The following is a 135172-nucleotide window of genomic DNA, read 5'->3' on the forward strand; positions in this document are numbered from 1 at the left end:
AACAATAAACAAACGCATGCACGTGTATACGTTTTTGCCATTTGCTATGCCACGTGGTTGTAAAGCAAAATGAATAGCTGCGCGTGCACGTGAGAAAGCTCATTAGAAAAATATATGCTGCGCGTCGTGTGCCTGTGTGGCGTTGAAAATCACGCGTTGAGGGGTCCTCCGAGGAAATCGGAACTATCTCTCGTTGACGTTTATTTGTGGTAAAAGTGTTGGCGCAGCGATTGGGGGGAAAGAGAAAAAAAAAAAAAAATCCATACCGGTCTGGAAAACCTCGCGCGAGATCGAGTATTAATCGCGCAGCCGGCCTTGTGGCGTTCCACCAAACGAAAATCACTTATTGGTGATAAAAATAAAATGTTTTTTTTTTTTTTCTTACCAAGCACTGGCTGTATACTATCGTAGGTGACGCACAGTTTTTTAGATTAATTGAAACAAAGTAAAAAAAAATTTATCTTGAAAATAGTTTTTTTTTCGGAATTTTCTAACGGTTTTTACACCGAATGCCTTCACAATTAGTCAAATACGTCGTAAAAGTGTAATATCTAAGAATTGGATGACACACCGTGAAATTTTCTTCGAGATAGCGCTATATTTCCGTAACAAGGTAAGTTTTACAGTCAGGTCTGTTCAGATAAAAAACGATGCTTGAATCGAAGCTTTTGCTCAAAAGACATAGATTTCAGTCGAAATTTGTTAAAATTTGTTTTCCCAAGTTGTTTTTTGTCGCATCAATGTCTGAAGCTATCGGATGTTATTGTTCTACACTTGTCTCATCGTACGAAGCACAATTTATCTACACTCCCCCACTTTGCTCCAGAACTCGAAGAAAAACACTATTTCTACACAGATTGTTAGTTTCGTTCAATGTATATAAAATTGAAAATAAAAATAATTTCAAAAATTTTTCCCGAGTCAATCACAATTCGTCCAAACCCCATATGCACCCAAAGTAACCATTTTCGCGGACGTGTGCTCATGTACGGTTCATTTGCCGCAACTTTCCCGCGAAAATACAAGTAGCCGTATAATAACAAAAAGTCCATGCACCATCGCCACCGGTGCGCTCGAAGCGCAACCCGATGAAAATAAAAATGCTACCGTACTTGTACGTATCAGCCCCGCCTCATAAATCATGCAGGTCGCGGGCTAATCAACTTTTCGATCGTTTTACCCCTCTGGTGCTGTTGGGTGCATGTGTATATATACATACTGATCTCCGAAGAAGAAACGCAAGTGCGAAAAAGAGAGGTGAAAGAAAAAAGGTACCATATATACATATATCACGCGATAGCTGTACCGAGGGTACTTTCTAATGGCTGTTATCGGGTTATATGTATATACACACACGCAAGTGCTGCTGATGCTGTATGTTTGGGTGTGTGTGCGCCTGCAGTGTGTTGTACTATATATATGTATACCCAATCGCATTGCCATTCGCAACTCGTTCTCCCTTAAATCCACTCTCTCGATCTACACTCCACCGCGTCTTCTTCCTCCTCACCCTTCGGCTTCTCTTTTCCACCTCCTCGCCTTTGGTACGAAGATTTTTTTTTTTCTTTTATCTCTCGCTCAGCAGCTTCCACTAGAATTAAGATTAACACGCGCGGGCCAATACAATTTTATCTTCTTTTCAACGAAATTGCCGGCTGATTGCGTTGGAAGACCACCTTTGAATAATCGATAATGTTAGCCAAACGCGAAATTTTGTTGTCAACCGAAGATTTTGCACGTATTGTTCAAGCATCGGTATTTTCTTCATCTGCAAATGTCTGAAAAAACGTATAGTATACATACGCAAAGGTTTATTGAGGTCCAAAGCCGCAAGACGATCTGCTGCTGTGCCACTTAGCGTCCGTCACCGCAAAACGGAAAGAAGATGAGCCAAAACAGACACATTATCCCACTTTGAACTTTGGATGATGCAAATACGCGTATACATGATGCAGTGGTCAACTTTTACGTATAGCTCATTTTACCGCCAACGACTTGTTTTCAGCGAAAGCGGACGATCTATATTGACTCTTGTATAGGTAGGTACGTTGCTCGCCAACACCTGTACCCACGGGGGGGGGGGGGGGCCAAAAAAAAAGAGAGATTTTCTCCAACATCGCGAGGAAACCGAAATCAAACGAACGTAAAATTTCGTCCCGTAAAATGATTGAAAAATTCTCGAGCACCTAAGCGTCGCTTATATCCTCGAGAGATACTTTCATTTGTAAATACCTATACACGTGGTGTTTCGACGTGATAAGCGTAGTACACACCCGTGATATATATACAAGTAAGTGCCATGATGAAACCGCACATACCCGATGGTAACAAAAAAAAAATCCGAGACAAGAAGTTGATGTTGGTGTATCAGTGTCCATCGCCAACGGGATTTGACAACGTCGAGCTTGATTTTAATCGCCGAGATCTGCCGCTCGAAGAACGAGTCGGTAGAACTATATACGCGTGACGGAACAACATTACGGTTCCGTTGTCATGTATATAACGTATATACAACCAGTAGAATTTATCGCTGGTTCGCCACTGCGAGACGTATATATATATGCAATGTACGAAAGGAACAGCTGCGTCTCGTCGAGGGCGCGGAAAAATTAAAACAATGCTCGAAGAAGAGGAGAGGTGCAGGAGGGAAGTTTGGGGTAAATAATGTGATTTTACTCCTCGATGACTCGAGCTATTGGGGTAGGGGAGAGAAGGTATCAATACGAGGCAATGTTTAGCATCCGACCAACAAAGTATAGTACTTTAACCCTTTTTTTTTTTTAAGATAAAGTTATACGTGGGGTTTCCCTCGGAGCCACGACGGAGGCATGATATAATCAAGGCAGAGAATCCAATTGGTTTGGAAAAAAGTGTGAGAGTCGAAAAGGGTGGACGAAGAAGACTGCATATTCAATGTCACGCGGTACGTGCAGGGTACGCTTATACTGTACCTCTATAAACCTAAGTACTGCATGTGTACCTAAAATGCATACCTACCTAAAAAAATTGTGTAAATACAAGCATGTATTTTTTTTGGTAAATCCTTGCGTAAGTCCCATTGGTAAAAGACCAGAGCACTTTCCAGATTTAGCTTCGTTGGTAAAATTTTCAACGGTTTTCGATTTAAGCATATGCATATTTTATCTTATGTTTTTTCTTTTTCTTCTTTGCCCACCAAGTGCAGATATTATCCATATGGTTACAACCTCTCGTGCCCGTAGCTGCCCTCGCTTTTTGACTCTCGTCCATTTGTGGAGATTTTTTCCATCTACAATGCACGCCTCGTTGCATACGCAAGTACGGAGCAAATTACTGGGGCACGAAGCATTTAAGTGCACGAGTATCTGTGACGGCGCGCGTGAATATTAATAGCGGAGCTTCTAACGCGGGCAGAACTTGAAAAACGTGGACGCGCTGCTGTTGACGACAATTTTACGCCGAACGCGTGACGTTTTTTCTTGCGCATATAGTTGAAAAATCGAGCTTGGCTTTCGTGGGTTTGGAAAAACTTTCTACCTCCCGTAGATAAAATTATGATCTTTCAGGTTTTTTAAGTATATACCTAACATATTTTAGCGTGCAAAGTTCGATCGAGAATATGATTCGCAAAATCGGCGTTTCATTAATGTCAAAACTCACCTATCGCAGTGCCATTAATATTTTTGTGACTATGATGTGAAACAACATAGTGGTTTACTGCTTCCGTATTTTCGAGAATATCGATATGCATCAGTATCGTTGGGTTTAAATTAATACATGTACGTTGTTGGATTTATTCGTCTTGAACTAAGGAAAGGTACGTGTAACAAAATTATAAATACTTGTGACTTTTACTATTTTTTGGAAAAATAAAAAACATTTTTAGTTTATTGTGTTATTACCAAACAATCATAACTTAAATTATGGAAACAAAAAAAATTGTTTTCGTGTTGTAACTATCACGTTAAACTTACATTTGATTTGTACAGATACTTGTCGACTCTCTGAGATATTTTCACAGAGACTGAAAACGTGGAAAAACATTTTTCACAAATTGGTTGACACGAAGTTTAGTTTATTATATAATGACTGTAAGTACATCTTGAAAAACTTGACTAGTAAGAATAAATGAACATCTAATGGGGTGAATGTACTGGAATAATCAGTTCACGACTCAAAGTTCATTTTCTCGATTGATGACCTCAAAATATACTTGCAATTATTTTTTTATCAACTAAAATTGACGGCTCCTGCGTGTTGATTAACATTAATCATAATATTTATTGTACAGTAATACCAAAGGTGCTCCAAGAGCTACAAAGATGTTTTAACATCAACACTTATTACTAACGTCCGTAATTCATCTTTTAATTTTTTCACTCCATCTAAACTTTAAAGCCTCATAAATTTTCTGCATTTCTCGTGAAATTTGAGAAAATTGTGGCATGTTGAACATCAAAAAGTTTAATAAAATATGCCAACTTAATTAGAATCACAATTATTTTGCACTACAACTTTTTACAGTCTCGTCCCGTCGCCTAAAAATGTATAAAACACACTTAGGTGCATTAGTAAATATTACAATGTACGAATGTAACTAAGTATACGAATTGTAAAATTATCTTTACGCGTCACATTCCATGTTTAAAACATAGAGATAAACACTAAACAAACACTCAAAATAAACAGTCAAGTTTCCATTTTGAACGCAGAGTTGCAATAATCCGTATCACAGCACGTGTTTTCTTCGAAATAGTCCCCGGAAATATTGGTCGAGTTTTGGCACGAAAATTTTATATAGCACGACTTAATGATACGTAAGTTGGTCCCTCTTACTACAACATTTATGAATCAATGAAGTAATGCTTTAGTACCACCAAGTAAAGCAATGTATTACTACTCACTGATTGTTGTTGTCCCGCATGCGAAAATGTTCAAACCTAGTAAACTGCACTCTTTAAAATTGTCTATGTTTGGCGGGTAATCCGTCGAAGGACCATCAAAATAATGGCACTTTATTCCGTACACTGAGAAACATTATAAAGTATGAATATTTTGAAAATAAAAATATAAATAAAATGCACTATTTACCTTTGCTCACAGGATACAGGAGGATAAGAGTAAACGCAATCATTTTGCAAGGAGAAAACATTGTGACTTCATTGGGTTGGAAAACGTGTTATGCCTGGAACGTCCGACTTACAATTGGCAAATACACGGTGAGCTATCATCTACAAGTACATGTATACATAAGCTGTTGAATCAGGTATACACGTGGTCGGAGAAAGTAGCTGAATCCCTTGGATTGCACTGTGGAAGACAAGTGAGGTCCATTTTCTTATCAAAGCGAATTTGAATGGTTTTCTAAAATTTCCCTTGTACCTACACGTACGTCATATTGAACAAATTATGAATACTCTTGCAAATTTGAACGAAGCTAAGCCTATTTTCTGTTTTGTAATTTATTCGTTCAGTCATTATGACATACGAACAAACGAAACAGCGCCTATTGGCATCATTTAATGAAGCAATGTTTAATTTGTGTGTGCGCGTGTGTGTACATATTAGTCATTGATTCACGTAATAGCTATATACTTCCCAGAAATGGGAGATTCGAGATTTGGAACATCAAGTCCTTTGTTTGAATTTTCCCTTTATTGCCATAAATAACCAAATTGTACTTTCTCATGGGATACAAAACAACCAGAGTCAGCTTGGCAATATTTTTAAGACGAGCTATGAATATTGATACGAAGTCGAGTACGTTGTAGTACAAGTTTATATTAAAAACGTGGTTAAAATTATCTTTCTTTTTTTATTTTTTATTTTTTTTTTTTTTTTTTTTACGGTAGTATTAATAAAAATTTCAGGAGCAAAAACTTATCTGCGATGAGTACGCATTTGGCTTCGTACAGCCTTCTTGTGTCAGAATGGAATTGAAAGATAAGAAAAGAAATTTTTTTTTTTTTGTTAGAGCTATATGGTAAAGTAGTGGTTTTTTATTAAAAACATGAAATTTCGACTACTCTCTTTACACTTGGGCGTATACAGTCTGATACATAGGGACAGAAAGAACGGAAATTCTTCTCTCGATTAATTCTCTTTTTCAAATCGTAATAACAGATAAAAAAAAAAAAAAAAAAAAACACGTTGATGATTCTATGCATGAGTAAGAATGTTCAAATTGTAGGTGATAAACGACCAAGAAAGAAAAAAAGCTCTCCATGGTTATTTTACGTGTACGTGTTGAACCGAGCCCATGAATCTGCTACCCTAACGATGAATACAGGTCTACGCGAAGATAACGGCACGGACTATCCAAATTCAAATACAGGAAAATACCTAACGAGAACGATGTGTCCTTCGTACGGAAAAGTATCGATTCGGAGCCAACCAAGTATATATTATGTATAAAGTACTGCTATATATTATCGGTTGCAACAACGAAAGAGATAATCCTCACTTTGGGTCTACAGCTGGCACTCGTCCGCAAGTTTGACAAAGCGAACGCGCGCGTAATGACGACATTCGCGACCGCGAACATATTATATAACAACGCACGAGCCGCGAGACGGTGTTGAACATACATAATATTATAGAGGTACAATGGCACACGTATACGTCGTAGGGGGTGGGACTGCATAGATACACAGCGCCGAGTGTATATCGTTAAGGGCGGCGGGGCCGTGGGTGTTCCTTTATTGAACTAATTTTACGGGGGCATATCTTCGCCGGGGAGCCCCGTTTCCGCAGCGCGTCCAACTTGCCCCATTACACATACCCACGCAAATGTAACCAGTTAGCTGGGCTGGCACACGTGTGCGGCATCGAAGGCTTGGAGGAGAAGATTGATGCAATATGTGCCATCCACACGCGTATATATTTATATAGGATACATCGAGAGTCCTCGTAGCTGCCATACACCGTCTCCGCAAGGGAGGGTATTGTAACGAACCTGCAGACGCCCCGATGTACCGATGCACCACTCCTGCGGTATATTTATACCCTCTCCCTTTTCCAAGGAGTAGAGGTCCCATCATCTCTTCTCACGAAAAATCGTAACTGTTACATCTTATGCCCGGCAAAGAGTTCGCAAGTCCGCGTGACCACTCGACGGGGTGTGTGGAGAGCAATGGAACGAGCACTATACTTTGAGACTCGGACCCAAAAATACACAAACAGCTGGGGGTCTCGGGACACACTCGGTTAGAGGATCTTCATTCTATTTGCACGTCATTTCCGGAGTCCCTTCCCCGAACAAGTATGAGGAACAACAGTGGGTATGTATATTATAAGGTCGGGGGCTACTGTCGCCCAGACCCGGACGTGTATACACCTGTCTCTACATATATATCTATCAGGAGTGAGAGAGGGTCCGCGTATATATGCAAGGGGGAAGATGAGCGACGCTAATGTTAGTAAAATATTTGCGAGAGAGCGGCGGTCGAAGAGAGAGTCGACATGAGGGATTCGGTTGGGGCGGGCATGGAGGTTACTAAACGCCCCTGCGGGTATATAGCTGCAGGCCAGGGGGGGCTATATATATGTGTGTGTGTGTGTATACATAGACGCGTTAGGTCCCGCTGAGGCCTGTTACACGGTCAGCTAACAACCCCCTTGGCTGTACGCGTGTGTATATAACATAATATATATACCTATACTCTCCTCCCAAGAGGAAAGTACTGCAGCCTCCTTCCTCTGTGTCTCTCGGAATCGCGACCGGCGTTATAACGATTGTTTGATCGCCGTATATACGTACGCCACCACTCTCTGGCATACCTTTTGTTCATATTATTATTATTATTATATTGGTGGGTCTTTTTTTTTCTACGTTATATTATTATATCGTTTCAAGTTCGGCGACACGGAATAATCGATGGAGGTGCACCAGCTCGCTTTTCCGTAATAACCCACGCACGCGTGCGTAATGTGGCTGTCTCGAGGCGCAGTGAGAGAACATAAAAAGTAAAAAAAAAAAAAAAAAATACGAAAGAAACACGTCCCTTCAAATATACCTATAATGATGTACCCCATAGGAGGAAACAAAAAAAAAAGGCTCTTCTTTTTCCTTATCCTTGGTCGGATAGCGTATGGTACTGTGTAACATGTCATTATGCCTGCTCGGACGAGTATATCCCGTAAAACGCGGGCAAAGACTCGGACCGTGTGCTCCGGCTCCCACGCTTTTGCGCTCGCCTCTCCCTTTTCTTTTTCTATATATGTACACCTACATATTATACGTGTGTAAGTATAGCATATTTGTACCATTTATTGCGTGTGCATATCGGGTAAGGCTATATAGTATGTAATATTCATGCTCTACTTGCGTGTATGCTACCTCGCGCGTCTGTTGTCTTTCGTCTCTTGTCCCGCACTTTGTGGCAAAATGTACGCGTTTTCACGCACTATTGTACGATACAATATGTTTGTTTCGATTCGCGTTTTTTACGATAATGGCCAAGTGCCATTTTACGCGTGACATATAGTACACACAGTCTGTGTTTGCGTTGTAGGTAGGAAACATTTTAACGAACAACATTAAACGACAATTACGTTAAAAAAAAAAAAAAATGTCTTGTTGAAATCATGGCCCGGACAACATCGGAGCGCGAGAAATTGTAAATTATTTTTAACCCAGCAGCTGTCGACGTCGTTGTTGTTGTTGCGGCACTTGTTTTTTTTTTTTTTTTTTTTTTTTTTTTTTTTTTTTCGTGTTCGCCCAAGTATATGTATATATTATGGATGAGGGCTAGCGTGCGTTTAATGGTCGTAGCCTACTCGAGTCGCGTGTAAATGTACGCACAACACGTACACGTTTGTATGTATGATTGGATAGGGTTTCGTGTCCGGCTGCCGTGTGGTGTACGTATATATACGCCACGATCCGCGCGACCCTCCAAACTCGCCTACACATTTTTCTCGCTTTCTTGACCACTTTGGTGCTATTATTTGCATCCAAAGTGCCAGTTGCATAAATATACCGTTCGAGAAGGGGAGGGTGGGCGCCTGTTGTAGTCCAACCGAAAAACCTCCACTGAATTTTTTTTTTTTTTTTTTTCGAGGCCGGCCCCCCTTCCTCCCACACTTTTTTTACTTTACCCATTTGCATAATATTCACGTAACGTATGACGTATTACAAAATGCATTACTTTGGAAATTTCGTTGCTTCGTACGCAGTTAACGTGAATTACTTGCACATTTTTTCGGAGTGAATAATATGCGCAAATGGTAAACGTATTACTCAATTTTACCTTTTAGTTTCCATCGATAACTTGACTAAACGCGTGTATAATATGGTCGTGCAACGATGTAGGGTGTTTAAATATTTAAGGTGCCTACTCCATAATGAAAAGAATTGGTAAATCATGAAGAAACAACATTAGCTGCATCGGTTGTTACCTCAATTTTCATGTTAAAGTTGAATAGTAATGATAACTTTGTGACGATTGATGACAAACTGAACGTTATTTCAAACTTTTCGAATAACGACTTCATGAATCATTTTTTTTTTTTTTTTTCCGATTACAATTCGTTATCGAGGACTAACTGTAACGTCCGGCCGAAATTCTAAAATAACTCATACACAGTGATAACAGGTTAGGTATATTATCTGTGTACGACACTTTAGATTTTTTATCTATCGTAAATTATAAATGTTTCATAATAAATCGAATACTGGCAAAGGAATGATTCATTGATTTATGAATTTCTCAACCAAAAACCGTTAAATTTAGGATTTAAAGTTTTCTTGCGAAAAAAAAAAAAAAAAAAAAAAAAGACACCCACCCGATGACAAGAAAGAGCAGCATATAATAATAAAAAAGAGCCGTAGGGCGTGCATTTAACAAAAAAATACTCCTTGATACGGTCAAGGAGGGTAAAAAGTAGGCAGCTAGGGGGGGGGATGGATTGAAAGTAGAGTGCGCCCCTTAGTCCCCCCGCGCTCCGGTAAGGTTTTTGCATTCTATATTTTCTTAAAAGAGAACGGCGTAGGGGTAGGAGAGCGCATATATGTATATATATATATCGGTTACGATGGAGCAGCCGTCCATGCAGGCAAATTATAACGGTCGGACATTGTTTGAAAAATACCCGTGGCGCTTTCTTATCCTTCTGCTGCTGCTATATCGTACGTATAGGGGCTCGGGGACGAATAACAAGGGCCCGCGAGGCGGACGAAAAAGAAAACCAACTGGACATCGTTATCCAGCTCAGACCTTCTTTTCTTGCCTCTTCTTTCGATACTATATCTCGTGTACATAAATATATAGACGCGTACGGGTGTGGGTGCGCGTGTATGAAGAAAAAAAGTACCCCCGCGTCGTGGACTCTGGACGCGAGGTGTCTTTCGCCGTCCCCCTGTCGTTTTTCGGTCCAGGTAAGTATAATATATATGTATATATACTCGGGGGGGTTACGCGGCCCGGAAACGCCTCTGATTTTTCTTTTCCTCCAACCCGCGTGTATATGTACATGCACCTCTGTCGACCTCGTGTTTTCGTCCGAGCGAGCGCAACCCAATAAACCCCCCCCCCCTTCTGCGCCCCAAAGTAAGACGTTGCTCTCGACTCTCTGCCGGTTCCGGCTTATTAAGGGACAATATTTTCATCCGCTGTTTCTTTCTTTCAGATTAACGAGATACGCAACGGATGACAACCCCAAGAGGAAGGGCGGTGTAATAATTGACCGAGGGGTAATGATTGTACACCGAAAAAACAAAAAACAAAAAATTGACTCGCTCGCGAAAAGCGAAAGCTGCCGGGGAGAACACGAAGACGTACTTTCGCGTGGACGCGTGGCCTGAGAGTGTATAATATAAATATAGTAATATTGTGTAATGTACACAGTCGCACTGGTGAAGTAGGTATTGTAATTGAAATAGCTCGAGAACGCGAGCAAAAGAGAGAAAGGACGGCGAAGGAGAAGACGATACGCACGGCCGGGGGGATGATGATGATATTTTACCGTCTGGCTAACGAACTGGCATAACGTAATATAATGTGTGTCCCTTTTACTTGGAGCTGCTCTATATACACTGACTGTTGTCGGGGCAATCTGCCGGTTCATCCTCTCCTCGCGGCCCTTTTCCCACACATATATATATATATATGTACGTTCGGTCTCATCTGCACGCATACGTATATACATAAAAGCTTTTCCTCCCTCCGTCCCGCCTTTCATATAACCCTAGCTATACAAGGGGTCTGGCAATTTAATGAACATTACACTTGTTAGCCCCACTGCGGTGTATATAAGGGCGGATGAAAGCGCCTCCGTGGGCCGCAGAATGCTTTTAATTTGTCGGCCGTTAGCGCGGATTAGAGGCTCGCGCCTTTATCTCCGGTCGCTCGGTGTGATGCTGCTGTTGACTGATACGCCCTTTTCTGTACTTTTTTTTATTTCTTACCCTCCCCTGGTCAATCTTCCTTTCGTGTGATTGCAAGTGGATCGGTTACGATTTGCTAACGAGAGGTCCGATCGGACGTTCGCAGGTGCAGGGTGAAAGAACATTCGAAGCTCTCCCCCCTCCTGTATACCCACGATTGAACTTTGATGAGGGAAAGGACGGGTAATCATTTTCTTTTTTCCTTCTCTGGTTTCATTGGCACTGGTCAAAGCTGTTGGGTGGGATTTTTTTTTTTTTTTCTATTGTTACTTATAACGATCAAACAGTTTTATGGAGTATTTTTATATAATCTTGCAGCCCTTATTTTTTCCCTGACTGTCATACAATATCAATGTGTGTACAAGATGGAAGGAAAAAAAAAAAAAAGAAAATTCAAGTGTGCGTTGCTGAGCTTCTAATTGGGGACGAAAAGCATCGGGGAGTGTAAGGATCGAGGGACTCGAGAGGACGTTCCCCCTCCGGGTCTTTCTCTTTGCTGTATACTATATACATACTTCTTATACGAGTGATTTCGCAAAAAAAAAAAAAAAAAAAGTTGTGACTTACAGTAGGTTAGCCTTACGAAATTAAAAAAAAAAAAGTGTTTCGAATCTTTCTTATGTTAAGTACTCTGGATGGGGAGTGTACGAAGAAAATAAAACTCGAAAATGTTCCTCGAGCGAGTATTTTTTTTTTTTTTTTTTTTTTCCATTTCTTGTGACTCCTGTAACTCGAGAGTTTTTGCTTTTAGCGGAATGTCTCGTATATATTTTAACGAACATGCTAATTTCACCTACCATCTATATAAGTGCAGCACCCATGCGAGCACCACTCGACTGGTGACAGTTGCGACGAGGGGTATAGGGCTGCGTATTTTGATGTCACGCAATTGGAACAAAAAAACTTTTGTTACAATTGTTACTCGCAATTGACATGTTTTGTCGAAAAAATAACATTACATTTTTCCCACGAGAGTTTGCGTTTTACAAAATAGTCAAGCTTACAAAAACACAATTATTTGATTCATTGATAATGTAATAGTAGTGAAAATTTCTTGTTTTTACCGCCCAACAATTATCAAGGACAATGACAATACAATCATCAACCACCAGCAATTGGATGTATTTCACAAAATGACGCTTCTCCGGCTAAACTTGGCACACAAATGAATAATCAACGACATAATATATATTTGCAATCAACACAACGTGTAAGTAGATACATGGATGTAAACACACGTACATGCGATATACGTACGGCTGTTCCTCCTTTCGGTACACCTATACGCGATAATGCCACAGTCATTATAGTAACAATGTAGGTACCGGCGCGTATAGCTTCCTCGCACTCGATTTCCAAGCCCCGTATGCGTTATATATACCATTAACGTATATATAGGTGGACGCATACATGATGTATTTAGGAAGAAAGGAAGGGGCAGGTTGGTCGATAGTAATAATTTGCGTGTGATTGGTGGGGGAGGTGGATGATAAGGAGGCGAGGGGCCGAGGGGAGGTGGGTTCGTTATCGGTATAGCCCCTCGGGGGAAGAGTGAGTCTTCCTCATTAAGGGCCTGTGTGAGCTGCGGACGCCCCGACTCCCTTTTCATTCCGACTCTCTCTCTCTCTATTCCGCTCTCTGTGCTCTCGAGCCCCTCCCTTATTATTTCCCTTCTACTCCCTCTCTTTTTAGCTGCAACCCCACATGTCTTTTGCATCTCTATGGATACAGTTTAGAATACCATCACTGGCTTTTTCTTTCCACGTTACCTTGCACTTTGTAATATACACCCGTGAAAAAAATATTTGCAGTCAATCGAGCTCGTACTCTATAAATTTCAATTTGCGAAATATTTTCACCGTTTGCCCAGTGAACAAGATTTTTACCAGCAAAGTAGTGAAAAAAAATCCAATAAATGTGTATTTAAAAAAGATGTAAATTCATGTGAATTTTACGTACAATTTGTACGAGGGCATAAAAGTTTTTTATGAAAACAATTTTGCTGCTACGTACCGAAATTTCGGACCAAAGTTGAAAATGAACATTAAACATTGTACGTGTACAATGTACGAGCTTGTACTATTAGATTAAGATCAGCAGGAACGTTTACGCTGGTAATAAACGTATAACACAAAAGTGGGCATATTACACGAATAGCCCGAAACCCAATTATCTCGGGGTTTTATTACCCAAAAATATATATATGTATGGTATAGCGCAGACGATATCCCGGAGATCCAAGTCTAACTCGACAATTCAGCCACGTTAGCCCCGCTCGTTTCGAATCTCAGGGGAGGAGGTGGCCATAGGCGGCAGCGGCTCGACCCCCACCCTTGCGATCGATTTTCGCCAATTATTAGTTGCCTAACTGTTCCCGATTGGAAGAATAGGTTTGATGGAATTCCCGCCGCTCTATGCGGAAAATTAAGCCCCGAAAGCAGGGGCCAATGTTCCCCCGTCGTTGGAATCGCGTCCCACAGAATTCGCGTTTTCTGCTGTCGGGGCATTTTTGTTTTCTCCTACTACATTCTACGTGTGACCCGATCCAACTGCAGTTGTTTTACCAGCTTTCCAATCCACCCCCCCCCCTCTCTCTTTCTCTCTATTTCCTATACGTTCCTCTGGATTCATTTTCCGACGTGGCTGGTGTTCGCGATGAAACAATCATCACGGCCGCCGCGCCGTGGAAGCCCTTCGACGACGCCCGGGGCTTCATTGTTTTCTTTCAAAAAACGCCACTTCCCTCTCTTCCCCCTCTTTTTTTCTTTTCTACCTGCAAATTCGAACAATTTCTATTATTCGGCGACTCTTTTTATTCCTCCCCCATTTTTTTTCGCCCCCCCCACCCCCTTTAGGGATCGTTTTCTTTGTTTTCCATTTTTTTTTTTTTTTTTCCTAAATAGGATCGTATCTGTCAGCCGCCAACGGTGTATCCGTACGAGCTGAGAAAATATAAATAGACGCGGTTCGAACTCGCGATGCGTTTCTTAAAAAAAAAAAAAAAAGGGCCCAGCTGTTTGCAAAGGGGTATTTGTTTTTTCTCACGTTGCGCAAAAACTTTATTTTCGCAGCCGCGTGGCAGTGGAAGCCTCTTTTTTTTAATTTTTCGTATCAGTTCTCGCTCATGGATTCAAAAAAGCCTTTAAAACAAGCAAACTGGATGTTGAAAGCAGAGGGGGAAAAAGGGAGGCTAGGGAGGGGGGCGTATATTTTGGAGTAAAAGAAACGACCGGATGAGGCCGCTTAATTGTTTCGAGACTTTCGACGGCGGTGGGTGGGCAAGGCTGGAGAAGCCGAATCGTCCAAGTCTACAGCGTGTATCGCTAATCCGTCGCTAACGAGCCCCCCCCGTCTATACCTGATGCCTTGCAATATGGGGGCCGCGACCAAAATGTCTTTGACACCACGAATCCCGCACTTCCTTGCACTGTTTTTTTTTTTTTTTTTTTTTTTTTTCATTAAGATTGATTAAATCCGGGTGTACACGTATGCAAAAGACGTGCGGAGGATAATTTTTTTGCGAAACGTAAGAAAATTCTTACATCCGGTAAAACAACCCTTCCCCCTAATGGATCGGAGACGGTATTTTTTTATTAAATTCTTTGGAGGTCGCGCGCGTTCGCGGAAACTCGGTTTTTTCAGCCGAGGTAAAAAAAAAGTTCGAGGCACCACCGATATAAATCTAATAAACGCGCGACAACGGTCGAGAGCCTCCTTTACACACTTTGGCGTGCACCCGCCTTCCTTGGCCGCGGCGAGGTCGGTTTGCGAATTCATTTGAGAAAAAGAAAGGGGGGGGAACGAAAAATTTTTCCTCGCCAAATTAAAAGCACGTGAACCCTCAGTCCCCGCAGGCTTCCGTGCGGTTATCGCGCGCAAACACACACCCTGCGTTTGGTGGTTATACTGTTTTGCTCGAAATAAGAAGGGGTTGAAAAATACTCGGGCGCTCTTTTGGCGGAAATCTAAATTTATACACACGCACACGGTACATCGTAGGACGTGGTAAATTTATCGCGGGTTACTAATCGGCGTTGAGAGGAAAAAAAAAAAAAAAAAAAGAAAAGAAAAGAAAAGGAAACTCGGCATGTTTGCGTGCAGTTAGTTGCGGGCAACGAAACACCGATTTCACCTGTCACGCGGAGTATAGGTACCCAATTTTTCCTTCATCGCGATGAAGTACGTATACCATATTAATGAGCCGCACAAAACAACGGACATTAAGTGGCCCCCCCGAGAGTGTACACGAAATATACCCTATTTCGGACGGGGGGGGGGAGAGAGATTGTCAGCTATCACGACACGAAAACCGGAAGTCTCCTCGATCATAATTTTTTTTTTTTTTTTTTCTCTTCACCTCAAGGACCTCGGGGAGCACCGAAACACGGTACTTTTCGAGTGAAAGACCGATCGAGCCTCGAAAAGGAAAAAAGGCGACCAAAGCAGCGCATGCATAATTCACCCTTAAACACCGCCACTCATTATCATACGCGGAATATATACATACACAAGATATATACAGCCTACATACATAAATACTGGAAGGACATGCGAGAGCGTTTATATTAATAGGCGTGCCTATAGTTGTTTATTAACGACGCCAAGGGAGCAGAAGGTGTACAAGGGGTGGACTGGAAGTATACATGTGTGGAACGAGGAGGGTCGGAAAATCAGCTGTACGTACCGATAAATAATTGAGCGCCCGTACATACACGTGTATATACAGTTGTATATATATATATAGGTACAGAGAAAGAGAGAGCCACTTGTCTACTTAGCTGCCATTATGGTCACGCAATCTTGGCGATAACAGCAGAGTTGGTATATACCTGTACACGTACACTCATCACCGGGATACATGTATACCTATATTGGTTGCTCTGAACCCTCGGTGTTTTATATTATACATACTGTGTATATGTACAAGTGTTATGACTGTGGTTGGTTCCGTCTCTCGTTTGAAGTGAGTCCATATCGTTGTTCAAGTCAAATAAAAGGACACTATGTATCGATATACACGTGCCATTATTTGGTTTATCTGTATAGCAATGAAGCTTTTTTCACGACACTTTAATTTGTAAAATCTTTTTTTTTTTTTCTTTTTTTTTTTTGTCAAATATCCCTAAAATATATCACGGAATCGCAGAAAAGTGCTACTTACTGCACGATAAATTAAAAAAGCGGGGCCATTTATGTTGATTTCCTTGCACGAATCTTCGTAAATATTTAATCGGTTGAACGCACCTGTTGACGCATAATCATACCGGTTATTAGGCAATTTCGGGCGCAGAGTCCAAAGTTTACCCAAGTAAGTATGGGTGTATGCACAAGAGGTGAGAGAAGGAGCTAAAGTAGGGGGATCGAAGGTAACGGGGGAAGGAGTATAGTCTTGCAGGGGGTTGGGGGATGTAGCCGAGCATCAGGAGGAGTGAAAATCTGGATCGTGGAAGGTATAGATGGGTATACGTAATACCTATAGGTTAAGGTGAAACATCAAGTTTCGAACACGATAATGCACTCGACGGGTTGTCAGAGTAGGTACAGGGAGGACCAAGAGGGCTGGAGGAGGCATCGACTCGGAGATGCGAAAGTGATGTGTATACGTATATATACATGTACGTAAAATTATTTGTACATTTACAGTACAGAGGAGTCGGAGGGGTTTTACCTAATAATATTTAAGCCACGCCGTGTAAATGCGACCCATTCACCTCACCCCCCCCCGCCCTCTTTTTTTAAATGTACCTACCTGTTGTATGCACTACTCTTTTTTTTTTTTTTTTTTTACCTATACAGTTTTATCAGGTAGGTGCTTGTACTTTGGCGTCGCGCGCCTTTCGAGCGAACGTAAGAGGGTCGCTTCAAGCTCGATTGGACAAACGATGCGAGGAGAGCTTTGCACGGGTTATACCTATATGTACCAGCGTGGACCCCTGCAGCTGCGGCTGATGTTGAGTCGCCGCGCGTGATTTGCGGTCTACTGTAATTTCTTTCGGTTGGCGCGTCTTCTTTGTTATTCGCGCACTGCGAGAAATGGGAATTACTTTGAGATGCTTACGGGAACTGTACAAAGGGAAGGAAAAAAAAAATTATTTACGCTCCTTCCAGTATATAGGTATACACCTGTTTTCTTGCACTTTTCAGAGATTTTCACGCTATATGGTACTGCTAAGCCTCTCTTACGTCACCGAAATACGTGCCTCTCTTGGTTAATTATTGTTTCATTTGAATAATCGTTACAAAAAGTATACGCACGTGTGTATGTAGGAGAGCCTAAGAAATCCACGTCCACACAGTTACTATTATTGAGTGGGAAAAACGAGAAACATGAAATGAAAAAAAAAAATGAAAACAAATAAAAATATGAAATTCAACGGTGTGAGTATATATAACCATGCACGTACCATATGGTATAAATATCGATACACACAAGGGCGGACCATCGACTGCCGCGCGCAAACAAACACGGGCCATCGCATCAAACAGCCCCGATGGGTGGGGGGAGTCTTTTGTGCCATAAATCTATTGACGTGATTAGTGCGAAGCGATGCATCAATTAAGCCCGCGTGGGCCTCGCTGCAGCGGCTCAAAGTCCGCCGGATCCCCGCGTCTGCGAAGGGCATCACGAACGGGAAGCGCACTGCTGTACACGTGTGTATACTACATATATGTATAAACACACACACGTACATCCCAGTCGCGGATATCAGACGCTCGGCTAAAAGCTAAAAGCTTTCCCATATTTCATTAGTTCCTCCCCCTCCCCCCCTTCTGCACCGACTCTCTCTCTCCCCCGGCGAAGCCGAGCGGGCTTTATTCGATCATCGCTGCACGCGCGCATATAAATACATCGTCCAGCATCACAACACGGCCCTCTTCATGTACACGCAGGGTGTATACACATATATACGCGCAGGGTCGTCTAATGTTATCCGACCGCTAATTACCCGCAGGATTTCGTATATGCGCCGCGTTGTACGCAAATGTACTTTTTACCTTTCGCGTGGGTTTTGTCTCTCAATTGTTATTGGTTTTTTTGTTTTTTTTTTTTTTTTTTGTTTTTTTGTCCAGTAATTTTTTTCCCCCTTCGGTTGTATACTTGCGTGCGATTAAATCGTATGGGAAACTCGATCGCTTGCAAGCTCCTCTATTTGGTTTTACTCCTTCGAGTCAACCCGGTGACATGGAGGGTAATTAATAAAGACACGGCAAAAATGTTATATATTGTATACGTGGAAAGGGAGCGCAGAGAGAGCCCCATGTTCGGTGTGTACTTATGTGGGGAGGAAAAAAAGCACGGGAGGGAACGTCGCTGTATATGTTATATACCGTGCAGCCCGGGAGCACACGGTATATATGTGTTATATGGCAGAGCGCGCGTGCACGGAGCGGATAAAAAGAGATGGCTCCCTCAGATTAGAATGGTAATTCAATTTAGATTCAATTATTGATACGCCTTGTTTCAATTAATATCATTAAACTCGCGCTTTTACCACCACCCCCTCTACGCAGCTCCTCCGTTTCGCTCTCTTCTGATGCTGTATCCTCAATTATGTCGTGTATAACTTTGCGAGAGTGTAAATTTTATACCAGTGTATGTATTGGTGTCTTTTATGGTATTTGAGGGGGAGGGGTTTGTTTTCGCTGTGCAATGTGTTATGGGTGGTCTGATTGGGCTGGATATGCCAGATGGGCTTAATTTCGAATTCGGGGGGTACATCAAAAAGTCACGTGTATTAATTTGTTTCGAAGCTATTTGAAAATTATGTATACAAGGACGATTTCACTCGTCCAAGGAATCCAAATTTGAGTTATTGTACGAGCAATCATAGGGACTTTCATTTTTACACATAAATTTCGATAACCCTCCCAGTGAACGCCCTTAAGTTTATAATATATAAGTTGGGTTTTCACGATTTCTTACAGAAAAATTTAACCGACGCTTCCCAGGAGTAAAAAAAAAAAAAATGCGTGCAACAATAACAACACAAGCCCAACAGTTCGGGGTGTATATAAATACGCAGTAGCCAGTGGCGTTTGAAACGCAAATGTCTCGCCCGAAGCAACAAAAACGCCCTGGAAAGTGATGGCGCGGTAGAAAAAAAAAAAAAAAAAAAAAAAAATTTCCTCCCTTTCCGAGCTCTGCAAAAAAAAGAAAAAAAAAAGTCGAGGATCAGAGAAAGGTGAGCCCAAAAAGAGTACGCGGGCATGTAAGCAAGCTAATATTTTTCCGATTCCAACTGATTAGAGCGTGTCGTTTGCGCGAAACGTGGAACAGGAAAGACGAGGGAGAGGACGGGCTCACCCCTAATGAAAACGAGGAGCCCAGAATCGGTAACTCCTCCTCCTCCTCCTAAGCGTAGTCGCGTTACATCGGTCGAAAAGGTCGTATACGCGGCGAGCCATATCCTATATACTCTCTCTTTCTCTGCAGGGGAGGCAAGGGGGGTTGAACTGGACACACGGACAGAGAGAGAGTTCGGCCCCAATTGTGTCGACATCGGGGGCTGACGATCGGTTTCGTCGTTCCATCAACCGGACACACACAGAGATGTATGTATATATACGTCGACCGAGCACTCAACGATTCCGTGCCGAGCAGGTCAAAGGTCTTTTACTCCCTTGCTCTCTCTCTCTCTGCATATGCGCCGTCGTTAGGTGTGTGTATATACAGGTATACGTGTAACATACACCGACTCGAGAAAACGCAAACACGCGCCCGAGTGCGGGGATTAAAGGGATCGGGCGTCCTTAATTATGCATTGTCAAGTCTCTGATGGGGCTTCTCCTCCTCCTCCTCCTGCGTCCGTATGTATGTATATACCTACCTCTTCATACATATATATACGTACAGGGGAGTTGTCGTTTGTCGCATACACCCGATTCCGACAGATCGTTCGTTTCCCTTTGCAGGTGTGTACACGTGTCTTTATAAACATATACACCTCCATCCGACGGATGCGTGTTGTTTTACCTTTTGCGACGGGTTTGAGTCGTATTTTTTTTCTTTCTTTTTTTTTTTCTTTTTTTTTTTTTTTTTTTTTTGTTCAAAGTGGCTCTCTTTGATCGCGGCTGATGACTAATACGAGGTCGCGTGTGGGGGGGTTTACTCGCTAAAATAGAACAACAAAAAAAATCTCAGGTGTGCCACGCGCGTATATATGTATATAGTTTTGGAGGACCAAACGCATCCCTCTCTCTCTCTCTCTCGTCTGTACTTGCGTGATACAATGTACGCTGTGCGGTAACGTGCAAAAATTTTCCATATAATATGTATACATACGCGTACGGAAAAAGAAATATGTTGGGGAATGAAAGAATTTTAATTTCCCCGCCACGCGCACTATACATACGTGTAATAAAGAAATATCCCGGGCGAAGGGGAGAAAAACGAAAATTTCGATGAACGCGCTTCGCCCGTGTGCGCCGAAAACAAAAAAACCCTCCGTGTCCGAGCAAGAAAGAGTGTAAAATTTTTTTTTCATATATATTTTTCAACAAATTACCTTATGTTACCCCCCCCCCCCACCTCTACACATAGCCGAGTTGGCTCGAGCTTTTTCATACGGGAAAAGAACGCAAGCGATGCAGCAACCACCGACGGAAGGTCAGTTTCGCGAAAATTAATTAATGCCCCGGTACACCCACGTACTTTTACGTGTAGGCTGCTACAGGGGCCTGTATGTATGTAGGTAGCGTCCACCGGTGCGCTAATTAGAGAGCACAGGTATTGAAAGATCGCTGAGCTTGCGGCTGTTCCCCCTACCCCCCTGCACACCTCTAATCGTATACGTGTATCTATATATATATATCATAGTGAAGGATTAGAGCGAGCGAGGATGATTATCCTCGGTTGGAAATTCCGCGGATTTTCCATATGCCCCTTATTAGCGCGTGTTCGACGTGCACTCGTCCCGTGTACCTATAATGCCGATCAGTACGGGTGTATATATATATACATCTGCGCTGCATACTGTGTGTATACATGCGTGTACGCTGCAAACCCTGCAGTTCGCCGATCCGATTAAAATCGGTGACTCCGAAAAACATCGGACACCTTTTTTCCCCAAACACCGGAACGTCATTTTGACTCCTCTTTCCCTCTATCTTCTGTTCCGTGCAGTGTGTTATTGTTCCCGACTTTTTTTTTTTTTTTTTTTTTTCTCCCGTACACGCTTTTTGGACCTTCGGCCGCGCCAGCTTCCAGCCGTACGCGCTGTTTAACTGTAAAAATTTTTTCGTGTCTTCATTCCCGTCAAACGTATCACGTTTCCTAATGGACCTCTGCAATTCGCTCACGTTGCTTGTATGATGGTGCACGCAGCGACGAGTCCAAAGTGGCAAAGACCAAACAAAACAAAAAAAAAAATAAACGAAATAAAGTATCTCGCATCTCTTTTTTTTTCCCTCGATTAAAAACGATGAGATGATCGAAAAATCAGTATGGCCATGATTTAACCCTCGAGTTTTCCTTGCCGAAGAATCTTGGGTGGGGGGTTAACGCGCGCACTTTTCCCCGATTTAACGTCCTTTTCCTCCCGAGCGCTCGACAGGGCGGCTCTGAAAGAGGCTCGAAATTAATGATGCTCCCCCGCGTCACGAGCGAGAGGGGGGGGGCGTGTATACGCGCGTACACATATAAAAAAGATGCGAGGGAAAACATGACGAGGTGTAAAAAAAAAAAATTAAAAAAAAAAAGGAAAAAGGTCGGTCGAGTGCTCGGCCATTTTTCGCGGCCTCGTTACTCTTTATTCCTTTCTTTTCGCCCAGTGTTTCCATTTAATGACGCCTAAATTGTTGCGCTTCGCTAACAGCTCGGGAGGGAAAATTAAAAGCGCGAAAATGCAGGGCGACGCCGACGACGGAGGAGGAGAAGAAAGCGATGTACATTATACGCGTAGGGAAGCGTCGCCGTCGCGTCGGACGCTCCACGCGTGTAACACGACGCGTTGGGAAAAATTTCCCTCCCCCTCCCCTCTGATTTTTTTGTTTTTTTTTTCTCCTTTTGTTTCATTCCGCTTCTTTTCGTCCTTTCATCTTCCACGTCCAATGGAAAAGAGTATACACATACGCTCAATTTAAACGCCGCACATACGCCAGTCTTCAATCACCACCCGGTGCACACGTGTATTGTTTAATTGCTCCTCTCACTTGTAATCTCTCTCTCTCTCTCTTTCTTTTTTATTGCAGTCGTACAACAAGCACAATAAACTTTGTACAATTTACACGGCGATCGGGGTCACTCTGGCTATAGGAACAATTTTGGTGTTGCCCGATTTCCAAGTTTGAGCGCACATGCACACCAGTAGCATCACAGCAGCCGTTTCGTCAATTTACCAAAGGATATAACGCGACAATGGATGGGGGGTGTGGGTGGCACACCGCTTAATGATGTCATTAACGGGCGTCTTTACGCGCGCGAGACACCGCCTCACCTTTCTCGTTCCCGGGGGCGCGCAATTAGGCGTTTCTCTCGGCAAACTCCCGCTCCCGACGAAAGCTCCAAATGCGTCTCCTTTGTCCCTATGCGTACTTGTGTGTCGTTGTGGCTCGATGGAAAATTGGTAACAAAAAAATGGTCCTTTTTCCCGGTTTTTGTGGTAAAAATCAGCGGCTGATACCTCGGAAAGACCCCAGTGACCTCGGACAGCTCGTAAAACCCTCTCCGCGGACACTATAAGTTTAAGTACACCCGTGCCCTGTACAACGCGAACTATGAATCGGGGGACGGACATTACAATATGTGTGTATTATATACACCGGGTCCCCACTGGCATATATACGTGGAGGTAGATGGAGCATAAACCGGTGCAACAATTCCCCGTGTATTTTTGTCGGTGCGGGGCCCGCGGTAGCCCAAATAGTTCCGAGATAGTCGACCCAAAAGGTATTCGCCCATCGGCTCGCCCAACTCCTCGATCCTGTGCACCCCTCTTCGAGAAATACCTGCACTATCGTTAAAACGATCGGCGCCCTTATATCCACGCGTATATATAACGTAATAATAACACAATGGACGCCCTCGCACGGAAGCGCGAATTACACCCTATTGTTACATTATATTATACGCGCGAGGGTACGCGTATATATATATAAGATGCCGATGGAGGGCCAAAGTATTTGGCTAGCCCTGGCAAAGGGTGTTTCGATATTACAGGAATATTACCGCCGATTTCAAGAGAGACTATAATTATATGCGCACGTATTAGTATACAGACCCGATAATCACGACCCGGCGATTTGGTGGCAAAGTAGGTCGCGCGCAAACAAACAAAAAAAGGAGAGGGAAAACGATGGCGCGTTAAAGGAAAGCCGTGCAAGCGGAGCTGGTGTAAGAAACAAAAGGGGGACTCTACCCCGCGGCTGACGATCGGGGCCCGCCTTCGTCTGCGACCGGATTAAATCGCTCGAAAGCCGTTACACGCTCGCTTCCTTCGCTCTCCCCTATACGCCGCGGAGGGCCGTCGAATAAAAAGCACCGCTCGAGTGCACGAAAGCTTTCGAAAATCGTGTGTATATATGTACGTACACGCGTGTACATCACACAAGAGTTTGAGGAAAAGGGAGGCGGGGTGAGTTTGTCGCGTATAATGACGCACGGGGTGCTCTCTCGCAAAGGGTCGGGACGGCATCGCGAGAAAAGAGAAGAGCTGCCTCTGGTAATTGGCACTAATTACGTGCTCCAGCTCGAGCCAGCGCCACGGTGGGAATCGAGAAAGGGTGGCTCTTTCTTTATCTCTGTTTCACGTCCTCGCGCCGACTTGACTTGCCAAATCGAAAAGTGTGCCCTCGAGGTCAGGTTTTCCGGATGACGGTAGAAAATCGTTGTACCGTGTCAATGATGTCACCGATGATGAAAAACATATTTTTTTAGTCGTGCGCAAGGAGATGTATTGAAAAATGTCAGCGGATACCACGAAAAGTACAGCCGCTCGTGTATCAGCCCCCCTTTTTTACCCCCTCCGATCGTCTGGGCGCAATTCAGATGACACTTATTGAGTCGTTTTTTATATAGTATTATACATACCTAAGCCTTTTACTTTGATGTTTGTAAGTACTCGGTGGTTCTTAAAGGCCGGCCCCTCGTCTCTCGCGACTCGTGCATTAATTAATATACCCGGTCGCCTCTGCACGCGTGTATAACATAAATTAGGTGTATACATCTGCGTAGAGAAAAGCCACGACTGGAATAATTCTTGTTTCTTTCCGTACTAATTTCTTTTTCGGTCTACAGGTCTATATACTCGTCGTCTTTGGATACCGGGTTGTTCGGCAGTGCGGTTGGTGGAATTTTCGGATATTTCAAAAGATATACTCATGGTTATTGTTATCAGAGGAGCTTTTAAAAATTATACGCGCACTCGTGCCACCTTGGAATTTTGGCTGCGTACTTTTTCCCAAGTGTACAAGTATATATATGCCTACATACAAAAAAACCAGTCCAAGTATACGCATATCATATACGTATATACTTTTTGCGACGAAAACAGATAAAAAGTATAGACGCACAAACAACGAGAAGAAAAAAAGAAAAAAAAGACATTTTAGAAGCTCCGAAAATTCGAATGAAAAGCATATCCCGGTCGATTTTCTCCAAGCTCCGTAAGTTACTCGTTTTGAAATCTGCGCGACAATTGCGAGAGCAAACAAAAGAAAAAAAACCCTCCCGTAGGAATAAGAACAAAAAAAGGTCTCTTCGGGCTTGCCTGGACATTCGAGTCCTTTTTCAGGACCAAGTGGAGTATAGGAAATAGGAAAACGAGAGCGAGTATATGCACGCGTATGGGTCTCTAAATGCCCGCAGAAAACCGGGCAACGTATATACGTAAACGTTGCACTCGCGAACGAATAAAAGAGCAAGGCCCCCCTTGCCTTGCACGCACGTCACGCGGACATTTGGCTGTAGGGAGGTATACATGCATACATGTAGTTAAGCCCTTCTTTTTCAATATTCCCCGCTGTTGCTTTTCTCCCGCCGGGCGCGTATAACCGCGTCCTCCGCCCTTGTTTCCCGAGCACCGGTAATGGCCACCCACCCCCCCCCTCCCCCCGAGGAATAAAACTTGCCCAGGGAGAATAATAAGGTCCAACCCCGTATACGCTCGAGCGCACGTATAGCCGGGGAGCTCTCGAAATTCCTCCAGTGGAGCCCCTTTTGCCCACTGGAGTATATACATAGTATAGAGGTACTGCGCAACCTGTACCGATGCGAGCTGGATTTTTTTCTTTTTTTTTCGTTCCTTTCCTTGTGTTTTACAATCTTTTGTGGTGGTCGCGGCAGTGTATGGGGAAGCGAAGGAGAGAGAGAAAAAAAAAAAATCCCATAGAGCGCTGTTTCGGACGTGTACGAGCTACCCCAAGTGTACAGATATGTATACATTATACAGTTGGCCATATATGCGGACGTTCGAAAGATTTTGTTTCGCGTTTCCCTCGCTCTTTTCGGGGCTATTTGCCAGTGGTTCGCGTTTTTGGGGGGGGGGGAAAAAAAAAAAAACACCTCGGTCCCATTGTGCGACGCACAGGGTTTTTCCGCAAGACTGCGACTGGTGGGCGACGTCGAGGCGAAAATTAGGATGAAATAAATACGCCCGTATAACGAGGAAACAAAACGAATACAGTCTCTGGTTTTTTATAATCAAAATAGATTAAAAGGTGATGGGGATCCGTGTGCGTTGTACGCTACATCGCGCGTTACCTATATGTAACTTTTTGGGGAGAGAAAATATATTTTTGTCTTTCATCTCGGGCGAGGGATCGGTACACGGGGTAATTCGCAAAACGTGCGTTACAGTCGTGGCGAAATCGACTTTTTTTCCAAGCATACAGGTGACACCGATTTCAAAAAAATTTTCCTGGTTTTGATAAAAAAAAAAAAAAAAAAAAAAAATATTTATCACAAAAACCTGCGTTTTGAAAAATATTCAACGTCTATTTATAGTCATTTATACATGTACCAAGATAAAGATAAATGCGCTCGCATGCAGAGGGTTGGGTTTGGGGGGCGGGGAGTTGGCTGGCGCATTTAAAAGTCCACACTTGTGTATACGTATGTATACGCAGCAGTAGCTGTACTTATACGGAGGTACGGCGAGCGGGTTAATTTAGTGTGTCGTTAAATGGGCTTTAAATTTAGTTTGTACGGCAAGAGGGAGGTATGGGGGGAAGAGGAAAAGGGCTGAGATAGCTGCTGCTGGAGTATGGTATATATACATGTACGTATAAGGAAGAGGGAACAGAAAGAGCATTAGAGCGTCGTTAGGACGAGGACGCGAAAATCAGAGAGTGGCCATTACCTCTCTCTCTCTCTCTCCTCGCGGCCACTGTCGAATTTTCCCCGGCATCTAATAAGCGAATCCCTTTCAGCTCTGCGTTTTGCCTCCCTCGCGCTTCCGCAGCCTCAACTATGTATATATATATTATCCGTGTGCCCTCCGGGTGGCAGGTCGCTCGTATACACATAGAACTTACTTCGTTCGTCGTTATGTTATATCCATTGTCTCTGAGTGTGTGTGTATATATAACGGGCACAAAACACACACACTCACACACACATCGTTAATAGCGCCAACTATACACGACTCGATCGAGTTAAAAACTTTGTAAAGGTATATATAGTAGTTGTGGGAGGACGCGGGCGTTGCACCAACCCCCCGTTCCCACCACGACCGCGATATAATGGTAAATGTTTTTCAAATTATGCTCTCTATGTGTGTGTGTGTGTACTGTTGGGTTGGGAGACTTGGGAGTCAATGGTCAATTGAACGATAATTTTTTGTTTTTCAAGAAAAAAAAGAAGAAGAAGAAAAAGAAGAAGATGGGGACGAGAAAGAGGCATTGAAGTGTCCTGGTGAAACTCGTATAGCATTATTGTAGAGTAATTTGCAAGCAAGGCCGGAAGAGGTTGGGAAGCTATATGAACCATAACATACATATATACAGAAAGTTTCTCTTATTTAACGTATAATTTTATTAATTGGGCACAAAGCGGAACTTTCCGAGGTATTGTCTCGGCTCAATGCTCGCTCATTAGTAAGCCGAGAGCAACGCGCCACCCTATAACATGTATACAACTACTCAGTGTCTATGCAGTGTGTATATATGGACCACCTGCACTTGAAGCTATATATATATATGCGCGATGTCTGCAGTGGGTTATTGTGGTGAGTATATATATTATATAGGCTGCAGCCAGCAAGGAAGGAAGGAAGCAAGTATATGTATTACATCCCAGAATGGGGCGAGCATTACAATAGCTCGACAAATAATATGACAATCAAATTTAATGACGAGGTTTTTGAATGCGCATTTGTGTGCGCTAAATGAATGACAACAACAATCATTTTGTCGTTGTGTTATCATAATGTTAATATACGTGTATCTGGAAGTGTGTAAGAAAAAAATAAAATAAATAATGGCCAAGTTTATCCAAAAGTACAATGCAGGATTGCCATATTTTTCAACGAGATCAAATATAGGTAAATGTTATTTGCACTCACGATGTTTATTTATTAATTAATTATACGTGAACGAGCAACAAAACGAAGATTTTTCCGATTGCACCTCGGCAAATATACACAGTATGTTTATCGTCCGCCACAAGCTTCACAATCAGCAAATAAGTGTATACTTAATTGAGGGTAAAAATGTAAAAATCGAAAAAAGCACAGTAAGAGTCGCCCGGTAGCGACGGCTCGAGGAATCCGATTAATCAAGCGCTTTGGGTATAGTGGAGCGCGTAATTAAAAAATCACGCAAAACTTTCGACTTCCCCTCCAACCCCCACACCCGTACACGTATACATACATACATATATATTATATATATACACACGTCGCAAGACGATCGAGAGTTTGTACACACACGTGCAACCATCGTACACCCAAGTGTACCACTATGTATGTATGTATGTACGTATGTACGTATGAACATCGGCACAGAAAAGAGTGTGTGTGTGTATATACGTGTGCTAAGCACCTCTCCTGTACTCGGCAAGTCTATACATAAACACGGCCTGCCGAGACTTTTTTAATTAAAGTCTCAAACATGTCGCTGTACCTATATGTAGGTATATATACGTGTACTGGACCGCCACCGAAGCCCTCTGATGCCGAGCGCTCATTCTTTGTCGACTCAGAAGAGAGAGGAAGGGGGGAGGGGGTGGAAAAATAAAAAGACACGGGGTGAAAAGTATCGGGAAACGTTTTTTTATATTATTATCATGCACGGGAGTAATTTGTTGTTATACTTATATGGAGTTCTGGCATTTGAGAGCTGGAAGAGAAGGGAAAAAAAAAAGGGGTGGAGAGAGTAAATCTCATCTCCGAGTCGAGAGCGTGCACTTATATAAATGCATACGCAAGTGTATACCTGTACGTAACGAGTATAAGTATGCGAAAAAAAAAAAAAACGAAAAAAAAAGGATAGCCCGCGCGAATTCGAGCACTAATCGCGGGCAAAAGAGCAAGGGGGTGTCTCTATGTATAAGAATATATGTATATATGTATCTATAAGGGGTCGAGCGTTGCTGCAGCAGAGAGTGCGCGCCCGAGCGAATAAAACATCCGGCCACTTGGGCGTCCGAGCTTGCGGAAAATACTATATAACAGCTGGATAAGAGAAGGGAGGGGGGGGCCAAGTGCCACTGAGTGCCCCGGCGTTGTGTGTGTATATACTTACGATCTTGTACTTGGGCTACGATCTTATATACGCAAGCTCGGACGATCAAGGGTAAGGGTGTTTTGCTCGCTCGAGATATTACACGGTACAGTGCGGCAAAGGGCTAATTTTTGCTCGCGCTTTTTTTTTTTTTTTTTTTTTTTCATATCCATCAGCGACTTGAACTTTTTTTCTTTTTTTTTTTCCGTCTACAGAAAGGCAAAATCGTTGGTTGTATAAAACTGCGTCTCAATAGCGTTGAAAAATGTTTTTGAAGGGGCTACATCCACTTGAAACATAATTACTTATGCGCTTGGTTTGATCAAACGAGTATAGTCTCGAATCAAGGTGGACTTCTTAAAACGCGAGTATAAAATTGTTGTCAAGTTCAATTAATTTATTTTTAAATTCTTCGGCTCATCGGTAGAAGATATTTCTCTTGTTGCACATATGGGTTATTCAAGCCCGTACAATGGCATATACGTGTATATATATATACCTAATTCGAATATAATATTCTGGCAAACAAATGCATATGGGGCAAAAGAGATTGATTGAAAATGAATTTATTTATGCCAAGGGTGAAAACACCCGAATGGCAACTCATCAATGTACAACAGTGTAATATACAATATATAGTATACAATGGAAACTTACTGGATAACTAGCATAATTTAAATAAACGCATATGCGCATACTACATGAAACAAGATAACGCTTAATCACAAGTTTATTGCCAATTATCTAACAGTGCGTGAAATAATAATTTACATTTTTATTATGTAACAATCAACGCTTACTGTAATTCTAATGACCAGTAAGTTATAAATATCACATGTACAAGTGTCATACGCGATCAAATTACAACATTATGAAAAAAGAAAAAAAAATGTAGTACACAGTAATGACTTATTAAATAGTTCAAATACTGCGAATAAACGCATATGAGCATACTCAAAGAGAGAGAGAGAGAGAGAGCGGGAGAAGCCGTGATTGCGAGGAGCATCCCTAATCTCGCGCTCCCCCTCTCTCTCCCATAACTTTGCCTCTTTATCGTGTTCTCCCTCTCCATTCTCCCATATGTATGAATATACGTGTACCGAGAAACCACCACACACACACGTTGCGCTTAACTAACTTCAAAAGAGAGAAACTTGCCCCCCGGTTCCAACCCTCCCCCCCCCCCCCCTGTCTCTTTTTTCGAGCGCTCTTTCCCTCGTGCTTTACGTGACCGAGAGCGCATATCCCCGATATAGTATTTCCTCGCGTGTGTATACGTGTACCCTATCCCACTCCCCCCCACCTCGGTCGCAATCAGTTGCCGTAATGCCACGATTCAGAGTTCATCAGGGCCGCCATTTTGCTGACACCCCTTATTACGCCATTTTGTCGATGCTATCAACGCACACGTACGCCCCCGCGCTTGTGCGTCTGTCTATGTGTGCGTTTCAGTTCTGCGGTACCCATACTATATACATAGAAAAGAAAGAGCACGTACGATATGGGCGCACTCGTGTGGTGTTGTTGTATAACTGTATGTGTAGGAGGGTTATTTTGCCGAGCAAAGGCCATATATATATATATATATATATATATATATGTATAGGTACGTAGGTACACGTTGCAGGATGCCGAACGAGAGAGGAGATAAAAAAACAAAAAGTATATACCTGTATGAACCATCGAGGAGAGGGGGGGAGGGGGAAGAAGTAGTGATGTGCAGGTGAGAGAGTTTTTATATTCGGAATCACGGTCGATTGTTTCTACGGATTATTTTTTCAACCCTTCGTGGGGTGAATATTATGTTTTTGTGGATACATCATAGAAAAAATGTGTTTTTAATTTGCAGATTTGAACAAGCTTGTTTTGTAGTTGCGGATACCGTTGAAACCGAGGTTGAAACGTGCGAAAAGTGAAATAAACTTTATAGGTGTTGGGAATAACATTAATACGCGCATTGCAGAATAATATACAAGCTTTTCGTACAATGGATTTTTTTTTTCACTCACGTTGTAAGTGAGCTTTTTGCTCCCGGTAATAATTGTATCAGTCGTGTTTCATATACATACAGATTTTTTTTTTTTTTTATCATTACTTGAACGCAAAAAATATATATATATATTGTTTTTTTTACTTATTCATTTAGTTAATCTTAGTTTTAAGCCCAATACCTGTACTCAATAAGTAATAAAAATCGGCGTAACACGCAATCACCGATGATTTAATTAAAGTGTAGTAATTTCGATGAACGCCCGGTGTCGTTGTTTTATGTTTTCCTCGGGAACGCGCATATTTTTCTCCCTTACAATATCACGCGGCAGAGTGTGTTGGGAAGAACGAAAAAAAAAAAAAAAACATTGGGGGTGGGAAATTTAGTTCCTATAAATCCATAGCTTTTACGTAAATTAAAATCGTTATAACAGCTCGCGCGGCAATATGGAGCCGTGAATCAGTTGCCCCCGTCTCCCCGCGTTTGCAGATTAAAAAGCACCCACCTAAGCCACCCCCATTTTTTTTTGGTTCTCGTACGTGCACGTATAATGTAGGCACACGCGCACACACCCAAGAGAGTCAATTGACAAACAACCCGGGAGAAATCGAACTCGCGACTTTATCGGCAAAAGTGTTAAAATGGCCCCGGCCAAAGCATCGCGGATTAAGACATACCCACGGTAATTCACGGGCATGGAGGCGGATATACACATATCCCGGGGGGTCGTCACATTGACCTATCGAAGGTACTTTTTCCCTGTGCGCGCGTTATTTTTTTCCCATGAAGTAAAAAAAAAAAGAAAAAAATCGCTTACGCAGCCACAGAGGAGGAGTATCCATACACGATTTAATCCGAGCAAAGGAGACACATTGATGTCATCATCATTCTCCGTCCCGCATTTTCTCGCGACTCTTGCCTAACGATATAGCAATAAGAGGGAAAGAGGGGAGGGCCGCGCAAACAATTCGCGGAGACTACACGCATAGATAAATATATGCACGCGCACGCACACCCATACAAAACATATACAAGTATATCTATAGAGAGAGGAGGCGGAGTAGCGGTTGATGGGAGCGGGCCACCCTTATTTAGTATACGTAGGTAATGTACACCCGGCGATAAATTTCGAGCCCTGCCCCTCGCGCCGATTGTTCCGTCTCCCTCCGTGAGCTGTAAAAAATATAAAGTAAATAATGAACGGACAAACGAATGCGAAGAACAAATGACACGGTGAAACTGTACGATTTTTCATTCGATGATGGTTGAATCGAGCAACCGAGACAAAAGGGAGTAAAAAAAAATTTGGTCTCCAGAGATCGTTTTGCGGCGCTCCGTCGTTCGGCCAAAGGAATTTCTCGGAGAGCCGTTAGCCACCGGCAGCATCTCGATGGTCGATCTCAGCGTATGTTCCTCGGACGCGGCGAACGGAGGAGCGATAACGGCCACAACGGCGCGCTTTGGCTTCTAAAACCGAAAAAATTGACGTCAGCCGCTCTCTCGGATCAACGAAAAAGAAAACCCACCGTTTCGGCAGTTCCACCGGTCGTCAATTATGGCGCGTCGAGGAGAGAGCTTTACTTTATTCCTACTTTTTTTTTCTTTTTTTTTCTCCCACATCAGCCATCCGGGGGATTCGCGGCCACGCCCGTCCCGTGTTCCCGCGGCCGATGGGTCCGCTAAATCGCGTTCGACGGCTCAGAGAGCCCCTCCCCCGGACACGATATCTCTCTCTCTCTCTCTGCGGACCTTTTTAAGCCTCCCTGGCGGTGGGGAAAGTACCTACCTACTTTGGGAATCGGCTCCGCGCGATTTTATCGCGACTGCCTTTTTTTCCCTTTGGTATACCTTTCCGATCGACTCCCCCTTCGTGGCTGTGTATACAGAACTTGCAGCCACGGAATAAGCGCCGATGGTCACTTATACCTATACGAGGGGGGGAAAGAGAAAAAGCAGAGGTAATCCTAGCGGGATTTCCAGTGACACGGGCGAGAACCTCATCTGCCTGTTATATATGTATATACGCGTGTGTACTTAATCGAGTCGTGTCGGCCAAAGATGCCGAGAGAGTTATCGTGACTTATCGAGCTGATGATACGCCGGTGTGATGTGTGTGTTACGCGTTTCTCTCGATGCGCTCGTGTGTAACTTATTGCGGTTGTATGCGAAGCGATCGTCGAGCTTTTCGAGGATGAACCTTGTTTTTTATCTCTCCTTGAGATTACCCGTTGGATCTTGTGAGAAAAAAAAAACAAAAATGCTTGTATATAATATATATAGGGGTCAGTGGAGAGGAGGAAGCAAAAAGTTTACTTGTACTTGAGATAAGGGAGGATACGTGCATTTTAATATATGTACATCCATCGCCCGTGGATGGTGATGAGTATACATCAGAGGCGTGTAGCCGGAGAAAAACCGTCCGTTAACGAGCGAGAGACGATATCGTTCATCTTTTGTTCCGCTTTAATTATGCTCCACTAATTATGCGCCGGACCGGTAATTACCGGCGCGTTACCGGAGACGGCTGCTCTCTCCTCTGCTACCCCCGAGGGGATACATCTTTCTCCCTCTCTCTATATATATATAATATACATGTGTATGTATGTATATACATCCCCTTTTTGCTTCTATCTCGTCTCGATGTGTAATAATCGCTGGGGCCTCCTCCTTGTTCTCGCTCTTCCTCCTTCGACCTCACCTGTGACGTGTTATGATACTGTTACTGTGTATACCGGTTATAGTATAGTGTGACATATTTGTGCACTAGACGGTAAAAAAAAAAAAAAAAAGAATTCTATTTTGATTTTTACCTAGACATCGAGGTGTCGTCACATCGAAAGTATTACCTATAAATTCGTTCAGTGTGAAAAAAAACGAGCGAATAATTATAGTAAATGAGTTAGAAGAAAAAGAGTTTTTATAATGGGCATTTTTTTTTTTTATTTTTAACATGCATAAAAATATCGTAATAATCGTAAAACTAATCTTATGTTGTAAGTATACTTTTTTATTCCCTCATGATCGTTGATTAATTTTCAAACTATACTTGGTCAACGTTTGAACCAAGTAAAAGAATTTACAATTTACTTGCAAGACGGTTTCTTTTCTGGCAAGAATCATTGAATAATTTTTCTAAAATCGATACTGTGGTTTTTTCCACTGCACGATGCATCCATTATGTGGATAATGATGATAGTGTAGGCTTTATTTCAATAACTTATAATTATATTAAACTATACGCCAAAAATTATTGATGACTACAGATCGCAAAGTTACATCAAAGCGCATTGGGAGTTTAAAAAAAAATCTCAATTTTCGGTCAAGCGTAAACTGGACAACCGATTGATAATTATCTGTTCTAGTATTTTTTAAGAAAAGGAGAAGAGGTGAGGGAGCATATTGCAGGTCTCCGTGGGGAAATAAGAGACGAATGTTGGTGTGCGGTTGTGACGGGAGGGGCACTGGTTAGAGGAGAACTGCAGCGAGAAAGCGGGAACAACAAATTTGATCACACCTAAATGGCCGTGGCGACCGGAGTTCATGCTGAAAAATCATCGGTGCGTTAGGTCGAATTTCGATTGACCAACATCGCGAGCAGTGCACACATGCCTACACGTGGCATTTTTGATATTGGGTTATTTCATGCATTTGAATTACTTGATATTTTTTTTCTTCCACACTTGTGTTTGGCAAAAATCTTTAATGTACTACATAAACAGAGTAAACATTGTAACAATTAGGCTCAATTTGATCTCCAATAATTTAAGAACAAAGAAAAAATCTATGACAGCACAATGAGCCCTTGCAACATTTTAAATCTAAAAAAGAAAAAAAAAAAAAGAAAATCGGTAATACAGCAATTACATTATGTACCAATAACTTGCTACAATAATGGCCATTATTTAACGAGTCACTTTTTTGTAACGTAACATAAATTTTTTTTTAGATTGTTCACAATAATCTATTTCATGGTATTAGTGTCGCATGAGTAAACATTAAATTACAATTGTTAGATTATAAAAAAGAAGAATGCAATAAAATATAGTCGATATAGTAAAAAAAATTAAAAACTATACTTATTTGTAATTAAATATCTGGTATAATAATTTAAGTTACACAATACGACGAAATCCGCTTCAGTCTGTAATAATAGACCGATTCATCATTGAAAATCTAGGTGGTGTTTTCCAAATGGCACTTGATGTTCTTTTTAGTTTTTTGGGATCGATACCCTTAAACAAATCCCTCAAATCTGGGGTACACTTTTTGGCATCGAAAAATTTCAAAACAGATCCCATTGGTATACACTGCTGCATTGCTAATTGTGCTTGCCGTATATTTTCTAATAGAAAAAAAGTTGCATTTAAAAATACTTTTTGACTTTAACGCTAAAATATTATCAAATATACGTACTCAGAGCCCATTGTGGAATCTGATGCTTGGGTTTGCACTCATCATCAGTGTCTTCCTCGTCGGGATCACTATCGATTTTGTAATTGTTTGCCCCTTGCTTTTGCGCCGCCATAGCCTTAACCTGTTGTAAAAATTTAAATAAATATTGAGCATCAATTATGTAATAAAAAAGATCAAAACCTGTCAATTATTGAGTTACCTTTGCCTGTTGAACAGCTTTTTCCATCTGACTTTTCATTTTCATCGCTTGCTTACGTTTTTCCATCTCTTGCTCGCGGCGTTTCTGTTCAGCGAGTAATCTTTCTTGCTCCTCTTGCTCTTGCAGACGCTGCATCCTTAGCAACTCTTCCTGTTTTCGCTTTTCTTCTTTTTCCTACAATAATTGCAAATAATTGTATTAGGTTCGTGTCAATGCTTTCTTATAAATAACAGATTGCACAAGTTTACACAAATTTCGAATATACATACTTGTGCTCTTTGTATCTGAGCTATGCGTCTTTTCTCCATTTCTTCTTTTTGTTTTTCTTGCATCTGTTGAGCTATTCTTGCTTTTTCTTCTCTTTCTCTTTCAGCTTTCAGTCTTTTTTCAAGCTCTAATTTCTCTTTAGCTTCCCTCGCCAACTTGTTTTTCAACTCCTTTTCTTCCCTTTTCCTGAAACAACAAAAAACGTATGATTTCCAACGTTACATATGACGCAATTCAAACAAACCACTAAAGTACATTACCTTCTTTTTTCTTCAGCCTGAACTTTGAGTAACGCTTCACGCTTTTGTCGAGCATCTTCATCATGTGCTCGTCTTCTTCTTTCTTCAGACGCTTTATCGATTGATTTTGAAGCCGATTTTGTCGGTTGAATAAACGAGTCGACGTGCGTTACAATGTTTCCACGAGGTCCGGTTAAAGCCTTGCCATACTAGATAAGTAAATTGAGAAATGCATCATTATACGATTATTTGCCGAGAAAAAGTTTTTTTTTTTATGACGATATCAACTGATATTTTTCTCAATTTTTCCACATCGTTTATTTTTATTTTTTTTATATGAAATTGGAGCTCCAGCTATGAGCTTTCTATGTTTGTTATAAAAACTAATTAGTAAATAATTTAGTTTGCACATAATCGTTTTATGAACTTACGGCATTAACAGGAGCGTTGGAAGGAGTTGAAAATTGATAAGTAGTGGTCAAAAGACGACTTTTGCCCAGTGGAGTAGTTTTGGATTGTTTTTGAACCAGCTGCTCCAAAGAATTGGTTTTCTTTGATCGCACAATATTAGAACTTTCATTCTGCAAATAATATAAAACAGCATTAAAAAAATAGTCTTCAAGATGAATGGCATCATTAGCATACATACTTCTTTCACGTCGTCATAGTCCTTGTGTTTGGCCATAGGAATTTTCGTGGCTTTTTCTGAAGCCAATTTATAATTTTTAGATGGTGTAGGAGTTTCAGAGGCAGCAGCTAATGCGCGCGTTTTTGTCCTTGTAACTCTAGCAACAACTTCAGTTTCAACTTGTTTTGGACTAATAGCTACTTGCTCAAAAGCTTCAACTCTCTTCTTAACCGAATCTTTAGCATAAGGACTGAATAATGCTGCTGGTTTGTATGTAGATTTTACTGTTGATGCTAATTTCGCTTCTTTATTTTTTGTTGCCACCTGTGGTGGAGTGCGCTGAATTTCATCCTCGTCACTTAGCAAGGAATTATTATTAGACCTAGTAGATCGCCTCTGCACAGTTGAACGGCGTCTTTTTCTTTCTGGTGATGATTCATCATCCGTAATAAAATCATTAAACTGGTCTATTCTCTTATTCTGTTGAGTAGTATTCATTTTCCTGTGCGACTTTCTTATAGTTTCGGAATTTTTCGGGGTTTTGTCATCACGAGAATCTTTTGCCTCTACTATCGTTTGAGTTGCATTAACTTTTTTATTAGAGATAGGTTCCTTGAACACGGAATTTTTTAAAGTGACAGTTTCATTCATAACCGTTTTAGAAGGTAAGGGTTCTATCGAAACAGTAACATTCATAATTTTTTCCAAGTTCATTGCAGTGTTTGGATTCATAGTTGAATTACTAATTGGCTTGTTAATTGCATCTTCGTACATTGAAGCCAAGGTTTCATCAACATTACTCATGTCCACGGTTTCGTTAATGACGTTTTTTTTGTTTTTCCGCGAACCCGGGGCGTTGATTATCGAAGACATTGATGATCTCGTAAATCGCTTTGATTCTGTATTTCGTTTATCACTAGTGTTTATCTCTTCTGCCACTTTTTCTTCATTTTTCGGAGTTGAATTGATATAACGAGCTTTTTTAGCCTGTCCTGTTTTTGATGTTTCGTCACTTGATTTGTCAGACTTCAAAGTTGAATCCTGATCTGCATCCTGATCCTCCAGCTTACGCTTCTTTTTCTTTGTCAACACGCTCTTCTCATTTTCATTGACTAATGTGGAATGAACGAATGCACATTCTACTTCTGAAGCTGTATTATTCTTTTTATCTTTTGATCGCATTTTCTTATTTGTTGCAATTGGCTTAGAAGGTCGAATATCTTCATCGTCTGAACTGTCTAATGACGCCTTGGATTGCTTTATCCGACTTTCCTTGATAATATAAAAAAATTACAAATATAAATATCAATAACTCATGCGTAACTTGATTAAGAAGAAAAAAATCTTAACAAACCTTGATGGGGGATTCGCTATCCTCTTTGGATGGCCTTCTAAGCTTTGACGTTAAATTTATGGACTGCTGTTTTCTTATACTATTGGCTGCTTTGATAGATGCTCCTCGTTTTGCTCTACCAGGACGAGCATCGGACATTTCCAAAACCGACTCTGTATCGTTGCGGCTGGAAACCGAAGAGTCGACTTCCATTTCTTCATTTTCAGGAATTGACTGAATCTTGGTGTTCTTCTTCTTTGATACTTTTGGAGTCTTGGAGAGTATCGGTAACGAGCCAGTTTTCACTTGAGAGAGCAACTCTCTCATATACTTTCTCACATCTTCCTCGGAGTCCTTGAGTTGCTTTGAAAGATTCTCTTTTTCCTGACTGATGCGAGCAAAGTCGCTCTGCATCATCTGAATCGCTGTCTTCTTGTCCATGATGATTGACTGATCAATCCAAAGATAAAAGAAAAAAGAAAAATCAATTGGAAGGAATATTGCGAAAAAAAACCTACAATATTTTAAAATAGATGAAAAAAAGTCTTTAATAACAGCGCCCAAAATGGCGTGCGTATGTTACAAATTATAATACAACAATACAATTAGAGAAAGAAAGAGCTCATTGTATGTTGGTAAGTACACTCGGCTTCACACAGCCAGCCATGTTTAAAAATCTTGGGCCCCCCCCCCCCCAAAAAAATGTACTTACGGTAAGTCTTCTTTTCGAAGGGATTAGAGAGCGACAAAAGGATGAATAAGATGAATAAGTGAAATGTGTCCACGTCTACGAAATGTTCCTCGAGAGAAACATACAAATGCCGAGGGGTAGAAGGCAGGAAGCACGCGGTAAGCACTGCAGTCAATGTGGAGCTCCGGAGAATCTCAAAACAAGGTATGCCCCAGGAGGGGAGCTGCACGAGGACCACTCACTTACACACACTCACACATACACACACGCGCACGTTTACGTATAACGTGGACAACGGACGACGACGACGACGACGACGACGAGAGCTACAACGAGAGGAGAAACGGATGCGGGGCCATGTCGTCCGCGGGCTCTTATACCACCGGAGAATACGACCCTAAAACTCCGCGAGCATCACAACTTTCACGTATGGGTAAACACGAAGAACAATATTAACGAACTCGACAGCCTCGACGCGACTCGGTTACCGGCTCCGACCTGCAGTTGCTTTACAACGGTATACAACCGTCCGCTGGGCTGGGGCCTTGTCTTTAACGTCTGGTTTTTCAAATTTGCGACACCAGCGCCTCTGAAGGAGCGCGCGAATTTTATCTCCACTTTTAACCACAAAATTCAACCGTACGGTGCTGCCTCTCGTGAGAGTCGTGAGTATCATCGTATCATGGAAGATATAAATGGCAATACCTATATATGACTGGACGAAAGGAGAACTTTTTCTACGATTTCTTTCTTTACGCAAGTAGGTATTGAATGCAAGTCATTTTTGTGCGAGTTTAAAAATTGTGAATTACGTTGATTTTTAAAAAATTGAAAATGAGTACCTTTTATTTCATTATTTGAACGAAATAGAGTACAGCCTTGTAACAATTACTAGGGATTTTTGTCTTCTTTTACCATCACTTACATTTAAAAAGGCATAGGTGAACATGCTTCATTACAGGGTGAATTAATTTTTATTCAAGGATAATATAAATACACGCAACTAAATTAAAACAATGACAAAAACAAGTTTTAATTTAAAATAGTATTATTTTATTTGTAATCAAAGTATACAATTTGTATGATTACAAATCAATTTTTCTCAACTTTTATCATAGTTCACATATTTTTTTAATACAAAGAACTTTGATTCATTCATGTATATGTATATAATTATTAGGTGTGTTTAAAAAACTTTTTGTATAAATCATTTTCTATTTACAACGTATTGAATTTCAAGCTATTAAAAAGCTGGTTTTCTGTAATAATTATCGCATTTTTTATTTTGCATCTCATAAAATCCGGTAGTTTTCTTTAAAAAAAAAAAAAAACAATGCTTCTTTCTTAACCACAATTAAACATGACATATATACTAAAACTACTTAAATATTCAATAGATAAAAGTATTATGTTTATGTATGACATTCATTAAAACATTACACAATTAAAAGTGTCTTCTAATTTTTGTAAATACAATTAATTTATACCAAATTAAAAACAAAGAAAATAGATTTTTATTGCCAACTGATTTTACCAGTTTAAGCTTTCCAACAACGAATTTACATTATTTTGATATTCTGACTAGATGTATCGCTTAATCAATCATTTTTTCATTTCACGATAAAATAATGTTTTCACAACACTACATTCTGAAACACGTCACAAACAAAATTTTTTTTTCTCTTCAACTAATTAAATTTTAGACACCTAAAATTTTTCAACGAAGTTTATATTTCCATGCCAACTACACATTTAAAGCAATTTGTCCAGTCAAATCAATGTGACAATCTATATCAAACTTTAAACATGTTTTACAATAACGTTTCGTGCAACAACGACTGCATCTTTGATGCAGACTAACAAGTAATTGCCTCAATATTCAACTAAAAAGTCTAAAACTTGTAAATATATAAGTATAACTAACGTTTCATTTAGGCTGGTCATTTTTGTTTTTCTCTAGTATCTATGTTCTATTTATACACTTGTATGTACAGTTATTGATTCTTTTTTTCAAGGAATATTCGAAATCTGACAGATAAAAAGTACTTTCATATTTCAGAACCATGAATTTCATCGCAATGCATGTGTTTTCAAATAAAATGACCTTTAATGCTTTCACACGCAAAATTAAATGTACTTAAGGCAGATGTATGTTTGTAGTAGTGGAATGTTCCTGGACAAAAAAAAAATTTCAACTGATTTCAAAGAGCTATTGTCCTAATTTTTAATAAACTTTGGCAATATGCAAGTTTCATGGGCGTGACTTTTTTTATAACTGACTCCTTTTCTTGAATCACCAGTCTTTATGAGCACTTTGTATTCCACTTTTTTCATTGAGTACAAAAGAAAAGTGGTGATCAAGTTTGAATGCTTTTAATTACTGTGAGTCATGTATGGCATTGCGAAATTGAATCGGTATGTTTTTATGGCTAATTGGCTTTAACGTTTAAAGAGGAACATTAAAATTTACTTAATTTGGCTTTGGAATACTGACATGTGTAATATCCATTGCCCCAAGAATCCCAACTAATCCCTCAACGGTAAAGATTTCTTACTTATAACTGCTATTGTTATATACGAAAATTATTCAATCTTATTTATCTATAAGCGATTTCCGTACGCAATTAAATTGAATTGAATCGAGAACGCCAGCATCCTCTATTTTTTTATCAGCTTTAACTTATGTTAAAACAATAAATATAATAAATTTCTCAATTTTGGAAAATTAAAGAAGTTAATTCAGGATTTTTAAATGCTGGCTTTTCACATTACCGAAAATCGCGGTATTTCCTTAACGATTTGGTAAAGTTAAAAGTCTTCATTTTTAATTGTTCAGTCCTGAAATAATTTTCCACCGAGTAGCATTAACACGCACATAAAACCCTGTCGCAAGGCTCATATCATCGCAATTGTCCGTTCAACTTTATCTTAAATAAAATTTTTTTTAATAAACTTTATAACTAAAAATAAAAAATGCAATAATCGGTTGCTTTGAGAAAAAAAAAAGATTTTTCAAACACCAAAACTTGTTGTACTTTCTAAATCAAAGTCTATTTTACTAGAAGATCGACTGGCTGGTATTTCATCGGAATTATTGAACTGCAAGAGTATTTCCTCCTCTAAGCGAGCATTTAGTAAAATATCCATCCCAGTCATACCCTTCTCACTGTACTTTTGAAATACGGTTGTAGCCATCCTCCATACTTCGCGATTCCTCTCAATTATCTGCACAATCGACTTCATCGAGGGAAATAGATTTGCCAAGTTCCTGTAAACACAAGATAATATATTGCTGATAAACGTACTCTGCGACCATAATCTATATCCATCAACGATTATCGACACTTACGTAAATAACGGCATTACAAGATTCGTGATAAACTGTACTTGAAGATCTGGTATGGATGCTCGTTCTCTATCCATCATTTCAATCGGTGCTGTGCCCATACTTTTCTCTAAATCGCCTTGTGAAAAAAATTCGTCGTATATTTGTTCCTGTAACATGTATAAAATAAACTTTAAAAAACTCGTACGTTATTAACTTGATAAAGTTTACAATTTCAAAAAATTACCGCCGTCTGCTTCGAAACACGCCAATTTTTTGTTTGATCATTGAGATCGCAGGATGTCATGAACATGGCGTGCAAAAGCTTTTGGTGTTTCGGATTATTTTTGTCGTAACCAGCTTTCGTCATTTCTCGTTGTTCTTCAACGCTCCGGAAATGGGACGCAAGATCCGTAGCAAGGATATTGTTTCTTAGCAAATCAAGTGCATCGCTGTATTCGTCGCTGCTGAGATTCTCAAAAATATTACAACCTTCGGTATTCAATATGCACATGGATTGAGCCAGATGATGTCTCTGTGGAAATCAATAACACAGTAATGTAACACAGTAAGAGGAGTGGATGGCTTGATATAAAGTCAGCTTACTTCCATGACGGATCCTTCAGAACTGTAAAGACTGGCTAGTATGGTTCCACATTTCGTTTGAAATGAGTTGTTAGTGCCTCTGTGGTCAATGTCGTGACATAAACAGGAAACGAGAAAGACCAAAGCTTGCAGTGAAGTCATATAGCCGTCTCTGACAAGATTTAGATTTTTCATGAGCAAGTAAGCGAAATGGGCAACTGAAAATGCATGCATCCAGTTATGGTAAGGCGCATCTCGGTAACCTTTCTTCACGTAAAGTATAAATCTGAAATATGACTTTGTTAGATAAAGTTGAAAAAAATTTTATGAATTAGTAAAAATTGATAACTGACCTTGCTAATACAGTTTTTCTGATTTTCCACCGCCGGATGATATTCAAATCGTTAAACATTTTTAACACGTAACAGGGCATATGTCTGTAGGGTACGGTGCGTGGGCAAAAGTGAAACATATCGAAATCTTTTATATTATGATCATCCCCACAATTTAACAGAGCTTGCACGTCCTCTTCTTCTACCTAAAAAGTTACAAGCAAATTTTAAAATGACTTGTCAGATGAGCCATCTCACATTGGAAAATAAACTTTAAAAAATATAATTTTACCTGCTAAATTTTTACATATCCATTTAGCATAAAAAATATATGGTAAAATTAAAATTTGTAATACAAAATTTCGACTAATCTACTGAATCAAACACAAACAAACAAAAAGTTACCATCATAAAAAAAAAAAAAAAAAAAAAAAAATGTGTATTTTGTTTAATTTTTCAAAGTACCATGAAGATAAGGAACAAGGAAAAAATCGATTACGTTTAAATATCAAGCAATCAACAGATACTTATCGGTAGTGAAATAAAAGTTGATTTTTAAATTCATGCCTAATGTAAAATATGACCGCAAAGCACCATAAGTGAAAACGTTCGATGATTTCTCCTTATTCAAAATAAAGGAAGAAGAAAGAAAAAATAGGTAACATGCGCTTCAAGATGTATACTCGAAGGCGTTGAAAAAATACAAACATATGATACCTGCATGTGATACATCATTAACTCGTTGCTGAGCTTACTCCTGGCCTGAGCGTCCTGGATTTTTTTGTAAACAATACTATGCATTATGGATATACCGCAATAAATACTGAAAGCCATCGCCACCTCTTCATCAAAGACATCGAAATACAAGCCATTTATTTTATTGCACAACTGGGCTACACCTACAAAAAAAACCGACAGATAACAACATTCCTTTTCTTCAGTGTACATAATATACATGTACATTAGAAAGAGTCGCATGTATTTGTTTTGACGAAATTGATTACGAGATACGTTTCGCATTAATTAGAGTAAACAATATTAATCAAGTTGCTTGTTGAGAAATAATAAAAAAAAAAAAAGGTGGAGGAGGATGGAGGAGTAGCAAAGAGGCAGAGAGATACACAAAACACTCTGCTCGTCTAAATGAAAACAAGCGAGCAAGTGTGAGTGGTTTGTTCATCCATCGTAATCATCATCATCATCATCATCATCATCAGTTAAAATGACAAATAACAACAACAACAGCAGCAGCAACAGCAGCTGCGTCGATTTACCAATGATGCCGTTCTCGTCCCTAATGGGGAAGCAGAGAATATTCCTCGTCTTGAAGCCGGTGGCCTCGTCGATGCCCCGATAAAACAGAGGATGCTCGTACGCGTTTCTAATATTGAGCAGCTTGCCGGTCGTCGCTACGTGGCCCGCGATGCCCTGGCCAAGTGAAATCCGCATCTCTTGGGCAGACTGTTATGAAAAAAAAGAGAAAAAAAAGAGAAAAAAAAAAAAAAAAGAAGAGCACGTGAATAAAGTAAACAAAAGCAAACAGCTCCTTATCTGCAGTTCCCTCTCTCTTTCTTAGGCTCGCATCGTTGCGCACAACAGCAGCCCGTCGCCTCTGTCGTCATCGGCTCGGAGACACGCAAATTCTTTTACATTTTCGCGAGTACGATGACAAAGAGAGAGAGAGGGGGTGGGGAGCAAAAAATTAGATAAGATAATGGTCGGACGGAGAGCGTAAGCGTATAGCAAGTGTACAGGTATATACCGTTTGCATCGGCGAGAAAGAAAAGTGGACTTACTTCATCGGTCGGAAGTCCGTCGAAAACCTTGGCCACGAGCTCTTGCTGCTCGGCCTCGAGCAAAAAGAGCGAGCAGCGCTCTGCTTTCGTGAGCTTGCGAGCTTCCGTCATTATCTCGCGCAGCAGGTCCGTCAGGTCGCCTGTTGTCAATCATTAAATGCGTACACGTACACATGTGTGTATATATATACATCATCGGCAGCATCAGCATCGGTCGTCGTGGTCGTCGGTAATCAAGAAAGACAAAACAAAAAATTTTTCCATTAGTCATCGCGTGCTCGTCATTTGCTCGTTTTTAATTACTCCTTATACATAGGAAAAACGAGATAAGAACAATAATATATATTATGTATCACGCGGGTGTGGGGTAGGAGGAGGATCTACAAGACGAAATAATCAGTACAAATTATCGTCATCGTCGCCGACTTTGTTGGGATTCTCCCCATTTTACGCATAGAAAATAAAATATGTATACAATACACATATGGCCACTTACAAATGTGGGTACGGGCATACATCACGTAAGACGATATAAATATATATATACATTGCGAGCGTTGCCCAGTTTTTCCAGAGATAATGTACCTACGTACATAAAGTGTACAAACTTGTGTGTACAGAGGCAGGCGAATGGTATCAGCCGTTGGGCTCATTATCATAATTATCAGCGTTACGCACAAGCATGTGCACCCCTCGACAAAACTTGGGAAGGGGAAAAAAAAACGAGAGAGGCACGACCCAGAAAAAAAAGAGGAGAAGATTAGTATCGAAAAGAAAGTACATATACTTGGCCGTGAGATATGGGAAAATAATGTAAAAAAAAAAAAAAAAAAAAAAACACATATGACAAACACTCACCGAGCCGGGTGAAGAGCTTCTTCGAGACGTCCAATAAATCTTGGCACTGGAGCTTGAGCCTCGTCTCCTCCTGGCACCTAAGTGTGCTCAGCAAAAGACTCAGGCAGTATCTGCAAAGGAACGAGCAAAATTAACGTTTATCGTAATCGTTGTTGGGATTTTTTTTTTTTTTTTTCCTTAATCCGCAAGCTCCGGGCGAAGAAAGTCACAACATTTTAGTTTGATTGCCTCCGTGTGTATACATTATACCTGATACTCGTACGTGCGCGCAAGCACATTGTAAGTAAAAAAAAAAGGAGGAGAGAGACACAACACCTACACGCAGGAGATAAGGGGACGTGAAGGAGAAGCTCGCGATCGTAATTAGATATTTGTATGCGCGACGCGATATATACACTCGTGCATTCGCGATAATATAATGCCACACGCCGCATCAATAGTATATACATGTATATACAGCGTAGGTATAGTAAAACGCAAGTTGCTATACCTACACGTATCAAATTATCTTCGAAAGTAAACATTACAATGAACTTTCTGCCTTACCACTCTCGTCTGCACCCACGCGCAACGTATACACATGCGGAATGACGATCGCGTATACTTGCGGACTCAGGATGTATATAATGGCCATTAACATGAAACACATTCACGTATGGAGATTATTGCGGTTATTGCGTAACTCGTATATGTAAATATATATATGTAGGTGCTCTTGTAATGTCCATTGTCCGAGAGCATGTCCGATCGTTGGCAATTGACAATGTTACGAGCGGAAACTTAATCGCAAAGAGGAATAATATGTGTGTATTTTACGAAGAAGAGCGGCTATTAGACATTTTTTTTTTTTTTTTTTTTTTTTTTTTTTTTTTTTTTTTTCCCCACTTCCAAGGCTTGTGTTCATTCATGTGTCCTTATCGCTGTCGTCGATATCGTTACCGTACGTTGATTTTCATTCAATATCTTTTTTTTTTCTTCTTTTTTGTATCTCTGAGAATGTCATAATAATCGTTTCATGGATGATGTTGTACTATACTTGACGATTTGATACTGCACCAAGTGATAAAAATGCGATTTGGAAAAATTACATCAAGTGTATGCATATATATATATACGTGAAAATAACCAATGGTTTTTTATAGCCCTATAGGACTAATAATTAATAAGAATTAATGAAAGGTTTAAACCAAGTGGTATTTTTGAATAAGAACCCGCGGAGAAGTATGTATAGTTACGACACCATACAATAACGTCATTGAACGTTGAGGAAAAAGAGCGTTGTTTTTTTTTTCCCCCGGTTTTCTCGTAATTGGAGACGGAAATCTCTAAACCGATTTTATTGCAGTTACCGTCATTTTGTACAAGTAAGCATATACTTACTGTGCCGCACTCACGGAAAAATCGTAAAAAATTTATCATTGTCCCACAATTATTGACCATTTTCAACATTTTGTTTTCACGATAGCCCACACCTTCACTTGCATAGATTTCTTTTTTTTTTTTTCTTTTTTTTTTTGACGTGTAACGCGCATATGCGTACTTATGTTGTAGCAATTACCTGACTGACTCTACAAGCTTAAATAAATATTTGTAAAAACAATGCTAAATTGTACGGTATTGTTTACACAGGAACCTAATTTTCCCCCTTTTGAACTCAGGACGTTGACTGGCATAAAGCAAAACTAATCAATCACGTATAAAAATCGCTGAGTCAAAAGAAAACAAAACAAAAAAGTGGTATACACAAGCAAGTTACCATGAAAGCTATTGTTTCAATTATTCAGTTTTTATCCATCCCTCCGTATGTTGCTACACTGTCAAAACTTACTCGCACCGCTTCATCACGTTCGATCGTATTGTATTACCGTCTCGTGAGTGACGCACATCATGTAGGTATGATTGCTCTTTTTCATCATGAGTATACGAAGTAGGTAGTACATATTATATACTCGTTGGGTAAGATATATTATATGTGCGCGTCATCGTTTATTTCATTTTTCTCGAGACGCAGCGAAAAGCGAAGGATGAGCCAGTAGGTAATATAGCAGCAAAAAAAAAAAAAAACAAAAAAAACAAAAAAAAATTGAGTCAAGAGACTCCTTGGCATTTAGCTGGTCGCGTGAACGGGCACGTGCGACGTGTTTCATTTGTGACGCGCTAAAAAAACAGGACACGTATAGGTGTGTGTACAGATGTGCACAAACAATTACGCGTGCATTGTACAGAGGTTACAAGTGATGAAAAAAAGAAAAAAAAAAAAGAAAAAAAAAGAAAATAGAACAAGTAGTACTTGCCTGAAGCACTCCTGGACGATTTTGGTGCAGACGAGCTCGGCGCTGGCCTCGTCCACGAAGCCGACGAGGCAAACGACGAGGGCCACTTGGCGTTTTATCGGGTGCTGGACCGGCAAACAGAGGTAGACCTCCGGCAGTGGCGACACGACCTGCCTGAGCGTGGCCACGAGGTCTGGGTCTAGATCGGCGACTCGTTGCCTGCACGACTCGCCGCTTAATACGGCTTTCTGGAGGCCCTCGCTCGTTATCTGTGCGGAGGAAAAAAAAAAAAAAAAAAGACGATCGTATAAATTATATACATGTGTGCATGGGTTATACTCTCTCTCTCTCTCTCTCTCTCTCTCTCTATCTATCTGCACGTGCACGTACATATGTATATAACTTGAGTGGACGAAAATAATGATAATAAAAGAAAATCGATGGAGTGTGTACTTGTTTGCTTTTTTTTTCTCGATCGCGACTTCAAGGGTGAGTACATAGGTATACGTATATCTATGTGTATTTTGGGTGTATTGTGAGGGTACGCTACACTTGAGCGAATATGGGCCCATCACATGTCAAGAGATTATTGTTTTTTTCTAAACTAATGACAAACATGTTTTGGGGTGTACAAGGATTTTCCGAAAAAATGTTCGAGAACGGTCGTAACTGTCTATAATGTATACTGTTTCAAAGAAAAAAACAAAAATCTCATACCACGTAGATTGCAAATGTATTCAACTAGCGACAGCTGGAAACTTGAAAAAAAAAAAAAAATGATTATTCTACGATTTTCGAGACAAGACGGTTGAGAAAAACGTTGGCTTAAAAAATATTTTTTTCCCACCGGGACGATGATCTCATCCGAACTACATCTCGTACTACAGGCCTATACGTATATGTAGTGCCTACACGCATGAAAGTATGATGGCGATAGAGCACGAAATCCGGTCATGTTTGGTGTCGGGCGAACAAGACGTGATTAGTGTATACAATCAAGCTAAGCAGGACACGCTGATGGTCTTATCAATCCGAAGGAAAAAAAAAGGAGAAGAGAAGACAAGTGTGGGTTTTTTCGTCGATGCAGTCGTTTTTTCTTCTTTTATATTCTATTTTTTTCTCTCTCTCTCTCTCTCTCTCTCTTTCTTCTTCGTTAATTTCGTTTGTTGTTTATTGTTTTGCAATGTATACGCAGTTGAACCTTTGTTTTCAACACGAGAGAGAATCCCTGTCGTGATGCACGTCAATTAACAAAGCGCGCCAGAGGCAAATAATTAATTAATTAATTGATGTTTCACTGCGCGGCAAGGCCTTCGTTTTTACGAGGCTGGTAAGTACAATATATTAGGCTTAATCAAGCCAAATAGACGTCAGGTCATTTAAAGCAGATAAAAAAAAAATAAAAAAAATCGAGCGAGATTTTTTTTTTTTTTTTTTTTTATCTGCTTTTGCCTTATTAGTCTTTCTCACGAATGATTCGGTTCGTTTAGGTATGTTATTATTTTGTGACCACACGCAAGCACACTAATAACGATAATGGCCAATTGTTGTTATTATTGTGTATTATATACCTTTGCTCGGCGCACGAAAATCATACAGCTTGATGGTTATCTTTTATCGATGTGTATATTGTTTCTCTTGAATTTGGTGCTTTACAAATTTAATTACGATTAAAAGTGTGTATAGGTATTATGTCATAGGGGGACATCATTTCTATAAATATGATATGAGAAACAGAGGCGGAAATAATTATTACTGCAGCGACAAAGTTGTCCTTCGGGAAAAAACTTTTTTTTTTTTTTTTTTTCCAACCATTACATTTCGGCGATGACAAAACTACCGCGAACATGTACTTTTTATTCACATAAATTAATATGTAAGAGTGTTTACAGGGTCCCGGTAGCATGGAAAGCGAAATTCCCTATACTGTAAGTTTTTTTTTCTTTTTTTGTCAAATTTAAATGACACTGGCTGCAGTAACTTGATTATCTGTCACGGTGGTAAAATAAATCAAGATAAACCTCGTAACCGTATGATGCACTTGGTAAATATGTTTAAAAAAATTAATAGCCGAAATGTTTAATTTGATGTTGCTTTCGGTTTACTGCGTGTAGGTTTACCCCACGTTCAACGTATTAAGGTCGCCGTCGCACTGGAAAATTGATGACTATTTATTTTGTCAGTTTCACGTCGCACACGAAACGTGAACGAAATTATACATACGCTTATCTGATTGTAAGATTACGAAGTTTTCTTTACTGAGCAGGGGAATATCACCAATTTATTGCTGTCACGTGTACTCTGTGATGCGCGTCAACTTGATAGATTAGGCACATCCGAGGATTTAGAGCCCTCGCCATCTCGAATGCGATGCGAGGGTAAGAAAAAACGTCAATACGACCCGAAAGTTTCGACAAGATGAAATGTTCAAACGAGATTTATACACGTCCCAAGATTTACGCTCCGTTTGTTGTTGTTATTATTGCTTCGAAAAAACAATTCCCACGAATTTCGCTTCTTTCGCTCGAGAAAAAAAGAGGACGCGCTATGTATGGACTTTTTTTTTTTTTTTTTGTATTCGTCAAACATTGCGCATCAAATTTTTTTCGAATCAAGAAGTAAACAGCGACTTTTTTGAAGCCCGGGCGTGAACATGAAAAAAAAAAAAAGAAAGAAAGTGTCGACAAAGTCGAAGAAGAGATAATGAAAAATAGCGTGCAAAAGGGACTGGAGGGGGAATAGAGGACGGCGACGAGGAAGAGGAGCGCAGTCGGGGAATTTTGCGTTAACGGCACATTTAACAGTAAAGGAAAAAATGTTACATCCGCGGGCTTGGCGCGCGAGCGCGACTCGCGTTTTTCCCGTCATCCGGAAAACGTCCGACTACTATAATAATAATATGCGCGGTACACACGTGACTAAACGCAAAACTCGCTTACACTACTTGTATAGGTATACATCTGTATACGCGGAAACGAAACGAAGAAAAGCGTTGCCGTGTACTATTTTTCCAGTTTTGCTAAACTTTGGCCAAATGTTCACTTTTCGTAAAACTCGAGCTGAACATAAACAATCAGACAATTCGAAACAAACCAAACATTCATTTGGAAAAAAGCTCGTCAAGTTGAGTGAAATATTGGTTGAGCGAAAACTCAAGTTTCGGATTTTTTCATGACTCATGTTTGGTTCAAGTTTTACCAAAGCTTTGTAAAATAAAAATTTTTTTACATGCTATAGCGAACATGAGAGTATAATTACATCCAAATACGAATTGAAATTTTCACCAAAAAAGAAATCAAACAGTGTCTGTCATGATTAATTTTTTTAATATCTATTAAAATTGAAAAATCAATATAGATTACGTTTCAGCCCTCCTATACTCGAAGAGAGAACGAGCGAGCTGCCACTATAGGACCGTGCAACAGTTTGACAGAGCGCCACCACTCTGGCGATAGTCGGAGTCACTGGACCGGAAATAATGCACGGAAGTGAGAATTTCTCTTTATTAATTTAATCTTGCAAATCTATCAAGTTAGAAGACGTTTATACAAGTAATAATGAATTTTCCATTATATAATTTATTGTTTTTTTCCATACGCTTTGAGGTTACATATTTTTTGTGATGTTTGTTTTCAGAAAAATGGATAAGGTTACCACATACAATGCAAAATTCATTATTACTTGTATAAACGTCTTCTAACTTGATATATTTGCAAGATTAAATTAATAAAGAGAAATTCTCACTTACTTCCGTGCATTATTTCCGGTCCAGTGACTCCGACTGTCGCCAGTGGTGGCGCTCTGTCAAACTGTTGCACGGTCCGAATACTAATACTTTGAAATCCATGTTGTACCTATACATACTTACTTAATATTTTTCAAAAGATGCGAAACCACAAACTAAACACACGACGTGACGGTCGAATTTCTTCAGCCCACGGGTTTACACCAGTAACGACACGCAGTGATACCTACGGACAACACAACACTTGGCTCGCGGATATTATTTGGCACGGCGCGACGCAAGTAAAAGGGGGTTGAGGCGTGTATGTTTGTATACACATGAGTCATCGTACGCGGCTACATAACAAAAGTTGGACGTGTACGAAAACTCTCCTCTTGTGCGTGCAAAGTTTTTTTTTTTTTTTTTTTTTCGTCCCCACCACACTGGGATGTTTATTACGCTCAACATTCCGCATTGCATACACAGTGGGAATTTAAGGTTGTTTTTTTTTTTTTTTTTTTCGACCCCTCGAAATTCGAGACACGTGCGAGCCCCCTCACGTTATTATAATGACAAAAGTGCGTATACCCACATCGGCATTCCTTTACCTGTTTCGCGCTCTCCATCTCTCTTTTCTAACAAACATGCATATGAAATAGAAAAACACCGATCCACGATCCAAGTACTTGTGTGCAGTTTTGCCATGTGCGTCGATTTTTCGTCGTTGCGTAATATGCAAGCGTCTTGGGAAACATACCTACGTATAAACTAGTTATCAAAAAAAAACCTATATCTCTGTTTTCGTTGAACAAATAATCAAGTGCAATTTTTGCCGCGCTATCGGTTTTTCTTGGATCCGCGTCTCCTGCAGGAACATTCTTCCGAACGAGAACCTCATTAGGTATATGTAAGTATAATACACATGATTGGGCCGGAAGCTCTTTTGCTCTACAAAAAACAGCATATAATTTTATTTTTCACGCACTCGAGGGACTACGAAGACAAAAAAAAAGAGAATTTTTTTTTTATTTTTCAACCGTGAAATTCACAACAGAGTCATCCATCACATCGGCATTAAGTGTATATGCGTAACTCAAGACAGCCTTACACAACTCTCTCCCCCCTGCAGGGGCTGAACATAAGTATGTATATATATATATATATATTATAATCTCCTCCGATGAGACGCGTTGTTACACACATAACAACAATAATAATATTATTCACACGATGCTTCGTTATCCAAATCTCCCGGCTTTCTTCACGCGCCGTTTGTAAGTACACTCCGTGCGCGCGCGCGCACTCAAGTGTGATTTAATTAATGCCAACTTTGCGTGGATATTCTCACTTTTTTTTTTTTTTTTTTTTTTTTTTTCTCTTGGACAATCTGTACGTATATACTGCGGCTTATCACTCGCTCGCCCGCCTCGATGTGCCCCCCCCCCTCCGTCTCTATTTGCCGAATTATTGGTCGGGGGAGAAAAAAAAATTTAAAAAAAAAAAAAGAAGAAGCTATCTCTTCTCTCTGCTCGTGTTAGATAAAGTGGAGAGTTGAGTTGAAAAAGCCCCGAAACCAGGCGACACCCGTGTCGCGCGACGAGCGTGCAAACGAAACAGTTACGTGGTTCTCGTTGCAAGAGGCGGAGAGTTCCGCGGCGGCAAGTTTATTGCACAGAGAAGAGCCATCACGGGGGACATAAGGAGGAGGAAGGAAAAAAGAGGCATACACACACGAGACACATCTCGAGAGGAAGACGACGATGATGATGATAAGTTGTTGGGAGAATGGGAGAGAGAGAGAGGCAGAGTCGTTGAATTGAGTGTACTACGTCGGCAATTGTAGAGATTTTTTTATTAATGCAATCAAGCGCAATTACAGCTTGAAGCGATTGTCGACTCGCTAAGTAATGAAACGCGCTTAAGCGGCTCAAGTCGCGCAACGTAACCGAATAAGTATCGTACATATACATATATAACTATATTATACATACACATTGCACACACGAGCGAGACAATTTTATAAAATATAATGTTATACACGTGTGTGTATATTTTACAGAGATGTGTTAGATGATGATGATAATAATAATAATAATACAAGTGAGTGACTTACTGGAAACCTCAATTCCTGCTCGAGTATCTTTTCGCCCACGACTTGAATGACCATTTCCTCGGTCTCCTTACGCACCGGCGACAGGAAGGATATCTTCGCACCAGTTGCATTTTGAAACTGAAACAGGCCGGACGAGGGGGAGGATGTATAAAAATAAAAAAATTAAAAAAAAAAAAAAACCGGCAAGTGATGCTGGCAGACGCACGCGTTTATCGTCCAATGTACTTACACGCGCGTGTATATGTATTTTATGAATGCAAAGTGCAAAATACGCGAGCGGGAGGAGAAGGAGGAAGCTGCAGAGAGAGAAAGACGGGAGTCGTCGTAATATTATACATTGTACCACGTACACTTGATTCCCCATGCAAAGTATATATAAAAGATCGGGCAAGGCACCATCATCTTCAAGCAAGAGAGCACAGAGCGAGAGGAAAACTGCCAGAGAGCGTGTATATTATATGCGCGAGCTCTCTCTTTCCTTCTCGCCGACACTTTGGAGCCGCGCATTGCACATAGCTATCGGGCACCAGTAGGCTTACCTATACATAATATATACCTCTATACATTATGCGTATACAATACCTATGTAATAAAGTTAAAAGGTAACATTACGGAGGGGCGGAGAAAAATTTCGGAGAACATTCGTTAACCGATGGCTGCAAGTACTGTCTTATAACAAAGAAAAATAAAAAAAAAAGGGAAGCAGCGGCCGCGCCGTCGAGTTTCCGCAGGCGGAAAAACCCCGGGTTATGATAATATACCACGCGCTGCGTAATATGCTCCGAAAAGCTCCTCTCTCTCTCTCTCTCTGCTGATTGCCGATGTCCTCCTCTTCCTCGCGTCCCCTTCTTTGCATTACATAAAGTCTGCACGTTCGCGCATCTGTGCGTTATAAGTATACATGAAGCAGCATCAACGGTCGAACCGCGGCGATAGGGAAAAAAAATACTTTACAGGTGAAGAGGTGCACACGTGTAATAAAAGTATATGGTGCTGATGTGGTGTGCGGTAAAGGAATCAGTATATATTTTTTTTATCGAGGGTTAACTACATGAAGATGTATTGTGTTGTATATAAATATACTCACGTATCTGTTGAGTCGTTGTTGGACGGAGGTGCAGGGTAGGTCGGCGAGCTCCTGTAGCAGAGGCAGTGCACTCTCGCTGCTGCTGCTAGCCTCGGGCGAACTCGTGGGGTCTGCAGAAGCCATATCCTCTTGTTTTTGGTTTTTTTTTTTTTTTTTTTCTTTTTCTCTTCCTTTGATCAAAAGAGCAGTTTTCACAGGAACGACTATGTAGCCGATGCCGTAAGTCTCAAGAGGCTATTTTGGCTTTGCACCTCGAAGTACCTACAGGTAATAAATAATCCTTGGCGACTGGCTCTCGCAGACGACGATGCTGCGAACGTGAGTGCATAACCCCCAGAGTGCGGACGTCAAAACACGAGCTTGTTGCTTGTTGTTGCTACTGCTGCTTCTTCTGCTGCTGATACAGCTGTTGCATCAATGATTGCAGCTGCGGAAATGCGAGCAGTCGCACTGCATAAATAATGGGATGATAACGACATAGCATGAGCAACGACTGTATAAATAATGGGAATGCTACAACCGGTTGAATGATCTTTCCTTTTCGTCTTCGTCGTTGTTATTACTTCAACAGGACACTCCGGTCTCTGTTTTGACGTCATATATCGAGTGATATATATATATATATATATATATAATCTATATAATGTTGTAGCACACACGACTCCCCTTTTTCACGATACGTTACAATACACAAACTATCCGTCCATCGGCCGATGAGGCCTATGGGGGGTGATGATGGCTGACGCGAGCACGTTCCGGTATGCCTATATATCCTGAACCTTTGCTCTCCAAAATAAACTCCGAAAAAGAGCTTGTGTGTAGTATATAACTCGCGAGGTATCTACAGTATATTTATATAGTCACTCGCGAGAGTCGCGAATGTTATTGCTATCGTTTTTAAAGAGACACATCACAGACACTCACATTAATACAAGTGTATAATATATATATTATAAAACATGTACATACAGGGGAGCAGAAGACGAGAGACGACAGAGCACAGAGAGTCAGACCGAGACATATACAACGACAAGTTGTGTACGTATACAATATAATATACTTATATCTCCACGCTGCTTTCGCGTGTGCAGAATCAGCAATTCGTTGCGTTGGTGCTTGTGTGTGTATATATATATTTCGTTCACTGCTCCGGTTTATCTAATAGGTACCCTGCCTACATGTATACATACTGCTAACTGCTGACTTGCTATCAATATCGATACAGATACCTATAAAAAAAGAGGTATACGTATGTATTGACACAGAGAGAGAGCCACAGAGCCAGAGCACCAAACAATATACTGGCCCCGGTCTAAACAACTATCATTTACCGATCACGGGATTCACTGGATAGCCGGACGACTCTGACTGGAGCAGCGACACTACTAGTACTACCACCAGCTATCTGCTATCTATCGTCCGACCGACACGACGATCGCCCCTTCGGGGAGTCAGGGCAGCCCCTACTCCGCTACATACCCACCAACTCTCTGACGTGGTATATCTCGTTCTCGCTTCTTTACTCGCGCGAGTGTTGCTTGCTTGCTCTTCTTCTCGTTTCCCTTCCCTCCCCCTCCACCCTCGGCCCCAACCGCGCGCACACACACACACTGAAAATCGGAGCTCGCGCTCGCGCGCTTCTCTTTTCTCCTCCTCTCTCTCTCTCTCTCGTCATCCTCATCGTCGGGCGGAAAAAGAAGCGTTCTGAATGAGCGCATTGAGATCGAGCGCTGCTTATGTATTTACCATAGGTATAAGTACATACATCTTTCTTGTACAGAAGTTACTAGCGCATTTTAGCTTGAGACGACTAAGTACATATTATAATAATGAGTGTGGTGTATGTAGGATGATAAAAAAAAAAAAAAAAATAATCGTATCATAATCAATCTCCTCCGCTGACCCTCTCCGATGCCAACACCAGCAAATACAACACGTATGTTATGATCCTCTCGGTGCCGGGGATCGAAGCCCTCTCTTAGTCTCTCCTCGTGATATATAATGTGACGTCGCTCTGGCGCTGATGCTGATGCCGCGTGCCGATGCATGCCTTTTGGAAAACTACTATCGGCGAGCCTCTATCCGGTCTCTCTTGCGCTTTCCCCCTTGGAAAAAAAAAAAAATAAATAAATAATAATAATATTTAATTCGCATCTCAATCTTTTTTTGTCACACGATCGAGGACACGGTGCGCAACTGGAGCTTGCACCTATATATTTATACGAGTGTGCGCTAATAAGAGATCGTATAGAAATTCGATAGTATAAGTACTTACTTGTCCCGATATTGGGCATCACACGCAACAATGTTGCTTTTAGTTTTGCCTGCTCCGTTATTTCCCTCGCCACTCTGGCCGTATATATAAGTTATACTTTTCGCACGTGTCATATATATATATATTTATACATATTACATAATACTTGTACTGCATTGACTGATTGGACGTATATTATTATTATTATTATTATCAATCGCACCTGACATTATATAAAGTTGTTCAATAATTGGTCTCTTTGGCTTCCGATTTTTTCTAATATGTCCATTTTAACGAGTAAGTATATACTTATAGTGACACTTCCGGATTCCAAGAGAAGCGATAAGTATATTATCCCCAACATTTGGAGAAATTAGACGCGTTACACAAGTGTCGAATAGGCTTTGAATAACCGCTAATTTCTTGCGTGTAATTTCGGTAGTTTTTCGGTTATATACTTATATGGTATACGTATGGTATGGTACCCCAATGATAATATTTTTGGCGGCACGGGGTATCATCGGCGCTTCGTTTATCGTTCTCTCTCGCGGTGCGCTTATCAATTTTGCGCGCAGCATAACATATACAGCCATATGCTGTGCGCGCGTGTGTGTGTGTATAATAATAAGTACGTGTACAATACGTCCGCAAGTCCCTTATCCTTATCGGTGTATAATATTATGTTTTTGCGGGTGGCCACATGAAAATACACGATGCGTGTATATTATAGACAAAGTCGATGCGCCATCGGCTTCGTTGTTTTCTCGGTACAACTATATACGCAACTTGTAAACGTTTTCTCTCGCGATAACGAGCCTCCTTTTTTTTTTTCTAGTATAATTGAGAAGTGAAGCCTTACCGGTCGAGAAGTGCGCCGAACTGCGCTGCCCTAGTTTTTTTTTTTTTTTTTTTTTTTTTTTCGTTGCGCGCACGCGGCTTTGCTCAGCTCGCGAGTCGCTATATTAAAAAAGTGATCAAGATCGATATGATGATCGGTTTCACGGCGTTACAGGGAAGATTTTTTTTTTTTTTTTTTTTTCATTTCCATCCAACAGTATATTATGAATTATATATACATGGCTGCATGTCGAATTGATTTTTTTGGAATACGTATCTCGTGAGCACATTACAAGGTCTATATATTCGCTGTGGGCTTTGGAATATAGCGCCCTCGTCATAAAATTTGAGAACTTTTTTTTTGTTATAGCCTTGCCATAGAATTAGTAAGTATATATGTATATTACTGATGGATGAAGCCGAAAATGTGAATATCATGCTGAGGCCAACCAAAAGTTATCGTTAAGTATCTTCATGAATTAGGGTGTATTTTCATTTGGATGCGCGAGACACGTGTGTAAGGATATATTACTCGTTGAATAGAAAGTAAAAGTATAGCAATATTGCCATTTGGGGGGTGCTCTTATCTAAACGTCAATTTTTATCGAAGAATTGGGGAAAAATCTTCAATATTTTGATTGTATGGTACTACGAAAAAAAAAATAAATAAATAAAGCTGAAGTCGGGAGAAAAAACATCGACGTTTCACACAAAAGTCTGCTTTAACAGAAATTTTTGTGTGAATCTCTTTGAAATAAAATTTGTTTGTTCTATTGAACACTTTTCTCGCTTTTTTCAAGAAAGTCAAAGGAAAACACTTAAGATCGAATAAAAGAATGTCCATAAATATACTTGGTAAAAAAATCAATGTTTCGTCCCTGACCCAGAAAAACTCTATCCATACATCATGGAATTAGCTGAAAATATATTGAGGAAAAAAAAACGTACTGGAACGCATCCTACTGTTCACGTATTCTCATTAACATTTTTTATGATAAAAATGCGTGTAGCAATAACGAATTTTCTTTAATGAAGGAATGAACGTTTATTAATTTTTGAAAAACTTGTTCCACAACATCTAAACAATGTGCATCGATAAGCTTTTAGGGTAGAAAATAAGACACAAGTTTTATGGGCACAATTATTATTTTTTTTTTTTTTCAAAACCACACAACAAAGAACTAAACGCTATACCCGATTTTTGTAGATTACGAAGTAGTACACGTATTGCGCATCAACAGAAATAAAACAACTCGTAATCCATCCCGATAATCTTCGCGCCTTCAATGATTAATGAATAAAAGTCTCGGAAAATAATTTGATGGAACTAAGTAAAAAGTTTCTCGTTAATTTTGCCATCGGTGATTTTATCCAATCAAAGTCCACTTCGAAGTTCTTTCTGGCTTATTCAGCCTGGCCGAAACATAAACAAGATCAGGCGTGTACACATCATACACGTATACTAGTGCGTATACATGTGGGCCGCGATCAATAAATTTAACGAAATTCGGGCTGATTTATGATGATAAGTTGTTATACTTGGGCTTGAATTCGGTTGGTATCGTTGGGCAGGGCCAGCAACGTATTAAATGTATTATACAAAAAGGTGAAAGAGAAAAAAGTAAAAACACGCGTTGAGTTAATATATTGTTTTCCCAGCGGCCAAATAATTAATAACGTTGACACACATATTATTATAATCATGTGTATTTAAAATTTATAAGCGCGCACGCGCCACTGGTTGACGATATCGACGATGATGAATTGACGAATCAGAGAGAGAGAGCATGTGTGTGTGTGTGTGTGTCATGGCCTTGATGTGCTTGTATTTTGTGTGCCCTTTTTTATTTTTATCTCCCTCCCTTTTTATGCTGTTGCAGTAAATGTCAAAAAGTATAATTTATAGTAATAAATTTTTACCAACCATTATTTTAGGTATAGCTATACTTTAGGGTGCGCTTACATGGAGTTGTTGGAAGAGAGTATGTATATGCATACTTCCAGCTAAAAGACCCCGGGAGAAATTTGAATTTCAAGTCGTGAAGACCGGCGAGTTCTATAGAATGGGACTTAGACGTGAGCTTGCGATGGCATAGTGGTAGAGTGCTCGCTTTTCACCTGGTATGCTAGAGTTCGATTCCCCGCTCCGTCCGCTTGTTGTGGGATTTTTTCTCTTCACATATCCTGTTCCCGGCTGCCAGCTCCTGGTTCATTGGTGTGTGTCACCGTGCCTATGTTAACCAGTTAATGAAAAACATTCCCAAATCTAAACAAATATCTAAATGTTGCATATCTGCGTCCATCAGTTACTGAAGAGCTAAATAAATAGCAAGTAGTAGGCTAATAGTAAATAGGCAAATAGTCTAGCACTAGCGCCACTGTCCTAGGTTAATCTCCATACAGTGGCGAGTTTTAAAAATGGGGAGAGAAGGCTCGTGACTATCAGCGCCACCAGCTTTTCTATCCTTACACATGGTGGCGTGGTTCCGAAGTTTTGAGAGAAGGCCCTCAAGAGCCGATACCAAATATTTTATCTTTTGATAAAAAATGTTGTTGTTTTTTTTTTTTTTTTTTTTTTTTATTCACCGAATTTTCTTTACTTCAATGAATTTTTAATTTGTTTTACTCTGAAAATATTTGTACATCGACACTCTATATTTTTGAATGTTGTGCCAAAATCATCGAGGAAAATCTGATTAGTTTGTGGCCATTCGGCATAATTCAGCTACACTTACCACGACGTCGACCTCGACGTACACGTACCTACTTATTGATGTTTTTTGGACAAAAGGTGCACAGTCGAAGCCTGGCAGCGAGTAAAGAGAGGGAATCGATCGGGTCGAGGCTCGAAGGGAGTGCAAGAGAGAGCGAGAGAGAGAGTACCATTTCCGTGCGGCACGAAAGAAAGAGACTGACTAAACTCGTCGTCGACGACGCCACCGCCATTTTATTTGGTGCTCTCAACCGACAAAGAACTACGTGGACCACGGCAACTCTCGGGACGAAACATAAACATCCACCCTTGGCGGTGGTTTGGTCGTCGTGTGTATAAGGGCTTTCTTGGATAATACGCGGAGGCAATGAGCAAGGTAAGAACTTCTTTTGGCTTTTGTTTTTTTTTCTTTTTTGGAGCTCGTTTGTTTTTGTTGCGACGTCGTCAGCATCGACCTCCGTGAACATTCGCTCGAACACACTCTTTATTCTCATGTTTTTCGATGTGGCACCCATTAAGTTGTGTGTACGTGTTGTGTGCAGTTGTACCTTCACAGGGCCCAAGTTGTAGTTTCTCTCGCGGGCTTGTTATAAATCGCTCGGGATTCTAGTGTTAAATTACACACAGGAATAATTGTTTACTCGTTTTATCGTCAATTTTGAAGTAAGTATATATACATCAGGTGGACTCGCAAGTTGAGGTTAAATCTTGACGAGCGTAAGGCAATGTGTCTAAACGTATTTCCCCTTCCCCTATCAGTGTACGGTCCTGCAAGTGTGTAACCTTTTTTTGTTTCTTTTTGTTTTGTGATTTAGATGTCCAGGTATCCTTCAGACTGTAAAGTCTACGTTGGCGACCTCGGTAACAGCGCAACAAAACAGGAGTTGGAGGATGCGTTCTCCTACTACGGGCCGTTAAAAAATGTCTGGGTGGCGAGGAACCCCCCAGGTTTTGCATTTGTCGAGTTTGAGGATGCGCGTGATGCCGAAGACGCGGTAAGAGGCCTCGACGGTCGGACGCTCTGCGGACGTAGAGCACGCGTTGAAATTTCAAACGGCAAGAGGTCCAGGGACAGAGGAGGACCGCCCAGGCGTGCTGGATCTAGTAGATCCTTCCATCCAGAGGACAGGTGCTACGATTGTGGCGAGCGCGGACACTTTGCTCGCGATTGCTCGAAACACAAGGGCGGCGGCACTCGCAAGCGCAGGTTAGTGTTCATGTTTCTTTTCTTTCGTTATATTTCTTTAAAAAATCAATACTTTTGTCAAGTCGGTAGATGCATCTCTTCTTTCCTCCATAAAATAACCAAGTACCGTTTTGTCTGCCTTTCTGTATAAGCACTGTTTTATCATAAATATATATCTATATATACATATATGTGTCACTCGTGACGTTGCACAATCTCTTCCATTAGCCTATCTACGTAGTACCATGGAATTTTATTTGAGAAGATAAATCCTGATCATCCTTGAGATGTACCACGTAATTTTATCCTTTGAAAAAAATATTTTTACACGATTGATACTACGGTGCAACAAGGTTTAATTTCTTGCCTCTTTGCTGTATCGTATAGATGATACGTAACAATAGTTTTGTTTAACACAAAAATGGATCAATTTTTTTTTTTTTTTTTCATTATTTTCAAATCAACGTAGCTTGTCTTTTAATAATATACGCAAATCATTGAACCTTCTTGCTTGAATGATGTAGCAGTTGAAAAATTTAGAAGAAAAGGTTTCCATAGTAATTTTTTAGAAAAGTAAAAGAAAACAATTAAATTTAATGAGTTTAAAGCGTAAGAAGCAGCCAGACATTATTAGCTGGTTTTGTGCACATCAGAGAGTACGCCGTCCATGTAATTTGCCCATTATTTATAGGAGGTGCGGCTGAAGCAGCAACATTTGCATGTGACAGTGCAAATTGTCGCACAAGTTCGACTCTCGCGAGAATCGACTAATCGACTTCAGCTCACTTAGTGATGCACACAATCTGCGTTAAAAACAGCGTTGTAGAGCACCTACCTACTTTGGGTTAACTTCTGCACATCGAGACACAGAACAAAGAAAATATGAAAATAAAAGACCTCCCAGATATTCAATGAACGAGAAAGTGATCATTCATCGAGCAAAATCGAGCGACAGTGGCACTTCGGGTTCTTCTAACCAACAGCACTTCGCTCTGCGCCACGACCTCCGTTTGCTTCTTCGTGCCTTCGTTCAGCCTCCCGATGTTTGCGCCCGAACATCGCATAAAAAACATAGCGCATCATCTGTCCTTATAGTCGTCTACACTCTCCTCGTCTCCACACATCCGAACGTTGCGCGATTCGATTGACAATCTGCTCTGCTATCTTCCTCCTTCCGCGCGTATTCACGCAGCCTCCAATAGGTATACAAAATTAAAGAATCGAAAATACAGTTCATTATTACAGTTTACAGTAGCAGGAGTACACATTGTTATTGTTTTTATTATTTTTTGTTTTTCTTTAAACGTTAGCTTTGCATATTTTGTTATTGTTTTCTATTGTTGCCATTACTATTTGTTTCTTTTTTTCTTTTTTTTTTACTTTGTTTTATCAGTAAATCATTGTCTCAAACATTTGTGTTATTGAAACTTTTATTCATCTTACATGTAAATAACTCATTACTAAAATTATTTGGACATACTATGTTGGGTTTTGATTAAAATCAAGTAACGTCAATGATTTTCCCTTTAGTTGATAATTTTTTACGCAACTCAATACCCTTCTAACAATATAATTTTTGTAGATGAATTTTTAAGTCCAAAAAGAATAAATTGTTGCAGCCTTTTAATGCTAATGTGTCTTTCGAGTCATTGAATTAATAATGTTGATGATAATTTTTTTAAATTAAAGAGATTTAAATATTTCAGACATTGAAAATCTGAGAATAAGGACAAAATAATTGAGTTGAAACAGGCAAAAATACTTGGATTGTCGATTACAAACTCGAAACTTTCGTTATAGGTCTGTATCAAGATCGCGCTCAAGGTCACGCTCTCGCTCAAGGCAAAGAAGCAGGCGCTCTTATTCGCGCTCTGGCTCGCGTAGCCGATCTCGCAGCAGGAGCAAGAATGGACGCTTGAGATCTTTGAGTAAATCTAAATCTCCTAGATCAAGAAGCCGTAGTCCACGCAGATCAGGCACACCGCACTAGACAGCTTCACTGACAGCCACGATAGGTTTGTCCACAATCAACTTTATTATTTTTTTTTAACCCATAATTCGAAATTAACATTTTTTTTACTAATTTTAATATTTTTTACAGATTATTTTCATTCTGGGATCAAATTCATCTTCCCCATGACTGAGGGTACTTAGATACCTCAAAACTATACTGGTATCAATAATATTGTACCAACAATTATTTCATGTACTACAATTTAATTTTTTTTTTTTAGACAACTTTTAAACTAGATTAATCTTTTAAATTGTAATTAATTTCGAAGTAACTACTTCGAAATTATGTTCGCTGAATACTTATGTTACATTCGACATATAGGTGTAGTTATATCAATTTGCATCGCACTTTACAGTACTTTGAATAAATTCAAATACGAAAATGTCATTCATTTAGTTAATGCGTATCAAAAAAAATAAATTTATAATTATCAATTTCAATGACATAATTCCTACGTTGTAAGTAAATATTGTTCCAATAAAATAGTATTCTAATACAGAAATTGTGCTTGTTGTCCTGTCTTGTTTATTAAATCTTATAGGTTTAATTAATAATACGAGTAAAATTTTTATTATTTTTTTATTTTGCTATTATTTTTGGAAATAATAGTTTTATATGTACTTTCTAAAATCTACGTCCCGAGTATATAATAGTAAATGATACAACAAGTTATCACTCTAATATCGTTACACACAAGTTTGTGTCATTCAAAATGAGGCACAAACATTTTTTTTCTTTGGTTATTCATATAAATACACGTACTACTACTACTACCATTACAAAACGATAATCTGCACGCTTCTCCTTTTTTACATATTAAAATATACAATTTCGCTTGCTCACATACACATGTTTTATTATTTTTTTCATTTTATGGCAACAGTTTTTTAAAGTATCACTTTTTTTCCTGATACATCTTTGTTTTTTCCTCTATATGTGTTACTCACAAGTTCTTTATCCTTTTCTTACAATATAAAAATAAAATCTTTACTTTCCTTGCTATTTAATAAATTTTTATACCATTTATGCTAACATAAATTTTTTAAACAACTTTTTGTTGTTACTATTAAGAGCAGTGTGGGTTTACATGAAACCTTTAAGTATCTGTCAGATCTGTATCTTAACTTATAAACAAAAAATATGACGATTTTATGAGATGCTATGTAATCGCAACTTTAAGCATTTGTTGCGATTTCACGTTGCCACACACCTTCGTTGTTCATATTAATGCCATCACCAGTGAGTACTTTCGATTTTTTCCATACATGCTTATTCAAATTTTCGTAATTATTTTTTGATACATATTTTTAGTACAAATAGTTTCAAGCAACTCAAATTCTAATTTTAGTTTTTTTCAGTTTTTTTTTTTTTTTTTTTTTTTTTTACAACTTTTGAAAGCTACATCAATTAATATTCCGCTTCACAACGAAAAACTCATACACTAATAAATAATACTGTGATGGTTTGTACAAGATTATGCGCTTTCAAGATTTGTAATTTTTTTTTTTTTTTTTTTTTTTTCATTATAACATCCAATCTACATATTATTAACAGTCTAACATTTTATATAGGCTTATAATTATCATCATATACAAAGCAACCTACATTTGCGAACTTTATTTCGATGTATACGCGTTGCATGTACATATACATTAAATATAAATCACGTATCAAGTAAACATAAGTAACAAGAAAACTGCAATATTATGTTTCCAACATAATTTTCTAACATTTTATCTCAAAACGATTTTTTTCACATTTTCATAGCAAAACTTGCCCATAGATTTTCAAAAAAAATTTTGAATTAATGACCCATAAAATTTATCAACTCATGACTAACACTTGTGCAGAATATATATTATATACATTGCTATATTACTAGCTATTTATCTGGTTTCTTTGGCTATATACTATACAACGTACGTTCGAAATACATACGTCGAATATCAAAAAATGTTTCCTTTGGCGTATTAAAGCACGTTAGGCAACTCCTTTACAAGTGTGTCGTAATCAACTTTCTTACAAAATGGCTCTTCTTAATGCTACAAAACTTTTTTATCACATACACTGTACACAAAATGAGCATATTTTTTCATCTTATATTTATAAAATAATTCATCCATTCCCTATTAACTGTTTTCTAAAAACTTTCCAATCGAGACAAATCTTCTCAATAACTACGACTCTGTATACATTTAAAAAAAATGATTATCTCTTTGTCAATTATAATCGATTATTGTTGCCGCATTTTTTCCTTTTCAACATACGAATTTGTTTATATTTGTTGAAAAAAAAAGTTATTCACAAATTTTGTACACCAACTCTACGGTTAAATCAATTATAAACCTTTTTGGTATGCATTAAATGATAAAATTGTATCCATAACTTTGGCATCGGCAAATAAAACATCCTTCGGGCTGACGAAAAAAAAAAAATTATACAACTAGAGTCTTTGATCGTTTGACGTAACTCGAGCAATAACCATTCGGATTTGTCATGTCAATTGAAAAAAAAAAGAAACTACATTATCTACAATGATTCACAGTAAAGCTTCAAAATCCACAAAGACTATATAACGGACGTTGTATAGTCTTTGTTTGTTTGTTTTCTTTCCCAAGTAATACTTTATCCAAAATACGTTCAAAGGAAAACCCATACACACGTTCATCAGCAGTGATTTCTAATTATTTGCAAAAAAAAATCTCACTCGGTGACCCCGATCGCTTATCAAATAACGAAAAGCTCTTTTTTATACCCACTATAAATGCGCATCAGTAAGTATAGACAGCCTCGTCAAAAGCACGGAAAACATATGTATCCAAGCGTCGTGATGATATTGGAATCCCATTATGATTTATGAAAAAAAAAATATATATATATATAACAAAGAAAAACGCACGATCAACGCAACTATACCGAATGCGAACGAAAAGTATAAAACGATTCGTTTACTCTCAAGAAGCCATCAACTCGCCAATGGTCGAGTTGTGCCGAGTCTTTCTCGAGCCCTCGTCGGGGATATACTCGCAGGACTTGTTGTTCGTGTTCGACGAGTGGAGGAGGGCGTTGGTCTTGTCAAAGTCTATCGTCACGTAGCCGTTCTGCGGTCGGGTCCTCGACGTGAGGTCGGGCGAGGACGCGTGAGGATCCAACGTCGTTGGCTCGCCGGTGGTCGGCGTCCCCTGGGCCGAGGTGCTCGTCTTGACCGGCGTCGTAGCGAGCCACAGCGAAGGCACCTCCTTCCTGTCCAAGTTCAAGACGGCATACTTCATCTCCCGAAAGCCCGACGGGTAAGGGGGCGGGGTTTGCACCTGGCCAGACAACCTCTCGGACATGGAGACGACGGAGTAGCGTTTCTTCAGAGCTTCGATCTCGCTGTTGCCCAGGTTCGCGTACGAGTGCCTGGCGTCCTCGTCCGGCTCGAGCTGCAGCGGCAGGATCGGGAGCGCGGGTGGTCGTGGCTTGTTATTATTGGTGGCCACTGGTAGCACCAGCTCGACTTTCTCCGGCTCGGGACTCACGTTCGCGTAGACGCGAGGGTAGCTACTGTCGGCGATCTCGAGCAGCGAGTCGGACGACTCGTCCTTTCTTTGGGGAGTCGAGGAGTCGCAGATGCTGGAAGGCGACAGCGGCGAGGCGTCGCTACCGAGGTCGACGTTCATGTAGGAGGGTACGTAGGATGGTTGTGAAGGCACTGCTGCACCGCCCTGGCTCGTGGCCCAAACCTCGTTGCCGGCTGGCTGGCCAGATGACACTTGCTCGGAGGACAAAAATACGCTACTCGACGTCGAACTGCTCACAGTTTGGGATCTTTAATTAAAAAAAAAAAAAAAAAAAAAAAAATAATACTTTTAGTACTAAATTACTTTTAGTTCTCATGCGTTTGAAACACAAAATGATCGACATACCTCTGCATCGATCTTCTTCCCAGGCTCTTGTTATTGTTGTGTTCAGGGTCTCCAGGACTGATGGTCTGAGCGGCTTCTTCGTTGGCGTACAGGGACGGATGAACGTTTGGAGGGGGTGGTAGGGACAAGGGCGGCGGCGACGGAGTACCCATCGTACCCTGGGGTGAAATCGGGCCACTGCTGCTCCCGACGCTGCCAATGCGTCCATTGTGCGAATGAGGGAATGTCGAAATGTTACGCGCTGCTGGCGTTGGCTCCAAATAATTCGATTCCGTTGGTATTATTGTCATTCTCGTTATGGGCCTGCAGGAGTTGATGTCGTTCGACATGTCTCTTGGTACCCTGTCGACCGAGTTTCTGTCGTCTTTGTCAGCCTGTTTGATAGGAAAAAAGACAAATAAGTAAAACTACAATTGGTAGGGAAAGCATAAAAAAAAAATAAAATAAAAGTAAACTCAAGTTGTACCAAAATGTTCTGTTGCACGAGGTAAAAAAGTTGATCCGCTTTTTCACATTTGAATGCGTAGATGCCAGGTCCGGATTGACAACGCCTGCCGGCCTCGAAGCTAAATATCTGCTCGTCGTAGCCATACCGTCTGAGACTCCTCAGAGGCCAGACGGCCAATTTGTTGTTGTACCTGAAACTAATGTCCGCCTTGGTGACTTTAATCGTGCCATCCGTGACGCCGTTCCCGGCACTGTCGATATTGAGGGCTTCGAATATCTTGGAAGCACGATGATCACAGGTGCTCTGGCTGTAAGCACAACCCATCCTCCAGTCTGGGGTAATTCTGAAAGCGCAGCAACACAGTATGTTAACGCACGATGACACATAAATACTTGTAAGTATCGCACGCGGTTGGACGGCTCGCAAAAAAGAAAGTCACGAGGAAAACAAGAGAGTTAATTGGAAAGGAATTTGGACTTACGTGTTACTCGTGGATGGTGATGCTTATATATCATCACGCGCTGCTGCTCTCATACACGGACACTTGTACGTTGTTTGTTGTCGTTGTTTTTTTTTTTCTTAAACAATAATATTGTCCTCATGGGTATCCTCATGTCGCGCGTGCGGTGGTACAATAACCCAATGGCTTTCTTGCCAATCTTGTCGTTCCTTATGTTGAGAGAGCTTGCGAGGGTACATACACGGGGATATAAACAACTCTCAATTCCAGTTTCGCTTGTCGGATGCTGTGTGCCTATAACGCTGCCTCATTTTGTGGCGTTTGTTGTTAAATGTTGTACGTACGTATACGTTAAAAACAAACAAATGATTCCGATGGGTGTTTATTTACACTTGGTTGTAAGAAAAAGAAAAAAAATTTAATATCCATCGGAGCTGGCATTTTGCCGCAGTGTTTTACCCACGAAATCCACAGTACACTCTGATGATGATGCTGCGCCGTGAAGCTTGTCGCGAGAGCTGTTTTTCGAGTAAGTATACTATATATAAGTATCAACACCGACAACGATTATGGGTCATTCCACCGAAAACTGTTTCTATTATTTCTTTGTTTTAGTTGAAGATGCACAAAAAAGAGCTAAATTAGCGTCGCGGGCTCCGCGTTTCGCTCGACAGTTTAAAGATTTGACGACGCTTTGAAGCGAAATACGGGTTTTTTTTTTTTATTCAATTTCTACGAGATATACAAAAACAAATTTCATCCAAGACAATTGGATGCTGTTGAAGTTGCGGGACCGAAATCTCTGACAAATTCAACATTTCAACGGAAAATGTTCTCACAAATGCGGGCAATTAAATTTTGGTGTTCCAATTTCGACGTTTTGTATTTTACGAACGTTGAGGAAGTTGCAGGAATATTTCCGATTTTTCCATTCAAATAAGCCAGTGCTACAGGCTCGCGAATTTGAAAATTCTGTCTCCCTAAAATAAAAAACTAAAGGAATGTCACGTAACTTTTCGAAACGTTCGATTATTAACTTGGAAGGTAGTTTGATGCCTCACAATATCGATTTTTCGACGTATTTATAAGAGAACCTGTAACGCTTTGTATCTTCGTTTATATCGACTCGGATGATGATTTATACAAATATTAATGCAATTGTAAATACAAAGTCGAATTTTCATCTACAGTGCACTAGCGCAGTTATCTCCATCATTTCATACAAGAGCCCGTAACGAACCTATTTTTTCAAAATAAAATAAAGTCGTAAAAATTTTGTATTGCAGATTCAGCAGGACCCAGTAAATTTAAGCTTTTTTCGGTCACGGACAGTCGAGACCGTACAAAAAATATATTTGAACAATTAAAAATCTATTGCAATTGTTAGTCCATTTCGAGTTTCGGCCCTTGAAAAATACCGATTTTCGTCGAATGATCCATGTACACCCAAATATCGAGCCGATTGGAGATCTTCGAGTTCGCGGGCTCTCTCTGATGGTTCTGGCTCTGGCACTGCTCGTCTGCTCTCTGCTGCTAAATTAATGCAACTTCGCACGCGCAGTGAAAACACATGTTTTATAACCTGCAACAATTTCTTCCATGTGGGTTGGCTCAACTTTTTTATTGTTTTTCAATTAAATAGTAAAATTGAAGGGTAAAATATGAAGACACCCAAAAAAACCGTGAAGAGGAAACAAAGTCCTAAGAGATCCGAGACCGTTGTTCAGAAAGACAAGGAAAAAGTCCACGACGAGGCAGAAGACGTTGAGGTAAGTACTTTTAAACATTTGGCTTATTGTTTATTACTTTACTGAATTATAATAGCGTAGTGGATACATCTAGGCAGTTTTTTTTATTTCAAATCCAAGTTTTAATAAATAAATAAAAATGTTTAAAATTTAGTTGTAAACGTGGAACTTTTTCTCTAGGATTCTGGAACAGAAGATTTATTGAATGGAGAAATAAGCGGAGAAGGTGACACTACAGACGAAGAGTATGATCCAGAAAATAATGAAGAATCAGATGAAGAACAAGATCAAACTGTATTTACATCGGATGAAGAGGATTCTGCGGATGAAAAATCTTTCACAGAAGAAGAAAGTGAAGATGAAGATAGCGAACAGTTAGAGGACAGTGAAGAAGATGACGATGATGAAAGTGAAGAGGAAAACGAGAGTGAAAAAGAAGAAGAGGAAAATGAGAGTGACGAAGAAAAAAATGAAAAAGTCAATAAGAAGATTTTAAGAAAGATCGTGCCCAATAAAAATAGTTTGGAAAAAAATGATAACAAAAAATCATTAAATACCAATGTCAAAAAATCATCTAATCAAAAATCTCAGGATGGACCTAAAAAAGCTCTGAGCAAAAATAAAACAGTTGGTGGTAAGAAAAGTTTAGCAGAACCAGAATCCAGTGTAGGTCCGAGTAATACTAGTGTCAATGAATATGATGATCATGATACTTCTGATGAAGAAGATATTAGAAATACCGTTGGAAACATACCTCTGAAGTGGTACGATGATTTTGATCACATTGGTTACAACACAGACGGGAAAAAAATCTTGAAACCTGAGAAAGGAGATCAGTTGGATAATTTCTTGAAACGAATGGAAGATCCTGATTTTTGGAGAACAATAAAAGATTATCAAACTGGACAAGATATTGTTTTAAGTGACGCAGATATTGAACTTATCACTAGAATCCAGAAGCAAAGGATACCTGATGCTCAGTTTGATGAATACCAAGTAAGTTGAACAATTATATTTTTTATCTATCATTTTTTAAACTCTCATAATAATTTTGTCACCTCACCAGCCGTGGGTTGACTGGTTTTCGTCTCAAGTAGAAAAAATGCCTCTTCGTAAATTTCCCGAACACAAGCGTTCGTTTTTACCATCAAAAACAGAAGCCCAAAAAGTGTCAAAGCTAGTTCATGCTTTAAAAATGGGTTGGATTAAATCTTCCGCCGAAATGAGGAAAGAGAGAAGAGAAAAGAAGCAAGGGCCTAAGTTTTATATGTTATGGGACACTGATGATCAAGCTGAAGAAATGAGGAGAATTCACAAGCACATTCCAGCACCAAAGAGATTTTTGCCTGGACATGCTGAGAGCTATAATCCTCCTCCAGAATACATATTTGATAGTAAAGAATTAAAACAGTGGCACAAGCTCAAATCAACGCCATGGAAGAGAAAGTTACATTTTATTCCTCAAAAATACGATTCTCTCAGACAAGTTCCTGCATATCCCAATTACATTAAAGAAAGATTTCAGAGATGTTTGGATCTTTACTTGTGTCCTAGAGCAATAAAAATGAGATTGACGATTGATCCAGAATCCTTGGTACCACAACTACCAAGTCCCAAAGACCTGCAGCCATTCCCAACAGTTCAGTCTATGATATACACAGGACACTCGGACATGATTAGGTGCATTGCTGTAGAACCAATGGGAGAATACTTGGCTAGTGGTGGTGATGATCAGACCCTAAGGAGTAAGTGAATTATAGCATTGGTATTTTGATTTCGTATTATGTCGTTATTTCAGATTTATATACTGTTACTATTATTTTTTTTCACAGTATGGGAAATCGCTACTGGCAGATGTGTGAAAGTTGTAAATTGTGGTGGCATCGTGAGAAGCATTGCCTGGTGTCCAAATCAAAATTTACCGTTGATAGCTGTGGCTGCTGATCAAAAAATTCTATTAATTAATGCTGAAGTAGGAGACCGCCTTATAGTAAATAAAGCAGATAAACTCTTAGAAATCATCCCACAAAGTGAAGCCATTGGTATTTATTTCTATTATTTATATTTTTATTTCCAATATTTTCATGAAGATAAATAAAATTACTGAAAATACTTTACAGTTCCCGAAAGAGTTAAAACTGCAGTACAATGGGAACAAATAACCGAGAGTGATAATCCAGACTCTTGGAAACAGGGAATAAGAGTTATTTTAAATCATTTTAAAACAGTTAAACAAGTAACATGGCACGGCAAAGGTGATTACTTTGCTTCAGTAATGCCAGACGGTCAAAACAGATCCATCTTAATTCATCAGTTGTCGAAAAGGAGGTCTCATATTCCTATTAGTAAACCCAAGGGACAAGTACAATGTGTTTTATTCCATCCAATCAAACCATTCTTATTCGTAGCGGTAAGTTATAAAAAATGTTTTAGAATTAAATTTGTAGTTGATGATTTACTTTTTCTTGGCTGGCTTTCAGACTCAAAGGAACGTTAGAATATATGATTTAACGAAACAGGAGATGTTGAAGAAATTACTGACAAATTCACAATGGATATCTACCATGTCAATACATCCGGGTGGAGATAATCTTCTTGTTGGCACATATGATAAAAAGCTTTTATGGTTTGATTTGGATTTGAGCACAAAACCTTACAAAACTCTTCGTTTACATGGTTCAGGAATAAGAGGGGTAGCATATCATAAAAGATATCCTCTGTTTGCCTCAGGAGCAGATGACAGAAGTCTTATTATATGCCACGGAATGGTTTACAGGTATTACTCGATGAATTAAAATTTTTCAATGTACAATACAAGTAAAATAGTGATGCAATAGTAAATTTTTTTTTTTTTTTTTTTTTTTTTACAGCGATTTAATGCAAAATCCTTTGATTGTGCCACTAAAGAGATTAAGCAATCACGAGGCTTTTAATGACTTTGGAATTTTGGATGTATTATTCCACCCTATTCAACCTTGGGTCTTTTCAGCAGGAGCAGATGCGACAATAAGAATGTATACATAAGCGTTTATAGTTAATAAATATAAATTTATTATGGACAAAGAAATAAATAGTTTTTACAAACATGAGTACGTCTTTTTAAAATCTTAAAATTATTTTTTTCAGAAAATTCAGTTTTAAATAAAAATATAGGAACTCGTAAAAAAGTAGGTTCGACTAAAAAAATTCTTTTTAACAAATCCTATGATTAAAAATCACATTAACAAATAAAAGCGGTCGTTATAAAGTCTATTGATCATGATTGAAGACACGTAATGGAGAATGTCCCGAGCACTGCCATTCCGGTTGTCCGCATTCGCACATGCGACCTGCGTGTCGCACTTGAAACACCGTAACTATTTTTCTATCGTCGTCAAACTTACAGGTAATATGAAGATCATGAATTAAAAATGTGTAAAACTGATTCCCATAGCGTTGCCTTAAATAAACAGATCGTGGATCTTCTTTTAAAATATTTTCGACGGCCCGCCTTTTCTCGTCTGTCTTGTCGTTTACAATTTCACGCAATTGTTGCAATGATCGCTCATTGAAAACTACCGACAAAGGCGATACTTCCGGTCTTGTAATCCAATCTGGCACCCTGACATTTTCTTCTACAATACTGTCGTTCGCTTGTCTGCTGGTAGACTGTATACTTGCGTTTGAGTCACCATCAGAGGTTTGCACACTGTTTAGCTGAGGCAGTTCAAGCCCCTCTTCCCCATCAGGAGCTTCTCGCACGCCCATTCTGATGGGTGAAGACGATGAGGATGAATCGTCAAGTCTTAAACTCAATGCCCTTCTACTAATTATATCTAAATCCGTCCCACATACTGCGCTTGGACCATCTGCTCCATCCAGCAGCCTTGAATTTCTAAGACTGTGCTCATCATTGTCATTAATTTCTAAACTACCTGTCTCATAACTGATTGGATTCAAATTTGTTCTGTTTGAAATTATCTCGGCAAGTTCGTCATCTTCCAACACATTCGAATTTTGTTGATTATCATACACATTTTCAAAATTCATATTTCTCTGAAACTCCTCAGCCTGCAGTCTCAGAGCAAGTTGCTCATCTCTTGATACATTGGTCAACAATGATGCGGAAGATGATAAAGAGGAAGATACATTTAAAGTTGCTGCATTGTCGTTATGCACTGTTGCTTCATCAGCACTCTGCAGCGCCTTTTCAATATACATTGGATTATCGTAATGAGGAATATACGGTTTTATATCTACAACGGGTGTTTGGTCCACCATGTCAACACCCTCGAAATAAATAACATTGTCTTCCACTTTGATTATTTTAACGAGGCTCAGGCCTATTGGGCATGGTCGGTGAGGCGATCTGGTTGAAAAAACTCCTGTTCTGTTTCCATTTAGCCGAGGGGGAGCAACTTTAGCGCGAATGTGTCCCGGCTCGTTTTTATGAAAGTGGAACAAAATCCTGCAAAGTTCAATAACAAAGAAACGATTTAAAAGTTTTGAAGAGAGCTTTTACGATCTTTATAATATATTATTTGTATATCCTTACCACATGTGAGAAAACTCCTCTAATCCTTCAAGAGCGTGTTGGGGATTTGTTAAAACATTTTTGAACAGTGTTAATTTACCAGGAACTCTGCCACAAACAACAGGTTGTCGAGGAGTCCCTCGTTTACTGGGAAACCAAGTGGAAATGGTACCAATCGGTTGAATGGTCAAGACTTCATCGTTATCAGTTTTGCTGGTGGAAGGTTCATTGTTTCTTACAATAGTACTGGACAGATCCGAGGGTATAGAGTCTTCAGAAAAGGAAACAAGACCACTTGTGCATAGTCCTAACAGTCTTTTAATACTAATAACATCCCTTTCGTGGACGTAACGAAGACTTTTTATTTGTTGCCTGCAAAGAATATTAAATCATTAACGTTTCAGCAATTAAAAAGTCTGATTTTCAAGGTTATGCATTAAAATCAGTAAATTAATTTGTGATTAAAATGATAATACATCAAATGACTACCAACGCCAATGAGTCATTATTTACCTTAAATTGTTTATTTCCTTTCTCGCTGTGATCAGCTGGTCTAGTAAATATTTTGAATCAGAATCAAAATTCTTCTCACTCTTGCAATTGTCCATCTTTGTATATACCACTGATTATTTCCCACAGTAAGAATATTTATTATCACGAATATCCATGTAAAATACTTAGTTATATACGTGGATATGAGAGCGAACCAAAAAAGTTTTCTTTAAAATGGATGGAGACATGTCAAATTTTCAAAAAAGAAATTAGACACGTAAAAGCTTAGACAAGACGTTTGTTCATATACTTACGTGAGCTTTTTTTGACACACATTCACATGTGCACAATAAGTAACTCAAGGTTAGAGACACGTAAAAATCAGCATCTATAAACGCAGTAAATAACTAAAAAATTAATTAAATGTAAATTTTACGTATCATTACGCAAATTGTTTCATCTACACTGTCTACAGTGATCTAGTTGATCTACATAAGATGATGCCACTGATTGCACATCTTACTAATATATAAAGCAAAGTCGCTAAAACCGTTGTAATCGCTAACCGCGAAAACTACTAAACCGATTTTGCTGAAATTTTGCACACTGATTCATGATACTTCCTAGATGGTTTTAGTATAGTTTTTATCTTAAAAAATTTAATAACAATAGCAATAAATGAGCTCAAAGTTTTGCAAAAATACGCCAGCTTTTCACTTTAGTTCAGTAAAATCCGCTAGGTGGCGTCGACATAAAATCGAAGCTACCTGCAACATAAATAAATAAGTGTGGTTATAATAGGCCGGAGCGTGTCGTTAGCTGTATAGTCGAATTTCGGCAGCTCATCAAGTCATCAAGCTGTTCAGAGAATGCTGGTGATAGTCCTGCAGCTGGGTATCCCGGTTACGGACGACACTCTTCTCTAAGGGGGAAGGAACCCATTTGTCCCTTCACCCTGAATCTCGACGAGTGCGATCAAAGAAAAATAAATTAATTCCAACCGATGCCGTCTCTGCCAGAATACAAGGAGACCTATCTAGCCAGAGCACAATCTGCACCAACTCTTCAGAGTTGGGTGACAGTCCCACCATCCCACCTGGTGTAAAAGAATTTGTGGCTACAAATGTAAGCAAGGAAAAACAGCTCTGATGGGCACGGGAAGCCACAACGGCTACCTTCTTGGTAGTCGCGTCCCCAACGCTCTTACCCACATGTTCCCGTCTAAAGATGAGCAATTGAGCAGTTGGTTATCCGGGGAACGACCCGAGACGAGATATTCTTTGGTCAGCGGCGTACCTCCCTCCATCACAGTCTCCGTACATCGAGACTCCCTGGGTAAGAATCAAGCAACCCGTAGCCAGCTCTTCATCATCAGGAATAATAATAAAGAATAGCCTGGAAGTTTCACCACTGGCGCTTTTTAGGGCCATTATAAGTATTTACGTTCCCTACTTAACCATCAATTTCATCGGTTCTTTTTAGGGGCCACCTAAGTGTAAACTACCTTGCCAACAAATACATTTTTATAACTATTTCCGGAAGCGATTCGTCAACTAAAAGACTATATTAACTAAAGACGGGCACTATTAAACCAAGTCAGCTATTCACTGGCAGACGTCACCTGCGGAGTTGTTCTTCGCAAGGCTGGGAAACCCGGTGACCGACGACTCTATATTACCCTCTCGACTCTAAGCATTCAACCAGGAATCACTGATCCTCTCCAAGGTCTGCGCTGGGCAAACCTACAACAGCTATAAAGGAAAAAAAAACTTGAGCCAACGGGACAGCCTCCACTGGACAAGTATCACTAACCAATCTCCCCATCTAAGATCACCAAAACAACTAAATCTGCAAAATAAAAAAGGTGCTTTAGACACCAACGTCTTTGACGTTATACCGGGAGACGTTGGGAAAGAGCACTACAACTAGCCCCAAAGCTTCGGACTTTGTAATTTTTCTCCCAATCAGTCTGGGTCTTCAACAGTAAGCCAGAGAAGATCACCCTGAGGTATCCAGGCAGTCACAATTGCTGTTAACTGCAGTCAAAAAAGAGTTAACTAAAGAAGCTCACCGGTCTTTTTCAGGGTCATCAGACGTCTACCTTGCCAACAAATATAATAGAACTTAACAAAGTTGACTGAAAATAGCCTTTAGGGGTCATAAAAGTCGTAAGCATACCAATAGTCGCAAAAGGGTATATTGGAAAGAAAACCTCAAATGTATCTAATGAATACAATTTGAGGCGTCAAGAAACTGACGCAGAAAATTTATCGAGATTGAAACAGCAGCGTCAAAATCGTCAACTTAAGAGTCCATTACGTGAGAGATCAGCTTTTCATTGTACCCTCACAGCAATCTCTGAAATCTTTAAAGATCCTACTTCAGATTTTTTAATGAGTAGAAAATGTATTTGTGTTTTTGTGGCAATAAAGATGTTGGGTTTAAGGTCCAGGACTTTGTTGCTCTGGTAATAAAATTGTGAGATATGAGAAAAAACAATTTTTTTTTAATATAAATTTTTTGGGGGTTTTAAATCTTAACAGCTTTAAAAAATAGCCCTTTTCGTGAATTACACAGAAGAAACCAAATCAACAACTTCTTATAGCCATCGATTATTTTATGACATAAAGAACGCACGGTACTTTTCAGCATAATTATTTTTTTGAATTTGTACACCTTATTATTTGACCAAATAAACTATATGGATTCCGAAAAAATATGTTTTTAATAAGAAGATTTTTGTTCTGAGATGTATCGGGAATATGTGTTAAATTTTCTAACTAAAAATGTTTCACATTACGTGTCAACACACTACGGTGTTTTATTTAGTAAGTCTCGGGCGGAGCCGAGACGGGGGGCTGCTAGTATATAATACATTTGTTCGATTCAGAGGTTCCGAGTTCCGAGAGCTCCGAACCGAACACCCCTACCCAATAGGTATAGCCCAAAGCCCAAACACGCGTTGGTTGCTCCGAGCGCAGTTTAGCCAGGTTTAGCTTGTGCCAGCAATTCAGCGTGTACTGTGTATAGTCAAGGATAGTGTAGTGTGAAAGTGTGTAGCGGTGGCGATAAGCGAAAAAAAAAGAGTGTTTTGTAAAAGACTAAAAATCATCATCGGCCTCTAAATCACGGATGAATTTGTAGCTTCGCCGAGGGCAGCGTCAAGTTAAACAATGTTTCACCATTACGTGGTAACGGCTCACAAGCCAACCTCCGTCTCGGCTTGCGTGACCGGTGAGTTAACCTAATATCCCTTCGCGCGTTTCTTTTTTTCAAACTATGCTTATTTTAAAATCGCATCCTCATCGTGCGCTATTTTATATCTTCAAGGCAACTTTACCTCTCCCACCGATCTCAATTTGATTTTGGCCAAGAACACCCGTCTCGAAATATATCTCGTGACACCTGAAGGGCTTCGACCTCTTAAAGAAATTGGCATCTACGGACGGATTGATGTTATCAAGTTTTTCAGGCCACAGGTCGACTATTAGAAATAAATTTTAGTCGCCACTCTACCCTTCTTTGAATTGGTGTTGGACGGCTTTTTTTAATTGTCTATCATATTATTTTGTAGCACGAGAAGAAGGATCTTCTTTTCTTGCTGACGTACAAGCTCAATGCCATGATCTTGGAATGCATCGGAGAAGGAGAAGACATTGAAATCATTACGAAAGCTCATGGGAACGTTTCTGACAGTATTGGCAAGATATCCGAGAGTGGCATCAAAGCTATAATTGATCCCAAAGCGAGGGTCATTGGTTTGCGGCTTTATGATGGATTGTTTAAAATTATTCCACTTGACAAAGACAATCCAGAGCTGAAAGCATCTTCCATTCGTATGGATGAACAAAATGTAGACAATTTTTTTCCTTTATTTCATTTTTTTTTTTTCTTCTTCATAGTGCTTAAATAATGTATTGATGGTTTAAAGGTTCAAGACGTAAACTTTTTGCATGGATGCGTCAATCCAACTTTGATATTGATTCATCAAGATATTAACGGCAGGCATGTAAAAACGCATGAAATTTCACTAAAAGACAAAGAATTTGTGAAAATCCCGTGGAAGCAGGACAACGTTGAACGTGAAGCCATAATAGTCATTCCAGTCCCGTCTCCGATATGTGGAGCAATCATAATTGGACAAGAGAGCATCATGTATCATGATGGTACAACTTATGTTACTGTAGTACCACCAATCATAAAGCAAAGCACAATCCATTGCTATGCCAAAGTGGATAGCCAAGGCTTGAGGTATCTCTTGGGTGACATGGCCGGTCACTTGTTTATGCTTTTTTTGGAACAAGACAAAAAACCAGATGGTACAATGGTTGTAAAAGATTTGAAGGTTGAACTGCTTGGAGAAGTCAGTATCCCAGAGTGCATAACATACCTGGATAATGGAGTTATCTTCATTGGTAGTCGCTTGGGTGACTCTCAACTGATCAAACTAATCACCAAGGCAGACGAAAACGGTTCCTACTGTGTCCTCATGGAGAGCTTTACAAATCTCGCTTCTATAGTTGACATGGCTGTTGTAGATCTCGAGAGGCAAGGACAGGGTCAAATAGTCACGTGCTCTGGAGCTTTCAAGGAAGGCTCACTGAGGATCATTAGAAATGGAATTGGCATTCAGGAGCATGCAAGCATAGACTTACCTGGAATTAAAGGTATGTGGGCTTTAAAAGTAGGAGGATGCAATTTCGACAATACTTTGGTATTATCGTTTGTCGGCCAAACAAGAATACTTACATTGAACGGAGAAGAAGTAGAAGAGACTGAAATACCAGGTTTTGTTGCTGACGAGCAGACCTTCCACACGAGCAACGTTACAAACGAAGTCATCATTCAAATAACCTCGGTTTCTGCCAGGCTTGTCTCTAACGCAACTAAAAATGTCATATCCGAGTGGGAACCCGAAAATAAGAAAACCATCAGTGTTGTAGCATGCAACGGAAAGCAAGTCCTCTGCGCGACAGGGAACGAATTATTTTACTTGGAAATTAATGACAATCAAATTGTTCCAAAGGGTTTTACTACCCTTCAGCATGAAGTCGCCTGTCTGGATACCTCTCCATTGGGAGGAAAAAGTGAGGCGAGTCTTGTAGCTGTTGGCTTGTGGACAGACATCTCTGTCCGTGTTTTAACTTTACCTAATTTGGAAGAAGTTAATAAGGAACTGCTTGGAGGTGAAATTATACCAAGATCAATATTAATGACTTGCTTTGAAGGAAATTCTTATCTTCTTTGTGCCTTGGGAGATGGAAGTATGTACTACTTTACTCTTAATGAACAAAACGGAACACTGGCTGACAAGAAAAAGGTCACTCTTGGCACTCAGCCAACAGACTTGAGGACATTCCGATCTCTCTCCACTACAAACGTTTTTGCCTGCTCGGACAGACCAACTGTCATTTACAGTTCCAATCACAAGCTTGTATTCAGTAATGTCAACTTGAAAGAAGTAAATCACATGTGTTCATTGAATGCAGAAGCATATCCAGACAGTTTAGCTCTTGCAACAGACAGTACTGGTAAGGGTTTTTTTTTTTTTTTTTTTTTTTTTTCTCAATTCTAGATATGTATTGAAAATTTATGAATTTTTTCAGTCACAATCGGTACCATCGATGAAATACAGAAGCTTCACATACGAACTGTGCCCTTGGGTGAATCCCCAAGAAGAATCGCTTACCAAGAGGCAACTCAGACGTTTGGAGTAATCACCACGCGCATTGATGTTCAAGAAAGCAATGGAGTTACCATTGTAAGATCATCCGCTTCTACTCAAGCAGCTTCTGTATCATCTAGCAGTGCACTTGCGTCACACAACAAACCCAGTAATGCCACTAGCGATGTTGGACAAGAAGTTGACGTTTATAATTTATTGATCATTGATCAGCACACATTTGAAGTGCTTCATGCACACACACTGATGCCAAATGAGTATGGAATATCATTGACCTCAACTACATTAGGAGAAGATCCAACGCCGTATTACATTGTTGGTACTGCATTTGTTAATCCAGACGAATCAGAACCAAAAATGGGTAGAATCTTACTTTATCATTGGAATGATGGAAAATTAACACAAGTACGCAGATGTCGCAAATTGATTTTTTTCGTGTGATGGAATATTTTCATACTTATTGGAAACATAATCAAAATATTTTATTTAGGTTGCCGAAAAAGAAATCAAAGGTTCTTGTTATTCCCTTGTTGAGTTTAATAAGAAACTTTTAGCCAGTATTAATAGCACAGTCAGACTATTTGAATGGACAGCTGAAAAAGAATTGAGGCTAGAGTGCAGTCACTTTAATAATGTTATTGCTTTGTACCTAAAAACAAAAGGTGACTTTGTTCTTGTGGGTGATCTGATGAGATCGGTCACATTGCTGCAATACAAAACTATGGAAGGTAGTTTTGAAGAAATCGCCAGGGATTACAATCCAAATTGGATGACTGCCATTGAAATTCTAGACGATGATACTTTCTTGGGGGCTGAAAATCATGACAATCTTTTTGTATGCCAAAAAGACAGGTCAGTGTTACAATAAAATATTGTATTTAACAGTTAATAATTTTATTATTATTATTATACTGTACGTTATTCAAGTTGCTGTGCAAAATACATCCAAATATCGTTCAAATTTTGTGCGCTAGTGTAATCAATTTTGTAATTTCGTTCAACTATTATTTGCAGTGCGGCAACATCCGAAGAAGACAGACAACAAATGCAAGAAGTTGGACAGTTTCATTTAGGAGATATGGTAAACGTATTCAGACACGGATCCTTGGTCATGCAGCATTTAGGCGAATCCAGCACTCCAACGCAAGGTTGCGTTCTGTTTGGTACCTTGAATGGTGCGATTGGTTTGGTTACGCAAATCCCGGCATCTTTCTATGAACTCCTTCGTAATCTAGAAGACAGGCTTGCATCTGTCATCAAAAGTGTAGGAAAAATCGAACACAGTTTCTGGAGAAGTTTCTATACGAATTTGAAAACGGAACAGTGCGAAGGATTCATTGACGGCGATTTGATCGAAAGTTTTTTGGATTTGAGTCATGAAAAAATGGCTGAAGTTGCAATGGGTCTGATTGTAAGTTTCATATCAAGCAAGCGCTAGACAATCAAAAAGTTTAATTTATAAATCAAGTAAATGTGTTTGTTTTTTTTTTTTTTTTTTTTTTTTTTCTTTCAGATTGACGACGATAGTGGAATGAAGAGAGAAGCAACTGTTGACGATTTGGTAAAGATTGTTGAAGATCTGACAAGAATACACTAAGTAGCGGTTTCTCAAAGTTTTAATTATAAAGATTTATAAGTATAATAAATCGAAAACAAGGAACGAAATGGAACAACGTTAACCAGTTAATTTTAAATTGTCATTCAAAAAGCACTCAGTATGCTCACAAGTTTTGTAAATATGTAAGAATCATGGCATCTACTAATTATTGTGTAAATCATATCAATTATGAAAGAGCTGAGATTCCAAGCCAATATTAATATGTTGTTAAATAAGGATCTTCGTAAGATTAGTGAAAAATCAATATGTTAATGAAAAAAGACGTTCTAACTTGTAGTTTTGAACGAACTGAATGATTATATTGTGTTAATTTTAGATTTAAGCTTTCTCTACGAAAATATAGATTTTCAAAAACACCAATTACTTGCATTTCCAACGTTTAATTAAAGTTTTGGACGACTAGCATTAGCCAAAGTTATTGGATCAAAGAGCCATTCTCTCAGTTCATTTACACCTTGTCCTGTGAGTCCACTCGCCTCTATGACTGTGATTTCTTGACGCACTTCTTTCTTGAGCCTTTGTAAATGTAACATGAGCAGTGCCTCGTTTCTCATTTGTCGATATGACTGATCCATTTTTGTCAGTATCAATGCAAATCTTGCTTGTTGTAATTTTGGCTCAAGCAGTAATGAATAAAGCAAAACTCCACCTGCACTTATTTGGCATAAATTACTCGCATCTATCACATAAATCACTTTGTAAACCTAAAAAATTTATTTTTGTTAAAAAAGAGTATCTACAATTTATTTAAAAAATTAATTATATTTATCCATGCAATTAATTTAACAATTATAATTACTCGATCAAAATGGTGCTTCCATATAGGTACCATGCTACCTCCGACCTCGCGAATGACCAAGTCGAAATGCTTGTCCGCACTTTTAACAGTAACTAGATTAATTCCATTGGTTGGAACGACATAATGAGCGTCATCTATTAAGTCCCCCCGAAGATTTCTCAAAAGTAGAGTTTTACCAGATTTCAGAGGACCCAAACATATACACATTTTCGACTTTCAATGATTATTGATTAACAACTGGCGTTTTCTCCCATGCCAACGGACTTGAGTGGTGAGGTAAGGGAAAATGAAATGAGGCGCGTTATAAAAAGATACAAAGAGTTTTTATTCACCGCAACACTATGATTTATTTTACATCTTTTATTAACAATGAAAAACAAAATATCGTTTTATGTAATCTGCAGATCGAGTTACCGATAACACTGTTTTGAAACCTGAAGTAGTATGATGTCTAAGCAAATTTTGAAATAGCACAACATTTAAAGCTCCTCGTGCAAGCTTTATTAATTACCAATGAAGAGCCAGTAGTGAAAAAGCTTTACAGGATAAATAAGTTCATTAATTGGAATGATCTTTGCATAAGTTAGCGTCTTTCGTATTGTTACGCATAATCTCGTGTGGTGGTGAGTTGAACATTAGCAAAAATATGTCAGCGATTGCGCTTAATTATTTTATGAATTTTTAATGCCAAGAAAAACGCTAATTTTCTCTTGTGAAAGCACATCCCCTCCCGGGACTCAACAATGCCACGCAAATGACTCTTTTATAAGCAGAAGAGCTTAAATAATTGAACACCGGCTATACGACCTACAAATTCCATGAAACAACTTTTTTTTCTTTTATCAATTAAAGGTTAAAGGAAAACTTTTTTGGTATTTTCAGGCACGGCCAATGAATGTTTGGCCACATGGGGTATGTATGTACGCATAATTATGTATACCTACATACCACGGCAAAAAAATTCCATTACAGAAGGAAGTGGACTCTCAGGAAAAAGAAATAAGTGAGCTATGTGTTAAGCGTTTTAAACTTTAATTACACTTTAAAAATGCAAATAATCGGTGATTTTAAAAATCTATGTTTTTGTACAGCAAAATTAAGTAATTAACACAATACATCCAATCTTTTGATAACTTTACAATATTCATCTTCTAAATCACGATATTCTTTTTCAAGAACTTGAATACGATTTTCATTTTGAGAAATACAACTAAGTCCGGAGCTTCCTTCTTTAGATTTCTTTGCTAATTCCAATTTTTTCTGATCATTTTCCTCTTTTTTGTATGGAATGTTTAGTCTATTTTTAATATCCAAGCGATAACTACGGTACTCATCACTATTATGCAAATTTGTAGCTTTCAACCTCAAGATTTCATAGACTCTGCGGGCTTGTTTCTAAGAAATAGAGGGAAAAATTAGTACCTTAACATAATTATAAAATTTACATACCCAAAAATATATATTTACTGACCTTGTTGATTTTAAAATGTTTACGTGCTTCAGTAGCCATGGCTTCATTAAAACCTTGCATTAATTTATCCTTGGAAAAACTTGATAATGTGCAACAATTCGTGCAATCCACGTAGTCTCTCAAACGTTGAAAATCTTCTGAAGGATCTTCAACTGTAAAAGGATCATGTAGTTATAAAAGAGTCAATTTGAGAAAACTTCTCAAGTCGAAAAGTTACCTGTAATATCTTTGACTAGTTCATTTTTCATATACTCTTGATAAACACCTCTTAGTAAGTGGTTACCCAACCCCATACCTTGAAAAGGTGGTAAAATTAAAACTTGAGCTATGCGAGGTCTGATATGTTCAGGAAAAGCATAATATAAGTAGACAGTTGCAAAACCAACTGTAGCATAACGCACAGAATTATCTGCATTCATCTTGATCCTTTCATACCTGTGAGAAAGATGATAAAAAAAAAATTAAACAATTTTTAATCTCGAGGATTATTTATAGTTACACGTTACTCACATGTTAAAATAGTCCCATTGATCATCATCAACATCAATAAAACTTGCAGCATCAATGTACCATAGCAGAAATGTTCGCAAACGCAAATGGTGTTCCTTAAATTTTGCAGACTTTATAGAAGATTTATAAATTTCGAACTGTCGGGTTTCACCATCATCTATTGTTAGTTGAATAAAATTTTAAAAGCTGGTTACTAATAGCCATGGCATTAATGAATTGCTTTATTGACATCGAAAAATTACCATCGATTGAGACACTGCTTAACAATTCTCCTTCGGGTTTAAAAACTAAATCTTTGTCGAGACTTTGTGCAAATGAATCAATGTTTGTGTGAAACTTAGAATCTAATTTTTCAGCAACATTCTTTAAAACCTCATCAGGTTCAACGCCATCCGTTAGAGTCTTATCCACCTTTTCTGAATAAGTCATACCTAAATATGTTTCCAAATTTCCAGCTGCATAATACAGTTGTATTTTCAGATCTTTGTATCCAAATATCGTTTCACTAAAAAAAATATCAAGGTATTTAATCATATGAGTACAATTTTGGAAAAAAATCGGTATGATTATTGGACATACTTTTCAAATACTTGATGAGACATTTCTGGCTTAAATGTGGTTGTCTCGTCCTCCAAGTCTCTGACATGACGAACCAGCTTAAGTTCCAGAGCATCATTGCTGCTACAAATGTAAGGTTTAAGTTCAGCTATTTTATCATCCATGACTCTAAAACAAAAACGAATCAAAGCAATAATGATTGATGACAGTTGTTTACATTTTCTTATGTTAAACAATTGACTGATATTAGTTTGCAGGTATTTAAGAGTTATGAACAAATATCAGTGTAACAGTAAAAGAATTTTATCAATGTTGTTGTTTTGATAAAGGTGATGAAAATAATTAGGGGTTAGGAGTACGCCCGACAAAAATAAGTTATCTTTCAAAAAATTTTACGCTTGAGGACAACAACTGAGTATAATTTTAAATAGCTATATTTACTCTAGTATACGAAAATTTACTTACCTTAAAAATCCAATTTCGCGAGAACAGTTGTTTAAAGAAAAACGGGCCTAATATTCGCCTCAAAGCGAAATGAGATGTGTGTAAATACAGTATAAAAAGAGCGGATCCCGCGAAAATACCGAGAAAAAAACATAGACCGCGGGAAGGTGGGGTATACCGGGGTAATCTCTTTCGATTGGTGTATTCATTCGCGCAATAAATTAAAGAGGATAAAATGTAAACCTCGTGTAGTATTCCGCAAAATAAAACTTGTCGGGTTTGTTAATACGGTTGAAAAAATTATTAATTAATTTAACACAGTTTTTTTTATAGTAAGGGTTGAGTTAATTAATTGTAGCCAAGATGATTCCTTTTTTTATATGTACAATGATTATGTAATATATAATTATGTACTTACAAATATATTTTTCAAAAAACAATTCATCACGTTTCGTTTTGATATTATACAATTTTTACAGTATACTTTTACAATAAATTTCATTTAATAGCGAGTCTAGATATTTAATATTTCTAATAAGGAATGCAGCTTGTATAATTATAATACAGTATTTATAATCATGTTAAAATGAACAAAAAAATATTTATATTACGTATTCTCTGCTTGGCTGAATAAAAAAAATACAAAATGATTTAATTTTGATGCACAATAAACAAATCACATGACTTCAAGTTTAAAATGTAGGTGAATTTAAAATGAACAATTTCTCCTCCTCTTTTTTTATCCACTTCAATAGTTTACTTATAGAGTTTATTGCATCAGTTTTAGTAACTAGAGGTTCAAAAGTTACGTATATTTCAAATCCAGATGTCACCTGTAAGCATTACGTGATGTTAAATACATTTATATTTATTGCAATACAAGATTTATAAAAGTCAAAGCGTACCCATGCAAGCATTGTTTCTTTTTCCAATTGTTGGAAAATTAATTTTAATGGTCGACTGGGCGAATGGAGTCTATGATGCAAGCATTGATAACATCCGAGTAACCTTTGGATTTCCTCATCTGTATTGTAGGGTGATTGAAATCCTGGACTCCAAAACTGTGCAGTACTCTTACATTTATACAAAACATGCCTCATTTCAGGCAAACCGATCTCAGCGGTTGTTACAGGAGCCTTATTCATAGACTCATTGATTGCTTCCAAACAACTGGTTCTTCTCAATTTTTCAACAATTTTCTAAAAATCACGAAAAACACATACTTATTGTAAAACTCGTTGTTCATTTTATAATTTTTATTACTATACCTGTTTGGCTTCAGATAGCGTATAAAATACGTCTCTTTCAACCGTCAGCAGTAGTAAGCAAGCCTGACAGTCTTCTGCTAAGTAAGAAACGTGACCATGCATGAAACCGTTGGAATCAAATTTTGGCAAGCAGATAGGTGTCCAGCTTTCAGCACTTTTAAACGATTCAGAGCTATCAACTAAATTTTGAATCAAATGTAGATCAGCTGGATGTATGAAAAACTTTTTCATTCTGACTAATGTTATCAACTGATTATTAGCTAAAAGTATCGCAAAAACCAAGTTCTGAAATAAATAAGTTACGATAAAGATCTACTAGCTACATCCTTGGGTAACATTTTTCAACTTACTTTAATTTTACCGCACGTTTGAACGATTGTCTGTGTAATTGCGTCCCTCATAGAAGGTAAAAGAGGCAAACACTTGATTGCCCCAAGAAAAAAAGCTGGCTCTCTGTCCATAAAGTTTAACAAGTGATCTATTAATCTTTCGCTGCCTGTCAGCAACCTCCTGAGGTCAAAATTTCTTCTCTGCTCGTAAACTCTCACTAGTTGGGATTGTGTCAGTACAGACAATATTTGATTATATACATAGCTGAAAGGAAAAAAACAATGGCTCAATACTTTTGACAATTTCAAAAACCGATGCTAAAAATGTTGCCTTGCAATCTGTATTGAACTTACGATAACTGAAGCACAAGTTGTGGCACACTTTCAAGAGTCTTGGAGACACAAACTAAAATGAGCGGTCCCCTTGCAATGAACACAAAATTCGCATCCCCAGCATGAATCGACTTGATCATGTCGTTGCTATCTTGCACAAACGACACAAGAGCCTGCATGACTCCCATGACTGTGACTAGTTTATCTTCAGAACTGTATCTGGAGTATATCGGTTTGCCAGCTTGGCTCAGCACAAACACATGTTTCTTTTGCGCCAGCCAAGTTTTACATCTCAACGGATCGGCGTCCAAATTGCACTGCTCGAGCCTGTGTGAAACTTCATCCTGAAAACCAAATCAATGACTCCTTGTTTGAAGGACACACTTCAACAGGCTCCAACATTAACGATGTCATGCATACCACGTCAGCGGTGTCCAGGGACTTGTCGAGATCTCCGGAGCCAGTTTTTGGAGATTCCGGGCGAGCATCCGCAAGAATAACCCTCTCCTTGGGCTCTGGAGCCTCGAGACTCCCACCGCCGATGCTCTCGTCGTAGTCCTCGTCGTTCTCGGTGGTGAGGAGCATCGTCTCGCTGGAAGCTCCAGGCTCGATGCCTGGCTCTACAATCACGTCCTCCGGCTTCGTGACCGAGGACGACGACGACGGACCACCACTTGACATGGCGATTGTGTTTAACGTTTTGTTTATCGTAGGTAACAGATCCTACACGAGCCGATCAAATATTGATAGAAAATTCTTCTACATCCTTGGGACACCTGATCTGATAAAAAAAAAAAGAAACGTGTGACGTGCCCACCCCCGTATACGGGCGCCCAATTCACACAGCTGATTTTTCTCACTTATTTGCAGCGTCCACCGATAAAAACAGGTTCGTTGTGCTTCGACCTTAACAGTGATTCTTCGAAAAAGTGTAAAATATATTCGTTATGATTATATTTTTTATGAAAATAAAATAAATACATTTTCATGCACACCTTCAGAATTAGTCTTATTTTTTTTTTTTTTTTGTGGGAATGAATTTTTGGAAAATACTCCCTTTTTTGCAACTTACGTTATTGTCCAGATCCAAATAGTTGCATCAGGGTAATTTATTCGAAAAATTGTACTTATGTACGTATATGTCACCATGCAGATAAAGACCATAATATGGTCTTTCAAATTATTTGCCAATTTAAGAATAATGTCGGGCCGAAAGCATATGTTAAGTACTTCCTTGAAATTTTAACACTTGTTGAATCGAAAAATATTGTCGTAAATAAATATAATAATTTTACACTCGGTTTATTGAATTTGACCAATTTAGATGTAATTTCGCAGATTGAATAAAAAACAGTAAGCACCGCGTAACTAATCATTTTTTTATAAGTGACGTTTCACATTTTCTATATCAATATAAAAAAAAAAAAATTTTTTTTTTTTTTTTTCAAATGACTATAGTAACTTGTGTCTCGCGAAGAAGTAAAATTTGTTTGAAACTGTCTAGTTTTTCTCAAGATCAAAATTCACAGTCAATAATATAATAGTACCATCGTCACTATTGAGCTATTTTGCGTTGTTTTTCTTACCGAGGAGGCAGTAAACGTTCAAATGCCGCAAAAAACGCCTTGAGGTAGTAAAACCAATTTTTTCGTCCCAACCGAAAAAAAAAAAAAATCGTACACAATAACCCACGGCCGAAAGTAAAGAAGTTACCTTCTTTATATTTTCTCGGCCTATATAGGATTAGGCAACTTCTTGGCCGTCAACGCGAAACAAAGTAACCATTACTTTTCGGGTGGAAATTGTACACACTCCTTGACCCGTAAAATAAAAAAAGGAAGCCTCGGGTCACACGTTTTGATTGCTCTAAGCTGAAAAAAAAAAAAAAAAAATCAACTGTGGTATTAATAATCATAAAACTGACGTGTATACCTATACATGTAAAACAATAATTTACAGTATACTATTATAAAACTCGATGTATTAATCACAAAAAATTCATCGTTGCACCTGTAAAAATTCACCGGCCATATAGTAGTTGACATACGTTTACCCATGTCTTTAGAGTTGAAAAAAAAGAAGTAAAAAAAAAGTGTACCCATCAATCACAAAGAATGAGAAAAAGAAGGGAGCATATCGGCTGGAGCTTGCGAAGGCGCGAAACAAGCGTTGACCCATCGGAGAGAGGATAGACACGCGCGGGAGGTTGGTCGTCTCCACGCCACCGCCGACGCGCGCTTACCTATATATTTAAGCGCGCGGTGGTGCAGGCTTTATTGTAAAAATATATCAGTCTTATCCCAGACGCGCGGCTCCTCGCTTGCTCAGGGCGAGACTACCCGTCTACGTCCAGAACCACCGCTTTTATACACACAACGGCATATCGTATACCTGTGTTGTACATGAGCTTTTTTCTTTTTTTGCTCGCCCACGCACTTTCTCTCTCTCTCTCTCTCTCTCTCGCTGTTGAGTGACAACTTTGTTGTAAATGTTACCTGTTTTGTTGTTTTTTTCCTCTTCGGGACTATTCTCGAGCAATCGGTATTCAAAAGTAGACAAGTTTACCGGGGTTCAGTGATTTTTGTGCGCGCGATGTGTCTACCGATTTCGTGAGTGCACAGATAATCCATACACATCGCGTAAATGTATATAGTGTTTGTGTTTCATTGTCGCAAGCTCTCGGGTAAAATGAAAATAGTCTTTTTTTTTTTTTTTTTTTTTTTTTTTTTTACTATCGCCGAAACGCTAATAATAAACGATCGGTGCGACGATGCTTTTGCATTGTTTTCCCCTCTTATTGTGCTTCATCGTATATACACGTATTTTATGCTTTGTACATCTCAAATTTATTACAATTTTGTTGCAGTAAAATACACATTTTTTTGTTTTCGTTAAACGTAAAAAACGCTTACCTTTGAACTCTCTCTTGTAAATAAAATTAAATGAAAAAAAAAAAAAAAAAAAAAAAAAAACCGATCTCTATTGCAAGACACGTATACAGCGTCGCAACATCCGTCAGATTCGTTCGCTTTGACGCGAAGAGAAGCAAATACACTCCTTCGCGGGTATATTTTTCTGTATACAAGAGAGGAAGAGGCAAGTTTTTTTTGTTTTTTTTCCGCAACCGCGTCGCGGAAAAACCTCATATTTTTGAATCATTAGCCCCGACGGTGGACGACGCGCTATATGATCGCAGGCGTGTTTACGAGCTCGATCTTTCGCGGGGGATCGTTAAAAGCGCCCTGACGAGGTATACGCGTGTATATATATATAACTGTGTACATTTGCGCGCGCGTCAATGGTGATGTGGTATATAAATAGAGCGCGAAAAAGACACAGCGAGCGCATCGGGGGAGGAGGAGTTAGAAATATGAATAAAGGAGAATAAAGAGCCGGGCTGGCGAACGAGGGGGTGGTCGCACACACACCTATTTATTATTTCTATTCCAGTGGAAGCGCGTACATGTATTGTACAAATATACATACGTATAGAGTTTGACAAAAGGAACGATGACGCGTCTCGCATATATATGTACAATATACACCTATGTAAGATAATGGGGATGAGAAATAAAAAGAATGACAATGGGAGAGGAGGTACGACAAAACTCAATTTGAGCTAATTCGGGCTAATCGGTTCGTTCAATCAATTTTCAATTGCCAAGCGCGCCGGTCCCTTCGTATATACATATATATTTTAACTCGGAATGCGCGCGTGGTCCAGTTAGCGTATATACATGGAGGAGGCGGTGATTTACAATTTGTACTTATTGTTTTCCTCGGCGTATTAATTTTCTCGTTTAGTGCTGAGGTACACCACGCTGTTATCCGTTGTAGAAATTTTGACGGGCCAACGATATTATATTTAGCGCGAGTCTCGCTGAATTTCGGTGCGCGTGTATACACTCTATTTTATTGTTTCTCGGGTCTCGCGCGCGAGTGTTTGGAAGAGCTTTTCGAGGGAAATCCGGGTTGGTTGCGCATATATATAACGTTATAAACCGAGAGAATTGGAAAATCGCGACAATCGTCCTTCGATGGGCTTATATATACACGTGGCAAATATTCCATCTGAAAATATGTTACATTGTAATGCATATTACTTAATCATTTTTCGCGTTTGCCCCGTTGATGTTTATCAAGCTTTTTTCCATCCCCAGCCGCATCTTGACACAATAATTATACTGAAACGCGAATGGCGAAATGAGAGCACAACGACAATTATACTTTTGTTTTGCTTAATTTGTATAGAATATAGAATTCCTTGTATATACGCGAGTGCACCGAGGGCAACAAACTCCTTGGCGCGCGGTTGCTCGTATTTACGCGCGTATATGTACGTATACGATCGCGTCTTTTTACTATACATGTACATTTACGCCTTTGGCAAACAAATAATATACTTGCGCGCATGTGCGCCATAGATGTAAGAAGATAAATAATCCACCAAATGTGCGTGTAGGTAAGTTTAGGTGTTGGAGGAGAGAGGAGGAAAGGAAAAAAATGCAGCGAATGATGAGCTTTCGGGGCTACGGGGCCGGGGAGACGAGCGAGTTCGTGACGAAACGGCTGTGCATCTCGTTTCTGCTGTCTGTGGGTTTTCTTTGTCTCTTGGGCGGCTTTTTGCTTGGGGGCTTTGCCTCCGACTGGAATCTCATGATGCGAGAGAAGCGCAAGATACACGAGCTTGCGGACAACGGGCTCCAAGGCACGAGGACCTTGCAACTCGAGCTTCTTGATCGGCTCAACGCGACCGCCTTTTACGAGGACTTTGAAATGTAGGCTTTTTTTTCTCCTCCCCCAAGTGCTGTTTTTGCAATGAGGCCCGTTTTCGGTTGTAAATTCAGTCTGATGATGTGCGGAAAATTTTTTACTTTGCTGGGGCTATGATGAAATCGACATTTTTTGTACGTCACCTTAGCTTTTGTCAAGGTTTTCTCGCGTTCTTTGGGATTGAATAAAGCTTTTTTTTTTTTTCATCTCTATAAAATTTAAAGTTTTTTCAAATTTCGTAGCGCGTCAATTTGTAGGAATATTTTCACATTTCTGAAGACGTTTTTATCGAGAAGGCGTGTCTCAAAAAAATGATTGCATTTCGGGAAACTCCAGCCGGGTTTTTTTTTTTTTTTTTTTTTTTTTTTTTATACTTAATTTCTCATGTTTTCAGGGACTCGAGCGTGCAGAGGTTGAGACTGCAGAACGTCAACCGTATAAGCGATATATTTGCCGATCTGAGCATTTTCAGGCTCAACGTTAACGAGACCAAGACTACCACGATGGCCACGGTTTGCGGATCTAAGGAACAGGGTGAAATTTTTTATTTTATTTTTTTTCTTCTAGTACATTAGCAATTCATTTTTTTTCACTTCTAATTCGCGTGAATAATTGTTCTTGGAGTTTGAGTGAGAAAAAAAAAAGAGTCATTTCAAAATATTTAGACAGATATATCGTTTTGTCGGCCAGTGGCGAGGGCTTCGATGTTGCCATCAAAGTGGCCAAAACGCTCGATTACATACACAGAAACAAAGGATGGGAGCCCAAGAGATCCTTGATTTTTTGCGTCTTTCTGGGCTCGACTGACTTTTGTAGTAAAAAGTTCTTGGACCGCATCAAGCACAAGATCGTCGCCTACATCGCTGTGCACGGAAATGCAGCCAGAGGTTTTATTTTATCATCATACTTTTTTAACACACTCCGTGCTCATAAGCTTAACTTTTGATTGTAATTTTAGGAGGTGATGAAATCGTAGTCTCGGGTTCCGGTATGGTCCAAGCCACCGTTATAGACTCGTTAAATCAGCTGAAATATTACAATGCTAACTATACGAAAATTCAGTCGATGAGTTCTCTACCTCGACTCAACATTGATATTCCTCACGCTGTTCTCTCTTTTGTAGTAAGTCGTTTTTTTTTATTATAAACTTTTTTTTTTTTTTTTTTTTTTTTCGATTTCTGATCCAATAATCCAACAACCCTTAGACAAATACAAATTCAAGTTCAAAAAATGTTGAGCAAAATCAAAAGTACCTGGCTCAAATTGTTGGACACACCATGTGGACGTTGTCGGAAGAGACATTCTTTCAATGGGATCCAATGTACTTGAATGAAATTTTGAACAAAGCACTCACGACGATAAAAGATGAGGAGCTGCAAGGCACTAAAGGTAACGATGCATAACATGATATAACACAGTACGATTGATCAGAAACATCAAATATTTGTGTACTAAAAATATGCATTTTATTTAGATAATCTCAATAAGACGATTACAAACCTCATAAATAGTATAAAAAACTTCAACTCGGAGTTAAAAAGAGTCGATATATTAAAGTGAGTAAAGAATTATTAAAAAAAAAAAAAATAATAATAATAATAATAATAATAACATTTCCACATTGTAGTGAAAATAATAAACTTTTCGTTTTAGAACTTTAGATATACGCATTATAAATGACCGAATAGTAGATTTAGATAGAGCACTACTTTGTCCGGATACATGGCTGAGATCTAAAACTGATTTAACAAATTTTAAATTATTTCCGCACGAACCAACGCACATGGTAAAAATGAATCTGAATGAAATTCAAGATTGTTACAAGGCTGCCAATGATATTATTGTAGAACAAGCATTTTGCAAGAGGCTGTTCAAAGATGTTGAAATCTTTTGAGAATCGAAATTAAAACTTTGTATTGTTACACTGACTCTTTTGACTTGAAGATATTTTCCAACTGATTAAAACCTTACCATTATTATTTACATCATAAGTATACAGACAATAATCTCACATACACAATTTTTCATTTTCATTCCTAAACAATACGTACCACGCAACCACTAGTGTACACTCGTCGCACCAAATCTGATTTCTTGTTCAAACTGTTCAGGCTTCAAGGTTCCATCAATGGATTGACAATTGGGATTGAAAACCGAGTATGCACTGACTTCTCCTTTTCGTTTAGGCCCCGACCTTGTGTTAAAGTAAATAAATATCAGTGCGGATATCACAAAATACGCAGCGCCAAACTCAGTTTCAATCGCAATGATGTACAGAGTAGCCCACAGCAAAAAGTAAAGACAACACATGGTCCAAGTGAAAAACGTACTGTCCTGAGGCGGCGTGCTGAAGTCTATGCTATCCTCTGAAATAATGCTCTCCAGGTCATCCTTGTCCTGAAATCTTTCATATTCTTATTTCACAAAACTCACTCCCCTCCCACGGAACTCCCATCATTGCTTCATCTTAAGCACACACTTGCAAATCAATGAACCAATAAAAAGGTGTTAGCATGTACAATATGCAGTAAATAAGTATAACCTTACATCAACAGTCGAGCCAGTGGGGCTTCGTTGCCAGGAGAGGACCTCTTTTATGCGACACACCATTGCTTCCTTGCGCTTCTTAGCTCTCCACGCAGCGAGCCTGGCTTCCATCAATCCAGACCCTAATCAGGATGACAGTGATGACACACCTATTTATCAATTGCGAACAGCTGCAGAAGCAGACGAAATCCCTTAAAAATTTTTTTGTAAACAAAACACGTACGGTGGAGGGGAGAGAGAGAGCAAGCTACAGTAGGTGTCGCTGTCAGAGCTTGTCGTCCGCGAAATTTGAAAGACATTTTTTTCGCTTGCCTCCGAGAAGGTTAACAATGAAGCTGATCGAGCACTACGAGGTGCTGATCGAGCGTCCCACCTCCGAAGTATCCTTCGCCTGGAAAGCGTGTATGATATTCACGCTTTTCGTTAGTTCGGTATCGAGTTACACCTGTGCAATCGCATTTTACAACTTTTGGGTGAGTTTGTCCACCTGCACTCGCGCGTCACCATATAATATGTGTGGATTATAAAAGTGTTTCTATTTTTTGTTCCTCCTCTCTTCCCAAAAAAAAAAAAAAAAAAAAAAAAAACCGTCAAGTTGAAAGTGTCGAGAGGTAATTGCTTCTTTTGGGCGGAGGCTCGACTTAGCCCGCAAGTGAACCTGAGCTACGTCCTTGCGGTATCTCACGATCCCGACAGGCTTCGCGACATCATCATCATTTCTCAACAACACAAGCACTGCGCGTTTTTTCAGTACTGCTGCGTAGTGTCCTTTTTCTTGGCGTTGATCACCATGGTGATGTTCACGATGTGCGGTAGGGGCGGCTACGGGGCCGGCCTGCAAGTTTTCACACCCTCTTTTGTTACCCAATACCTCCAATGTACGTTATCTAGTCAGATGTACTTATGTAACGAATTCTGGGTTCTGTCAAAAGATTCGCGGCTAGCTGGAGAATCGTCATACCCGCACTCATCATATGCATGACCATGATGATCGCAACGATGCACACGACCCACCACTTCACCTACGGATTCCTGCACTTCAGGTTGTTAACTTCCCTTGCTCTCGAAATAAGTAGTTTTATTACAAATGTCGTGTGTACTGCATTTCAGCGACAGCCTGTATCTGCTGGCGCAACGGATCTTGAAAAATGGGGACAACCCCTTCAAGTATTACCGGTTAGTATGGCTGTATTGATTAAACCAAGTTTCAAATTGTGCGGATGATGTTGCTAATCACCAAGAAAATCAAAACGTTTGCGTATAGCGCTTGCGAGGCTTTTCGAGAGTTCACGAGGATATACAACATCTACGACTTTGATTCTTGCGGGCTTTACTCGATCGTCGAAGTAAGGCAACTATAATTATATATGTGTATAATCAAATGATGAATTGAAAAAAACTATTTATTCGGTGTTTCATTGTAAATATCGGTTGAATTTTTAGTACACGTCTTGGATAACCACGTGGGGCTGGGCAGCGAGTTTTTTCATTTTAAGCTTGCGAGTGCTGACGTCCGCCGATTTCAACTTGTTGAAAGTCAACGTTTACGCAATACCCCTGGACAAGCGCAAGAGAGATGCCATCGTTGAGAAAGTTTATCAAGCCAATTCTACCGCCGCCAACGAGCAAAAACTACTGAAACACAAGTTATTCGACGAGTACGTAAAAAGAGAAAAAGTACTTTAACGCAAAAACCAATGTCATATAATAATTACTACGTGCAGTCACTGTAAATAAAAAAAATATATATATATATATTTGTCAAACTACGTATACATAAGATATATAAGCAAGTACTTGATGAAAAAATATCGACTACTGTTTGTGCTCGAAGATTTTCGTTTCAAGGATGTCCGATTGTTTTCTCAGGCAATCAATTTTTTTCATGTCAAACTCCATTTTTCTCAACAAGTACGGATTATCCAGCAATCCGATCTCCTCTCTCAGCTTCGCTATGCTCTTGAACATCGACGCCCTCTTCTTCACCAGTCGGACAACTCGGTGATACTCGCTCCTGTTTTTATTCACCAGCTCGTCCAAATCGTGCGATTTTTCCACCAATTTTTTATCGTACATATCCGACTCCTCGTCAATGTGTCGGACTATCTGAATCAACAAACGAAATAACGTGATGCCGATAATAACGAAATAAACAAAACGAATCGTCAGAAGCATCTCATTGAAGCATCAGCCCACGTGAAAACGTGAAACACGCATATTACCGCAGCGCACGTGAGGTTCGCTTCGCCGATCTTCTTCAGGCCGTGCCGTAGCTCGTCGCGCTTCTCCCCGTAGACCCCCCGCCTCCTGATCAGAGTCTCGTATTCGATGATCGAAAAGCCGGGGCCAAGATCGGCGTCGAGTTCACCGAGACTAGCCTGCAGCTTCCCTAGTTGCGAGCGCAGCCGCAGATAATCTAGTCGAATCCTCCCCACGTCCGCGATCCGGACACTCTGGGCCTCCAGCATCCGGTCGACCTCCACCAGCCAGGTCTGCTTGTCCATCCTTCGAGGCCTGATCCTCTTCGCCACCGACAATTCGCTTTCCTGGAGGCGCTCGTAACTCGAGCGGAAACGCGACTCTGCGAGCGCCAGCTCTTCCTCCAGGTCCTTCAACGACGCCACGAGGCTCGCTCTGCGCTCGGCTGTGTCGGCTCTTGATTGGACGAAAGTTTCCAGGGCCAAATGGTAGCTGTAACGGTTTGTTTGGGATTTCCAATATCCCGAGCGATGGAGGAGCAAACGTGTCTGATTACTCGCAGTGTGGTTTACCGGTCGTCCTGAAAAATCGAGCTTTCGTCGATGGTGTCGAGCGCGTTGGAAAACGAGGCGGAGTTGCGAATGGCGTGGATGTAGCTCCTGTGCAGGAACTTGTTTATCACCGTCAGTACGCGCCTCTCGACCTTCAGTTCCTTCGACTTGGCAATGATTTCCTGCCTCTCCTCCTCTGTCAGGGCTTCGTAGCGAAACCTCGACAAATCGTACTCGACCGGCGAAAAAGTCTCGTCTCTCGCGTCGCTGGTTACTACTTTTTTCTCCTCCTCCTCCTCCTCCTCCTCCTCCTCCTCCTCCTCTTCCTCGTGTTCTTCGGTAAAGAGGACAATACCACCATCATCGGCGAGTATGGATTTTGCCGATCTCCGATGTAGCGACTGGCTCGGTGAGAAGTCGGTGTAACCGATTTTTTCACTGAAATCGATGCCTTCGTCGAAAAACGCGCCGTCGTCTTCTTCGATACTCGAACCCCACTTATCTGCCATGTCTACGTTTTATGTAACAATAAAGTTTACGATCTTTGTTGCGCAATGTAGGGAAATGCAAGCAGATGTTTTGGAGGTCAGAATTAACGTCGATAGCCGATACCATATTTAAAATTACTGATTAAACCAATGTAATTTTATGACATTTTTTTTTATTACAGTTCGCATCACGTACACGCGTAAGAAGCTGCGCGTGTGAACAAAAACAATAGAATTGCGTTTTTACGTATCGATATTTATCCTCCAATTTTACGCATAAGTTGGATGGTTATATTGTTTGTAAATGGTAAAGTATGAGGAGAGAGAGTGTCGTGAAAATATTTGAAACTTTATTAACTATATGGGCATACACAAGTTGAAGAAAATCAAAAGCAATAAAGAAAAGGCGTTCAGCCATTTACAGACGAGTCAACGAATCGCGTGGCCATTGTTGCTTGGAACCCAATGTTCTGGCCACGGAGGCACATCCCAATGCAATGGCTATGGTGAACATCTCGAACGGGTTCGTCGTGCGCGGACCTGAGTTGTGCCAAAAACATTCTGCGTACCCGATTGGATGTGTTCACGTATGAGCCGTGTAGCAGTAAGTAGGAAAAGATAATGATTTCACCCTTTTTGGCGTTCACTGGCGTTGCACCGGAAATCGGAAAGCGATCTGGATCGGCGTACATGTATTTCTCGTTGTGCTCGTCGTAGAGTACGCGCTCCTTGAGAGGACCCAGTTTGTGACTGCCTGGATAAACGCAGAGGCCTCCGTTCTCCGGCGTTGTGTCGTCCAAGTGCACAAACACGGCTAACATGGTGTGCTTCTTGAACGGAAAGTACGGATAGTCCTGGTGCATGAGATACGGAGCGCCCTTCTCTGGTGGCTTGAGGTGAGCTTTCGTGTGATGGAGCAGAATATCAGGGGTTTCCAAGATGTCCTCTATTGCATCCAGGAGTTTTGGGTTCATCAACAGCCGTGTGAACACTGCGCTATGCATTTGCAAGTTATGCACGGATTTTACCTGCAACAAGATATTTTTAATCTACCATGTCATCTAATTTGGCCAACATGAATTCTATATTTCCGTATAGGAGTTACTTTATTTATTTGACATACAGCAATACGGTTCAATTACTGAAATCGAAATGAATTTGAAATATTTATGAATAATGCAATATGATGAACGTGTCTTCAAATGTATAATTTATTGCATAAGTTTGAACGATTACAAGAATTGAATCAAAACTATTGTAACATTGAAAAAATTTATTAACGTCGAGTGAAAAATCTTACAGTGTAGTTGATGTTATTAGCCGCCTTTTTCATGTCGTCTCCGATCCAGGCAGCCTCTAAACCGGCCAAATCTTCTTGCTGCTTACGAGCAAAAAGCTCGGAATATTCTTTATCGATTTCGTCAAACTCTTCATTAGAAAATACGTTTGATAATTTGAGAAAACCGTTCTCTTTCCAGAATTCTTTTTGTTCGGGAGTCAGGAACTTTAACTTGCCCATGCTTAACACTAGTATCGTTGTCTCTCGCTCAAAGATTACAAAGAAACTGAACTTTGTGCCCTTAGGACCGAGTCTTAAATATGAATCTCCAAAGAAGCAACTCATTCCATTATATCGATCCGCTTAAAGAACTAATCATGCTGACGTAAGTAAAGATTATTTTTAGATTTGAAAGGAAAATTACATACTTTTAACGATTTTTTCTTTCTGAAGAATTCAACGTTATTCATAAGTTGTTTGGTGTTTGGTAATCAATCACTACGATAGTAATAACTTTAACTTAATTTTTTACTTATTCACAAAAATTATAACCAATTCATAATGGAAACTTTTATAAGTGATAACCTTTATGCAGTTGACTTATCAAAGTCAGTCAAGTCTGCTTACATGTAAACTTATCTTCACTAAGTTTTTAAATATGATATATATTAAACGACGCAACTTTAAAAAAAAAAAAAATACTTATAAAAATCTTGAACGAAAAAAAAAAGTTTTGGCATCGATAATTTTTATCCAATTATATAAACAGTTTGTGTATACGCCTGATATCGTCTGCGAAATGTCGTATAAGCGGAGGATTGTTAAAAAAATAAGCCATTCCTGCAAGCATGTTTTCCAATCGCATACGCGTGGGAAATTTGTGGCTAGGAGCTCTTTTGCGACATTGAGCGTACACACAGTTTCCAAGAAAAATTAAATTTATAAATTTTTTGAACTGTTTTAAATGAAATGCAAAAATTGAAGAAAAAAGAAAACAAGTATCATCAAAGTTTAAATCCTTTGAAAACCTCTTTGGACTGATACCATGCCAAATTAAGAGGAAGATCTGAGTCAAACTTGTTTTTTTTCGTAACATCCTCGGAATCATGATCCTGATTTCTAAACATACAGGAAATCTGGTGTGTAAAGAATTTTCTTACACCATCGCGGCAAACTGGAACTCTTCTTCCACATTTGCAATCGTCTAAAATATCATCCGTGTACTCCAATTTTATATGAAACGTAGTAGTCTTGTGTGAAGGAACGCTGAACTGAGGTTTTGGTACGAAAAACTCGGAAATCCCTCGTGGATCGTCTTTATGAAGTAATATAAAAGTATTCGTAAGCCCCAACGGTAAAGCCATCTCATCTTGAAACTCAGGGCATTGAAAGATCGAGCTAGTAAAAAGAGAAAATTAACATGATGATTAACAGATATATTTATAAAAAATGTAGTTTTTAAATGAAAATAATTACCTCATAACGGTCAATAGCGGTTGGCCCTTTTTGTGCTCATCACATGTATGTCTTTCGCTATCAAGGATCTCTAAAGGGATTTCAATTTTGATACAGAGTTTAGGACTAAAGATTGTGGCTCCAAACAAAATGATGATTTCTTTGACTCTGCATTGATTAGGATTAAATTCTTCAACTAGTTTATCAGACATTGTTTTCATTGACTTGATGAAATTCGTGATCATTGTCGTGTGTTTTTTTGCTGTCTGAGAATGTTGGCTATATTTCACAAGTTGATCAAAAGCCAGTGGAATTTGGCATTTTTGCAACATAACGTACTTGACAATACCACTGATTAAATGAGCGCACGAGTCACCAGTAAGTTTTTTATCCAACTCAATTGGGATTTCAGTTTCAGTCTTTTTAGCTTTGTTCGACATTGTACAAAATTACTTTTTCTCAAAGCCTCTGATTAACGTATCAAGTTCAAGGTTATATAGCTGCAAACGTCTCTTTTTTTTCTTTCCAGGTAACAAATACCTGGTAAACTTTACCAAAAAATGAACCTACGGCACAAAAAAAACTGTTTTATAATATTAATATGAATTGAGTGATTATTACTTGAAATATCTAACCGATGAAAAGGTTAATTAACGTACTTTTTCAACTTTTCCACCTTAACAAAACTTTCAAAGTGCTGACCTGACAAAATCACAACAGTAAAAAAAAAAAGAGAAAAAATCGATTATCGATTTATCGAATTACTTCTGCAATTACGCCAACATAACCTTTTAGTACTTATATACGAGTCGAGCAGTCGAGGTATGACGTATGACACTTTTTGTTCCGGTACATGTTTGTATACAATCGCGGTTGACATTTCCCGTGCGCGACTTTTACTTTAGTAGGCCTCAGTAGAATGTTCGTTGGGGAACTAAATTTTTGGACCTTCGACAATGACGTTGAGATCAAGGATACGGATTTCGGTGCCTTCAGGTGAGGATTTTCATACAGCGTATTATTAAAATTCCAACGTAATATGCCTCTCATAATTACGGAGTAGCTGAGAAGAAAGTACTGTTACAGCAAGCAATTTCAATGATGAAGAATTTTTCCCACACTATTACTATCAGTTGTTTTTATTTTATATAAAAATTTTTATGCAGAGATGAAAATTATTAAAAATATTGTTGAGGTGTAGCATGTTTTTTTTACGCGTTGGTTTTATTTTATGCTTACAGTTATCATGATAAAAAAATTGACAGTGTATATGAGGAAGGTAAAAGATCTTATGCTCAGAAACGAGGGATGGTCTATGTTCCACAGAATAAAAAAGGAAATAAACTCAAAGATTCTATTAAGTACTTGGAGGTAATGTTAATAGTAATGATGTAAATTTAATAATAAATAATTAAAGAATATTGCCAACACTCATGATTTCAACTTAATTCAAGGAACAACTAAGCGATTTTTCAACAATACATTGTCAGTGGGTTGATTATTGTGCAATACAGATTATGCTTAGCTCTGGTTTACTGATTTATATACAAGTTAATCTTTGTTCGGGAGATATTAAAAAAATTATATTTGACAAGTTTTTAGTTGGTAAATTGTCTGATCGTTTATCCGATGGTAAAGTTACGTTCTTTTCCATTTACCTGATTTTTTTAACCATCTAATTGAGAAATATTTTCCAGTAATCATCACAAAAAATTATTTAGTTTGTACATACAATGATACTCAAGTCACATTGGTAAACTTTATGAAAACGAAAAAAAGTATTTTTGATAAGATTAGTAGATTAGATCCAAAACTGTCGACTTTTGATATTTCTGGACCTAGTGGAAAAAGACTGGAAAAAAAAATTCAACATAATCGCACAGAAGACTTGGTATGTGTAATATTTTGCTGTGTACAATTGATTTTTACAGAAAATAAAAATACCAATTTATTGTTTATTACAAACAAAAGATCTTAATTTGGTGGAAATGTACTATAAACGAAGTTTATCCGTGGAGCCCAACAGTTAAGGAACACGATCGTGCCAATGTTCATCTATACAGGATTATAGGGTAAAAACTTAAACTTTGCAAGCTTCTATTAATTTACACTTATCTTTGAAAACATCCTCTAAACTCTTCAAATTTTCTTCTTTAGTATCATCTGAATTTTCAATTTTTTTTTCAATTTCTTGTGTTTTTTTACTTAAACCATCCTTTTTCATAGTTGATGCTATTTTTCCTAAATTAAAATACATATCATTAATTGAGCACTTGAAAAAAATGTATATAGACACAACACATCTTTCCCGTTTCATTTTACCTTTACATTTTGCTGAACACTCCAACTCGCGTTTTTTCTTATAAGCATTCCAAGCAGGTTTCTTGTTTTCAGTATACTTAGACAACGATTCAGCCGTTTTTCTATCGATTTTCAAAGGCAGCTCCCAAGTATCCTGTCATAATTCATCAAAATCTTTAAAAATCCACCAAAACAAGAGAGTAATTTTTTTTTGTTTTAGTTTACATACTTTAAAATCGCTCCATGGATTTTTCGATCTTTTTACACTGGCAAAGAGACGCCCGTTCTTGTGCGCTATAAATTTCGTTGTAGTACAGTGCCTAGTTGGCCATTCTGGGTACCACCTCGGCACTTCCCAGACTTGTAGTCTTGTCGACTTGAAACTGTCCTCAGCCCAGTGTGCGTGCCAAAATTGCGACATTCTACTTATTCACTTCACGATAAATTTTTCCTACCTTTTAACTCGAAACGTTGCAAGTCACTGTGTACAGCTAGTTGGAATGGCCTGTTTATTTCCATAGTTACCAGACAGCAATAAAGTATTACTTCACATTTCAGAACAAAATTAGAACTACTGTGCTACCTGAAAACGGAATTCGATCCGTTGTGCATAATATTCAACTCTAATTATGATAACGTTATTCACTCGCTAGAACAAAAAGTATCGCGAAAAGTAAGCACTCGTTGAGTTTATTAAAACCTCAACCGTACAGTGTTGGCTTTTTAACAATACTTGAACAATTATTTAGGGTGAAGTCACAGTCGAATGGAGGACTTACGAAGTTTCGCAGAATGACAAACTCCACAGGATAGCGATCCTATCCGTACCATTGCCGACTCACACGAGCTGTGTCAAATTTTCGCCTAATCAAGACATGCTCCTGTTGTGTTGCATTGATGGATCCATAACACTTCACGATCAAATCAAGGGCACCAATAATAGTATAAAAGCATCTTTTGTTAGTATGATGAAAAAACGTCGACACTGTGCCATTTAAACTTTTTTTTTTTAAATTAACAATAATATTATGCAAAAAATTTAGATACCCACTCTGGCATGTTGGCATGACGATGGACACGTCTTTTCCGTAGGCAATGAAAGAGGACAAGTGCAATATTTTGATTTAGCTTTAACATGTATTAAGAGTCAAGTGTTGAATGAAGACATAGCGCCTAATAATATTATCGATCTATCGTCTTATTTTCGGTAATTATTCGATTATCGCAGAATTATAAAATTGTTTAACTTACAAATAATTAATTTTTCGATTCTAGAGCCCAACCCGCTTTAATGAAGATAGAATGGAGCCGAAAGAATGCCATCAATACTTTTATCGATTACTACAATCACGGTGACTCGCTCTTTTTGATATTTTTCGAGAGGTAATTAAAACTTTCAACAACTTTTGCGCAATTTTGTAATTGGCTGAGTTTTAATTGCGCGATTTTGCAGAGGGCCCATTGCAATATTCAAAATAATCGAGGGCGAAAATTTTGCGGGGGACGTTCTAGTACAAAGGTATTTAGCACTGTCTCAAGTCGAGCAGGCAACTTCTCTTCTTCTAGCAATGAATTGGGACACGAATCCGCACGCTTGTATGCACACTTTGAATCAAATTGTCAATTATCTTTTCAAACTACCCCTGACTCCGGAACGCGAAAGTAAGAGAGCTCTTTTTTTTTTCATATCATTTCATACGTGTTTATTTAACATTAACCGCCGTCGCAGCTTACATCCAAAATGCATTGGGAAGTTTTCATGTACCAGTCAAGCCATTGACTCAACTAGTCGTTGAAGAATATGGCGAAGAAGTTCGAGATCTGACCAGAAGGTTTTTTCATCACCTCCTGAGGTACGAAACGATAGCGAAATTTTCCGCGAATTTTGTCTCATCTGATTCCTTTGCACTTTGCCCATCAGACATAGACTGTTCGAGAAGGCGTTCCGATTGGCCATCGATCTAAACGATCACGATCTTTTTATGGACATTCACTTCTACGCGATTGTCTTGAAAGACACCGAAATGGCTACAGCCGCAAAAGACAAGGCCGAAGAAATCATAAGCCAATGCAACAGTACCAGCAGTTCTCGTAAGTTTCGAAAAATGTCAAATTAATAATTTTTGCCATTTTCAGCGCTAATTGTATCTTTTGTTAGACTCGACGTGTTCGCGAGACTCGTGCTCCTTGTGCTCGGACTCTGTGAGCGACAAGGACGACTCTTATACGGAGGACACGGAAAGCGAGGAGTTTCCGAAAAAAGAAAAAACGCGTCCCAAGCGCCCGCCCAAGCACAAGTACTCGAAAAATTCCAATAGCCAAGCTCCTCCTCTTCCTATTCTTTATCCACCGATTTATAGCAGCAGCGGCTTCATGAGCACGCCCTTTAACGAACTCGCAGATAAAACTGAGCCCAATTTCGCGTCCACGTCCTTCAACCTTCCAAATTACACTGTTCCCCCGACCTCCTACAACTCAATGCCTAATTTCGTTCCCAACTCGTTGGTAACGTCGATGCCTTACGTGAACCCCGTGCCTTTTACTCCAATGATGAATCCGAATTTCGGTCAACCGATGAAAAATTTCGAAAATTTAGTGTCGCCTCTTCGAAATCTCTCTTTGGCTAATCAGTTAACGCCAAGTGTGGCACAAACATCGTTGAATAGCATGTCGTTGGAAAATATTACAAACTCATACCAGATGAGCCATTTTTTGTCCAGTACGTTTCCCAAACCACTGTTTGAACCTATCGAGGTTCCACCGAGTTTAGCACCCACTTCTGTGAACAACTCGAGCGGTAACGTGATGTCGACGTCCTTCAATGATCGTTTGAGTGTAGATGTCAGCTCACAAAACACGACCTACGTCGGTGCTGATTATGACAGTTGCGAGAAAAAGGCAACTGGATTAACGGTGCTGAAAAACGTGACCATGAGCTCACATCCGATGCAGTCGAGTACAGACGGTGCACCGACGCACAACGATTCGTCCTCACTTTCGATATTTGATTCCGGCAATAATCTCATGTCCACGTCCTTTAACGATCCAGAGGATCCCAATGAAGACACCAATTCAAATTCTTGCGACAGTAGTACTAACAGCAACACGTCTAAGCAAAAACTTTCGGCCATTAATATACCACCACCGCCGCCACCTTTGATAACGGATTCTTTAGCTAATTATATTCATAGTTTGCCAAAGAAAAATTTCATGCTATCCAGAAGCACTCCCGGATTATCGGACATGGACAACAGTCCCGTTTTAAAACTTCAACATGTTAAACCACTGCATACCACTTCTCCCAGTTTGTTACAACAACAAAATTCTGTTTCAAATATATTGAAAAATCATCAGGGGAACAATAATTTTCAATCTACTTGTAAATACAGATTGGATTACGATCTCGATTACATTCCTTTCAGTAGCAGTTGTGATAATTTGATTAGCTCTCATTCCTCTACTAATCACAATAAATCAAATAGTTACAATATACCATCAAAGACTTTGGATGATAAACCTTTCAAATTAGGATTTTCATCGAGTGGTACAAATATTAATACTAATAGAGAACATAGACTGTCTTCCAATATACCACCGTTACCCGTCATTTGTACATCCTCTGTAGCTGAAAAAACCTCATCCTTGTCTTTTACGTCTACAGATGTAGCATCTACAATCGCAGAAAAACCAAAAGTAAAATTTTCGGATACTGTAACACACATTTTGGTGCCCAACACAGTAAGCATAATGCCTTTTATATCGAGTCACTTGTAAAATTTTCTAACATTAGAATACAATTTTTTTTAGAATCAAATATACCGTCCAATCCAGAAAAGAGCTCAAACGTATCCTACAGACACAAAACCAGAATCAGAAAGTTCATCACTTGGTTTGAGTAGTGAAAATTACCATAAAGATTTACCATCCACTTCCAGTAAGTGTATTATAATTGTAATAAAAAGTATTTAAGGTTTTGTATACTTGTATTAAATATTTCAACTTATATTTTTAGATATCGATATCATAAAACATACTTTGAAAACAGAAGATACTGCCAAAATCAAAGTCGTACACTTTGGTCCTTTATAGTATTTAAATAAATCAAACAGAGTTATTGTTATATAATAAGAAAGTATTACTGTAAGACTTTCCTCATATTTTTATACACAGATATATTGTACATAACATTTTATATACTTTTACAAAATCAAATTAAAGTTTTATATTGTATAAAAAAAAACTGCGAAAATCACTTTTTCTTGAAAACAAGTCTTTTCTTTTTTTGCGGTTTTCCAACAGACGCCAATTCCTCTTGCATGTCTAACAATCTCTTATCAGGTATATACCTTGCATTTTCGTGTTCTTCTGTGTGCTCAAAAATATCAAACAGGGTACCTTCGGGCAAGCCTGCCTCGCATATTCTAATGAAAATCGGCAAACCAACAGAAGTTACATTTGACATTTTAATGTTTCTCTGATAAAGTTTTAAAGTATATTCCACTTCCACCACTGTTGATTTGGGCTTGTACCTGATAATCTTATACTCTTTGTGAGGAAAAGCGTAACTAAAAAAAAATAATAATAGTTGTGAAAACGAAAGATTTTTGTTATTCAAACTAACTGAAAACAACATACCACTCTTCGACATCAAAATCCATTGCTTCAGCAATCTTGTGAACCCAACTTTGAAAATTTTCTAAAATTGCATAATCGTAGCCTCTGATTTGTACATTTAAAAGTGGATAAAGAGGATACTTTGGTTTTAGTGCCTGCAAAATAGTATAACCGAGTCAAAGTCTGATGGCAATGCATATCAATACAGATTTACTGAACATCGTAAAGCGTAACCTCCAAATAGGGCGGCTCGTAAATACTGTAAAATCTCGGCAATATTTTTGACAAATTGCACGGGCGAGCCAATGGTAAGAGCTGAAAATAAAATTCATATGTAAATGTAAAAAAATATCTTGCCAACGCTCTAACCGAGAGTTAACAAGTTGAAACGATCATGTTTCGAAAGACCCAAGATTGCGTACACTTATTTAAAAAAAAATGAACTTACACTTTTTAAAAAGCTTACTGCCATATTTATTTGTGGCGGATTTGTTTTACGATGGATCTTTTAATTAATCAATTCATGATTCAATATTTATTTACACGGCTGGACCCGACACAATGTTATTGTTTAGTATATGCAGCAGAACTATAGCAGAAGCCGTGCGACGACGAGGGAGACCTCTGCTTTCACTTGTGGAACTATTTTTAAACTTCAAAAACATTTAAAAATCACTAACATCACCGTTGTGAAATTTTATTGTCTCTTGTGTGCCATCACCACTGCCATACCTCAAGAGGTAACCCTTGGCTCTTCGGTGTTAATACAATACCGTGCCGTTCGCAGTCAGTACCAAAATGGTACCAAAATTTCAACAATTTATCTTTGTTTCGGACAATCCATATACATATTCCAACGGTGACGCTATTACTGCATGGAATGACCCTTGCTTCCCAGCAGAGTACCGGATTTGGCGCCGCAAAATGCGAGTCCTGCAATAGATAAAACGATAAAACTACATTATAAATCATAAAATTAATGTAATTAGAATATTAGTATACATTATAATTTACATAAAGATTTACAAGAACATACGTAATCAAATATTTTTTTTTATTATCTTGATTGGTATAATACTGTAATGTTTGAATAATAGAGATTGGTTGATAATGACGGCGCAAGTTGTACACAATCTATGGGTTCGGATGAAAATTTTGTCCTTTTATTTTTATAAAGTGACAGCGTTTCTTCGGAAGATAACGAAACGTTTTATGCTAGAAAAACAGTAAGTGTTTTTTTTTTTTTATATAAAAAGGTGAGCGTTTTGTAAATGTATTACAAATAAGGGCCATCAGCATTTTGAGATTCCAATGGCAGATTGTTTTGGCTTCCCGCTAAAACAAACTGCGAATACTATACTTACCAAGTGACGTGAGCATAACAATCCGGTTATCGGATTCGTGCGAATTTCAGTTAAGTATTGTGACCAAGAAACGGAGGCATGAGCTTTAGTTATACGAGAGATTGGGTTAACAAACGAAATTTGGATGATTTGGTTGATCATTTTCATTTTTTCACTTTTATTGTCATGATTATAAAAAAAAGCGTACATATATGTACCATTGGCCCTTCAAGTAAGAAAAGCGTAGCTCATTTGACATTCAGAGTAAACTTTATTTTTGGGAAAAAGAAAAACCTACAAGCGCACGTTCGACACTACATCAAACTGTATGGAGCTCCTCCGCAATAGTAGCAGTGAGAGTGATCCGCATAACGGAGAGTATCGACGCGGTCGTCTTGAGCAGCTGCACGATGGTGTTACGGGTGACGGCGAAGAACTTGCCGGCCGTGATGCGCAGAGGTAAGCGAGCTCGCATTATCACGAAGCCGATGTCTTTTTTGGTCACTGGATCGGCGTCGTACCACCCGAACGAGTACACCGCCTGGACGATGTTTTCGCTCTGCTCCATCAGATCGTCGCTCGCGTACCCGTAGATGAAACTCTCGGTTATCATGAACAAGATGCAGTTGACGCTCACCAACACCGTCGCGTAGTCGCTTCTCTGCAGCGCCACGAGAACGCTGAAACCTTTTATATAGTAGTACTGCGTTTTAAAATTTGTTACTTATAAAATGTTTTAATTCCCGAAAAATTCGTTGAAAAAATATTAGACATGTACTGTCAGGGGAAATAATAAATGTGAAAAATTCACGACTCAATGTGTTTATATATAATTCGAGTTGTAAGATTAAAAGTAAACACATGTATAAGTACACCTGTGAGAGAGCAATGTGTACCAATTGTTCGATCGGACAAAAAATCGAGAGTCCCGACATTCGCCAACATACTCCAAAAGTGATTCAACGTACATGTATATGTACAAGGTGTCATAGCCCCGTAATATTTGGAGATAAGTCTCGGATCCTCACCGCTCATGCAGATCAGCACGATACTGGTCAACAGCTGGACAACGACGATACCGTTGAAGCTCATCTCCAACTTGTCCCCCGCGTCCAGGAGTCGTATGTGCCTCTCGATGAGCTCGACCACCCGTCCCCTGCGACCGGGTCCATCCAACAAGCGCACGGCATCCGCGTCGCTCCACCTCTTCCTCAGTATCTCCAGCTGTCCGCACAAGTGGAACACCATCGCCAGGAAGAAGCAATCGGTCCCTGCCCCGCTGGTGCTCACGCACATGCTCTGCAGGTACTGGATCGTCATTATCAGCACGTAATACTTGGCTACCGATTCCTTGGACAGGTACGACGCTTGGCAGACCAGTGCCAACTCGACGTCTTCATCCGTACTCTGGCGCTGCCTCATCGCGTTCAGTACTACGGTACGCAGGAAAAATAAGGTCGTCCCGACGTAACCCACCGAGTAGTACACGAGAAATTGGTACCTGTACATCTTTTTTTTTTTTTTTTAAATATATATACATGTACCTTACTCCTTTCTCTCTTCTTTTACGAGTTGTGCCGGCTTACCCTCACTCGGGACCTCATGATCTTCAGAAATCCCTCGTTCTTGGTATCCGTCCAGTCGTTTAGGTACGACTTGAGGGTCACGGCCAGCTTATCCCCGTGGAGGTGCATGAACATGTGCTTGACGAGGGCGACAAACGCCGAGGAGCAGAATACGAGGAGGTCAGCCATCCCGGAGATCGGCGCTTCGCTGAGGTACATCTCCGCGAGCGTGTGCGCGAATAAACTGGCCTGTGCATCATCATATTTTTCTTTTGCCATTTTCCAAGATTTCGGATTATAACCATCGTATATGTATATACAGATGTGGATGAAAAGTTACCATTGCCAGGGCGGCCGTGAAGTAGCGAAGGGTCTGCAGCGGGTTTTTTTCCTCCAGTGGCCATACACCGATGAGCCTCAGCCAACGGCGGTAGAACGTAAAGGCACCGTCGCCCTCCATCCTACTAAGTACTCCAAGGAAGCGCGACGCGAGATCGGTGTGTATCTTTCCGTCCGACATTGCTGGCTTTTCGTGACGCTGTTTGGCGTAATAGCCGCATACAGCCGCGAGACATGAAATATTAGCGAGGGCCATTAAACGTACAGCCCTTTCTTTGCGAGCGCCATGACTTTTAATGATTGTATCAGCCATCGATGCTCACACCGGTATATTGTAATGCGCTACGGAAATACACTGCAGCCGAGGGTAGGATGACGTAATGTTGAAAAATATTTTATGGCCCGCGCATATGCACACGCGGGAAATGAGTAGAATCGTCGATAGCGCGCCGTATAATGCCTGTACTTATTTACCAAATAATGGATGAAGATGGTTTTAATGTTTCATCCCTGCACAAGTACACGTTATAACGTGTATTTTAAGCTCATCGTGCGGTACGGCATATCGTATAGGCGCAAGATGTTGGGGGAACTTGACGTAAAAACTGTTTCTCCTTGTATAACTAAATGGACACGATGATTTTTTTTTCAAGGTAATAATTATATACCTAATTTTTTTTGAAAATGCAAGGCATAGTCAAACGCAATTGAATTTCGGTTATATTATATCCATAGGTTTCAAGGTGTCTGATTTTGTATCATGAATTTGTCATCAACTCCATTAGTTCATTTCCACCTGGAAGCCTAAAAGGCGTCCTCGTGAAATAGTAGCCGAAATATCTTCTGAAATTAAGAGTAAGTAATTAATTACATATATTATTTTTTTACGAGAGAAAGAAAAAAAGGGTGCTTACACATAAATCGTATATTTTTTTTATAACACAATGTATACAGGTCCTATACGACATGACGTGTGAAATCAACTCTGTTCAAGTTTTCAGACTAGCTCGAGTTATTTTTTTATCTACAAGTAAGCTCAAACTTCGTAAATAACTTTGTCGTCGTAGTGGACAGTAGCATTTAACGACCAAAACGATTTCATGGCAGGGAAAAAAATTTCGAGTTATTTTGTTGTACCTACTGTTCTACGGAGATTATTTGCAGATTGTATTCCATAGAAATTTTTTTTTTTACATTCGAAATACAATTTATTTTTGTGCTGTATTTATATTACTTTTTTTTGTTTTATAGAATTAGATTCTTTTTACCTGTGCTTCAAGTATCCTTTGCTATAATGATAAACGTAATCTTGTCATAAATAGAAAAACGTGACTGTAACTGTCGTTCATTGGATAAACGTTTTTTTTTTTCTTTTCGACGTGCTAAATTTTGGATCACGTAGATAAAATAAGCCCGAACAATAACATCTTGATCTTCAAAATTGACTAAAAATAGCATGGGTGTTCGTTTTCGTAAACTAAATTCTGTATACCTTATCCATCTATTTGACGTACACATAAACGTAGGCTAAAAACTGTTACAAAAAACTTGTCAGTTTTCAATTAATGAAAAAAAAAAAAAAAAAAAAATGTTTTTCAAACAACCCCAAAAAGCATTTTTTCAAACAACGAAGAACAAAGACCACGCACACAACGAGCTCCCTGCACGCAATAGTAAATTTCACTCTTTACGGTTCTCCGGGACTATACGACACAAATCCACGCGATCGAGGTCTCGTAGCGCATTATTTCCGTCCTAATCGATCAGTGCAAAAAAAAAAGAAAAAAGAAAAACGAGCGCGCCACGTAACCCTATGTTTATAATGTTTCCTTGCAACTTTTCCCTTTCCCACGAAAGTTTCACCTCGTTTCTCCTTGTAAGAAAAGTTGCACGGGTACACACGCATCGCTTATGCGCATTCGCGATGCGATACCGATATAACAGCATATACCTACCCCTACTCGACGCAAAATGAAAATGAAGGGGTTGATGCACAAACGCGCGATGAATAAGAAATACCACGCAGTGCGCATAAAGTGTACCCTGGAAAAATATACAAATATACGTGTCCCTCTGACGCTCCAGTACAGGACCGAAACTCCTCCTCGTCTGTACTGTGTGTATATTCTGCGAAACGATCGGCCCCGAGCCATTGTCGTGATAAAAAAAAAAAAAAAAAAGCATAATTATGCACGAACGAAAATGGAACCAGGATGCAAAGTTCGCCCTGGAGTTCAGTAAATTCTGCGTCTGGCCGATCGGCCTGTGGCCACTTGACTCCGAAACCCTGTCCTCGCGAATCCGCGCCCTCTACTCCTTTACGACGCAGGTGACGAACGATGTGCAGGACAAATATACACAGGTTTTCGTGCTGTCTAAATAAACGATAATAATTCACATCGACAGATATGGATGATTGGCGCCCAGTTGGCGGCTGCTTACTTGAACTGCGGCAGCGAGGAGGACAACGTCGACTACGTAATGATGGCGGTGTGCGCGGTCATGGCGTTGTCGAAGATCGTCGCTTTCAGGCTGCACTCGAGAGAGATGCGCTTCGTTTTGGCTTCGATGGAGGATGATCTGCTGGCTGTTACCGAAGACGATACTCGCCGAGTCGTGAGGCCGTTCTTCAAAAAGGGACGGACGGTGTTTTACATACAGATGATCTTCAGCTACATGTCGAACGTGATCATCGTGTTCGGTACCCTGCCGATTTTCATGCCTCCCGCCGATCCGGTGAATGGGTTTGTTCATTTTTGTCGATAAATTGTGTGTTTAATTGCACTGGCCTCTACAACATTTTTTTGTTGATTGTTGAAGTCGAGAACTCGATGGAGAGTCGCTCCTGTGGGAATTATTTGTTTGTTGAATCATGAAAATTCAGTTAGTTAAATCAAATGAGTCGATTGTAATCTCACAAAGTTTTAGGTTTGTAAATTAACAATTCATTTGTACGAAATCATCAAAGATCGTTAAAAAATCGATCTAAATATTATCTTTATGGTTTTATCGATATTTTTCTCAATTGACAAATACAATGCTACAATGCGTAAAAACAGTAAAATTATATCACCAGGAATTTTTTAGGAAGCTGACCTAGAATCTAAATCCCAACGTACTCGATCATGTAACAACTATATTTATCTGAACGTTTTTCTTTTGTACATATATATATATAGTTGAACGATTTCGAGTCCATGTTTCTGTTCAGCAGCCCAAAAAAAAAACTCTTACCAACACTTAACGATCACGTTTTATTGATAAATAGGAACAATACACTGGACCCAACGCCACTGAGACAGTTGCCACTGCAAACCGGTTGCATGTTCGCCGGTTTCAGGGACGGAATTTACGCTTCCATGTACGTGTACGAGATCACCGTGATCTTGGCGACTCAGCATGGCAACGTGGGCTCGGACGTTTTCATCTTCGCCCTGGCAATGCACCTGTGCAGCCAAATCGAGTTGCTGAAAATCAAATTGGCAAAAATCGGCACGATTTCCGAGGAACCGCTCGATGATTGGCGTCCCCGCATCGTTGGATACATTCAAAGACACGTGGGGATATTGAAACTGATTCGGACTTTCAACGAATCGCTCTCCACGATGCTCGCGATTCAGATAATTCTTAACGCTGGGATGAATCTCATGCTGGGTATGTATACGTGATTCGGTAAACGAGTGAATCTTTTGGTTTTAAATACATGATATCGATTGGGCAGGTCTTCGTGTAATAATGGCCATAAAGAGCGGCGTCTTCGAAGATGCAGTCAGGCCGATTTTTGCTTTCATCGTGCTGATGCTTCAGTTGTACCTGATGTGCTATGCGGGCGATCGTATTTCGCATCAGGCGACATCCATTTTGGATGCAATTTACGATAGTTATTGGTTCAAACTACCGACGAAACTTCGCCAGGATTTGTACTACATGGCCATGAGAGCTAACAAACCTGTTTATCTGATGGCTGGTAACCTGATGGCTATAAATCTCGAAAATTTCAAAAGAGTGCTCAAAGCGTCTTACTCGTACTTTTCAATACTTCAAATGATGTTTGAGGCTGAGTAAGTATATACGTATTATGTGGAATTGATACGATTTCATTACAATAAAAGATAGAATTTAATAGTTTGTACAATGAGTGAACTTACACTGTACAATTGTTATTCAATTTTTTCTTTATTTTAAGTAGTATTAAAAGTATTTCCTCTTCAAAATCAAATTGTTTATTTCATGTCGTTCACCTCCTCAACTCGTTCAAATGAATGAATCCTTTTTGTACTCCTGCAATTCATGTGATGATTTAAAGTCTGTGTCATTTCAATTTGTTTTTTTATCATAAAATAAATCATAAAGAACTACCACTTTAAAATTAAAGGAAAAAAAAATGCCTGTGAGTTCGCACTTTTTTTTTTTACCAAGGATCGTAGCCGTAAATTGATACTTGCTTACATTATAATGCTTGCTTCTCAATGTGACTCAAGTATGAATTATTTCTTAGAAACATTATATATCTTTGTAAAAAATTTTGGTCAACTTTTTTTTTTAAATCTTGTAGCGCATTGATAAATACACATCTATACAGCTTAGAAATTCAGACTAGCACTCACTCATTAAAACCATAAGTATTGATATAATAAAGAAAATCGATGATGAATCGTCAAATATCAAAAATTACTTTGCAAAAGGTAAGTGCTCGATCAATGGTTATATCGAGCTCCGCTTGACCAACGTTCGATGACTAAAAAAATATCGTTATATCGACGATATGAAATACCGCATGTCGACGAAGCGCATCTGACGCTGCTGCGCCGCTCTTTTTGACGATCGTTTGTTCCGTTACTTACAATGCATAGTTTTTCAACTTATTCTTATGTTAATTTGCAAACAACTAAAAGGTAACATGTTTCTTTCATAGAAACGAATACCATACCAATAACTATTAAAAAAGGAAGAAACTATACGAGTTAACATTATTGAAAAATCGCAATGAATATATACAGTACCGATCTTTGGAAGTGAGCAAAATTACAAATTGCAATTTTTGGACGAGTAAGTATTAATAATATATGGGAACGTGTTGTTACATTCAAGTATAATATATTTTACCGACGTGCTTATACTTAATTCTTCCACCCAAACACTCGACCCTAACTCCGCAACTCGATACTTTAGTACTTAAAGGTAAGTATATACCTACGTTAAAAATTTTGTGTTGTGGCCGTTAAAATACACACATTTGAGTAGTGCTCAGCTGGTAACGCGTCTAACGTATATATATATATTCAATATGCTCTACCTACCTAGTATAGGTGGAGAAATATCGAGGATCGGCCCGCAGGTGAGCGTTAAGCGAAAGCTATACACATCAGTGGAGTGGAGGTTGCCGAGCGTCCACGCGCGAATCCAATACGTACATAATCTGATCGCAACAATAAAAAATATACGTACATGTAATACACTCACCAATCAATCGTAAATCGGAGTTGTCGCGGAGCCAATCACCCGATCGGAGCAAGTTGGTCATGTGTTTTATACCGCGATACCGTGTGTAAACCCTTTGAACTCCAAAATCGTCGTGCAAGTGCATTGTTAAACAATATGGCCAGTGCCACAGCAACAATACCGAGCTCCACTATCGACGTACAACAGTTTAAAGTCATCCATTCGAGTTCTACTCACCATCAAGAGTTCCAACTCCAAGGGTGCAACGTCCTCCTCGGTTACAACAACCTCTTCTGCTAGTCCCTTTTTCCCGTTGGTAAATATATATAAGGTATAGGTGCCATCATAAACTTTGTTACGTTATATATTTTTCGTACCTGATGTGTCAAGTCACACCGGTACATTGGTCGGTCGCTCCATCCACTTTTCTCCCTCCGAGGGGTACATTCCGTCAGTTTTGTTTAAATAAACTTTCTCGGATGGCTGAATTTATTTGCACGCGCAACAGGCTGCAGTTTAATTCGCGAGGGTTAGGTTTTTATTCGCATGCGTTGGGAGCAGACGCCAAATGCATCGGAGAGAAATCGAATGCATATACATATATATTCGGAGAACGATCCCATACATGTCAAAATCTTTGGAAAATCACGAACTAGAGGGAAAGCTTTGAATGTTTTTACGTGGCACGTCCTTTAAGTTGATCCGACCGATTTGGTTTAACCTGCGCCGCCACACGCAGTCGCAACTTAATACTGAAATAAAAATACAAACCGGAAAGTTATACATAAATTTTCTTTTTTCTCTCGTTATAAAAGTCAGATTAAAATAAAAGTTTATTACTTACCTACTGACTCAGAAATGTTGATTGCACCACAAGTTACGGGCGGTTCAAAGTGGTTTGGAAGTAAATCAGAGGATTACAAAATATCATGAAACATTTGACAATTGGATAAGAGCACAATACGTATAATTATGCTGTCCCATAAACTTTGAGATAAGGTGAATGGACAAAATCATGAGAAAAGTTCAAGTCTAGTTTTTAACGGTCTTTTGTGAAAAGTAGTAAGTTAACCAAGTTTTTACGTCCAAAACAAAAATACTGAGAAATCGTAGACAGTCGCCAATTAATCATCATATTAAGAAATTTGCACTGTTTGCCTTCTTATTATTATACATAGTGATTTATAGAGACTGTCAATTGTCAACTCTTTGTTTTTCAGGGGGCAATTCATTTTTACACGTAATAACTTTAATAATTTTTTTTCTCCATTAATTATTGAAATCTGAAAATTTATAATGCAGGCAGTCCAAGTTCGACCCATGCACTTTGAGGCTACGTTTATGAGTAAACGTACTATAAAAATATTTTAGTTAAAACCTACTCTAAAATACTAGATATTTTCATTTTTCAAAAAGATTTCGTTCATCTTCAATAAACTATTACCTAGTTAGATAAAAATCCGTCGTTGTACAGTATTGACCTGTTGTCAATCTTTTTTTTTTTTTTTTTTTTTTTTTTTTTGTTTATTACAATTCCAATCCTTTGGAGCACTTAAAAATGTTATGCTTTTGGAGCGGAGGTATATTGTAACTTCATTTTGATAAATGTAAAAACTAAAGGAGTAAAAAATCACAATATTTGTAATGACGCTCCATATTTATTTCGAAATTTTGGTTCATTTGAATTGATAGTTTTTCGGGGATTTTTGCATATACCCTAGACTCTAGAGGACGAGCTATTCCATACCCATACAGGTATACACACCGAGCCCTGCACCGAGAGAAAGCGAGAGCGCACATCACTCCACGATCCCGCGGAGCAACAGGTTTTTTTTCTCGGTTTATACGCGGTAAACACATCCTGATAACGTCTCCTTGCAACGCTGCCAATATATATATATTACACTGTACTTGCGTAAAAAATACGCGGATAATCGAGCCCAACAGTCTTACACTATGCTATTTTTTATTTTTAAGCTTGAAATTTAAACCTGAGCTTCGGCGTTCCTTCAAACGAAGGTTATTCAGATTTTTTGTGCGCATTGAACATGTATGGCATTTTTTTCTTCTCGTTTAAAGATACCGAAGTTACAACTGCATTTTATTAAATCTCGATCAGTTACGTCCGTTATAACATAATCGATGTTATCCTTGAATTGCGAAATAGATACATATTCATCAAGTTCTTGAAAACGCAAACATCAACCAAGCGGTATATAATAAGTTGAATAATACAAGAGAAAAAAAAAAAAAAAAAGATGTAATCCTTGTTTTGCAATGAGAGAACTGCATTTGTATTTTATCTCATCGAAAATGCAGATCGACCGACGCGTGCAGCGATCGTTAGGTTTACGAGCTCAAATTTTATTCGATTTGTGCCTCGTACTCACCTTCTTCGTCACAATATAAATCACCGAGTACCGATCGTCTATTCTAATGAATTTCCTCCTACCAGTTAATATACCTTACTGTACGACACCGTAATTTTTTTTTTTTTTTCTCGATCCAGCTTAGATTATCTACTTCGGTGACTTGCAGTTCTCGGACTCTAATTTTTTTTTTTTTTTCCTGACCATCCGAATAATTTATTTGATTGGCATAATTACCTTTGGAATACGTAATATAGGCTGATTTTAAAAATAACAAACACAATAGCGTAGGTATACATACATTATTCTTTGGCGAAACATTTTGCGATTCGCAACTTTGTTCCATACAACAATGATTGATAGAAAATTTAAGCTCTTGAATAGGGCTTTACAAGACCAAGACAATACGAGAATTTGAGTGCATATCGTCTTGGTCTCGAAAAATATCGATTGCAAGTAATCTTGTATTGGTCTTGAAAAAATATTGAGTCAAAAAGTATCGTCTTGTCTTGACGATACTCTTGGTCTTGTCGAGAAAATATTGGTGTTTTTCTAAAAACTGGTTTCAAAAAATACCTTTTTAAAGTTAATATTGCTCAGGTAGTTTTAATTTGCAAATTGTTTTAAATTTTTATTTACTTCATTTTATCTGTCTGTTGGGGGTGGTACATATGGATTTTTTTAAATTTATAAATTAAAAACGAAGTGGAACACTCTAAAGAATTTAAACACAAAGTGGGCAAGGTAGGCTTCTTCCACGTAACTTTTGTCGATAACTCGTATATTTCTATTTAATTATTGTACAGTTTTAGCTTATTTATAAAACAGTATCTTAATAATTAAAAAAAAATTTTCTACTTCCTTTAAAGCGGCTGTAAGAGTAAAAAAATTTGTTGATTACTTCAGCATTTTATTTTTATTTGATTATATCATAAGCTTACTCCATTCAATACATGTGCAAAATTCGTTACGAAAATTCTGCGCCCGATTCGGTAGGCCAATCAGGACAAAGCCCAACCTTTCAACTTCACATTACCTATACATTACTTATAGATACCTACTTAACTGTACCGACGGAACCTGCTCGAAACTCGAAACGCCGAGTCAATTGGGTTACGCTGCAGATATAAGTGAGACGTATCGTAACCTCTTTTTTTAAGTGCTTATGGTATTCAAATATTTCTAAAATGTCAAGTCAAAAAGACGCAAGTGTTACTAATGATTCCTCGACCAACACCCAAGGCCAAAACCCAAAAGTTGGTTATTCTTCATATTTTAAATATGAAAAAGCTGATGGAGAAAAACAAGGTATCTGTCTATTGTGCCAGGCAAAAAAATGTGTGCAGAAACCTATTAAAATGAAGAATAGTAATACGAGTGGCTTGAAAAAACATCTGCAATTGCATCATAAACAAGAGTTTGATACGATGTTTCCACCAAAAGCAACAAATGAGATCAACACTAGATGTGTCGGACAAAAAACGTTGGAATCATGTTTCACGGTGAGTAAAACTTATTTAAATGTAAAAACGATTTTATTCTGTGCATGTAAAAAAGGGGAAAATTCGATTCGCTTTCACTGAGGCTGATGCCCTATTGTACCCAGCGTATTGCCTTTGTTTATTTTATTTTTCGCGTCGCACATTGAAGCCTCAGTTATACCTATATGTCCTAGCGCTGCGTGCCGTGACGCGCATAAGTGTATCTATAAGTATATACTTATTCCTATAAGAGCGCACGGAGGCTCAGTCGACTCGATCGTGGGTCGACACGCAGGCGGCCGCATGCGGAGGGCCGTGATTCCCGGCCGGTACGACTTTTTCGGGCAAGCACCACTGTTAGGCTGCGGACACATGGAGCAGGAACGCTGCAGCGTGAAGCGTGCGCCACTCGTTTGAACCCATGAGAGCGAGCGAGAGGTGCGCGGAAATGCGACAACACGGACCTATCACTAGCTCTCGCAGGTTCAAGTGCCGCGCACGTCACGCTGAAGCGTTCCTGCTCCATGTGTCCGCAGCCTAAATTTGTACATGTGCTTTGATTTCCCGCATTGTTCCTCGTGAGGGGGACGGGCGACTTTTGCCCAGCCAAATTGCTTAATCACCCGCTCTTTCTCTCCCTGTAATATAAGCAAGGCCTCCCATCCCCTATCGTTTCTCTATTCCAACTGCTCAGTGCCCAGAGCCCAGAGTATAGTTGCCCTTCTTAGGAACCGGACGTATATATAGCAGTATTATATAAAAAAAAATAAAACTCTATCTACAGACGTGTGATTGTAGTCTGTAGGCCATGCTTTGACGCACAGACTTTTCGTCTTATGGGTTACGTGTACTCGACGCGAAGTTTTAATTTTATTGGATTCTAATAGTTATTATTATGTTTTTGCTTATCTAAATGCGATTTAATGTTCACGTTGTGTAATTTGACCAAATACGAAATTTCGCTATCCTTAATTTTTTGCAATGAAATCGTTATATTTTTATCTCGATTTTTATTTATGAAATAATAATTTTTTCAGAACAAGATCTCAGAAAATGAACAAGATCGCCTTACGACCTGTTGGATTGCTTACAAGAACCTACCGCTTAATTTTTTTGACGACGATGTGACACAACAGTATTTTCATGCAATTGAATCGAAGTTCACTCCCAAAAAAAATAGCCTAAGATCAAAAGTTATTTCGCAATTCGAACAGATGCAAGCAAATTTAAAAAAGTTGTTACTTAATAACTCTTCAAGGTTTTCTTTCACTATTGATGCTTGGACTGCATCGAATGGATCGTCGTATTATGCAATTACAATCCATTTTATCAACGATGAGTGGCAGTTTATTTCGAATGCACTAGATATAATACCATCTCAAGGAAAGCATTGTGGTTTTGACATTGCTAATATTTTTTTTAAATCTCTTCAAAGTTTTGATATTTCAAACAAAATTCAAGGTATTACGTTGGATAACGCTTCTGCAAATACTTCATTTATTCGTGAACTTGGTGTTTTAATGAAACACAATCAGCTTAATTTTGACACAGAAAATCAACATTTTAAATGTTTTGCCCATATTTTGAATCTTGGAGTACAAGATATTCTAAAATTATTGAATGTTAACTTTCATGATAATGATGATGTTGTAATTGATGGTTTCGAAAATAGTTTTGATAGCGAAAGCGACGAAAGATGTGAAGATGAGTTGGGTTCCGTAATTTATAAGATAAGAAAATTATTTATTAAAATCAGACATGGAGAGAGTCTCGAAAAAAAATTAAAAGTATGCTGTGATGCTACAAGTATTGAGTTTATAAAACCTACGCTAGATGTAAGAACTAGGTGGAATAGCACCAGCGATATGCTTGAAGTTGCATGTAAATTGAAGCCCGCATTAATCATGCTATGTGATACTTATCTAAAATCCACTGAGTTAAATGTATTTTCATTAAATAGTAGTGAGTGGAGCATTATTGATCAGATTTTAAGATTTCTAAGACCTTTTAAACAGATCACAGAAGCAATATCCGGAGAAAAATTCGTAATCTTACCCAAAGCTGTTATAGCTTTAAATATGCTCTTAGATAAGATCGAGTGTGTTGTTAAAAATTTAGATGAAAAACAAGAAAGAAGCTCAGTAGATGAAAAATTATTATTAGCTTATCAAGCTGGACGAAACAAAATTATTAAACATTATCAAAAGTGCAATTGGATATATTGCGTTGCGCTAGTGCTGGATCCTCGTCATAAAGAAATCACTTTCGATTATTCAAAATGGGGAAGTGAAATGAAAAAACAAACTATGCTTAAGTTTAAAAATATCTACAGAAATGATTATTATAATAAGTTTAATAAAGAAAAAAATAACGATGTATTAGATGACAGCTGTAATGTTCCTGAGGATTGCATCAATCTTGATGCTCTATATGAAAAACCAAAGTATTCTAGTCAATGGGATGATGAAATAAATCATTATTTACATTCACCTAGGGCTGTCAGGGATACAGATATATTGCAATGGTGGAAAACTCAGAGTGGGGTATATCCTATTTTATCTCGAATGGCTAGGGATATTCTTAGCATTATGGCCACTTCAGTGCCTTCAGAAAGAGTTTTTTCGGAAGGATCAGCTGTAGTTACAAAAACTAGATGCAGCCTTAAAGACGACGCTATAAGAGCACTTATATGTATTAATAGGTGGATGCATTCTGATTCGAGACAAGCTATATGCAAAGTTAATTTTTAAAATATTATTTTTTCACTGTTCTACGATAGAATATATACTATAAGATTTAAAAAAATAAAATTTATTAAAAATACTATGATTAAAAATTATATTCCTATCATCTAATTTGCATTTTGACTTTATATGTACTTTTCCGTTCTTCTCGATTATATTTATGTGATACCGATACAATGTACCTTGTAGTGTGGATAATAATTTATCTAGTCGCATAAATAAACATCGTACTATATTTGTTTGTTTTTTGTATTTTATGCCGATTATATATTTTCACTATTTAATATTATTTCCGTCTCCCAGACTTTTACGATTCATTTGAGAAATGAAGATTTAAAAAATCTTTTCAAGACCAAGACTCAAGATCTTGTACAGAAAGTCTCGTCAAGACAAGAAGTCTCGACATGTGAGGTATTGATCTTGTCTTGATATCGTCAACTTTAATCTTGTCTTGGTATCGTCTTGATTTTCAAGACAAGACAAGACGATATCAAGACTAATATCGAGTATTGTTAAAGCCCTACTCTTGAACGAGCCTACAATTATCTTGACAGAAGATAAAAAAAAATAATAATAATAATAATAATATATATACTTTTTTGACAGTTGGGTGATGGGCAAAGTGGTTACTTACATACAATATATAGGCTTGTATTTCACGCACACTGTTAAAAATTAAAGTTACAGCTTGGTAACGACAAAAATTTTCCCCCGAATCATCGGCTCGTGCGATGTACAAAATACCACACCTTGTAGACGACTTAGTAGATGTAAAGGGGTGACACGATGGTTCTTGCGTCTCCTGTCCTCGTAATAAACATACCTACCTATCATTTTAATTTTTTTCTCAAACGGATGTACGAGAAAGCGTTTCCGTTATTTTTCCTCCGAACCAATTACGCCTATATTTATATCATAGGTGTACACTCTAAAACCTATATCGAGCGTTTCTTCTATCGATATTCAATGGTAGATGTAGGTAAGTATATAAAGCATTATAAACATGAGAAATAAATATTTAAAAAGCGAGTTTGACGCTAGTCAGGAGACTAAATCGTTAAATTTTTTATGGTAAAAATTTATTGAAAAAAAGTAAAAAATACAACATTGTAAAGTTGCATGTGGCAAGAAGGACGGCGCCGCTCTCGAAGATAAGCTGTAATAAGCATGACTCGGCCCACCTTGTAAAGAGTTACAAACGTTCACCTGCAAGATGATAAATACTTTATTTTCACAACGTGATAACGAAGAATGTAATATGATTGGTTTTGCGCGTCCTCGGCGAAAAATAATTTTCTTGCTTTGCTACTCAACTGTTATCAAAAGTGACGTTCGTCGTAAAAGAGGAAAAACACAAGCTGCTTGTATATGGTTTTCACGCACTTTTTCCGAATATTATAAACTTTATAGCCTACCATGTGTAATTTATAACATAAACTCCTTCAATAAAATGAAAGTATTCGAGACGAGGGTTGCACCACAACAAATATTTTTCAATTCACGAGATATAACTATCCAGTACAGTGTATCTATACGCAAGAGAATGTCTTGAACGCAGTCGAGTACACCTATATTTTGTGTGTATTATCACGCATGTGCATAATTACATGTATTCGCACAAGCGTAGCTGGTAAATAATAAGTAAGTACAGTACGTGCGGGGAAAGTCGTTTCTCATTTAGAAGTGCAAATTGCGTAAAAAAAGTATATGCATACCTACAGCTACTCACTCGAGTATAGAGATGTGCAACAGATACGTCCATTGAGAAGATTCTGTTTTTTTTTTTTTTTTACTTTTTTTCCCATTTTATATTGATATTTAATACAAAAAAAATAAGCACAGTGAGACTAAGCAGTATTTTATTTGCTGGAAATTTTTTTGCCTCGTCTACATCTTATCTTATCTTATCTTACTAATATATAAAGCAGAAGCGCTAAAACCGTTGTAATCGCTAACCGCGAAAACTATTGAACCGATTTTGCTGAAATTTTGCACACTGATTCATGATACTTCCTAGATGGTTTTAGTATAGTTTTTATCTTAAAAAATTTAATAACAATAGCAATAAATGAGCTCAAAGTTTTGCAAAAATACGCCAGCTTTTCACTTTAGTTCAGTAAAATCCGCTAGGTGGCGTCGACATAAAATCGAAGCTACCTGCAACATAATTAAATAAGTGTGGTTATAATAAGCCGGAGCGTATCGGTAGCTGTATAGTCGGGCTTCGGCAGCTCAACAAGCTGTTCAGAGAATGCTGGCGATAGTCCTGCAGCTGGGTATCCTGGTTACGGACGACACTCTTCTCTGAAGGGACAGGGACCTAGATGTCCCTTCACCCTGAATCTCGGCGAGTGCGATCAGAAAAAAAAAAAAATTAATATCAACCGATGCCGTCTCTGCCACAATACCAGGAGACATATCTAGCCGGAGCACAATCTGCTCCAACCCATCAAAGTTGTGAGGGAGTTCCACCATCCCACCTGGTGCAGTTAGAGAGTTTGTGGCTACGAATGTAAGCAAGGGAAGAAAACAGCTCTGAGCTCTGAGGGGCATGGGCAGCCACAATGGCTACCTTCTTGGTCGTCGCGTCCCCAATGCGCTTACCCACATGTTCCCGTCTAACGGTGAGCGGTTGGTTATGCGGGGAACGACCCGAGACGAGATATTCTTTGGTCAGCAGCGTACCTCCCTCCATCCACAGTCTCCGTATATCGAGACTCCCAGGGTAAGAATCAAGCAACCGTAGCCAGCTCTTCATCATCAGGAATAAGAATAGCCTGGAAGTTTCACCACTGGCGCTTTTTAGGGCCATTATAAGTATTTACGTTCCCTACTTAACCATCAATTTCATCGGTTCTTTTTAGGGGCCACCTAAGTGTAAACTACCTTACCAACAAATACATTTTTATTACCATTTCCGGAAGCGATTCGTCGACTAAAAGACTATATTAACTAAAGACGGGCACTATTAAACCCAGTCAGCTATTCACTGGTAGACATCACCTGCGGAGTTGTTCTTCGCAAGGCTGGAAAACCCGGTGACCGACGACTCTATATTAACCTCTTGACTCTAAGCATTTAACCAGGAATCACTGATCCTCTCCAAGGTCTGCGCTGGGCAAACCTATAACAGCTATAAAGGAAAAAAAACTTGAGCCAACGGGACAGCCTCCACTAGACAAGTATCACTAACCAATCTCCCCATCTAAGATCACCAAAACAACTGAATCTGCAAATGAAAAAGGTGCTTTAGACACCAACGTCTTCGACGTTATACCGGGAGACGTTGGGAAAGAGCACTACAACTAGCCCCAAAGCTTCGGACTTTGTAATTTTTCTCCCAATCAGTCTGGGTCTTCAACAGTAAGCCAGAGAAGATCACCCTAAGGTATCCAGGCAGTCACAATTGCTGTTAACTGCAGTCAAGAAAGAGTTAACTTAAGAAGCTCACCGGTCTTTTTTAGGGCCATCGGACGTCGAACTACCTAGCGATTATATATATTAGAACTTAACAAAGTTGACTGAAAATAGCCTTTAGGGGTCATAAAAGTCGTAAGCATACCAATAGTCGCAAAAGGGTATATTGGAAAGAAAACCTCAAATGTATCTAATGAATACAATTTGAGGCGTCAAGAAACTGACGCAGAAAATTTATCGAGATTGAAACAGCAGCGTCAAAATCGTCAACTTAAGAGTCCATTACGTGAGAGATCAGCTTTTCATTGTACCCTCACAGCAATCTCTGAAATCTTTAAAGATCCTACTTCAGATTTTTTAATGAGTAGAAAATGTATTTGTGTTTTTGTGGCAATAAAAATGTTGGGTTTAAGGTCCAGGACTTTGTTGCTCTGGTAATAAAATTGTGAGATATGAGAAAAAACAATTTTTTTTTAATATAAATTTTTTGGGGGTTTAAAATCTTAACAGCTTTAAAAAATAGCCCTTTTCGTGAATTACACAGAAGAAACCAAATCAATAACTTCTTATAGCCATCGATTATTTTATGGCATAAAGAACGCATGGTACTTTTCAGCATAATTATTTTTTTCAATTTGTACACCTTATTATTTGACCAAATAAACTACATGGATTCCGAAAAAATATGTTTTTAATAAGAAGATTTTTGTTCTGAGATGTATCGGGAATATGTGTAAAATTTTTTAACTAAAAATGTTTCACATTACGTGTCAACACACTACGGTGTTTTATTTAGTAAGTCTCGGGCGAAGCCGAGACGGGGGGCTGCTAGTGTGTTATACTTACAAGTATCTACAGATACTGTTGTGGTGATAGAAAAAGAAAGTGATGAAAAATTTTTCGACTAAACAATTTTAATAATTTTCAAATAAAATCGACGCGACATCGTTTACAAGGTACATAAAAATATGCTCTGCCAAATCAAAATGAAAATCAAAGAAAAAACTTTAAATGAATTTTTTTTCTGTTTGTTACTCTCACAATTTTTTTTTTTTTTTTTTTTTTCTATTTACCGCGAACTGTTCGTTATGTTAGTTTAGTAAGCAACCGTATATTCGTACACTGTCGTTTTTCCAATAATTTGCTCGGACTTTTTGCGCGGGGCAAGGGACAACCCGGAACGACGCTGAAGCAATATTTCGCCGGGGAATCCCACTTTAAACTCAAGCCGGTTTTCAAAGACCGGTACTTTTTCTTCCCCATTGAAAACAGCTGAGAAAAAAAAAAAACATCCAAGTGTTACGCAAAACTAATATCGTTTTGCATCAATTGGATCCTAAAAACAAACTTGAATGATTATTTAAAAATATTGCTTACCAAAGTCATGAAATAGGCCATTTTTTCAATTATATTGTGATGTAAATCATTTAAGCGAGATTTTCAAAAAGGGAATTTACATAAACTCGACTTGTTGGTGTACAAATGTAACATAACTGCATGAATTAAGGGCACTTTTTATATCCTTCGAAACATTTTTAAACCTGACGAGTTTGGTGGATATAGCCGTTTCGAATATTGTATTGTCCTACGTCACACACTGCATGCATGTTGACAAATCGTTATACGTGAGATTGAACTCTAAGATTGTTCGAGCGAATAAAATTGAAGAATTGGAAGTGTGACATCAGATTAACTGCCATACGAGTACGTATATACACTGCTGACGAGATATTATGTATTTGTCATAAAACTATAGCTCTCTGTAATAACGTAGATATTATCGAGAATACCGTTTTAGCTCGAAGATTTTTATTTATTGCTCTTTAGGGTCCATAGTATATAATATAACATGTCACTGATGACTTTACAGATGTAGTAATTTTGCTCCGAACGTAAAATAATCAATCATCTTGAATGAATAGTAAAGTGACAAAGTGATTTCGAGTTTCAAATTTTATTTTTTCATTTACGTCTTGAATCGTTTGTCATTAAGTGCATATCTGTATGTATATTATCGAAGACAGGGCACATACATTCTTAATTAACATCCATATAACTCGGGAATTCCGAGGGGCATACTCGAGCCCGACCGTTATTATATTTTATTTTTCCTTTTTTCCAACATTAAGTATTGATTGTGAGGAAACGCCTATAGACACATACATATTTCAACGCGCCTGGAAATCCACACGCGCACGCCTCCGTAGTCCACGTTTTTCGTTCAAACACTGCATTTGTAACAAAATGATCTGAACTTAATACCACAACTGATGTTGTTTACAATTTTCCTCGCCATAGTAAAACTTTACCCTTATACCCTCGATCGATAGGCCATATAGATGTGAATAATGGAGCAATTGCTTGAAAACACATATAACTATTTTCGAGTCGTTTGGTATTAGGTATAATAACAATAATTGAAATTAACCGCAGTCCAAAAAATAAGTATACCCACAACAGCCTGCACGCACATATGGTTCACAAGTTCCAATAAACGACCGCGAGCTTGGGAATGAAACTGATAATATACACCGTCGCGGTATGGATGAGGCAGGAAGTGAAATCGCGGGTGTAAGACCTTGACCACGAGCGTGAGCGTATATAGGTACATACAGGTACAAAGTACAGCAACGCGCGTGCATTGCGAGCTCGAGGTTTTATTGGGTTGGGGGGGGGTGATGCCAATGAAAAATTAAAAAAAAAAAAAAAAAAAAAAACGCGATATGGACAAACAGTTGAAAAAGAAAAGAAGAAAAAAGGTAGAAATTGTTCCTTTGAAAATGTATAGGGTGCACAAGTGCGTTGCGTAAACGGGACGATTCGAGGGAAAAAGTGCACGTCAGTGTCTTATTTTAAGGAGAATAAGTACGATCCATAAAAATGTTTGTATCGTTTGAAAAAACGTCACCTGCGTATAACTACGTAACAATAAAGGACAACGTTTACCTCATCCCCATCAGGACTGACACCCCGTGTATATTCTAGAACAAAGCAGTATAACCGTGGAAGCGCGTGCACCCACCCGTGTGAAAATATAAGTACTAAAGTTTTTCGACCTTAAACTTGTCCACTATACCTTACCTCCGTACATCGTGTAACGCGCTGGGGGGGCGTCGAAACTTCAAGACGCTTTTTTTCGAGAAACGATTATACTTATCATGTGTATATATATCCAAGTAAAGCAGTGCACGTGTACAGGTATAACGTATAAGTATATATGTGTGTATGTTCTATCGACGCCTTTTCTCTCTTGGAAGGACAGGTTCGCGCCGTCCTGAAACATTAATGCCACCGGCGAAACTTTGACCGGCTAGGCGCTCCGTAACGAAGGCTTTTCGCGTAAGCGATCGAACAATCATTTCCTCGTGTTGGCCATTATTGGCTTTTAGGTGAAATTTTTTATTTTTTGCTTTACAATTATGTAAGCATCATCAGTGTGCGATTTGGTTGGGACTGGGATTCCTTGAAGGTCGGGCGCGCTTTTTTTGCACGGGACAAAAAAAATCGAGAATTTATCGATACCAACATTTTCCGTACACCCATATACACGTCTATACGAGCCGGAAGTTTCACTAAAACGTCCTTGGGGGGAAAAGTTTCGCGGGACACGCAAAAGACTCGTCTCAAATTACCTTCAATTATATACATCCGTAACTTTTTACAAGTTTGCGCGCGTGTGTATATGTTTAGCAATTTAAAATAATACCCGTCCCTTTTAAATTCGCGAGGACATCACTTTGTACAATACGTATTATCATCTACCCGAGCTAATACTTTTTTTTTTTTTTTTTCTTTTACTTTTAGTTGTTTTAACGACGGGCTTGGCCATTTTGTGTGTTGATGGGTTGGTGGCAATGCCATAGGTCATCCTTTTGTCATTTTAATGGGTTTACATACAAGTATGAAAAAATGGCTTAAATGTCCCATTGGTAATCGAGAGTCGTATAAAAAATATTCTAATCCGCTCTAATCCACTATGGTCAAATACCGGAAAGCGACCGAACCACGAGATTGGGAGTGGCCGATGAAAATGGATTGTTTATGTATTGAAACTTAAAATCGTTACCCGCAATTATCGAAAAAATCGTTCGCCAGCCTGTTCGACGTCACGTAAACAATTCGAGAACGATTTTACAATCTTGCGAGCGAGTGCGCGCTTCCATGCCCTACTTGAGAAATTTTTTTTTTTTTTTTTTTTGGTGCATCGATTCTTTCTCTATTCCTTTTTGACTTAGCGCTGAAAATCATAGAATGGTCCGATGAGTATATGGGAAGAAAAGCGTATTCTTGAAAGGCTCAATTCACGACAGACGGCCAATTGTGTCGGAATTCCGGATGAAAAAAAAAAAGGAAAAAATATCGGTATGTCTGCGCTTTCAAGTTTACGGTAATTGTTATTGGCCCAATTTATATGTATAGAGTCAATGGGAAAGCGATGACCGAACGATCGGGAGCTATTGTTCATACCTCGTTGCCTTGAAAAATCGTCACTTCGGACCGAAATTTCGTACATAAAATCAATTCGCTTGCGTCAGCGTTAGACATTACCACCCTATCGACAGGTGTGTGTGTGTGTGTCTGTGTGTGAAAATACGAAATCTGTCAAGGTCATTGCCGCTGCTCGTAAGATTTCGACCCGATTTTATCGATTTATCGTGTATAACTCTTGATGATTATTATTATTATTTCATTCACGCAAGTATCAAGCAATTGTTATTTTTTTTTTTTTACATGAAATGGGTTTTCAAGTTTTTTTAGGGAAAACTTTATACTCGTTGTTCTTCATTACCCATCAAATTTATTTATCCTCCCGATTTCCCGCTGCAGTGCACGTACACAGCAATCCATCATGATCTTTAAATCTTCAATTTACTCAATTCATCTTTCAATTTTACTTCGTTAATAATGGATTTGTTAAAAATCACTGTCACAAACATAAAATACATGTATTCAAGCCAAGATTCATTTATATTTTGACACTGTCCTACGCTCCATTTTCATTGTTCTGTTAGATAGGCATCAGCAGAGTATCAAAGGACGCGCGACAAAAAGCTAATCGAGTTCGGTGAGCATTGTAACTCTATAAATATTGTTATTTGTTATTATTAATTATCATTATACTAAATACAGTTCTAGATTTTTTTCCTTGCAGATAAAAAAATATATATTGTGGTGACTCGGTAAGAATACCGAGTAATATTTCAATATCTCTTTCAGTAATATTATTCGGTAATATTGATCAAAAAATTTTTGAGGTATAATTATGAATGCAGTATTTACTTTATTCGCATGAAAAAATACATCAAACAAATTTTTATGTCTGGAAATGTCACAAGAATTGAGATTTATAAATGTGAAATAGATAAAGAAAAAAAAAACAGTATTCAAAGTACCGTAACATTATTGTCGTGCAGACACTTTTATCATGACTGCACTTTAAAAAATAAACAATTGAAGTGAATTAAACGAAAAACATTGGTAATTTATCGATTATTTCTGATTTAACCTGGACTTTAACCTGCTCTTGTTGGAGCCTACTGAGATCGATATTAACGCTGAAACGAAAATTATTCATATTTTATAAAAGTCACGGGCATTCTAGTTGCAATATTATTTTTAGTGATGTATCAAAATCAAACTCACTCTTGGGTAAGAGCTCTTGCTCGGAAAGCAGCAAGATGCGCGTAATACGTTGGTGCCGGATAACTCACGGACCTTGTACAGCGGCAAAACATGTGACACAAGTAATAAGTAAGCTGCTCGATTTGGTTTTCCGTCAGGTTCGAGTCATCCCATAAGCACCTATATTTCGTAGGCCTAGCAGTACCCTAAAAAATTGAATGTTTTTTTTTTTTTTTTTTTTTTTTTTTTTTTTAATATACTGTTACGTAGGGAAGATTATTATTCTTAATTAACCGAATTAAAATACAAAATGAAAAAAATTCGCATACTTGTATACTGGCATGAGATATTAGATAAAAGTCAATGTGGGAAGGGTGCGTTATATGCGTATCGACAATTGTTCCAGCTTGAACATTCTTGTTTCGATCATCGCTATTTCTGGGGTCGGCCGGGAATAACCTTACGTGATGTCTTTTTTGGACTACCAAAAATGTTATTTTTGGCTCGTAATCGGGTTCCAGGAGTTTACAGGCTCTTTTTATGGCAGTCAATTCTTTTGCCAATACTTGACCAAATTGTCCCTCACTCACACCGTCTCTGTTAACGAAAATGATTAAAATTTATTAAACCACGTTAAATTGTATCATTTTAAAAATATTAATGTTCATCAAAATCTTAAGTTTTAGTTTTTTTACCTAAAATAAAACAATTTCGTTGGCTTCCTTTCCTTTCCATCTACCCGAGCTAATACTTTTTTTTTTTTTTTTTCTTTTACTTTTAGTTGTTTTAACGACGGGCTTGGCCATTTTGTGTGTTGATGGGTTGGTGGCAATGCCATAGGTCATCCTTTTGTCATTTTAATGGGTTTACATACAAGTATGAAAAAATGGCTTAAATGTCCCATTGGTAATCGAGAGTCGTATAAAAAATATTCTAATCCGCTCTAATCCACTATGGTCAAATACCGGAAAGCGACCGAACCACGAGATTGGGAGTGGCCGATGAAAATGGATTGTTTATGTATTGAAACTTAAAATCGTTACCCGCAATTATCGAAAAAATCGTTCGCCAGCCTGTTCGACGTCACGTAAACAATTCGAGAACGATTTTACAATCTTGCGAGCGAGTGCGCGCTTCCATGCCCTACTTGAGAAATTTTTTTTTTTTTTTTTTTTGGTGCATCGATTCTTTCTCTATTCCTTTTTGACTTAGCGCTGAAAATCATAGAATGGTCCGATGAGTATATGGGAAGAAAAGCGTATTCTTGAAAGGCTCAATTCACGACAGACGGCCAATTGTGTCGGAATTCCGGATGAAAAAAAAAAAGGAAAAAATATCGGTATGTCTGCGCTTTCAAGTTTACGGTAATTGTTATTGGCCCAATTTATATGTATAGAGTCAATGGGAAAGCGATGACCGAACGATCGGGAGCTATTGTTCATACCTCGTTGCCTTGAAAAATCGTCACTTCGGACCGAAATTTCGTACATAAAATCAATTCGCTTGCGTCAGCGTTAGACATTACCACCCTATCGACAGGTGTGTGTGTGTGTGTCTGTGTGTGAAAATACGAAATCTGTCAAGGTCATTGCCGCTGCTCGTAAGATTTCGACCCGATTTTATCGATTTATCGTGTATAACTCTTGATGATTATTATTATTATTTCATTCACGCAAGTATCAAGCAATTGTTATTTTTTTTTTTTTACATGAAATGGGTTTTCAAGTTTTTTTAGGGAAAACTTTATACTCGTTGTTCTTCATTACCCATCAAATTTATTTATCCTCCCGATTTCCCGCTGCAGTGCACGTACACAGCAATCCATCATGATCTTTAAATCTTCAATTTACTCAATTCATCTTTCAATTTTACTTCGTTAATAATGGATTTGTTAAAAATCACTGTCACAAACATAAAATACATGTATTCAAGCCAAGATTCATTTATATTTTGACACTGTCCTACGCTCCATTTTCATTGTTCTGTTAGATAGGCATCAGCAGAGTATCAAAGGACGCGCGACAAAAAGCTAATCGAGTTCGGTGAGCATTGTAACTCTATAAATATTGTTATTTGTTATTATTAATTATCATTATACTAAATACAGTTCTAGATTTTTTTCCTTGCAGATAAAAAAATATATATTGTGGTGACTCGGTAAGAATACCGAGTAATATTTCA

General features: G+C 38.9%; 22 protein-coding genes and 1 long non-coding RNA gene across 35 annotated transcripts; 7 read left to right on the forward strand and 16 right to left on the reverse strand.

Moving 5' to 3' along the window:
• Positions 1–4576: 4576 nt before the first annotated feature.
• On the reverse strand, positions 4577–5264 carry LOC106646864 (uncharacterized). Its single transcript, XR_016292978.1, has 3 exons — positions 5071–5264; positions 4884–5006; positions 4577–4814 (listed from the first exon to the last, which is right to left on the reverse strand). It is a non-coding gene; the product is annotated as an uncharacterized LOC106646864 (long non-coding RNA).
• A 28735-nt stretch (positions 5265–33999) lies between these two features.
• On the reverse strand, positions 34000–39340 carry Incenp (Inner centromere protein). The gene is made up of 9 exons (XM_014362975.2): positions 38805–39340; positions 38114–38542; positions 36781–38031; positions 36563–36712; positions 36153–36340; positions 35895–36078; positions 35626–35799; positions 35427–35547; positions 34000–35355 (listed from the first exon to the last, which is right to left on the reverse strand). The coding sequence occupies exons 2-9, from the start codon at positions 38531–38533 to the stop codon at positions 35150–35152; spliced, it is 2694 nt and encodes an 897-aa protein (XP_014218461.2). The 5' UTR covers positions 38534–38542; positions 38805–39340; the 3' UTR covers positions 34000–35149.
• A 473-nt stretch (positions 39341–39813) lies between these two features.
• LOC106646901 (cGMP-dependent 3',5'-cyclic phosphodiesterase) lies at positions 39814–55496 on the reverse strand. 2 transcript variants are annotated; one of them, XM_089591721.1, is made up of 14 exons: positions 55166–55496; positions 54877–54966; positions 53790–53906; positions 47974–48221; positions 45680–45789; positions 44822–44961; positions 44300–44486; positions 43743–43924; positions 43318–43320; positions 43047–43231; positions 42715–42979; positions 42356–42643; positions 42133–42278; positions 39814–42051 (listed from the first exon to the last, which is right to left on the reverse strand). In XM_089591721.1, the coding sequence occupies exons 1-14, from the start codon at positions 55202–55204 to the stop codon at positions 41796–41798; spliced, it is 2256 nt and encodes a 751-aa protein (XP_089447847.1). In that variant the 5' UTR covers positions 55205–55496; the 3' UTR covers positions 39814–41795. The 2 variants fall into 2 exon arrangements, with proteins under 2 accessions (XP_089447847.1, XP_014218592.2); XM_014363106.3 differs by lacking the exon at positions 43318–43320 and having other exon boundaries at positions 54877–55496.
• Positions 55497–60718: 5222 nt separating this feature from the next.
• LOC106646899 (serine/arginine-rich splicing factor 7) lies at positions 60719–64382 on the forward strand. 2 transcript variants are annotated; one of them, XR_016292961.1, is made up of 4 exons: positions 60719–61056; positions 61496–61887; positions 62558–63068; positions 63667–63752. XR_016292961.1 is itself a non-coding variant. In XM_023389592.2 (4 exons), the coding sequence occupies exons 1-3, from the start codon at positions 61048–61050 to the stop codon at positions 63854–63856; spliced, it is 591 nt and encodes a 196-aa protein (XP_023245360.1). In that variant the 5' UTR covers positions 60721–61047; the 3' UTR covers positions 63857–63881; positions 63968–64382. The 2 variants fall into 2 exon arrangements, 1 of the variants encoding a protein (XP_023245360.1); XM_023389592.2 differs by lacking the exon at positions 62558–63068 and adding an exon at positions 63968–64382 and having other exon boundaries at positions 60721–61056; positions 63667–63881.
• A 2400-nt stretch (positions 64383–66782) lies between these two features.
• On the reverse strand, positions 66783–69163 carry LOC106646898 (uncharacterized). The gene is made up of 4 exons (XM_014363096.2): positions 68718–69163; positions 68255–68579; positions 67789–68162; positions 66783–67690 (listed from the first exon to the last, which is right to left on the reverse strand). Exons 2-4 carry the CDS (start codon positions 68558–68560, stop codon positions 66835–66837), a joined length of 1536 nt encoding a protein of 511 aa, XP_014218582.2. The 5' UTR covers positions 68561–68579; positions 68718–69163; the 3' UTR covers positions 66783–66834.
• Positions 69164–70179: 1016 nt separating this feature from the next.
• On the forward strand, positions 70180–73515 carry LOC106646895 (ribosome biogenesis protein BOP1 homolog). Of its 2 annotated transcripts, XM_089591452.1 has the most exons (8): positions 70180–70465; positions 70625–71057; positions 71103–71440; positions 71511–72189; positions 72277–72486; positions 72565–72854; positions 72925–73220; positions 73315–73515. In XM_089591452.1, exons 1-8 carry the CDS (start codon positions 70358–70360, stop codon positions 73466–73468), a joined length of 2508 nt encoding a protein of 835 aa, XP_089447578.1. In that variant the 5' UTR covers positions 70180–70357; the 3' UTR covers positions 73469–73515. The 2 variants fall into 2 exon arrangements, with proteins under 2 accessions (XP_089447578.1, XP_014218575.2); XM_014363089.2 differs by having other exon boundaries at positions 70625–71440.
• On the reverse strand, positions 73350–75900 carry LOC106646896 (tRNA (adenine(37)-N6)-methyltransferase). 5 transcript variants are annotated; one of them, XM_014363090.2, is made up of 4 exons: positions 75764–75900; positions 75471–75565; positions 74979–75329; positions 73350–74891 (listed from the first exon to the last, which is right to left on the reverse strand). In XM_014363090.2, exons 2-4 carry the CDS (start codon positions 75563–75565, stop codon positions 73694–73696), a joined length of 1644 nt encoding a protein of 547 aa, XP_014218576.2. In that variant the 5' UTR covers positions 75764–75900; the 3' UTR covers positions 73350–73693. The 5 variants fall into 5 exon arrangements, with proteins under 5 accessions (XP_014218576.2, XP_014218577.2, XP_014218580.2 ...); XM_014363091.2 differs by having other exon boundaries at positions 75471–75579; XM_014363094.2 differs by having other exon boundaries at positions 75471–75633.
• Positions 75901–78425: 2525 nt separating this feature from the next.
• Positions 78426–83110, forward strand: pic (DNA damage-binding protein pic). 2 transcript variants are annotated; one of them, XM_023389545.2, is made up of 8 exons: positions 78426–78683; positions 78780–78928; positions 79024–79302; positions 79381–80980; positions 81056–81537; positions 81623–81984; positions 82147–82563; positions 82660–83110. In XM_023389545.2, exons 1-8 carry the CDS (start codon positions 78623–78625, stop codon positions 82727–82729), a joined length of 3420 nt encoding a protein of 1139 aa, XP_023245313.1. In that variant the 5' UTR covers positions 78426–78622; the 3' UTR covers positions 82730–83110. The 2 variants fall into 2 exon arrangements, with proteins under 2 accessions (XP_023245313.1, XP_014218391.1); XM_014362905.2 differs by having other exon boundaries at positions 82147–82543; positions 82646–83110.
• Positions 83111–83133: 23 nt separating this feature from the next.
• Positions 83134–83756, reverse strand: LOC106646783 (ADP-ribosylation factor-like protein 16). Its single transcript, XM_014362906.2, has 2 exons — positions 83550–83756; positions 83134–83454 (listed from the first exon to the last, which is right to left on the reverse strand). Exons 1-2 carry the CDS (start codon positions 83754–83756, stop codon positions 83134–83136), a joined length of 528 nt encoding a protein of 175 aa, XP_014218392.1.
• Positions 83757–84564: 808 nt separating this feature from the next.
• Hat1 (histone acetyltransferase 1) lies at positions 84565–86688 on the reverse strand. The gene is made up of 7 exons (XM_014362990.2): positions 86554–86688; positions 86110–86256; positions 85773–86035; positions 85531–85687; positions 85238–85455; positions 85021–85172; positions 84565–84944 (listed from the first exon to the last, which is right to left on the reverse strand). Exons 2-7 carry the CDS (start codon positions 86250–86252, stop codon positions 84654–84656), a joined length of 1224 nt encoding a protein of 407 aa, XP_014218476.2. The 5' UTR covers positions 86253–86256; positions 86554–86688; the 3' UTR covers positions 84565–84653.
• Positions 86689–86885: 197 nt separating this feature from the next.
• On the reverse strand, positions 86886–89292 carry Mon1 (vacuolar fusion protein MON1 homolog). The gene is made up of 6 exons (XM_014362999.2): positions 88883–89292; positions 88484–88806; positions 88151–88394; positions 87801–88085; positions 87438–87731; positions 86886–87365 (listed from the first exon to the last, which is right to left on the reverse strand). The coding sequence occupies exons 1-6, from the start codon at positions 89141–89143 to the stop codon at positions 87225–87227; spliced, it is 1548 nt and encodes a 515-aa protein (XP_014218485.2). The 5' UTR covers positions 89144–89292; the 3' UTR covers positions 86886–87224.
• A 3640-nt stretch (positions 89293–92932) lies between these two features.
• On the forward strand, positions 92933–95219 carry LOC106646743 (uncharacterized). Its single transcript, XM_089591092.1, has 7 exons — positions 92933–93240; positions 93630–93769; positions 93901–94122; positions 94194–94357; positions 94441–94624; positions 94710–94791; positions 94889–95219. Exons 1-7 carry the CDS (start codon positions 92966–92968, stop codon positions 95127–95129), a joined length of 1308 nt encoding a protein of 435 aa, XP_089447218.1. The 5' UTR covers positions 92933–92965; the 3' UTR covers positions 95130–95219.
• Saysd1 (SAYSVFN motif domain containing 1) lies at positions 94845–95938 on the reverse strand. Of its 3 annotated transcripts, XM_089591094.1 has the most exons (3): positions 95783–95938; positions 95566–95632; positions 95281–95429 (listed from the first exon to the last, which is right to left on the reverse strand). In XM_089591094.1, the coding sequence occupies exons 1-3, from the start codon at positions 95891–95893 to the stop codon at positions 95350–95352; spliced, it is 258 nt and encodes an 85-aa protein (XP_089447220.1). In that variant the 5' UTR covers positions 95894–95938; the 3' UTR covers positions 95281–95349. The 3 variants fall into 3 exon arrangements, with proteins under 3 accessions (XP_014218467.2, XP_089447219.1, XP_089447220.1); XM_014362981.2 differs by having other exon boundaries at positions 94845–95632; XM_089591093.1 differs by having other exon boundaries at positions 94845–95639; positions 95778–95938.
• A 173-nt stretch (positions 95939–96111) lies between these two features.
• Positions 96112–97480, forward strand: LOC106646744 (uncharacterized). The gene is made up of 6 exons (XM_089590844.1): positions 96112–96255; positions 96378–96619; positions 96715–96825; positions 96893–96958; positions 97047–97128; positions 97226–97480. Exons 1-6 carry the CDS (start codon positions 96112–96114, stop codon positions 97466–97468), a joined length of 888 nt encoding a protein of 295 aa, XP_089446970.1. The 3' UTR covers positions 97469–97480.
• A 94-nt stretch (positions 97481–97574) lies between these two features.
• On the reverse strand, positions 97575–98810 carry LOC106646809 (uncharacterized). Its single transcript, XM_089591749.1, has 2 exons — positions 98005–98810; positions 97575–97888 (listed from the first exon to the last, which is right to left on the reverse strand). Exons 1-2 carry the CDS (start codon positions 98284–98286, stop codon positions 97598–97600), a joined length of 573 nt encoding a protein of 190 aa, XP_089447875.1. The 5' UTR covers positions 98287–98810; the 3' UTR covers positions 97575–97597.
• Positions 98811–99350: 540 nt separating this feature from the next.
• On the reverse strand, positions 99351–100660 carry LOC106646808 (phytanoyl-CoA dioxygenase, peroxisomal-like). The gene is made up of 2 exons (XM_014362948.3): positions 100321–100660; positions 99351–100048 (listed from the first exon to the last, which is right to left on the reverse strand). Exons 1-2 carry the CDS (start codon positions 100642–100644, stop codon positions 99431–99433), a joined length of 942 nt encoding a protein of 313 aa, XP_014218434.2. The 5' UTR covers positions 100645–100660; the 3' UTR covers positions 99351–99430.
• A 223-nt stretch (positions 100661–100883) lies between these two features.
• LOC106646799 (uncharacterized) lies at positions 100884–102469 on the reverse strand. 2 transcript variants are annotated; one of them, XM_089591750.1, is made up of 4 exons: positions 102414–102469; positions 101776–102320; positions 101460–101697; positions 100884–101411 (listed from the first exon to the last, which is right to left on the reverse strand). In XM_089591750.1, the coding sequence occupies exons 2-4, from the start codon at positions 102192–102194 to the stop codon at positions 101304–101306; spliced, it is 765 nt and encodes a 254-aa protein (XP_089447876.1). In that variant the 5' UTR covers positions 102195–102320; positions 102414–102469; the 3' UTR covers positions 100884–101303. The 2 variants fall into 2 exon arrangements, with proteins under 2 accessions (XP_089447876.1, XP_014218416.2); XM_014362930.2 differs by having other exon boundaries at positions 100884–101697.
• On the forward strand, positions 102365–108232 carry frtz (WD repeat-containing and planar cell polarity effector protein fritz). The gene is made up of 15 exons (XM_014362929.2): positions 102365–102750; positions 102996–103125; positions 103209–103386; positions 103452–103645; positions 103726–103826; positions 104614–104728; positions 104805–105014; positions 105099–105262; positions 105331–105438; positions 105509–105717; positions 105785–105908; positions 105977–106146; positions 106214–107793; positions 107863–107989; positions 108068–108232. The coding sequence occupies exons 1-15, from the start codon at positions 102674–102676 to the stop codon at positions 108142–108144; spliced, it is 3564 nt and encodes a 1187-aa protein (XP_014218415.2). The 5' UTR covers positions 102365–102673; the 3' UTR covers positions 108145–108232.
• On the reverse strand, positions 103835–104476 carry LOC149375038 (protein Flattop-like). Its single transcript, XM_089591630.1, has 3 exons — positions 104285–104476; positions 104077–104209; positions 103835–103995 (listed from the first exon to the last, which is right to left on the reverse strand). The coding sequence occupies exons 1-3, from the start codon at positions 104474–104476 to the stop codon at positions 103835–103837; spliced, it is 486 nt and encodes a 161-aa protein (XP_089447756.1).
• On the reverse strand, positions 108212–109273 carry mRpL48 (mitochondrial ribosomal protein L48). Its single transcript, XM_014362933.2, has 4 exons — positions 109118–109273; positions 108904–108984; positions 108691–108824; positions 108212–108620 (listed from the first exon to the last, which is right to left on the reverse strand). The coding sequence occupies exons 1-4, from the start codon at positions 109139–109141 to the stop codon at positions 108305–108307; spliced, it is 555 nt and encodes a 184-aa protein (XP_014218419.2). The 5' UTR covers positions 109142–109273; the 3' UTR covers positions 108212–108304.
• A 1058-nt stretch (positions 109274–110331) lies between these two features.
• On the reverse strand, positions 110332–112037 carry LOC106646745 (4-vinylanisole receptor-like). The gene is made up of 4 exons (XM_014362864.2): positions 111918–112037; positions 111599–111826; positions 111041–111521; positions 110332–110699 (listed from the first exon to the last, which is right to left on the reverse strand). Exons 1-4 carry the CDS (start codon positions 112035–112037, stop codon positions 110332–110334), a joined length of 1197 nt encoding a protein of 398 aa, XP_014218350.2.
• A 1988-nt stretch (positions 112038–114025) lies between these two features.
• LOC106646746 (odorant receptor 2a-like) lies at positions 114026–115981 on the forward strand. Of its 2 annotated transcripts, none has more exons than XM_014362866.2 (4): positions 114026–114245; positions 114323–114660; positions 115185–115570; positions 115638–115981. In XM_014362866.2, the coding sequence occupies exons 1-4, from the start codon at positions 114105–114107 to the stop codon at positions 115979–115981; spliced, it is 1209 nt and encodes a 402-aa protein (XP_014218352.2). In that variant the 5' UTR covers positions 114026–114104. The 2 variants fall into 2 exon arrangements, with proteins under 2 accessions (XP_014218352.2, XP_089447150.1); XM_089591024.1 differs by having other exon boundaries at positions 114323–114644; positions 115157–115570.
• Positions 115982–132636: 16655 nt separating this feature from the next.
• Positions 132637–133829, reverse strand: LOC149375039 (protein argonaute-2-like). Its single transcript, XM_089590845.1, has 4 exons — positions 133687–133829; positions 133321–133588; positions 133013–133197; positions 132637–132924 (listed from the first exon to the last, which is right to left on the reverse strand). The coding sequence occupies exons 1-4, from the start codon at positions 133827–133829 to the stop codon at positions 132831–132833; spliced, it is 690 nt and encodes a 229-aa protein (XP_089446971.1). The 3' UTR covers positions 132637–132830.
• Between the last annotated feature and the right edge of the window lie 1343 nt (positions 133830–135172).

Source organism: Copidosoma floridanum, unplaced genomic scaffold (assembly GCF_036245765.1).
Source record: "Copidosoma floridanum isolate Cflo_tuat_1 unplaced genomic scaffold, Cflo_Japanese_pri ptg000013l, whole genome shotgun sequence".
Taxonomy (NCBI): Eukaryota; Metazoa; Arthropoda; class Insecta; order Hymenoptera; family Encyrtidae; genus Copidosoma; species Copidosoma floridanum.

What these genes read in the sequence shown, in the direction of transcription:
- Incenp (XM_014362975.2), bottom strand. Translation starts at nt 38,533, where the DNA reads ATGGACAAGAAGACAGCGATTCAGATGATGCAGAGCGACTTTGCTCGC. An exon ending in ACTATGACGACGTGAAAGAA is followed by an intron (nt 36,713 to 36,780) that starts GTATGTATGCTA and finishes TATTATTTGCAG; the next exon opens with AATGAAAGTTCTAATATTGT. An exon ending in AAGCTGTTCAACAGGCAAAG is followed by an intron (nt 35,548 to 35,625) that starts GTAACTCAATAA and finishes TTTTTACAACAG; the next exon opens with GTTAAGGCTATGGCGGCGCA.
- LOC106646901 (XM_089591721.1), bottom strand. Translation starts at nt 55,204, where the DNA reads ATGCACTCACGTTCGCAGCATCGTCGTCTGCGAGAGCCA. An exon ending in AGCAGGAATTGAGGTTTCCA is followed by an intron (nt 48,222 to 53,789) that starts GTAAGTCACTCA and finishes TCCTCCGCACAG; the next exon opens with ATAACGAGCGAGGGCCTCCA. An exon ending in GTGTTTCGAAGCAGACGGCG is followed by an intron (nt 42,279 to 42,355) that starts GTAATTTTTTGA and finishes TACATGTTACAG; the next exon opens with GAACAAATATACGACGAATT.
- LOC106646899 (XM_023389592.2), top strand. An exon ending in GGCGGCACTCGCAAGCGCAG is followed by an intron (nt 61,888 to 63,666) that starts GTTAGTGTTCAT and finishes CTTTCGTTATAG; the next exon opens with GTCTGTATCAAGATCGCGCT.
- LOC106646898 (XM_014363096.2), bottom strand. Translation starts at nt 68,560, where the DNA reads ATGGGTTGTGCTTACAGCCAGAGCACCTGTGATCATCGTGCTTCCAAG. An exon ending in TCGTGCAACAGAACATTTTG is followed by an intron (nt 68,163 to 68,254) that starts GTACAACTTGAG and finishes CCTATCAAACAG; the next exon opens with GCTGACAAAGACGACAGAAA. An exon ending in GGAAGAAGATCGATGCAGAG is followed by an intron (nt 67,691 to 67,788) that starts GTATGTCGATCA and finishes TTTTAATTAAAG; the next exon opens with ATCCCAAACTGTGAGCAGTT.
- LOC106646895 (XM_014363089.2), top strand. Translation starts at nt 70,358, where the DNA reads ATGAAGACACCCAAAAAAACCGTGAAGAGGAAACAAAGTCCTAAGAGA. An exon ending in CTCAGTTTGATGAATACCAA is followed by an intron (nt 71,441 to 71,510) that starts GTAAGTTGAACA and finishes TCACCTCACCAG; the next exon opens with CCGTGGGTTGACTGGTTTTC. An exon ending in TGCCACGGAATGGTTTACAG is followed by an intron (nt 73,221 to 73,314) that starts GTATTACTCGAT and finishes TTTTTTTTACAG; the next exon opens with CGATTTAATGCAAAATCCTT.
- LOC106646896 (XM_014363091.2), bottom strand. Translation starts at nt 75,785, where the DNA reads ATGTGTGTCAAAAAAAGCTCAC. An exon ending in AAGGAAATAAACAATTTAAG is followed by an intron (nt 75,330 to 75,470) that starts GTAAATAATGAC and finishes TATTCTTTGCAG; the next exon opens with GCAACAAATAAAAAGTCTTC. An exon ending in GAGGAGTTTTCTCACATGTG is followed by an intron (nt 74,892 to 74,978) that starts GTAAGGATATAC and finishes TGAACTTTGCAG; the next exon opens with GATTTTGTTCCACTTTCATA.
- pic (XM_023389545.2), top strand. Translation starts at nt 78,623, where the DNA reads ATGTTTCACCATTACGTGGTAACGGCTCACAAGCCAACCTCCGTCTCG. An exon ending in CGTCTCGGCTTGCGTGACCG is followed by an intron (nt 78,684 to 78,779) that starts GTGAGTTAACCT and finishes TATATCTTCAAG; the next exon opens with GCAACTTTACCTCTCCCACC. An exon ending in TCAAGTTTTTCAGGCCACAG is followed by an intron (nt 78,929 to 79,023) that starts GTCGACTATTAG and finishes ATTATTTTGTAG; the next exon opens with CACGAGAAGAAGGATCTTCT.
- LOC106646783 (XM_014362906.2), bottom strand. Translation starts at nt 83,756, where the DNA reads ATGTGTATATGTTTGGGTCCTCTGAAATCTGGTAAAACTCTACTTTTG. An exon ending in GGAAGCACCATTTTGATCGA is followed by an intron (nt 83,455 to 83,549) that starts GTAATTATAATT and finishes TAAATTTTTTAG; the next exon opens with GTTTACAAAGTGATTTATGT.
- Hat1 (XM_014362990.2), bottom strand. Translation starts at nt 86,252, where the DNA reads ATGGATGATAAAATAGCTGAACTTAAACCTTACATTTGTAGCAGCAAT. An exon ending in TCTCATCAAGTATTTGAAAA is followed by an intron (nt 86,036 to 86,109) that starts GTATGTCCAATA and finishes TATTTTTTTTAG; the next exon opens with TGAAACGATATTTGGATACA. An exon ending in CAATGGGACTATTTTAACAT is followed by an intron (nt 85,456 to 85,530) that starts GTGAGTAACGTG and finishes TCTTTCTCACAG; the next exon opens with GTATGAAAGGATCAAGATGA.
- Mon1 (XM_014362999.2), bottom strand. Translation starts at nt 89,143, where the DNA reads ATGTCAAGTGGTGGTCCGTCGTCGTCGTCCTCGGTCACGAAGCCGGAG. An exon ending in AAACGTGCGGTAAAATTAAA is followed by an intron (nt 88,086 to 88,150) that starts GTAAGTTGAAAA and finishes TATTTATTTCAG; the next exon opens with AACTTGGTTTTTGCGATACT. An exon ending in AAGAAACAATGCTTGCATGG is followed by an intron (nt 87,366 to 87,437) that starts GTACGCTTTGAC and finishes TAATGCTTACAG; the next exon opens with GTGACATCTGGATTTGAAAT.
- LOC106646743 (XM_089591092.1), top strand. Translation starts at nt 92,966, where the DNA reads ATGCAGCGAATGATGAGCTTTCGGGGCTACGGGGCCGGGGAGACGAGC. An exon ending in ACGCTGTTCTCTCTTTTGTA is followed by an intron (nt 94,358 to 94,440) that starts GTAAGTCGTTTT and finishes AACAACCCTTAG; the next exon opens with ACAAATACAAATTCAAGTTC. An exon ending in GGAGCTGCAAGGCACTAAAG is followed by an intron (nt 94,625 to 94,709) that starts GTAACGATGCAT and finishes CATTTTATTTAG; the next exon opens with ATAATCTCAATAAGACGATT.
- Saysd1 (XM_089591093.1), bottom strand. Translation starts at nt 95,893, where the DNA reads ATGGAAGCCAGGCTCGCTGCGTGGAGAGCTAAGAAGCGCAAGGAAGCA. An exon ending in GGCTCGACTGTTGATGTAAG is followed by an intron (nt 95,640 to 95,777) that starts GTTATACTTATT and finishes AGAATATGAAAG; the next exon opens with ATTTCAGGACAAGGATGACC.
- LOC106646744 (XM_089590844.1), top strand. Translation starts at nt 96,112, where the DNA reads ATGAAGCTGATCGAGCACTACGAGGTGCTGATCGAGCGTCCCACCTCC. An exon ending in TCGCATTTTACAACTTTTGG is followed by an intron (nt 96,256 to 96,377) that starts GTGAGTTTGTCC and finishes AAAACCGTCAAG; the next exon opens with TTGAAAGTGTCGAGAGGTAA. An exon ending in GGCGGCTACGGGGCCGGCCT is followed by an intron (nt 96,620 to 96,714) that starts GCAAGTTTTCAC and finishes TTCTGTCAAAAG; the next exon opens with ATTCGCGGCTAGCTGGAGAA.
- LOC106646809 (XM_089591749.1), bottom strand. Translation starts at nt 98,286, where the DNA reads ATGGACAAGCAGACCTGGCTGGTGGAGGTCGACCGGATGCTGGAGGCC. An exon ending in CGAACCTCACGTGCGCTGCG is followed by an intron (nt 97,889 to 98,004) that starts GTAATATGCGTG and finishes TTGTTGATTCAG; the next exon opens with ATAGTCCGACACATTGACGA.
- LOC106646808 (XM_014362948.3), bottom strand. Translation starts at nt 100,644, where the DNA reads ATGAGTTGCTTCTTTGGAGATTCATATTTAAGACTCGGTCCTAAGGGC. An exon ending in CTAATAACATCAACTACACT is followed by an intron (nt 100,049 to 100,320) that starts GTAAGATTTTTC and finishes ATCTTGTTGCAG; the next exon opens with GTAAAATCCGTGCATAACTT.
- LOC106646799 (XM_014362930.2), bottom strand. Translation starts at nt 102,194, where the DNA reads ATGTCGAACAAAGCTAAAAAGACTGAAACTGAAATCCCAATTGAGTTG. An exon ending in CCGCTATTGACCGTTATGAG is followed by an intron (nt 101,698 to 101,775) that starts GTAATTATTTTC and finishes TCTTTTTACTAG; the next exon opens with CTCGATCTTTCAATGCCCTG.
- frtz (XM_014362929.2), top strand. Translation starts at nt 102,674, where the DNA reads ATGTTCGTTGGGGAACTAAATTTTTGGACCTTCGACAATGACGTTGAG. An exon ending in GTCTGATCGTTTATCCGATG is followed by an intron (nt 103,387 to 103,451) that starts GTAAAGTTACGT and finishes AATATTTTCCAG; the next exon opens with TAATCATCACAAAAAATTAT. An exon ending in CAACAGTACCAGCAGTTCTC is followed by an intron (nt 106,147 to 106,213) that starts GTAAGTTTCGAA and finishes ATCTTTTGTTAG; the next exon opens with ACTCGACGTGTTCGCGAGAC.
- LOC149375038 (XM_089591630.1), bottom strand. Translation starts at nt 104,476, where the DNA reads ATGTCGCAATTTTGGCACGCACACTGGGCTGAGGACAGTTTCAAGTCG. An exon ending in ATCCATGGAGCGATTTTAAA is followed by an intron (nt 104,210 to 104,284) that starts GTATGTAAACTA and finishes GAATTATGACAG; the next exon opens with GATACTTGGGAGCTGCCTTT. An exon ending in GTGTTCAGCAAAATGTAAAG is followed by an intron (nt 103,996 to 104,076) that starts GTAAAATGAAAC and finishes ATTTTAATTTAG; the next exon opens with GAAAAATAGCATCAACTATG.
- mRpL48 (XM_014362933.2), bottom strand. Translation starts at nt 109,141, where the DNA reads ATGGCAGTAAGCTTTTTAAAAAGT. An exon ending in CAGTAAGCTTTTTAAAAAGT is followed by an intron (nt 108,985 to 109,117) that starts GTAAGTTCATTT and finishes TTTTATTTTCAG; the next exon opens with CTCTTACCATTGGCTCGCCC. An exon ending in ACGAGCCGCCCTATTTGGAG is followed by an intron (nt 108,825 to 108,903) that starts GTTACGCTTTAC and finishes ACTATTTTGCAG; the next exon opens with GCACTAAAACCAAAGTATCC.
- LOC106646745 (XM_014362864.2), bottom strand. Translation starts at nt 112,037, where the DNA reads ATGGAGGGCGACGGTGCCTTTACGTTCTACCGCCGTTGGCTGAGGCTC. An exon ending in TCACGGCCGCCCTGGCAATG is followed by an intron (nt 111,827 to 111,917) that starts GTAACTTTTCAT and finishes GATGATGCACAG; the next exon opens with GCCAGTTTATTCGCGCACAC. An exon ending in TCATGAGGTCCCGAGTGAGG is followed by an intron (nt 111,522 to 111,598) that starts GTAAGCCGGCAC and finishes AAAAAAAAAAAG; the next exon opens with ATGTACAGGTACCAATTTCT.
- LOC106646746 (XM_089591024.1), top strand. Translation starts at nt 114,105, where the DNA reads ATGCACGAACGAAAATGGAACCAGGATGCAAAGTTCGCCCTGGAGTTC. An exon ending in TCTACTCCTTTACGACGCAG is followed by an intron (nt 114,246 to 114,322) that starts GTGACGAACGAT and finishes TCACATCGACAG; the next exon opens with ATATGGATGATTGGCGCCCA. An exon ending in GCCGATTTTCATGCCTCCCG is followed by an intron (nt 114,645 to 115,156) that starts CCGATCCGGTGA and finishes TCTTACCAACAC; the next exon opens with TTAACGATCACGTTTTATTG.
- LOC149375039 (XM_089590845.1), bottom strand. Translation starts at nt 133,829, where the DNA reads ATGGCATTGCCACCAACCCATCAACACACAAAATGGCCAAGCCCGTCG. An exon ending in TATCTCATGCCAGTATACAA is followed by an intron (nt 133,198 to 133,320) that starts GTATGCGAATTT and finishes TCAATTTTTTAG; the next exon opens with GGTACTGCTAGGCCTACGAA. An exon ending in GCAAGAGCTCTTACCCAAGA is followed by an intron (nt 132,925 to 133,012) that starts GTGAGTTTGATT and finishes TTTTCGTTTCAG; the next exon opens with CGTTAATATCGATCTCAGTA.